This window comes from Solanum lycopersicum, chromosome 5, assembly GCF_036512215.1.
Source record: "Solanum lycopersicum chromosome 5, SLM_r2.1".
Taxonomy (NCBI): Eukaryota; Viridiplantae; Streptophyta; class Magnoliopsida; order Solanales; family Solanaceae; genus Solanum; species Solanum lycopersicum.
In genome coordinates, this window is record NC_090804.1 from 4,374,927 (window position 1) to 4,488,606 (window position 113,680).

General features: G+C 29.9%; 12 protein-coding genes and 1 long non-coding RNA gene across 14 annotated transcripts; 6 read left to right on the forward strand and 7 right to left on the reverse strand.

The window, feature by feature from the left end:
• The first annotated feature begins 874 nt into the window (after nt 1-874).
• On the forward strand, nt 875-5,430 carry LOC101266819 (transcription factor bHLH30-like). Its single transcript, XM_004238921.4, has 3 exons — nt 875-1,060; nt 1,438-1,868; nt 3,784-5,430. Exons 2-3 carry the CDS (start codon nt 1,440-1,442, stop codon nt 4,306-4,308), a joined length of 954 nt encoding a protein of 317 aa, XP_004238969.1. The 5' UTR covers nt 875-1,060; nt 1,438-1,439; the 3' UTR covers nt 4,309-5,430.
• A 6,887-nt stretch (nt 5,431-12,317) lies between these two features.
• LOC101267113 (aspartyl protease family protein 2) lies at nt 12,318-14,063 on the reverse strand. The gene has a single exon (XM_004238922.5). The coding sequence runs from the start codon at nt 13,942-13,944 to the stop codon at nt 12,583-12,585; it is 1,362 nt and encodes a 453-aa protein (XP_004238970.1). The 5' UTR covers nt 13,945-14,063; the 3' UTR covers nt 12,318-12,582.
• Nucleotides 14,064-24,561: 10,498 nt separating this feature from the next.
• On the forward strand, nt 24,562-26,132 carry LOC104647293 (transcription factor TCP12-like). Its single transcript, XM_010322481.4, has one exon. The coding sequence runs from the start codon at nt 24,830-24,832 to the stop codon at nt 25,889-25,891; it is 1,062 nt and encodes a 353-aa protein (XP_010320783.1). The 5' UTR covers nt 24,562-24,829; the 3' UTR covers nt 25,892-26,132.
• A 4,870-nt stretch (nt 26,133-31,002) lies between these two features.
• LOC101267402 (uncharacterized) lies at nt 31,003-34,970 on the reverse strand. Its single transcript, XM_004238923.5, has 7 exons — nt 34,832-34,970; nt 33,336-33,398; nt 33,153-33,232; nt 32,260-32,368; nt 31,980-32,139; nt 31,618-31,781; nt 31,003-31,532 (listed from the first exon to the last, which is right to left on the reverse strand). The coding sequence occupies exons 1-7, from the start codon at nt 34,832-34,834 to the stop codon at nt 31,209-31,211; spliced, it is 903 nt and encodes a 300-aa protein (XP_004238971.1). The 5' UTR covers nt 34,835-34,970; the 3' UTR covers nt 31,003-31,208.
• A 10,911-nt stretch (nt 34,971-45,881) lies between these two features.
• LOC101267705 (uncharacterized protein At1g26090, chloroplastic) lies at nt 45,882-49,916 on the forward strand. Its single transcript, XM_004238924.5, has 7 exons — nt 45,882-46,376; nt 47,637-47,780; nt 47,879-47,953; nt 48,048-48,241; nt 48,329-48,500; nt 48,577-48,987; nt 49,525-49,916. The coding sequence occupies exons 1-7, from the start codon at nt 46,119-46,121 to the stop codon at nt 49,654-49,656; spliced, it is 1,386 nt and encodes a 461-aa protein (XP_004238972.1). The 5' UTR covers nt 45,882-46,118; the 3' UTR covers nt 49,657-49,916.
• A 114-nt stretch (nt 49,917-50,030) lies between these two features.
• Nucleotides 50,031-57,385, reverse strand: LOC101267989 (protein CHUP1, chloroplastic). The gene is made up of 9 exons (XM_010322483.4): nt 55,022-57,385; nt 54,757-54,848; nt 53,737-54,489; nt 51,859-53,229; nt 51,641-51,772; nt 51,286-51,467; nt 50,777-50,888; nt 50,378-50,521; nt 50,031-50,273 (listed from the first exon to the last, which is right to left on the reverse strand). Exons 1-9 carry the CDS (start codon nt 55,110-55,112, stop codon nt 50,175-50,177), a joined length of 2,976 nt encoding a protein of 991 aa, XP_010320785.1. The 5' UTR covers nt 55,113-57,385; the 3' UTR covers nt 50,031-50,174.
• A 55-nt stretch (nt 57,386-57,440) lies between these two features.
• Nucleotides 57,441-63,646, reverse strand: LOC101268278 (uncharacterized). Its single transcript, XM_004238926.5, has 11 exons — nt 63,181-63,646; nt 62,728-62,814; nt 62,461-62,634; nt 61,215-61,330; nt 60,323-60,411; nt 60,112-60,215; nt 59,919-60,021; nt 59,718-59,793; nt 59,520-59,634; nt 58,722-59,253; nt 57,441-57,754 (listed from the first exon to the last, which is right to left on the reverse strand). The coding sequence occupies exons 1-11, from the start codon at nt 63,425-63,427 to the stop codon at nt 57,664-57,666; spliced, it is 1,734 nt and encodes a 577-aa protein (XP_004238974.1). The 5' UTR covers nt 63,428-63,646; the 3' UTR covers nt 57,441-57,663.
• Nucleotides 63,647-64,460: 814 nt separating this feature from the next.
• On the reverse strand, nt 64,461-67,804 carry LOC104647295 (probable transmembrane ascorbate ferrireductase 4). The gene is made up of 4 exons (XM_010322484.4): nt 67,543-67,804; nt 67,392-67,443; nt 66,466-66,662; nt 64,461-64,877 (listed from the first exon to the last, which is right to left on the reverse strand). Exons 1-4 carry the CDS (start codon nt 67,690-67,692, stop codon nt 64,557-64,559), a joined length of 720 nt encoding a protein of 239 aa, XP_010320786.1. The 5' UTR covers nt 67,693-67,804; the 3' UTR covers nt 64,461-64,556.
• Nucleotides 67,805-70,035: 2,231 nt separating this feature from the next.
• LOC101248974 (clavaminate synthase-like protein At3g21360) lies at nt 70,036-73,522 on the forward strand. The gene is made up of 3 exons (XM_004239376.5): nt 70,036-70,468; nt 72,140-72,393; nt 72,943-73,522. Exons 1-3 carry the CDS (start codon nt 70,100-70,102, stop codon nt 73,286-73,288), a joined length of 969 nt encoding a protein of 322 aa, XP_004239424.1. The 5' UTR covers nt 70,036-70,099; the 3' UTR covers nt 73,289-73,522.
• Nucleotides 73,523-74,017: 495 nt separating this feature from the next.
• LOC104647296 (uncharacterized) lies at nt 74,018-75,785 on the forward strand. The gene is made up of 4 exons (XM_010322486.4): nt 74,018-74,799; nt 74,894-74,995; nt 75,167-75,271; nt 75,535-75,785. The coding sequence occupies exons 1-4, from the start codon at nt 74,137-74,139 to the stop codon at nt 75,697-75,699; spliced, it is 1,035 nt and encodes a 344-aa protein (XP_010320788.1). The 5' UTR covers nt 74,018-74,136; the 3' UTR covers nt 75,700-75,785.
• Nucleotides 75,786-75,837: 52 nt separating this feature from the next.
• LOC101268571 (protein decapping 5) lies at nt 75,838-83,114 on the reverse strand. 2 transcript variants are annotated; one of them, XM_004238927.5, is made up of 8 exons: nt 82,640-83,114; nt 81,248-81,348; nt 80,009-80,080; nt 79,017-79,931; nt 77,845-77,910; nt 76,693-76,875; nt 76,475-76,585; nt 75,838-76,365 (listed from the first exon to the last, which is right to left on the reverse strand). In XM_004238927.5, the coding sequence occupies exons 1-8, from the start codon at nt 82,791-82,793 to the stop codon at nt 76,168-76,170; spliced, it is 1,800 nt and encodes a 599-aa protein (XP_004238975.1). In that variant the 5' UTR covers nt 82,794-83,114; the 3' UTR covers nt 75,838-76,167. The 2 variants fall into 2 exon arrangements, with proteins under 2 accessions (XP_004238975.1, XP_010320787.1); XM_010322485.4 differs by lacking the exon at nt 77,845-77,910.
• Nucleotides 83,115-89,557: 6,443 nt separating this feature from the next.
• LOC101268864 (piriformospora indica-insensitive protein 2) lies at nt 89,558-92,461 on the forward strand. Its single transcript, XM_004238928.5, has 2 exons — nt 89,558-90,584; nt 91,232-92,461. Exons 1-2 carry the CDS (start codon nt 90,369-90,371, stop codon nt 92,423-92,425), a joined length of 1,410 nt encoding a protein of 469 aa, XP_004238976.1. The 5' UTR covers nt 89,558-90,368; the 3' UTR covers nt 92,426-92,461.
• A 12,851-nt stretch (nt 92,462-105,312) lies between these two features.
• On the reverse strand, nt 105,313-106,971 carry LOC138348381 (uncharacterized). The gene is made up of 2 exons (XR_011220984.1): nt 106,259-106,971; nt 105,313-105,730 (listed from the first exon to the last, which is right to left on the reverse strand). It is a non-coding gene; the product is annotated as an uncharacterized lncRNA (long non-coding RNA).
• Between the last annotated feature and the right edge of the window lie 6,709 nt (nt 106,972-113,680).

Below are 113,680 nucleotides of genomic sequence, written 5' to 3' on the forward strand. Positions count from 1 at the left end.
AATAAGCTAAACTTCTAATTATTATTAAAATTGTGTTTGGTCGGTCGACAATCCGTGTGTTTTGCCTTCACAGTGTTTCTTTTTGTTGCAAGTAACATACACTCTAATAATTATATTACTTTGAACCATGTAGTAAATAATAATACTTATATTGTTCATAGGGAAAATAAAGAATAATTTTACTACTACTTTTATGAAAATATATTATACTAATAATATATATAATAGGGACAATTCTCACCTTTTGAATTAGCTTTTAAAGTTATGTTAAATTCAAAATTTATTTTTTTATTATGATATCAGAATAGAGCCCATCTAAATTTTCACTTTCGATGTTAAATTCTTAAGTTAAATTGTTCACACATCAGATGTGGAGCTTGTGTGAAGAGTCTCGCTTCCGCCCTTTAAGAAAATGAATCGATGATCTCTTTAATACGACGTGTTGGATAATCATCGCTACTTGAGTTGGCACGCCGTTGTTATTTAGCTAGTTTTTAGGGTTTGATTATTACATTTATTTTAACCAGATAAATAATATCACATAAATTAAGACGGACGAAGTTATATCTAATAAAATAAATAAAACAAAAATCCAAAGTGAACAAACATGAGTGAGAGAATTAACTAGTTAGTGTGTGATAGGTATATAAATAGATATAATATATAGTTGAAAGAGAAAAAAAGAATGCCGTAAAGAGAAAGGAAACAACACTGCCAGTACTTTTACATACCCCTTCTCTATATATAATAAAAAAAATTAAAAAAATTGTCAGAAGTGGACATTAAAATATAAAAAATAAATAAAAAGTTGGGTCCATTTTTAATTTTTTTTTAAAAATAAATAATAAATACAAAAAGATACCAACAAAGCCACAAAAGAGATTTGAAAAAAGCTAGTTGATGCTAAGGATAAAAAGGGTCACTTCCATTGCCATTCAATACAAGTTGAAATCTCAAACCTAAAAAAAAAAAAAGAACTTTTCTTTTCTCTCTCAAAACAAACCAAAAAAATAAAAATAAATCTTAGTTCTTCACTATTCTACATCAAAGCAAAGCAAAGGTCTGTCTTTTACTTACCCCTTTTTGTGTTTTATGAAAAAATTCCTTTTGTCACACAAAATCCAACTTTGTAATATATTTATATTTTTTCATTCAACATATATATACTTATACATATGATGATTATCAAATGTTTTATTCTTAAAAAAAAACATATTTGATGTATGATCTATATATATTGACCAGAAAAAATAAACAGTAAATCTGACTAATTACTTTTGTTTATATAAACAAGCTAAACCTAAACTTCTTCAAACATACTATTGTTTCACTCGTGTAATCATATTCAGTATATAATCTATGTATATCGATTAGAAAATTTGTTACTTATTATTATATATATGTTTAATTACTATAATAGTTCTGAATTTACTATAGGTATGCATCCACAAAGTTTCATGAACCCGGTTCACTTCCAAAGCAACTCAGAAATGTTACCATGGTCAATTCCACCGGTTCAACCATTTATGAACCCGGTTCACCACCATGATCAGTCATTTCTCCTCCCTCCATCACCATCGGCTTACGGTTTATTTAATCGTAACACTAACACAGATCAACAACACCTCCGGTTCATCTCAGATAGTTTAGTAGGTCAAGTGGTTCATCATCATCATCATCATAATCAACCCGGCTCAATAGCACCTTTTGGTTTACAAGCTGAGTTACAAAAAATGAGTGCACAAGAAATAATGGATGCTAAGGCATTGGCTGCATCTAAAAGCCATAGTGAAGCTGAGAGAAGACGTAGAGAAAGAATCAATAATCATCTTGCTAAATTGAGAAGCCTTCTTCCTAATACTACTAAAGTAAGTCTACTTAATTGTATGCTTATAAGAGTTTATGTTATGTGCGCAGACAATCATAACATTATATCAATCGATGATGATGAAATAATTATACTGGATATGTTGTTGATGATCACCTATAATATGACTCTATATTAGGGTTAGTGTTGAGAATATCACTTATAGTAATGATTAAGAGGTAATATAACTCTTCGTAGCAAGATTGATATGATAATTTGAATGTGTAAGTTTATTTTTGTTTAATATTGTTTGTGTATATAAGTATATAACCTAAACTCTTAAATGTGATGTGTTATTGCTTTGTTTTGTTTTATTTTAGGTGTATTTAGGTATATATATATCGTGTAAGAAATTTTTTTATATTATTAAATTATTTAAATGATATTTATGGATTGAGTTTATTTGAAATGATTAACAAGAATTTTTTTATAATTTTAAAATTAAGAGAAGTTATTTATTAGTGATATAAAAACTCCTTGTATGGACGATTTATATGACTTGAAATTCTTTTGGTTTTAGCACTTTGAAAACCATGAAACGAAATTATGTAACCTTTAAAGATTGATTTATCTGTTATAACAGAAAAAAATAAATTGACGATAATGATATATATAATTTATACTCTTTGATTTTAGATCTTCAAAAGATTTTATTTTGGATTCTTTCATGACTAGAAAGTAAAAAGTATACGTAGATAATACAAAACCTAGCAACACCAAATGAGTGTGAAGTGTGTAATACATAGCTATAGCTAGAAGTACCAAAAAAGTGAAACACCCTTTTCTATTTTTTCTTCAATTAGTATTCGTTTCGTTTCAAGTTGTTTGTCATATACATATTTTAGACTGATTAAAGATATGTGATTTCTTTTATCGTTTTTTACACTACACGTTAAAAAATTATTAAATTAAATAATAATTTGAATGTATTCTATGTATGTTTTTTTTAATTTCGTATTAAATTAAAATTAGACAAGTAGATTAAAACCGAGAGATGTTTAGTGCTAGTTCCAAGGAAAGTTGGAACAAAGCGTTAATGTCGCAAATTTGACATGAAAAAGAGAAACCACCAAGCAGTTCAAAAGCTTCCATAGAAAATTCTTGCCGGTTATTAAATTTACATTACCCAAAAAAAATAAAGTAGTTGTTAAAAAAAATAAAATCAACAAGAAAGAAAATATATATTATTTTAAAAGAATTAATTTAAATGAGACAAACAAGCATTTTTGTCAGTCATGTATACCATTTTTTTTAAAAAAATAAAAAACTCTATGTACTTCATGCCTAGTCCTCAAAAAACCCCACCCTAAAAATCCTCAATTTAATGATCAATCATATAAAGTTTACAAACCCCAAAAAATATTAATAATAATTTATTTTATATAATTTTATTGATAGATTATAATGTGAGTAATATAAAAATATAGAGTTTCTTTCTGAACGATTTCTTGACTTAAATAAGAGTATCAATAGTTCAATACATCAAATAAATGTAGTAGCAAAAAAAATTATATTGAAAACGATTAAAAAAAGAATACGTAGCAACAAAAATAATATGATAAATTGAATTAAAGAAAACCCATATTCTTAATATTTTTTCAACTTATACATAGGTGTGTGGTTTAGTTATCGCTTAGGTAATTTGATATGTCTAATTTTTCATATCCTTGATCCCAACTTATATATTTTATGAAACAAACGATTATCTATAGTTATCATTCAGATGACGATTATAGCTAGTGTTAATATTGTATAATTCTTCATATCATTGATCTTAACTTAGATATTTTATGAATGAACGATTATCTCTAGTTATCATTCATATGACCTGATAACTAGTGTTATATATGAACAAAGTTATCATTTAGATGACCTGATAGCTAACGTTACGTTGTTTTTTTTGTTTATGTTAATAGACAGACAAAGCTTCATTGCTAGCAGAAGTGATACAACATGTGAAAGAGTTAAAAAGACAAACATCCTTAATATCAGAGACAAGTCTTGTCCCAACTGAAATTGATGAATTAACAGTTGATAATGCAACATCTGATGAAGATGGTAAGTTTATAATAAAGGCCTCTTTGTGTTGTGAAGATAGATCTGATCTTTTGCCTGATTTAATCAAGACATTGAAAGCACTAAGGTTAAAAACATTAAAAGCTGAAATTACAACACTTGGTGGACGTGTTAGAAATGTGTTGTTTATAACTGGAGACGATTATTATTGTAATAATAATAATAATCGAGAGGTAGATACGTGTATAAGTGGAGACGATGAAGATACTGAGATGATGCAGCAACAACAACAACAACAACCACAGTATTGTATAAGTTCAATACAAGAAGCACTTAAAGCTGTGATGGAGAAATCAAGTGGTGATGATTCTGCTTCTACAAGTGTTAAGAGACAAAGAACTAACAATATCAACATCCTTTCTTAAATTACTTCTTTTCCCTTTTTATGTGTGTTTGTTTTTGTTTTTTTTTGGGGTGTGTGGTTTTTGTTTTTTGTCCATCTTATTTGGGCAGTATAATGTAGAGAGTTGGTGGTGTCTAGGGTTTTGGGTTAATTGTATGATGTGTGAGTTGCATATTGGAAAACCCTATCATAGATAAAACTCGAAATTCAGGTATTTAAGTGGAGAAGTATCTATAGAGGGTCAAATTTAGTATCGGTGTATTTTGATATAGGGTGTTATTTGACTCTTGGAGGTTTGATTTCTCGATTATTATAAAAAAAAATATAATATGTTAGGGTTGGTGCATAGTGGTTTTCTTTTTGTGTTGTGTCCAAAAAGTGTTTGATTTCCTCGTGTCATGTTTATCAAAAGTCTGGTATTTGAATGAAGAAATGTCGAGAGTGAATTCTGCATTCCTTATTTTTGAGTCGTGCATTATTGACTGTCGGGGATTTCTGAATTATAAAAAAAATGTAGAGGCATTGTTTTTTGGGTGGTGGTGGTGGGGGGGGGGGGGTCCAAAAGTGTCTTAATCAATTGGCTCATGTCTATGTCATGTCCATCAAGAGTTGATCAACTCAAACAAGAAAACCCTTGAGAAAGAAAAATTGAAGAGAAGGATCTTTTTAGTGAAGAGAGAAACATTATAAGAATAGAAATATGGTGAAGTATTTTGATTACATGCTCTTTGTCTCTCTTTTGTTTTTTAGTGTGAAATTTCCTTGTCAACTTCTCTTTCTTTGTCACAATTTATGCATGCTCACAATATGCTTATTCTATCATTTTATGGAGGAAAAAAAAATAGAATTATGGGGTGTCTTTTTTAAAAAATCTTTTTTCTTGTGGGAAAGGGAAGAATCATTGTAAATATATTTATTTACTAGTGTTTGTTGTGACTCATATATGTATTTGCCTTGTACTTTTCTTCTCAAGGCATAATACTATATATCATTTTGCTCTTCTTCTTTTTTTCAAGTCTAAGTATCTTGTGGGTGATGGTGTTTTTTTTTCCTTTTCATTTTGGGGTGTTTATTTCAATATTCTATGTAATAAGGGGATGGCAAGATTATCAATGAAATTATTATATATATATCTTATATATTATATGTGTTTCTCATGTCTGAGTTGAATCAACATTAATTGCAAATTGTAATTATACTTGTTAGTTAGCCCCATATATATATCTTATGATCTTAAATATGTCATGTAATAATCATACACGTGGCAAATTGTTAAAAAGTTTTGAAATTTATAGCAATGTTAAACCTATCATAATGTTTATGGTGTTATAAAAATATTCTCACAAGTCTAAAAAAAGTTATATCAATAATATCTTTTAGGTTATTGTGTCAAGTTTAATTTATTATATCAAAACATATTACTCTTACTATATATTAGTTTTACTTGATGGTGTAACAAATTCTACATGTTTTTATAGACTACATAGTGCAGAAGCTAATTTTTTCCAAATGTTTGAGACACAAATTTTCATTATAATATTGGGAATAGGTATTAATTAATTTTTTTTATTGATTCAATCAAAATATTTAAACGAATCATCACTCTACATTTTTGAATGGACAAATAGTGTTCTTTTAAGTTGTTAGTGCCAATAATCTGTCGATTATCTTAAGTCATAGTAAAGTGACAGAATTAATAGACATGAAAGACATCTTAGATTTCGTAAGATATTCCAATGTTTTATGTCCTATGGACCACCCAATATATGATTATGAAATTTTGCATATATTTATATTTGTTAGGTTCGACTCAATATTCATGTGTGTATTTTAATTTGGTCATTAATCTTCTAGCCTTTAACGTAATCAATTTTTTGTTGACTTTATAAATACACTTATTGCAACAAAGCGCTACGATAAAGTGCATAGAGGATATGGAGGAAATTTGATTGATTCAGAATCTTTAAGTTTTATATATATATATAATATCTAAAAAGTAATAAAATTTTTCGATTAAATTTCTCTTAGGTTAGGTATTTGGAGTAACCATGTATCGAGTTGTCTTTATCGTTTGTCTTTATTTTAGAGTGATATTATCGTAAGCACCATCGACGTTAAGCTTAATAATATTTAGATCAATTTCTATTAAAACTTTTAAGTGGGCCTAATAGATCAAGGCCCATATAAATGGGCCATTTCTATCTTATCCAAAGTAAATTTCTCACTGGGCCTCACTTGTAGTAGTCCACTAAAAAATTGTAGGCCCAGTATAATAACTCTTAAAGCCCGTCAAACAAAATCTTCACGTTTTAACGTTTACCTTACTCTCATCGGAAAAATTCACAAATAACCATTTTTCGGTCCTTGTAATTGAAAAATAGATAAGTGTTGTGAAATTTCTAAATTTACGGGTGAAGCTCCATGAGATTGTCTTGGAAATCGGCCCCCAATATTTAAAACCACGTGATAGTAACTATTTTTCAAAGACATGATCGAAAAGTTACCTGCAAACGCTATTTCTCGATTATAGCTTCCTTGGAATCCCCCATCCCTTCCTTAAAGGATTACTTATTTACTATGTATAAATTAAAGAAAACGAGATTAGAATAAGCTATTTCCATCACACCTCTTGAAGTCCGACCCTTCACCGAACTCTATAAATACAATATACTTTATGCATCATACCCTCCTAAATTTAGGATACTACTACTATATAGGATTAATATTTTTTTATATATAAAAAATAGGAATTAACTATAAAAGATTTGTCACTAAATAATATGTAATTAACAAAAAAAACTTGATAATCCATTGCTAAATTGACTTAGTGACAAATATTATTTAGCTATAGAATTTGTTTGTCACTAATTCTTCTCTCTCTTTTTCTTTTATAGTATTTATTAGCTATTAAATAATATAGTAATATGATTTCTAAATTTATCCAACCATGACCACCCTAGCTAGGTAGCCTCATGATCTCTAAGTTTGGATAGTACTTTTTTTTTTATCCTCTCTGTTGTATGCATTGAATTATACACAAGATACAAATGTCACAACTTACACACAACAAACATGTTGGCCTTAAAAAGAGTTTTTCATTTTTTGGATTTTCGATCGATGTCTGATAATTATATTCGGGTCTAATCTAATTCAGATTCATGCACAATAATCTTTTATAAAGGAATATGATAATGCACTAATGAAGACATATATTTTTGTTTCTCGTTCTATACTTGTCTTATGGTCTAACTAATCTGGGTTCACGCAGAAATGTGTTTCATATTAAAGGTAAAACGCTTCTAAACAAAAGCGTGACTTCCATATTAAAAATAAATTCAAAATTTCTAATTAAGAATGGGAGAGTATTTATCTTCGATTAAATTGAGTAAATGGGGAATATATGTCACTTCACGAGTCATAAATTTGTGCACGTTTGGGTAGTAGAAAGACCTCCAACTTCCATCTACACAAAAATGAAAATCTAAATGGTACTATTTGTTGTAAAGTGTAAATAAGGGTTGGCTCATTAAAAGATTGGATGACCATAAAAAGAAAAATAAATAAATAAATTGGAAATGAATAAAAAAAATCAAAACAAAAATTTTACAAATCATGTGGGAAGAATAAATTTCCCTATCACACAGTTAATAATAAATAGAATTCTATGAGCATAATTGTACTTGTTATTGGTGTATACTCAGTGTATATAATTAAAATATGTAATGTTATATACACTATGATTATATGTTGTATATTGCCTAAAATTTGCTTAAAATAAAATAAAATAATAATTAGGATTATTTTTTATTGTTAGTTTTGTTGGAGTGTTGTACTATGCAATTTTTATTTTGTTTTCGATTAACCATTCAATATAAAAAGTTACAAGCCTCGTTACTTCAGAATCACATTATATATGTTTAGTAAGGGATGGTATATTACTTAATTATAAATAAAGGAATTCACATCTCTATATGCCTTTTTAATTTGAGTTTCAGATAGTTTTAACTCTATAGAGAAAACGTATAAAGCCTGATGAATAGACACGATATGAACAGATCTTGAAGCCGTATCATCAAGAAGAAGAGTAAGAAAATCTCAACCATTAAACTTTGAACTTCGTGAGTACTCAAAAAAATTGGTTTGATTCGAAATATGAGAGTCAAATTAATTAATGTTCGATTTAAAATAAATTTGAGATCCTTTTATTGTTGCAAGTGTACACCATTCCTAGTGTAACAACTCAGTATTCTGACAGAAATCCACTAAAAGAAAGCAAATTGGTTGTTCAAACTTATAATGGCAATAGCAATAGTACACCAAACAATCATTCACTCTTGTGGACCTTTTATTGACCAAAACAACATTTTTAACATTTTAATTTTTCTTTATCATCATTATATTCTCTTCTTTTATGTGAAAAAAAAAATCTAAACATAAATCTTGTGTATGGGTACACGATATAAAGTTATAATTTTCAAATTGTGATTTAAATATATAACTTGAGATAACAATTTTAAAATAAAATTAAAAATAAAAATTCATGATCAGCGTAAAGACAATATTTATATTCTGTAAAAAAATTATACTAAAGAATGATTAGTTCTACTATGATTAACTAGTGCATCATTCGAATCACAAGGTAATTATATGTTTGCCGGAGGATTTTACTGTAAAAATACCCGAGAAAATCAAAAAAATGAAAAGAAATTGAGGTTGAAACACCCCACTTCGTAAACTTTAGTTTGATTTTAAAAAAAATCAATAATTTAATTTGATGTTTGAAACTTTGAGTCAATTGATTTCAGCACACTCTTAGAGGCAAGAAATCAAATATAATTTTAATAAGTTTTAAAAAATTAATGATCCAATCAAAGTCTAGATTTTATGCATTTGTCAATCAATTCAAAATATTAGTCACACATTATTCCAATAAAACAACTAAAAATCATACTATTTTTTGAGTTGGACTTTATTGCATTAAATGAGAAAAAAAACTACTCATTCAAATATTTATAGATTTTCAAAAAAAAAAGCTGCATCATAAAAGATAGTAATATAAATAGTTCATATTAATATAGAAATTCTTATGACTATTTTCACAATTCAAATTATAATTTATAAATCAGTCAGAAATAACTTCATTAGTTATCAAATTTCCAAAAGGATTATTATGATTGACAATTTGACATAAATATCAAACAATGTCATTTTCAACTAATATATACACACACTTATTATGTCTTAATTATTGGTAAATAAAGTTGGTGATCATGATTCTTCTAAAATCTTCAATTAAATAATTAATTTTCTATTTAAAAATATTTTTTTAAAAAAAAACTAATATGCACCATGTGACTTTTTTATTATTTTCAAATGGGTTTTGTCGACACATAAAGAATTAATATTGTTGAAAAAGCTAATGTCCTTTACGATCTTATATTATGTTTTTAATACAGTTACATCATTTGGAACGATTCACTTTTTTCTTTTTCCTTTTTAATCTCTTTTTTTATTGCATATAGTCCAATTATTAAGTAGTTAAACTTTACCTTTTCTCGAAAGTTCTTAAATAAAAATTTTTGGAACAATTTGAGTCATTAAATTAGTCATAAATATTTATATTAAAATAAATCGTTTAGGTTTAGGTTATAATTCACTGAAATACAATATTTTTTGAATTATATATATATATATATATATATATATATATATATATATATATATATATATATATATATATATATATTTCGTGTATTGAAATATTGAGAATTCTTTTGATGAAATTGTTTTGTATGAGATTATAAGTACACATACACGAAATCATATAAATACTAATGTTTTTTTGGGTGAAATTAGTTAAAATATCACAATTATAAAAACAAAAGTATTTTATCATATGAAATTGTTTACGCAGCACAAATATTATAAATTTAAACTTGACCAACTCCATCATCTAGAAGGTAAGCAAATTAATACTCCACCGCTATTTCAATTTATTTATCTTATTTTTCTTTTTAATTCATTTTGATAAAAATACTTTCTTTTTACAATTCTTTAATTTAAATTTTTACCTAACACGTTTAAGATTAGATATTTTGTTAGTAGATCTTTAGTTTAACATCATAAAATTCAGAATCTTTAATACTTTTAAAATTTCGTGTGAACTAAAAGCCAAACAAACAAATTAAAACAAACAGAGCAGTAGACATTAAAATCAATTACCAGCAAAAATTGTGATGCAGCAGTAAGTACTTATTCATTCTTAACCAAAAATCTCAAATTCAAATGTTCTTAGCTAAAAAGACACTTTTATTATCCGAATTCAGTCAATCTCTAATATGAATATTAATCGAATGGAATGAATAATAAATTCATTTTCCATAAAAATGAATCCAATGTCCCAAAAGATAAGTCATGCATGGACCTAGTGTATAATGGCTATAATATAATGGGGACGTATAGAAAGTAAAGTCCCTTTTGTAGTACAAAGCAAACCCCTCTTTTTGGGGTCCATAAAAATGTAATTTAGGATTAATATTAGGGGATATGTGACTTATCGAGCTGGCAAATATTGAAAAATGTTTTTCTTTTCTATGACAATCAGACAAGAAATTGATAGGAATATACGTAACAACCTTACAATGACAATTAGGACGTAAAAATCATTAGAGATTGGAGATCGTGATGAGATGAATATGATTTCTTTATTCTTTATTAGAGGTCTTTTTGATAAGTCGTGAGCAGGATAGATGCCAAAATTTTGATGTTTGTGAGTTCTAAAGTAGCGAATAGAAGGTCTGTGTTGATAAAGATCACTAAGTCATATTTGATATTGTAGTATGAATAAAGAGTATATAATGAGAGGCTATTGAGTTCGTCCATGCCCTCATGTAGAACCGTAGCTCCACCCCTTGTCGTAAGTATGAAAAAAAAAATCATGATAGAAAGGGACTTATGTGATGTGAATTTCGAAAGAAGAAAATCATCTATTCTTAGTGATATTCACGCTTTTTTTCCCAACAAAATCTTTCATATTTGATCAATAAGTGAAAGGATAGTCAAACTCAGTTTAACTTCTTTTTTTTTTTTAGTTGTTATATCTTTATTTTGAAGAAAGATGGATCAAACAAATTAAATTTCGTTAAAGTCTTGTCCTCTTATTGATCAAGCAAGGTTGTACTGAGACGGATAACATCAACTAAACACTTTCTTACTCCCATAGATTAGCTAGTGTGCAATGACAAATACCTACAACCCTTTCGTTTATCGGAGATTTTTTTTAATCAAAACTTCAAAACAAATATCGAAACGAATATATAAGAGGATACAATGGAAAGGTTATTTACTCTTTTGTTTTGAAACAGTCGTTACTTATTAGGGATATTGATTAAAACCAACTTCTGTCATGGGTGATAGAAAATTTATTACAACATTACTTTATAGGGTTAATTACTACACCGAATTATTGAATTAAATGACAATTAGTACAACCTACTCTTCATTATGAAAATTACACTTAATTAACACCTTTTTTCTATTTTTTTTTGTTGTGTTTTGTCAAAAGTATATATTCAATACCTCAATTAACATTAAAAAATGATAATCCCATGAAAAATATAGAGTCGCAGTGAAACGAATAAAATCAGGTCAACTATAACTAGAAATTTTGAATAAGTTCCCCGACCCTTTTAGTATATAGGCTTTACTTGTTGTGACTTAATCAAAACGCCAAAAACAATTAGACATCAAGTGATGAAAGTATAAATAATATAATTTAATGTAAATATCAAGTACGAGTAATCCAAGATTTGTTTGCATGATAATTACCTAAATAATTGATTTTAGTTATTTTCCATTTTTCACAAACATTGACATGTTCATATGGGTACAGTCATACAGTTTGAATTTATGTTCATCAAATTATATTATATGAAAAAAATATCATATTATATAACACCCCCACCCTTTGATTCCATAATTCATTAAGAATTTCACGTGAAAGCATCAAACACAATTCAGACAGACAGCAAGAAAAGCAACAAAAACATATCCATTATTATTTTTTCCTCTCTCCAATATATTTTTTTGGTTGTTTCCTATAAAAATCATTCAAAACAAAAAACGACAATAATATAATTAATATTTATAACACTAAATTCACAAACAACAAATCCATTTATATTAATTTCCACAAGAAAAAAAAAATGTACCCCCAACCGTCCAACAAAAAATGAAAAAAAAAAAAGGGTTCACACTTGGTGAGTCGAGTAGACTCACGACTCGACTCACCAAGTCATTATGGTTTACCACAACCATGCCGAGAGAAACCTATTCTCGATCGATCTCTATCGAATTCAAACATGAACCCTTGTTGCATTAGGTTTCCAATAACCGAAAACCCTGAAGGTGCCGTCAACGGTTGCAATGCGAGACATTTAACGTCCTCCGCGGTATCGATAAAGTAGTTCCCGGATGGCGGGGAGAGGATCGAGTTTCCACTGAGTTTGAAACTCATTTTCGGGAAACTCGGTCGTGACTCCCCCGAAACGTTGACGCATAAGTCGAACCCGACAGTCGGCTCATCGGCTTCGGGTAGTGTAACGAGCCGTTTAAACGCTTGGACTATACGCCGATAAGCCGGTTCGGCGAGAAATGTCAATGTTGTCCCTGAATCCATAACAGTCCCTCCATTTCCTAGCTCATCAATTTCCCAAACGGAAGGGCGTATTGGTAGTTTCACATCTTCAATGTAAACACTTTCAATCCCAATATAGTAAAACGTTGAAGTAAACGGATTACTTATCATCGGCGTGTAATTCATTTTCTTCGGATCGTTGACCGCCGTTGACCGTCCGATTAATAAATAACTCGTCGGAGTCGGCGATAATGTGTAATCCATTAAACAGTAAGAAAATTTATTACCGAACCGGCGGCCGAGTTGACTCGCTAACGAAATCGAACCGCGGCCTAAACCCATTACTCCCTGAGCTCCGTTGAAACTCGGACCGGCAATGCTTGGACCGGAAGCTTCAAAACTACAACCAAAAGCCAAATTCCTAAACTTCACCGGTCGACCGGAGCTGGCATTAAGCGTGGTCGTTTCAGTAGAGAAAAACCCTTTAGTTTCCGATCCATCGGAGTAAGAGTATTCGTATCTACAGGGGCTATGGAGGCGCGTGTGGTTACACGCGACGCCTGTAGGATTAGGAACGAGCCTACATTTCTTATCGTAGCAATGGTAGGGTAAATAAGTTGAAGAATGCCGGGCGAGGAATGCGGAGTTTCGAGGGCGGGATGAGCAATTCCGGCAAGCGGAGCAACTGACCCAAACTAAATCACTACCGGTATCGGCGACGAGAAGGAGGCGTTGGGGTGGAGTACCCAATCTGAGATCTACGAAGTACTGCCCACTGCCGGTAGTTGCACCGGAAGTTAATGGGAGTTTAGCGGAACGAGTAATGCTTCGGTGGCCGAGGGAGGAGTAAAGGGTGTTTAAACGGTGGATATCGGAAGAGAGTGATTGTGAAGGAGTTGTGGGAAATGTGTCTTTGTGGAGTAATGGGAGTTTTAAGTATTCGAATTTTGTACGGCGGTTGACGGCGGCGACGGAGGAGATGAGGAGGAAGAAGAAGATTATTCCGGTGGCCCTTTCTGCCATTGAAGAAGATATGAGAAAAGAAAGAGAAATATGGAGTTATGGGGTTGGTTACATTTATACGTACGTGTTACTCTCTCTATTGATTAGTATAAGATTCCATCACCAATAAAACATAACATGCCTCGCTTTTCTTAATCGGATGTCTCGAATTCAATCTATGAACGAAATTTATGTGAGATAAATTTAAAATAATTGAACTTTAATAAAAAAATTAAATATTGAGTTGAGAAACCAAAAAAATAATATAACATATTTATTTTATATAGACTTGTGGTCTCGATTTATCTATCAAATTTTAACTTCACATAAAATTTTAAAAAACTAAATTTTGATCATCATTCTTTTTTTGGGGGGGGGAGAGGGGGGCGGGGTTAGGGTTAGATGTGGTGCTATAAGGCATCATCCTATTTTATTAGAAACTAATTTCGATATGTCAGTTTAGATATTCTTATCAAATTACTAACTTGATGTTTAGTAAAATCGCAAATCTATACTGATTTTATTTACTCACAAAATTCAAAAATAAGTAAAATATATGTTCAATTAGAATTTCAAATTTTAAAAATTACAATTTAAAACACTTAAATTTTTAACTTTAAAATCCATAACTATGAGACAAACTAAAAATAAAAAAGAACAGAAAGAACATATATTTGTTTTACATTAAACCATATAACTAACTAATACTCTACTTCATACGTAAAATCATCCCAAATGATCATTTTATTATAATATGAAACATTATTTCTACCTAAAATATGATTGTTTTAAGGGAGAATTAAAATGTATTTTTTTTCATAGAGAATGCTTATCAAAAACATATTTGACTATCCTATAATTAATTCATAAATTTAAATTTCAAAATTAAATAAAAGTATGAACAAATTACTAAAAACAAGAAATGTCTATAGAAACATTAATTTAGTTAGTCGTTACCCAAAATCCCAAAACAAACGAAAGCTGTCAAGGGAACAAAGCTAGGTCCTAACTATCGTACATATTATACGCAATATCGAAGATCGAATAATTCTTAATCAAAAACTTCAAATAGAAAAAATTCTAAGAACAAAAGCAAAATCTAATAAGCAATACTTTTCGCTATTATAAATTTTAAATGATGCAAATTTAAATTAGTTGAATCCAATATAAATATCAAGCTATTGATATAATCTCTTACAGAAAGATAGGGTAAGATTATACGATAAAAATTATAACTTTTTACGTATATATTATAAATATAAAAAGATTTTCATATATTTTTTAATTATATTATGATTTTTTTTAACGAAAATTCTGACTCTGCAACTAAAACGAAGATTGACATGTGAAACAAATGTCCCTACATTTACCGGCGTCTACTATTTGTCTGCCCTCTTACCCAGCTGTCACTCCCCGCATTTCATGGCAAGGTTTCATAATTTTAAAATACATTAATTTATTTTTAGTTCGACACTTTTAATATACGAAGAAAAGATAAAAATAATTGTATCAATTATTATTTTTAATGGATGTATCAAATATAAATATAATAAGTTAAAATAAAATGGAAGGAGTGATATTTGAAATCCGTTCAAAATACTCTCTTTAAAGTTTTTCGTTTATTTTTAGTTGTTATTTTAACTCTAAAAATTATAATAACTATTTATCTAATATAATTTCCTACAGTGAGATTTGGAGAGAATAGACTATATTCAAACTTTATTTCTATTGAGACAGAGAAACTGTTTTCAATATATGATCCTCGGATTAAGCGGAAAAAAAAATATAAAACAGTTTTTAGAAGAAAATAGAGATAGGAAATAATTATTATTTTAGAAATTGAATATTAAAGTGAAGAATTATTCTGAATTATAATCTCATTATTAAAATAATATGCATAATATTTGAGATTATTATTATTTTATTAATGGACGTGAAAAAGATTAAGGTAATGATAAAATGAGATGAAAAATTGACAAGTAACTTGTAGTTTAATCTAGTGAAATTTATTTTTGTCAAATTATCATTTGATATGGTGTCATTATCACATCATGTATTAAGTTAATTGACTTTTTATAGCTCGCTTAATTAATCAAAAGTTATTTATTTAAAAGATATTTTATCGTAAGCATTTCAAATATGTTATTTTTAATGAGTTATAATTTGTATTTGATTAATTAATTTTAAAATCAAACCTACTATTAGAACATCAATTTGTAATTCAAGCTGTCAATTTCTTTTTTTTTTTTGAAAATATCAATAGCTACAAGTTAAAAATGCTTATTCATATCCTAAAAACTATATTAGTCTTGCAAAATAAGTATTTTTTAAAATAAGATTTACACGTAAAATTTCAAATGTTTAATGCTTCAAGAATTTAACGTAATTATATATTTATATGTATCTCCTGTAATTTTTTAATAATCTTTTAATAGTTTAAAGTTTTATATACCGTCAATGCAAATATTTTGTTCGGTGATCACCTAAAGAATATAGTTATAAATTATAACCCTCTTTAAAATCTTAAAACAATTAACTTACTAGCTATAACAAGTAAAGTTAATCTGATTTAATTAGCAAAATTTCAATATATATAATTTAAAGTCTTTATCAAAAAAACTCGATCACCGACCCCCACCCCCCACCCCACAACCCAACTTGTTGATCCTTTGCGTGTCAAATATGTTTTACTATATTACGTATAATTAATTACTAACCCATGGATTATAATAATAGTACTTGCTAATAGATATATACACCCAATTAGGGATATAGTTTTATTATGACAAATATAATCTCACTACTTTTTTTAATCTCAACTCCACACTTTGTCTTCCAATCTAATCTAGGTTTTGGTTCTTTATAGTATTAAAAATATCAATTTGCATATAAATATATATATAATCACCGCAATATTTCTGTCCATACAGCATAATTTCTTAATAAAAAGGCCAGGTGAATTTGATTTGAATAGTATACTCTAATTAATAATATATACACTATTTACTTTCAATGTCCTCTGTATTTCTGTATTTTCTTTTTATATTGCTATGAGTTGCGTACTTTAGCTAAAGAGCACATAATGTAGCTGAGGATTTTTTGTAAATAATTTTTTATCTTCTCGAAGCAAGAGTAATGTCTATATACATATTATTTTTTTCAGACCTCACAACGTACATTCTAATGAAAGAAAATAATAATATAATCACCGTTGTATAACCCTTCTCAATGAGTCATAATACAAATAAATAAACTTGTATTACAAGATTTCAATTTTTTTAATTTAGTCTAAACTAATTAAGGGTTGTGTATGAGTGAACATGTCATGAACTTGTATTCAAATCTTATCTTAGAATTTTTATATATACTTTATTCTAAAGTCACTGATTAATTGGACAATTATTTCTTCTCGATTTATTCACGTTACGTTTCTGTTATCTATTTTTTTCCTACTTCTTTCCCATATCTTCCTTTATTTTGCATGATCAAGGAAATCAGATAAAGTTAATATACGATCATAATTGAATTTACAATCTAATATTTATAAATATTTAATGATTTTTTGTATATTTATATGTATGTAATTATATAAATTCATAAATTACACTGAAGATCCGTCTCCGACTATTTATGCACTCATTGAAAGTTACTCTATTTCAAAAGTCAATTGGTTTAGGTATTTTCTTAACTAATTAATATAAATAATCTAAAATTGTTTTCATAATTTTCTAGCCATATCTTTCTTGATTTGTATTATCTAGGAGACACATTCTCATGTTCCACTGCACTAATTATGCACTCAATCACAACTACTCAATTTCAAAAGTCAATTGTTTTTTGGTATTTATTAACTAATAATATAATACTCTAATAAATAATTTAAAGTGGATACTTAGTGCTACATTTTGCCTCATGCATGCTATATATCATTATTTCATGACTTGTACTTAATTTTGATTTTGGTTATTGCATCAATAATAAAAATGCTGACTAAGTTAGTGCAACATGTGATATTTTTATCTTTATAAAGAAAGTCAGAAATCAATTTTTCTTCTTAACGCTTTTTTGGTCGAAATTATCTTATCACCCTCTTAGTATAGGTTACATCTTTTATATCGTCCGTAAATTTTGATAAAAGAAAATAAAAAAAATATAACTAAGTAAATTTCAACCTCCTTAGATATGTGAAATATGTTATAGTTAAATTATTTTCAAAATTATATTACTCTCATATATGAAGTAATGATGTTGCTTTAACATAATACATAAGTAATTAAAAAATGTAATGTATGACTAATTTATTGAATATGTGATGATTCACATCACATATTTCAATTAAATAATGATTAAATATAATTAGTTAGATATTGCTAAAAGCTCAAATTCTCCCTTATTTCATGGCCAAATCATGTGTGGATGACAAAAAATTTCTTTTAAATAATATACAATAAGTTTACATGTGCTCCTTGAATTAATAATTCAATGGGCCTAATAGAAGCATACACATGGATATTACAACACAAGTATTTAAAGTGAGTTGATTTACTACACCCATTATTATTATTATAAAAAAAAAATATTATTTAAAAAAATCGGATTAATTTTATCTCTTTTCATTTTCATTTTATTTGACTTATGAATCAAATATCATCACAACATGTGTATGCCATATCGTAAATTTAATTTGATCTGTTCAAATTCTATCTAATTTATTTATTTGACAGTCCTAATATTAATACATGATCTCATTAGTTTTTCTATCTCTGAGATATCTAGAAAGTATGGCATATCAAATAATCATATATGTAATTGTTACATTCAAAAATGGATGCGATGCCATCCGTCTTATAATATTGTCAAGGGAAAAAAATATGGCTAAAAATTAATATATCTAATACTTATACACAAGTTATTTCCTCCTTTAAAGATCTAAACTTAATTTTGGAAATATAAAGTTAATTTTGGACCCACTTAATTGTAAGCAATCACATTGAACAAAAACAAGAGTGATTTTGGGATTTTGGTATACATGAATTAATTTAAGTACACACTAATTGGCATTAATTATAAGTGTTATACCTAAAAAGAAAAGGACAATAATAGTACTTTATATGTCTATTTTAGCTAACTATTTACATGATCATGTGATTGGGGAGACAAGTTAGCACATGCACGAAGATTTAAGTTATATATACATAGTCAAATTCATTTTATAATGACATTGTTCGTGTAGATTCATACCATGAAAATTAATTTGTGTTATAATAACTGTTTGTTTTAAAAGATGAATGTTATAGAAAGATCTAAATTGTGATAATTTTATTTGTACTATTGTATAATATGTATAATTTGGATTAACATATATAATAACAATCTCATCTATTATTCTGTATCACGATTCACATATCAAGCTATCGTAGTACAATGATAATTTCAAATATAATGTCTCGCTTCATGAATCTTGATTTATGTTTTTCTTACACTAATATTATACAAAATAAGAAAATAAGTATACCAATATATTCAAGTAATTGATTTAAAAAATTGAATGTATTGTTATAAATTGAATTTTTCGACAAACTAATTAACAATATTGTGGTTACAATGCATGAGAAAATTCACATGGCCAACTGCTGATATTAATCTTTTTTGTCGTGCAAATGATTGGTGAATTGTTGACCTTTTCTGATTTTTTTTTAAAAATTTAAATATTTCAAAATTATAAATTTTAAAATTTTTCTGTGGGCTCAACTTTTCATGATCTCATCTTTTTGGCCACATAAATTATGGTCATGGAATAATATTTAATCATGAAATTATTGATCTAATTTTGTGACATGATCTAACAATCCATTGCATGATCATTCTATTTATTTCTCAATGGCCCCATGAAATATATCTAATTATTAGAGAGGAAAATTTAATTATTTTTACACGTCTCTTAATGCTTATTAATTAGAAGAGATTCTCTTTAACCATATTATTGATATTTGAACCATCATAATATTAACTCGTAATCGATTTAACCTTAGAAATTAAGAATAGTACAAATAAACTGAGATAACTATTTTTAAAAACTACGATATATAATTCAAATACAAAAAATATACCAACAGATTAGTTTTTTTTTTTTATTTGGTCATACAAATATATAAATGCTATTCTTAATAGAGAAAAATTTAAGTGGCATAAAGTAGGTAAATAGATGGAACATTGATTACTTGATCTTAAAATTTTATGGAATTAAATTCATGTCTCCTTATTTATTATTAAAATTCTGATAAGTCTATTCCTATCATTTAATGGTCACATAGTTTCTTCATAAATTAATAATTAAGAGTATAATAGAAGCAACATCCTTTTGTTTAATATGTGAAAGTACATAATCTATTCACTCTTTGAGATGATTTGATTTTGCCAAATTTATGTAATTGAAATCTCAAGTTTCAAATGTAACATGAATTGGGCAACATTTAATGATAGAACTTGCACCTAAATAAATACAAGAGGAGGGAATAAAATCATGAATTTCTAATAAATTTAACCCAACTTAAACTTTAACAAAGTATTCTGATAAAATATTCATATTAATCACGTTGTAATTTTACAATAAATTATGTCTCGATAGCTAAGTAGTAGATGGTCTTGAATATTTGTCTCCGTTTACCTCATAGGCAAAGTAGAACTTTAAGTTTAACAAGGCAATTGAAAGTCAAAGGGTAAACCCTTCTCTAGATAATAAGAAGCAAAACGCACCATCATATACTCGTTCTTTTCTCTATCGAAAACTTTCATGAAATAAAAATAGATGACATCGTTGTATGCTTCACTTTTGTTTCCCCATATATTAATAAATATTTTATAATAACCTCATCGTATATCTTTCTTGATATATCCAGATAATAGATAAGAACATAAACTAAGAAATTCTCAAACTACAAATATAATATTAAATCGTTAGCAGCACATAAAAGTACTAGGCCTCATATAAATTTTGGGCCTTAAATAATTTGCAATAGCCTACGTGGGCTTATAATGTACTGGGCCATGATGGGCCTGCTTATCATTTGCAACCCATCTTTGCTATTATGGGCCATCACAAATGACCTTAGTCGATCAAAGTGTCGATTTGTGATATTTTATTGATTTTTCACTCGATGTTCAATATTCATAAGTCCGACTATTTCAAGTTTACGTCGTGTAGGGCCCGATTCTAGGAAAAGCAATCCCTATCAAGGATTTTTCGTTGATTTGTGATATTACTTATTAGAGTTTAACTTATACACGCTAGGTTTCTAAAATCTACCCTTTTATTTCAGAGTACGTCCATTTCTTGTGTCATTTACAACATACACTTTATCAAAATACTAATAACAAATCAAGTATAATCTCAAGAGTAGCGTTTAAAAATAACAAAATGCTTTGAACAAATTGAAAAAACTCCCCTCTAAGGTCGAATTGTTGTTACATTTATTTATCATAATATTATTTATTTATTTTATATTTATCTAAATTGCAATAAATATTTTTTTCTTTAATTATTTCAACCATTTTCTACACAAAATATTTTAAGTAATTGATGATTTATTTCCGTGGGTATAATTTGAACAATATGGTTAAAGAAACTTTATGGTCGGTCCAAATTAAAGAGAGTATTATTGCTGCATTGATGAGCAGAGAAAAATATATAATAATAAGTGGTTATAAACAACTTATATTAAAAAAATTTAATAATATTTTCATGTGGTCCCTTCTATCTTTTAAAAAAAATTAATAATCATCAATGTCTCTTAACTATAAAACATAACATTTTTGTCTCTGCAAAATTAGTTACCTATTATGGAGATTCTTAGGTCCCATATAATTTATATACTAAATCAAATAACATAATAAGAATTGTTAATCCCACGTTCAAATTTGCTTGGTATAATTTGAGTTAGCACAAAATTAGTGGAAAAAAAAAAAACTTCCAATACATAGTATATGTGTTATACAGAGTATTTCGTAAATCACGATTTAAGAAAGAACGAAATATAACATAGATAACTATTATTTATGAAGCATCAACGATTATTGATTTCATGCTTTAAAATCACGAATCATGAATCACACAATAACCATAATTTCACCATTACTACAAAGCAGATAAAAAAGTTATTTGATAATATACTTATTAGGGACGTATTAGAAGCGTAATAAGTATCTTGAATTCAATAAAAATGTGCTAGTGCTATTGGTACGAGATAGAGATACTACCCTTGAAATCAGGGTTCAAATCCAACTAAAGCCCTACCAACATAGATTATGGTGCAGAGTGTCGATCACTAATGGAACCTGCAGTGCACGATTCGAATTTAGTCGAAGCTCCAATGTAGACTCCGAATACCAGATGAAAAAAAAAGAGTATTTTGATTCATATACGTATATACGCCTTTCTAGAAATTAATTTTTATTAGTGTTTCCTCTCTCTCAAATTATTTGTCGTGATTTGTAAAAGTTGTTATCCCTAATTATTTATTATTTTATAAATTTAACATGAAATTAATTATTTTCCCCAATTTCATCCATAGTAGATTATTCTTAAACACTTCAATCATAACCACATTAGAGAAAATGTTTAATGAAGAAAAATATATAATCTTAAGTATAAATTAACATAAAATGGTAAAAAAATCCTCTAAATTAATATTTTCTTAAAGGGAGCGTATAAGAAAAATATGAGATAATTTGAGACGGACAAAATATAAAAAATGGAAAAAATGTTGAAATTAAATTATGTCGACACAAGGATACATTCATTGTACTTACACACAAAACAAGTCAAATGCGTATCATATACTTTCTTGAGAAGTAAATTGATATATACTATTTAGGTCCTACACATTAAAAAATATATAAATTCCATATATTTTGGGGTCCTACACATTAAAAATAATTTAAGTTCAATATTTATTAAAGTTTGACAAGGAGAAAACGAATTCTTATATATGAGGACAAATTCTTCAGTCTAACTGTCACAAACATTATTTATTGTTTCTGAATATATATAATAAAATATAATATAATGAGGCAATTCAATAATGACCAATAAATTTTTATGCAATACAATCAACCAGCTAAATATGTAATCACTTTCCCTTAAAATTAAGATAGCATAAAAGGTATGGTAAATGCTATCAGTATATATATATATTGAATTCATTTTCAAATTATTTGCTCATTTGATGGAACATGTAACATGTAACATGTTGTATTTAGTGATTGAACCTGTGGTCTTATCTCTAACATGACTTAGGATCAAATACTTACTATGATCATGTTTGATTCTGACTCCCATGCATCCGAACTATCTCCCCACTTGAATCTAACCATAGATTAATAAGCCTTGCACTAAGTTTCTGCTATAATATGCGGAGGACCATAAGAATCCATTATACGTAACATTATATTGCATTTTAATGAGTGAGAGTTTTCACTGTTCGAAGTTATGACCTCCTAATTACATAACAATAATTTTACCAGATACACTAATACTCTCACCCCTTGCACACTTGAACCCTAATCAAAACTAGGAAATAATATGCATTACATATCCAACACTATATAATCCATTACAACCAAATGTAACAAGTGCTTATATATAAGAGAAGTCATCACAACCTTAACTTGAATTGTTTTTCAAAACTTTCTATATCAAACATAGCAAGTTAGAATTTTAGAAAATTGTTTACTTGTTGCATTGTCATTCCTTGTGGTTGTGGATGCAACTTAATTAATGTGCTAGTTACATTACATGGCCATAAGAAACAAATAAAATTGTAATATTTGGGAAAGTGACATATTAATAGACAGCCAGTCAAAGGTGTATGACTTTCAAAGTTGCATATGTGCTATAAAGCAAAACAAGTTTGATGTTGCTTAAAATAATTGGTCTTCCTTTTTAGCTATCATAGCTACCAAATAGGTTAGGGCAATATCTAACCTTTTTCTTTTTTTTTTTATATATATATTTTTCAGATATCATATTTAAGATCATAAAATCGAATTATATTTTAATATAAGTTGATATACTTTTAATTTGAGACGATCAAATTTAAAAGCTTTTCTTTTACTTTTTAAAATTCTGTATCAATTCAAAACAAGATAAACAAATTAAAACGATATTTTCTTTTAGAAAAAACTTAGAGGTCCTCTACCAAAGGCCCACAAAGAAAAAAATATCAATGTTATCTTTCTTGTTACCTTTACTCACCCCCATCACATGACCTATAAACTAGGTCCGGTTACTATCTATCTCTCACCTTCTGCCACGTGGCAGTGTTACATACTCACATTCTAATTGAGATGTGAAATGTTTTTTTTAAGTGTCGAGTCATCTAAAAGATAATTAATTACGAATAAATCTTTATAAAAATAAATTATTGAATGAATTTGAATTTTCTATATTCGTTCAAGTGTATATATATATATATATATATATATATATATATATATATATATATATTTATGTAATGTAATAATTATTTACACTATCTGTATATATAAAGTTAAATGCGAATTTAATTTTCTTAGACACAATTTTAATAATATAAATAGGGGGTCTATTTATATATTAATAATATTTCCCATTCTAGGATTCCACCATCATATACTTTCTTCTTCTCCTCTCCTTCAAATATATTAGTCAAGCCCTAGTCTCTACCCTAGTATACCAACTCCCAAAGTTTCATCTTTTCCTTTATTTATTCCTCTCATCAAAGATATGTTCTTTATGGAATAAAGCAACATAACACCTAAGGTTCTTGATATCTATTAATCTTGAAAGATTAATAACCAAAAACCCTAGCTTGATTAGCTAACTTTTGGAGATTTTGCTCTTTTTTGTTCTTCTTACAAAACCCTATATATGTTTCCTAAAAGCAACATCATCCATGACCCTTTTTCCTTCACCTCACAAGAATTGCTTAAACAATCTTATAGTACACATGATCAAAACCCTAATTCACCTTCAAAAGTAGTAGAAGATGAAGATCATCCATTTTTCTTGAATAACTTCTTCCCATCTCCATTTCTTGATGACCATGAACTCCCACTAAACCAAATATTTTCTCAAAAGCATCATCAAAAGCAAGAGGCTAGTGATAACCATGACATTAATCAAGCTGATCCAGACAACACAATCAAAGATAATCACAGTGTTGACAATTCAAGATCTACACAACTCAACACGAAAATCATGGGAGATCAGAGTTCAAATCCGGCCATATCATCAAAGAAGAGAAAACTAAGTGCAAAACCGCGAAGGAGGACAGGAAAAAAGGATAGACATAGCAAGATTTGCACAGCTCAGGGTGTGAGAGATAGAAGGATGAGATTATCCCTTCAAATAGCGCGTAAGTTCTTCGATCTCCAAGACATGTTAGGGTTTGATAAAGCAAGTAATACCATAGAATGGTTGTTTTCCAAGTCCAAGAATGCCATCAAAGAGCTCTCTAGAAACATCTCACAAGAGAGTAATAGTAGTGATCAAAACAATGATGATCATAGAAAATTGAGAAAAATTGGTTCAAGTGACAAGCCAATAAGAGCAAAGACAAGGGAGAAAACCAAAGAGAAAATGATGATCAAATTAGGTCACAACAAAAAGGGAAATCAAGAATTAGATGAAACAAACCCTATGAGTACTATTGATCCTAAATTAGGGTCAAATCCAAAATCTCTTGAACATCAATTTGCTAATGTTGGGATCATGGAAAGGTACTTAGGTGGTGCAAGTTATTCCTCAATAACTTCAATATTTGATTATGACAACAATGGTGTAATCAAAGGAAACATAGACATTTCAGACAATTGCTTCAATATGGGGATTCTTGAAAATTGTTCAATGACAAATGAGGTTCAAATCCCATTTTCAGGTAATAACCCTAGCTCAATTTATTTGGATTATTCAAGGTTTCATCAATTTTAGATTTTAGACCAAGAAAATCATTTCATCTGCTGGCGTTAACGAATAAAAAGGATAGCTCGATGCACTAAGCTTCGGCTATGTGCCAGATTGGGAGAAGGGCCGGACCACAAGGGCATTAAGACTTCTATTTTATTATTTTTTTGGTTGTTGATTTATGAAATATGGCAAAGTTTGGTATTTTTGAACTTTGCTACTTGATTGTAGAATAAAAGTTTTATGTTTGTTCTACTTGCCTTTTGTTGATTTGGGATTTCTTTTATTATTGGATTTGGGATATAGTTAAGTAATTACTTGAGCTTTTCAAAAACATTGTGATACTCAAGTAGGATCTTTCTGAAATACAATGTTTTTGAAAGATCCGACACATATTACATATGATCTTTTTGAAATACAATGTTTTTGACAGATCCGACACATAATACATATCAACTACGATATTTTTGAAAATCCCGAATAATCTTATACTATAGAGTTGTTTATGCTTCCTTAGAACTACTTCCAGAATTCATATATTAAGTAGTAGGTCAAAGTTTTGATAATGTTATTTATGTATTAATTTTATGAAATGACAAATATTAAGGACCATCTATTTTTAATAAGGACGTCATATAAATAGAAACAGAGAAAATATATTATTTTTTTAACTTTTGAAAGTTATTTTTGTTTTTATATTTTTGGATTTTGTCAGAGGAGGATATTGTAACTGAGCTGCAGAAAATTATTGTAGACTTTAAACTAGTTGTGCTCAATCATATGAATATTCCAATTTATATATTTAAGGCAATTTTATTACTTAGAAGATTCATTAAAGATAGACTATCATTATATTAGTTGTCAACTTAATGCAACCCTCATCTTCTAGCTAGATTTAGAATCTATGGCATAGCCTCATGTATTATTATAAGGGTAATCTAACACATTTTTTTATCGAAAAATTATCTAAATATATAATTACAAAAATTATATCACTTTCGTTCTCGTATCAAAATCAGTATACGAGATATCAATATTCAACGCTAAATTAAGTTATGAATATTTTTTTATTATATGCATGACACATATCTTCTCATTATTTTTATGCATGACTTATATTATTTCAACAAGTCAAATGAATTTTTTTTTTCTACCTATAAATTTAAGAGACATTAATTTCCTTGTGGTATATTTATTGTAAGTGTCAGATACCCCACCGTTATTTAACATTGACTTTTTTTTTTGTATACTCAAATTCATAGTCATTTATACAATATAGTCAAAGTAAAAGAAAAGTCACGTTCAAAAATAATAAATATCAGCACATACAATTGAATGAAACATTTAATTTGCAGATAATATTCATTTGTTGATTTTACGCTATCAATATAATTTAGTATATGAATAGTAAATTATTCGTCATACCAATTTGTTATAAAGAGTTATTATTTGTTATTATACGTTAAAAAGGGCAACTTTCACGGTAAATAAAAAATTCATATTTGTATGCTATAGCAAAGTTAAACTATGTAATTCGCTATACATATACAATTGTATAATTCGCTGGCCTATTTCGCTACAATTGTATAATTCGCTATCCTATTTCACTGTGATTGTATAATGCACAATTGTATAATTCGCTGCCTATTTCGCTGCAATATTTTTATAAAATTTGTTTTGCATACAGTTGAATTGAATTAAAATGTATGTATAGTGCATAATTATAAGTGTATAGCAAGAAGATATATGTTTTTCTCTCTCTTTATACAAAAACAGAAACACAATATATACACTTATGTTGTATAAAGCTAGAGAAAATTGTATTTCACTGCAATTGTATAATTCGCAATTGTATAATTTGTTGGCCTTTTTCTCTGCAATATTTGAAGTAAATAAGTGTATAACACGAAGATATATATTTTTGCATGTGTATATACAATTTTCTCTCGCTTTATACAAAACGAAAACATAATTTATACACTTCTGTGCATAAAGCGAGAGAGACGAGCGAGAATGGAGAGTGGCGAGCGAGATTTTGGGGGAGAGGCGCCTGACAAACTTAAGCTAACATTTGCTATGGAGCACAATTAAATCAAACTCTAGCTACTCCATTTATTTTAGGTTATTAGTTTGCTATTATATATAATTTTCTCTTCAAACTAACCTGTTATATAAAAATATTATATTATACTGTCAGTGTCAATGTCAATCTATATATGTTAGTTAAAATTTTAAATATCTACCACAAATGAAACTTTCCAATTTGTACATAAAATTTTAGCAGTCAAAAGCAATAAGTTGCAAATAATTAATGGCGCATTAAATGAGGGAAAAAAATCGAATCCAATTTCCGTCTCATTTTATAAATTATTCTCATTTTCTGAACAATATAAACTTTTTTGAAACTTTTTTTTAAAATGATGTTTCATCATGGATATGAACTCTTTCAAAAAAAATCATAGTGTTTGAAGTGTTCGATACATATCTAATAAATATTATCGTAGAGCACTAAAATCAAACAGTTACTCGTGATAGAAATGGAGTCTTTTCTTTTTTTTATTTTGAAAGATTCGTATTGAAACTCAATTAGGTTTTAATTTGAGTTGGAAAGTTCTATTTTAAAAGTGAAAAATGTTTCCAAACAAACACGATTTCATATTTAAAAATTAAACCTAAAATCTCTGATAAAACATGAATTTGTACTAAAGCTTCTCCAAAAGTTAATTATATGTCTAAATTTGTTTACTATAGTATTTTGACACCACTAATTACATTTGTTTCAAAAAAAAAAAAATCAAACAAAAAAGAATAGAGAGAATTTAGTCAATCTTTTTGGGTTGAATATAGTAAATTCATGAGGTTACCAAAACAATAAATTCATTAAAGTATAGTCAAAAGACATATGTCATTTAAGTTATCACGATACGCATTATTAGCTTTCACTCAATAAATCTCATAGATACATTTCTCGAGCTATACACACACATTATTTTAGATTTAATACATCAATAATTAACTCCTTAAATTTATCAGTAAATTTCATTTAAAACATTTAAATTATGACATATTTTAATTGAACACCTAAATATACTATTAAAATATTTTGATAATTAAATTAACCACATATAATATAACACATTTTTGTAATAATAGATTGAAACAATGGACCACGAAAGAAATATCTCTTTTCAAACTTTACCTACCATTAATTTCACTTTCATTTTAATTCAACTTCATAAAAATTTGTGCATCTTTTCTTCAATAATTTTTTCACTATTCTGACACTTTGGACTCAGATCAGTAGTAGTATATTATAACAAGAAAAAAGTGATAACCAATAATTTATTCTTTTGGTATTATTAAAAAAAAAGTACTATATGATATATATACTAATAAAGTAATTATTTGTTAAAATTCTTGATTATAACCATTACTCTATAAATTAGTTATTTTTTATATTTCAATTTATGTGATATATTTTTGTTTTTAATTAGCTCATTTCAAAAAGAAATACACACTTCTATATATATGACATGTTGTTAAATTTCGTATTGATTCAAATGGTATAAATGATAACTAATCAACTACCACATGTTCTATATATATGTTGATGTATATAGAATTATTAAGCATTTATTGCCTTTTTCACCAAATTGGGTTCTGCTAGAAAAAGCACTATTCTATTCTTAAAATTGAATTTTGGAGTAATACAAAAGCAGAATATTTATAGATGCAACATGTTATGTCAAAGGTTGTTACTTCAGTTGGAGAGACAAAAGTCTCAGTATTTTTGTGTAAATTTAGATTCGTATCAGGTAAGTTTATATGAAAAACAAAAAGCAATTCGTACTCTAAGAGAAGTTGAATTTGAGACTTCTGATAAAAAATGAAAAAAATACTTACTACTCCATCGTGATTCTCGATGGTTGTGTCACATATTGGTTCATCATGTGTTATTTTCTTGATTTTCCATCCGGTGTCTAGTTTTTATATTGGACTCTGATTAAATTTAGATTTTTATTAATAAGTCATACCATGAGAGTAAAATGCTCCCTAATAAAAAAGCAACTTCGTTATTTGAGAGATCTCAAATTTAAAATAGGGAAAAGGATCTGATATACCCTCAACTTTGTCATTTGGAGTTGATCTACCATCGTTATGAAAGCGGCTCATATATGCCCTTACCGTTATACAAACTGCTCACATATATCCTATGCCGTTACAAAATGAGCTCACATATACCCTTCATCTAATACAAGTTAAAAAATTAGTTTTAAATTTATATATTTTACTTTTAATTTTTTTAAAAATTATTTAAGAGTATATATGATTCTGATATGTTTTAATTTTTTTCATTCATAAGTTATTTTTTTGACTTCTTTTCCCAATATTTTGATTTGTTGTGTCATTTATTGGTTCTAAATATGTCCTTTTTAAAAAGGAAAGTAACTTTCTATTTTTATATTTACCCTAGTGAGTCTGTCAGAATTTAGGAAACATTATAATTGATGGGGCCAGATAATTATCTATCCATGCACTTTTTTAAAAGAAAATAAAATAAAAATATCGTTTTGTAGTATTATTGTACACTACTTTTTCAATATATATTCTTACTTTTGAAGATGAATCTCAAGTTTAATAAAGTGATTTTGACAAGCTTTTTAGTGAATTTTCTTTTCCACTCAGACATTTTTTCTTTCTGCAACACGATTAAACTATTATGACGATACCTTACAAATTTTTACTATATAAAAAGTAAATTTATTTACATATCATTTTTTAAAATAACTTAATTAATGATATCGTAAGTTGAAACTGATCTTATAAATAAACAGTTACTTTCTTTGGTTAAAAGTGGACAAGTATTAACGTTTGCGTGGTGAATTTGAAGTGTCAGAGATGGGCTTAGACTTTTTAGGTTAAATTTTGGAATTTAGTATAGACTAGTGAGAACATAATAGGTTAATAAACAATCAAACACAAGAGAATTTCTGTAGAGTTGTAGAGATAGGGAGAGTTGTGTAGAAACCCAAGTTGTTCTGAGTCGGGTTGATACAAGTGTAGATCTAGAGGTCGGATTCAAAGGACACCCACATTGTGTCCATCGAAGAGTCGAGCTACTTCGGATTGGCTCTAACTTTGCTGTAATGGAAACAAACTCTTTTATTGCAAAGATAATACAAGAACAGTTAAAAACCGGAACAAAAATCACTTAGACAAACATCAAATCTGTACAAGTAAACTCAACTGCCTACTCGAACGATTAATATGTTGGGAGTCAACAAGTTTCCAACTCAATTTTCGACTGGTAGGCTAACAAATCTATCGGCAGGAATGGATCATGTCAAACTCTCCGTTTCTTAGATGGAACAGTAGCTTCAGACCATGACGAGGGCTTAAATCCTCCAACCAACAGCTTTGATGCAGCAGAAGCGTTTATTTTTCTCCTCTTAGATTCCAGCTCTGAATGTTTAGAAGAGCCAGACGATCCAAAGATTGAACCAGAGTAAATCATGGCTCGTTTATCTCTTCTGTTCTTATCGAACTTATGAGCAAATTTAACACTTGCAGCAGTTGCAGCATCTTCTGTAGAAGGAGGTAATAGCCTAATACCAAGTCCTACTTTCTTAGCAGCAGCCTCTTCTTCGGCAACTCTTTTCTTTTGACCCTGTGTACATGTGATGAGGACTCTTTTTAAATGGTGGAAATAGAGGAGAGGGTGCACAAAACCAGTAGTGAATAAAAATACATACCCTAAGTGTGGCTCGTAGAGCCTTGTTCATCGCATAATCATCTGAATGTCTAGTATCAGATACTCGCTGAAGACGAACAAGTAAAGGCTCAGCTTTTTTCTTCTTCTTCAAGTCCTCCTCCTGGTGCTCAAGGCGATAAAAAGGATCCACCAACTTACTTTTATCTGGATAGAAAAGTAGATCAGTTATTAACAAACTGTATTCCTCCTAATAATTACAGTTCATTACGATAACTACTGTATGGTTATCTGAAGAGAGACTTCTATGCATCTGTAAATACAATAACTTCTCCAAGTGTAATAGCAATATGAATTCATCAAGAAATGCACCAAATAATTCTTCAATACAACTATAGTATTTACCTTCATCTACTGGGAGTACCAAGGTTTCAGCATCTTCAGCATCATAGTCTTCAGTCTTCTTTTGAGCTCCACTAATAATAACATAAGCACAGTTTTTTGGATCTGTTTGAATGACAATCTCATGCTTGCAGCATGCAGATTTCATCGAAAAGCTCCATATCTATCACAAGTAAGGAATTACAATTAGCAAACAAAAAACAAAGACTCATTTGAGCTGGCAAATTTTGGCGTACAAGTGAAAATTTTCCATTTCATTAACTGCATCATGAAAAAAACTTACCTTTGTGGAGTAATAATTCCCTACTTGCTTTTTCTCAGCATTGAACCTCACACCCTTGGCAATCATCGACTCACATCCCCCACACCAGATATTAAATGGCATCTCAAACCTGTAACAAAAGGATATCCGGTAGTGAGTAACGATGCTCATAACAACAGAGATAGAAAATACATAATGCATTACTAGGTAAAAAAATTTATGCATGAGTAAGACATTCTATTTTACTTCTTTTGCAACTGCACAGATTCCTTCCATCATCATTTCCGAGATACTGAACTCAGTTTACTAACAATGTTGTCAAGCAGGTACTCCAAAAGTTTTCGGTTTCAAGTATGCATTTTGAATCATCATATTTCAAGTATGCATTTCGAATCATCATATGCTTACCAATGTCAATTGAGGAAAGACATAGCCTCAAGCTAAAGTTCCAATGTGTGGGTGATTCCTAATATTTAATCTTATCTCGGTTAAAAGATAAAATCATGCTAATAAATTCTACTCCAGGTAAGCAATTATAAGCCCAAGGAAGCAAGTCCGACTAAGCCTCTCTATTTCTTCCTTTCTTTCTATTAAATAAGTAATAATTTGCATTACAACGTTTTAAGAGGTACATGAATGCTTCCCTGGGAAATAAGGGAAGTTTTATGAGATGTCCATTGAAGTTAAAGTTAACAGCATGGTAAATCCCCACCCCCACCCCTTTTTTTTTGGGGGGGGATAAAATTGAATAAAGGCAACAGATAACAGATGCAATGGTAAACATCACTTAAAATTCTTCAACCCAAAAATGTCTGTTTTGTTTTTCTCCTCATCCAGATTATTTGTTACTGCTCAAAATGTTTCCTCGACATCCCAATGGACAAGTAAAAATACAGAATGTGACAGTTCAGTACCTTATAATTAAAATGCCCTGGTCTATCTTTCTTGCTCTCTCTCGGAGAGCATGTTGACCACGGAACTTGTTCAGTGAACCCTGAAAAGAAACATGTATAAGTAACTAGAACTCTTTTTTTGAATCCAATATTCCACCGGATACAGAACTGTAAGAATTAAAAAAAAAGTTTATATCTATTTACCTTCTTGGGAGACCATTCTGGAGGATAGTAAAAGTTGTCTGCCCTAGCAGCTGCAAGTGAAGACTGCAAAACACATAAAAATAACAAACAACAGTTCAGCACCAGCATTTAGATAGTTCAAAGGAAAAAACAAGCGATGGAAACTTAAGCCAAAAGTTTATAGGCGCTTATGTAAGCATGTGTATAACTTATTTCTACACGTAATTGATTGGATTTTAGTCGCTCGGTTGCGCTGTAAATTGAGTTACTGCACCTACCATACAAGTAATTACAGTTCTGTCTTCCAAACACTTATTTAACACACAACAACAGCTCAGATAGACAATAATACAAGAAAATATATAGAGCTCACTGATGAATTATAAAGCATTTCACAATGTTGATGGCTGAAAAAAGAAAAAGATAACTAAAAAGGTAAGAAGGGCAAGAAAAATAAACGGAGAGATACATGTCATATCTGCTAGGAAGAAATGACTGGAAGGCCACACACATATAAGCTTTCTCAACCTCTCAAAAAAAGGACCAAAAAATAGAAGATTACAACTTCCACACACACTTTACGATCTTAGAAGAAAAAAGAGGAAACAATAAAATAGTTCTCAAGAGGATAAAATGCAGGCCTTACATGAACCAAACATATAATAGAAGGAAGGGATCACAACTTCAGACAGTCTCATAGAGTTTGATATTGAAATAAATACTACTGCCTATGTTAATAATCAACTGGAAGATATAAACCATAATCAAATAAATCAAGCAAGAAGTAGCAACTAACCGCACCTAAATCTCAAACTAGTTGAAGAAATCCCATTTATACAACTTAATTAGACACCTTAACAAACTCAGACGATTCCTTAAAATTAACTATTTCTATGCCGACAGTCAATAAACCATAACCCTCATCCTTTAATCTAGACATGAGACCAGCTATGCATAGCGTAATTAACATCGCCAGAGCTAAATACCCTAATCATTTAACAGCTCATCACAATTTTACAATCAATGGTCAAATCAAACATCACCGGCGAAGAAATTATGTTTAATTAAATCTGTAAAGCAACTTTTATGAAAAAAAAATCTTAACTTTTAATACATAGCATAAATATTTTTAACAACCATGCTGTCCAGGCCACTTTGCGCACACCTATACTAATTTCACGGATACCTCCCACATCCCACCAGAACCTAGACTCATGGTTCTCAACAGACTTCATAAACCACTATACCACACCTTCGAGTAACTCTTAATATTCATTAACACCCAAACTGGAACCATTAATCACATATCAGCTCAAAAACTCTCTCTAAGGTAAATTCATAACAGTATAATTCAAAATCTTCACACACAAGACCTATCATATTCAATTATGGACAATTCTCAACATATATAAAAAAAAAATAACAATCAAACATTGATATAAACCCTAGATGTTGAAAAAAAAATGAAAAACTCACGAATTAATCATAATTAACCAAACATATCATGATCTACGTACCATTTTTTGATCTTCAAAACTTCGTTTCTCTGATCGATCGTTTTGATCCTTGAAGATTCAGTTTAGGGATTTCGCGTTTTGATTGCAGTTTGGGGATTGTTTGATCATTTATACGTGAACAAAACGACATCGTTCTGTTAGTGGATTCAGGCGGCAAAAGCCCGTAGGCGGTGGTGTAGTTTTTATTAATGGGCCTGGACCAACAATTGGACAAATTTCACAAATAGCCTATAATAGAGGTTGATGTACGTAAATATCCTTTTTTTAGGTTATTATTTAAATTTGTTTTTTTTTTCAAAAAAAAAAAAAGTTGTACAAATATAATCTTCGAGAAATAATCATTACAGATGATGTTAGATTCGAGTGTCATATTTTTATCATGTACTGCTTAATTTCGTAGATAAATATTAGATAGTAGTATAATATTCACGATAAGATATAAATTTTTCAAGTGTTAGTAATGTTTTCTTAGGTTTTAAGTTTTTTTTAAAAAAAAAATCGTTAAATTGTTTTTTAAAAGGTTGTTAGATCGCAAGAAAAAAAATGGGGGTCATTTACTAAATAGAGGTTACAAATATTTTATGGTTATTCATTTTTTCAAGACTCATGTTAAAGGCATAATCATAGTATATAATTTTTTATAAATATAATCAATTTGAAATTAACTATGGTGTTTTACTATCTAACTTTAAACGATTGGAACATAAATAAAATTTTATTTTATTTTAAATTTGGTTCGATAGTCTCAAAACTTTATACATGCACTTGCATTTTTTTTTTGCCATTCAATGTCTTATGTTCACATTGAAGCTCGACAATTGCTCTTCTGGTTGATCTGTTTTTGCCATAGTCATAAAAGAAATGCTTCTTTTTTCTTTTCTTTTCTTCAATATCATAATGAAGATTTGGGTGGTATATAAATGTGAAAACCATTTTAGATAAATCCCACTAAAAGTGCACTTATATTATTGCTTATTATTTGTTTCCCATATATATTATTATACCCCTATGTGACACCATCAATACATTATAACTAGCTTCACTTTTTCCAAATAGTGTGTAGATTGCTTGGTAGAATGATAATATGGAGTACACTTGTTCCCCCATCATAGAGCAAAAGAACTTGGCAATTTAGTAGAAACATATATTTGCATGTTCTCCTTATAGAAAGAGAAAATAAAGAGTTGACTTTTATATAATATTAATCGCTCTTTTTTTTAAAAAAAGAATGATTCTATTTTTTTTTCAGTTTATTTAAAAAATATATAATATATTAATCACATTAAATTATATGTATAAAAATCACTTGTTATTATATAAAAGTTGAATTATTGTCAGAATTCATAGTCTAGTAAAACCGATGAAAGCACTTTTGTACATAATAGCGTGAATCTAATTTCCTTTGCCGTTCACAGACTCATTTGTTCCTCTTTCTCCGATCTCCTAACATAGTGAAAACAATTATAAAAGTTGAATTCGTATAAAATAGATGTATCTAATACTTTTTTTATGATCGATTAGCTTATATTTCTTTATTTCGAACAATAAGTATTGAAAAAATATATATCCAACATATAAAACTGATGGTTATATCGATCTATGTATTACACACATGGTAGACCTCATACAATAATACCTCTTGATTTCAAAAATCTATATGGTATAATTCAGGGGATTTTATATTTTACATAATGACCACTTTTATTATTCCTTGAAATCTAAGTAACATTTATTGGGGAAAAAAAGGTCTACCACCCCCCATTTCCTTTAATTTCCACCCAACTACTCACATAATATCTCAACCTTTCCTTATTATACACAACATTAAATTTTTAGCTTATTCACAAGTCTCACATGTAAGCAAAAATCCATTAGATTCAAGCTGTCAATCTTCAAAGTTTCTCAATCTCCAAGAAGTGAAAAAAAATTTAAATAAAAATTGATCCTTTATTATTTCAATATTGATGATCAATATTATTATCCATGTTTCCTCTTGTGATCAACATTTTCTTACAACATGGGCTTAAAGGTACCTCATGTAATATGTTTTGTTCTTTGGTTTTCTATACTTGTTCTCTTATTTCAAGAATTCAAATTCTTGAAAAACAACAATAAAGTCATTATATATAATGATCATGATCACCACTCTTTGTTTGGTCAAAGAAAAACACTTCTAGCAAGTAATTTTGACTTCACACCTTTTGTGAAACATGTTCATCACCATCACCATCATCATCATCGGGACGATGTCTACGAGCAACCGGAGGCTGAGCCAGCCGGAAGTCATGAGATTGATCAACGATATGGTGTCGAAAAACGACTCGTACCAACCGGACCGAACCCTTTGCATCATTAGGGTTTTGGAGGAGAGTTGTATACAAAAAATAATGAAATCAAGCTATTCCTATTGTTTTATTCTTGATCAAGAACATGGTGTATGATCTAGTAAGTCTTTTTTTTTTTGGTGCTTTGTGTACATGGTACTAATGAAAATGCTTTGATATTATAACATTAGCTTATTTCTTTGGTTATATATATTGTTAGCTTGAAAACATATATATGAGAATGTCATGATCGTTTTAATATTAATCATATAAAACTATGATGTATAATAAAACTCTTGCTTAAAAATCATATCAAATTTAGGTGTTCTTTTGTTTCCTATCTGGTGTCTAGTACCCACTTTAAAAACCTGACTAGTCAGGTTTAGTATATGAAAGTTTCATTTTGGAAATAGCCACTTTCTAATAAAGACGACTATTAATATCAAAATTTGAATATGAAATCTCTGATTAAGAGAGCGCGGCGGAGGGGGGCAAAATTAGGTTTGGTGAATGTTGTTGCATGGGTGAGTTGTGAAAGAAAATTGTCAAGGGAGCACATGAGTAGTTGTAACGGCACGGCAAATTAGAGAGGAATATTAGACTACTTATTAGCTATCATAATTAATATTATGAAATTAATTAATGTTGTTGGTTAGTATATAGTTATTGAAGGCTAAATGTGTAATGCACGTGAAAAGTTGGGTAATTAATTAAATATATACTAGCAAAATTAAATCCCCATGACTATACCTAAATGTTTGTCTACTAACATTTGCACTAGATTTTAATTCAAGGCGAAATTAAGATTTTGAATTTATTATAAATTGAGTATAGCTAAAGTTATATCTCACTAATTCTGATTTTATAAATGTTTAACACAACAGTTTCACCAATTTCATATATCAAACACATAAACATTCCACTTACACAAATTAAAACATTTAATAAGAGCTAGTGGTATTGTTTTTTCTTTTAATCAATATATGTATTAAGATTTGAGTAAATTTAGATTTACCTTTTACATGATTCGTTTCTGAACGTGACACTCTCGATACTAGGGTGTTTTCAGTTCTCTCAAACAAAACTCATTATTATAATATTTCTGAATGAAAAAAAACAGGAAAAAGTTATGACATTATGAAAATTGATTGCTTGAGAATGCATGAACCATCAATTGCAAAAATATATATGCAATTATGCTGAATCTTATAAAAGTTAGAAATGTGACATTGAAGTTTAGACAACAATTTACTTTTGTGCTAGTAATTTTTTCATTATTCATGATAGTGATGTTTGTCCAGAAAAAAACTTACTTCTCTGCGTGAAAATATTAAATGATTAGCGGCACGTAATATTGTACTATTTTCTTTGTTCATTTTTTATTGTGTTACGTTTTCCGAAAGTTAATTTAATTTGATTAATTTTTAAAGTAAAATTAGATTATATTAATTCGATATTTTAAATAAAAAAATTAGATATTCAAAAACTATACGAAAAGTACTATAAATTATAACTTTTTACATATCAATATGATGAAAAAAAACATTGTAAAATATTAGTTAAAGTGCGTATCGTTTAACTTTAAAAACCATGATAGTTGATAGTGGACAGAGATAGTATTTGCTTTATGTTTTTTTTTTTAAAAAAGAAAAGGTAGTCAGAAAATATATCGTGTTCACGTAGAGTTCATGCCTTCGAGAAAGAGTCACATTTTAAAGGTGTGTGACGTAGACAACATGCCTTTTTGATGTATATAAGAATTAGAAGTGATTGCTTTCACCATTCAAACTCGTGACTATAAAATTTAGTTACTATTCCTTCATCCTAAATTAACAATTACTTTTAGTATAGTTTTTTGAATAGGACAAGAATAATTATATGATTAAGTCATAAAAGTTATATACATGTAAAAACATACAGATGCATACATTGCTCATACCAACATGAATTGAGATGAAATAGTATTATATCAAACACTTCTCGAATTTGAATCTTTGAAATAATCTTTTTTAATCGCTGTCGAAAATAGACTACAATATTGCATCTAACCTTAGATCTTATATAATCATTCAATATACTTAAAGCAAAAGCACCAAACATACTCTTTGTATTTAATTCTTACGTAGCGTTTAATTTATAACTCATTTGATTTTTCTCTCCCATTTACGAGACAATATAATTGGGGTTTTTTGGGGGGTGGGATAGGGGGAATGGAGCTTTGGAAATGAAATGATACAATGGAGAGTTAAAACTTTTTTATCGCTCTTTAATTAATTTTATGAGATAATTACTATTTTTTATCGACGCTTAATACAGATATCAAGTAAACAAAAATATTTATAGGTGTCAATTGTTAGCTAAAAAAGTTTATATTATAAAGGAACAAAAAGAAGATGATGTCTTTCTGTCCCACCTTTTCCTCCTCGTGATGGTTAAGGTAAAAAGTTAATTAATTGATTCTTAATTAACATCATTGGTGGAACAAATTAATTAAAGTGAAATGTCATTTTCTGTGTGTTGTTAATTACCCAACAAATTATCTAAAACTCTCTAGAAGATGCGGATCATTTTTTATTTTATTTTTCTTTTGGATTCAGGATGTCGTATTAAGATTTTATTAAATTTAAATTTTATTGAAAAGTTTCATATTTAAAAATAAAAAGCTTCCTAGCTAACAAAGGCACCTCTAGTATATGAAGTTTCGGGTTTGAATAGCTTTGAGTACGAATTTATTTTTGTTAGAAAACGTTTTATCGTTTAATTATGTATAATTTTTCTGTACAAATTTAAATATAATCAAGCTCTAATGTAAATATCGAACAAGAAAAAAAAACTACACTAATACTACCATAAAATTTGCCAATTTCATATCATGGAAAGCACGTACACTTACATGAAATCCTTGTATCAATTATAAAAATACATGCATCATGATTAGCAAAACAAAAGTCCACTAAGACTAGAATCAATATATATTATTCTTTTAAGTTCAACCTTTTTATAAAAAGAAATTAAAATATGATTTAGAGTTTGTCTTGAGAAATTGTATAATGTTCAACTTCAAATTTAAATTAATTTCAATATGATTATCAAACATCAAATAAAATTTAAAATGAAAAACTAATGTATAAGACTTTTTCACATCACAATTATATTCAAATGATCTATTATATATTAAAAGAATTAGAAAGGTATATATACAATATTTTGTTTTGGTTCAAAACTCAAAAGTCTAAATTTAATTCGAAAAGTTTCACATTATGTAACATCATATTCAAGATCTAAATTTAGAACTTCTAAAAATGTGTTTTTTTCTCTACATATAGATACAAACTTTTATAGTATTTATTTGCAATGCAAAAGTTTTTTATTTTGCTAATTTTATTGATTAAGTTAAGAAAAATGTTTGATTACATTAATGTAAAAACTTAATCAAAAATAAATTATAATAAGCGTTCATCCATAATAAGAAGATAGTTATTAATTATTTAGTGATTACATTATAAAAATTGATTTAAGTAATATCGTCAATATGAAATAATTTTTTATACTATTGGGTTATACAATTTAGGAAGACTTTATACAAGTAAAATATCATATATCTTCTAAGAAAGTTACTTCTCAATGTCATTTGAAAGATTCGACAATATAAAAGATTATTTACCTTTGATTTGAAAATATAAAATATTATTTACTTTAACGGTGCATACAAATTAAACTCAAAAAATTCTAGAATATTTTATAAAAATACGTGATTTAAAATAAAATATATTAGGAATATTGTTCACTTAATAATGAACAAACCTATCATATAATTAATATTGACCTAATCCAAACTTAAATAACTGATAAACACGTCTTCAATGATTTCAAAAGTGAAAAAAGTGCTTGAATTAGTCAAAATATAAAAATATATTAATGAAGCATGAGTTAGTAAAGACTTGGTAAAAATTCATTAGTTGTTAAACTTTATTAGTAAAAGTCTTCAAAGAAACAAACCATGAAATAATTTCTTAAACAAATATGATTTTTCCTTTCATCTTGAAATTTTTTTAATTGACTTAATTAATTTTAAAATATAAAAACAATATTATATAAATGGGCAACTTTCACATATAGCAAACAAAAAAATCATATTTGTATAATATAGCAAACTTTGCATAATTCCGCTCCATAGCAAACATAAAAACTGTATAATTCGCTATACATATAAAAGTGTATAATTCGCTGGCCTAAATTGTATAATTCGCTGGCCTATTTCGCTGCAATTGTATAATTAGCTTTGCATACAATTGAATCGAATTAAAATGTATGTATATTGCATAATTATAAGTGTATAGCAAGAAGATATATGGTTTTCTCCTTTATACAAAAACAGAAACACAATATATACACTTCTGTTGTATAAAGCTAGAAAAATTTGTATTTCACTGCAATTGTATAATTCACAATTGTATAATTCTTTGGCCTTTTTCTCTGCAATATTTGAAGTAAAATGTTTGTAAATTATATAATTAAGTGTATAACACGAAGATATACATTTTTGCATGTGTATATACAATTTTCTCTCGCTTTATACAAAACAGATACAGAAATTATACACTTCTGTGTATAAAGCGAGAGAGGCGAGAATGGGAGAGTGGCGAGCGAGACTTCTGGGAGAGAGACGCCTGGCAAATTTTTGTCAACGTTTGCTATGGAGCACAATTAAATCAAACCCTAGCTATTCCATTTAATTTAGGTTATTAGTTTGCTATTTTATACAATTTTCCCTATATAAAACTAATACGTTTAATGATTGAGTCATTAAAATAATTCCAAAGCAAAATTTAGAGTTTGAAATATTTTTCCTACCTTGCAACTACTACAATTTTAGTGTTGAAATCACTACACCATCAAAATAAAATATTGTATAAATTATACACACTATGATACAAAAGTTTAATTATACTCTCAATATATCTTAACTTATTTTAAAAAGATTGTTTTCCATTAATTATGATGGTTATTAATTAACGTTTATATTAATAATTTACTTGTAATTATCTTTTAAGTGATCTGTAAATAGAAACCCCACCCCTACCCCACCCCCACCCCCACCCCACCCCACCCACCCTTATTTATATACTCCTTAACTCTTCAAGACTTTAATCATTTCTTTAATTGATTTCTTCTTCATCTAATCATCTCCTAGCTTCTTCTCCCAACTTGAAATTTATCAAAATACCTTAATTTTGTTTAAAATGGTTCTTTCAATATTATTACCAAGAATTAATGGTGATAATTTATGTACTTCTACACCATTAGCAATTGGTTTATTTTTTTCAATAATAGCCATAGTAGGACTATGTGCTAAACATGCAAAAAAATCATCAAAAAAATCCAAAGCTAATATTATTAGTGAATCCAAAATTGTTCCAAGGTTGTCATCACCACAACAATTAAGCCCTAACATGACCAAAAAAGGCGGTGAATTTTCTGATGAATTTTCCGGTGAATTGGCCGGAGATAAAAAGGGTTTATGGCAAAAGACAATTATTATGGGTGAAAAATGTAAGCCACCACAATTTTCAGGTGTGATATATTATGATTGTTCTGGAAATAGGGTTTCTGAACTTCCAAGATCACCAAGAGCTAGTCCATTACTAAAATATGCTTGTTAATTATTTTAGATTTTATTATCTATATAAAATTTTGTTTTTTATATAGTATGATCATGTTCTCTCTATTTTGAATTATTGCAAAATGTATGGTGCACTTATTTTCACGAGATAGTGATAGAATCTGATTACATAATATTTTATTATTATACTGAGTATGATGATATATGATGCACGTATATGATTTTTCCTTTTTGAGATTTTATGTGTGGATGTTGAACTTTTGTAACATTAGAATAATTGAATTTTACACTATGATAATAGTATTCCAAAACAATAGTTTAATGCTAAAATTTTATTGCAATGCAAATGGATAAAAGCTATATTATCGAAGAAGTTGTATTAGGAATTAAATCTGCGTACATTATATCTTTATCTGTTTTCTTAAATTTTTTAAGTTAGTTTCTAAGTATAGTGATTAAACTTTATTTGTTATAACTTTTACACTATAATAATAGTATCTCAAAACTATATTGTCCGGTTAAGGTAACTAACTTTTATCAATTATTAGAGTTCTTTAATGTGGTTATGGATAATTTTTTTTTTTACTGTTATAATAATGGGTAAAACTCAATAACCATATGCAATTAACTTGGGATTCTATCTCTCAAGTTTGTTTGCTTGTTATTTTATTTAGGTTCTAAAAATTAATTAATTCGTTTAATTTATTGTTCACTTTTGAAAAGCAAAGAGGAGTTTAATAGTATAATAAAAAGAAATTAGACTTGATCCCTTTTCTTTTAGTATAATAAAATAAAATAAAAAGGATGACACCTTTTTGGGAATTGATTAGGGGAATTATAACTTTTTTGATCACAAATTCCAACGATTATAAAAATATATAAAGCTAAATATCTTTTCATTCAATCACGTTTGGGAAGAAAAAAAATATGAAGTAATACATAAATATAAGAATCGAAATTAATTTTGACATTAAGAAAAAAGTGTTATATTATATATTGACGATTTTAATAAATTTAGCTTCAATATTTTCAAGAATCAGTTTGATAATTATATTATTGATGTATGTAATGTTGATAGCGGATTCTCAAATTTAGATGAATTTGTTGAGCTTTTTAAAAAAGTTTAGTTGAATAAGAATATATTTTTAATTTTTCTCTTAATATTTTGATTTGTGAAAGACATTGGAAACAAGGTATATTAAAAATTAATTCGCAAAGTTGATAAAATATTAATTATATAGTGTCTTATATATAAAAGAATATTTTATATTAATTCGAATAAGTTTGTGAGACCAAATAATCCATGTGACTTGTGACTTGTGAGTAATATTATTGAAATTCTAAAGCTCATTATATTATAATTTCTATGATGAATGTGTAATTATATAAGGATAAATAAGATTTAGAAATGACTGTTCTTAATAATGTTTGTAGACAAATATAATACATATGAGTTGTTTGTAGACAAATATAATACATATGAGTTAGATAGCGTTTGGTCATAGATTTTTAAATATTCTTGGCAAATATTATTTGAGTGAAAATTTGTGTGAAATTTCATCATGTGTTTGGCCATAAAATTTGGAAAATATATTTCACCTTTTTAGAAAAATATGATTTATACACACAAGTTTTAAAAACTATCAAAACTAACTAAAAGTTTGTATTACAAGTCAATTGAATGTTAGTTACAACAATAACAAAAAATATCCATGACACTGAAGCAATGTGGTAATTTGGAGTGAGTGCAACAAGAATTATTCCATACATCGTGAAGTAGATAAAGTACATGACTTTGTTACCTAAAACCAATTTTTAATAATTTTCATCAACAATCATATCATTATTTAATATTCACTAAATATTTCATCACTATTTTGGTGTTCACGTAAAAAATGATGTAATACAACGCAAGCAACTACTAGAGAGGGTGTTTTTGTAAAAGATAAAAGATTGGGGTAAAATTTTAATTTTTAAAATATTCCAAATAATGATATTTGGCCCAAATACTAGAAAAAACTAGTATTTGGAAATTTGAGATATTTGCCAAAAAATATTTGCCAAATAATGACAAATTGTATGGACAAACATTATTTGCCAAATTTTCCCTAAATATTATTTGAAAAATTTATGGCCAAACGGGTCCTAAAATAAGAAAAAAATCGTTTGAGATGATTTGGCCATTATATGACCAATCACATCATATGTAAGAATAGTAATTATTAAAAATATTTATATATATTTAGAGAGCTTCTAATTCTAAATAATCTTTAATTTACCTTAAAAACATAATAATTGTTAAATGATAAAGTGAAATAAGTCCAACAAAAGCATCCATAAAATTCTTATATATATCACTTAACTCCAACTAGTAACTAATAATTTTTTTTAACTAATCAAATTCAAATTCTACTATACATCTTTCTTGTTGACATTTATTTGAAAGGAAAAAAATAAAGTGAGGTAATGTTAACTTTTACTTCAAGGAGCAAAGTAAATAACTTGACCTTTTTACTCGATCAATATTTATAATCAATCAAATCTATCTAAGTTTTTGTTTACTGAAATCTCGAATTTGATTTCTAAAATTAAGTAAAAGATATTTTTCCTTTGATAAATTTTATATAATATGCATACAAATAAATCAGTATTTCAAAAATCAAAATATAGTTTATATAAATGAAATACAAGAATATATAAATAACTACAATACAAAGTTACTAGAAATTTATTATGTTAGTATAAGGATAAATCTATGAAATTTGGAGAGAAAAAAATCGATTAAACAGCTTATATTTTATTAAAATAAATATAAAAATAATAAAAACATTTGGCCTCCTAAATTTTTTGCCAAAAAATGTTTAATATATTATTTATTTATTTCGCACCTAATTTTGTTGTTATTTTTGTTTTAATTTGGATGACATATTTTTATTATAATTCTTTAAAAAAAAAAAATATTTTTTATATTTAAAAACAATTTATTTTTACGAGATTAATAATTTCATAAATATTTATTTATTTCTTTTCTTAAATTTTCTGTCTAGTCAAATGTAACGTATAATCAGTTGACACAAAATGACTAGTAGAATAAAAAAATCATATGGTCTAATAGATAAAGCTAGTAATCTCTTCATCGTGATTTCGAATCATGAATATGAAAAAATTCCAAAAGTCATATACTCTCAACCTTATCTTTACGAATTTAGATTAATCGAACTCCGATTTAGCACAGAAGAGGAAAAGAGCCTAATCACTCATCTCCCTCACTTTTCCAAACTCTCAGTTCAATTGCCATCTGCAACTCTCTGATTAAACATCTTACACCAATAGAAAAAAAATGTGGAGTTCCAGTATGCAAATCTTAACAGCATCTTCATTATTCTCCACAACAAAGAACCCATATTCTGAATTTTTCAATCAGTCGGTGAAAAAGATAGAATCTCCAGCTAAAACTAGAAGAAGAAGGGGAGCAAGAATGGAGATTTTGGCCATGGCTAGTGATAATTCAGCTAAAAATGAAAAACCCACTAAGCTAATTACCTTTTTGGGTAAAGGGGGTTCTGGGAAAACCACTTCTGCCATTTTTGCTGCTCAGGTTTGTCAATTAAGTGTACAGTTTTTCTATAAAGATTCTAACTTTATGTTCTGTTTAGTCTTTTCTAAGCTGTTGAGGATACTTTTGTTGTTTTAGTTGGAAACTTTGGGGTTCTGTTTGTATTGATGCTTCTTTAGTTATTTTTGGGTTTCCCACCTGATGTACTGAACCAGCATTGGAGCCAATTAAATTCGGATTGACGGGAAGTCCTACGTCTCCCTAACAAAGATGATTCCGTAACCAAGGAGACTCGAACACGAGACTCTAGTTAAGGATGAAGGAGTACTTGTAGACTATAGTCCAAGACAGCCTTTGTTAGTGCTTCCATTTATTGTTTTATATAGCGAGACAATTGAATTTTAACCAAAACAAAGTAAAGATTGTGGTTTCTGTTGACTGGAGTATTTCTTTTAAATGAGTCAAGCTATGATTTATGAGGTTTATGACAAGATAAACTATTTTCAACCCAGCTCAGAATAAAAGAATGTTATGATATTTCATTGCAGTTACTTTCATGAATCATGATTTAGTTCATTTGTCTTCAACTGTTTTTTCTTTAGAAGCTGCTGACTTTAAAGAGGTATATTAGTTTTTAGTTACATATTCAAAATCAAAAGAGCACAGTTTCCAACTATAATCTTAACCACGTTTTCTCTTGTCACGAGCTCATTCTTTTGTTTGTCAGAAGGAAAACTCGTTACACTATATCTTCCCTTTTCTTTTCCTTCAACACTGTGGGTAGTGGAATAAAGAATTGGAAAAACATCCGGGAGTGCAAGGGAGGGGGTAGGAAATGAACAAACCTCATGAATTGTTTAGAAGTTTGTTTCCGAGGGATTACCATAAGGTTGTTGTCTTAGGTGACCTTATTTCTATAAAATATCTTGACAAAAACTGTGTTTGTATGTGATGATGAGACATAAATTTAGTGCTCACGCAAAATATTAGCACTATTCATTGATCACTGCATCTTTGGCTTTCCCCTATAAATTTTAACAGCATGTTCTTCTATTTTATGGCTTATTATCTGGGCACTGCCACTGCATTTCTGTTGTTTTTTCCCTTCCATTTTTCAGTGCAACTCTCAGATATTATCTAGTACTTGCACATAAGAATAAAAAGACATTCCACATTGACCTGAATCTGCTTGTCTTTTCCCCTTTAAACCTTAACTAATGCTGTATCATATCAGGAATTGTGAGTCCCTCCTGCATATGATAATGTTAGGTAGACTAACCAGCAAATTTCTTTTCTTACCAGCATTATGCAATGGCAGGGCTCAAAACCTGTTTGGTGATACATTCTCAAGACCCCACAGCTGAATATCTTCTGAATTGTAAGATTGGGACGTCGCCAATAACATGCAACGACAACCTCTCAGCTGTCAGATTGGAAACTACAAAAGTCTGTTTTTGTTTAATTACTTCATCTGTCTACCTGCAAATTGAGATTATACATTTGGTTGCGAATCATTTGGGCTGAACAATCATAAGTAATTGCAGATGCTCCTTGATTCTCTCAATAAACTGAAGCAAGCAGATGCTCGCCTTAATATGACTCAAGGAGTTCTTGAAGGGGTGGGTATGTAACTTAGTGGTGCGTTATCTGGCATTCTTTTGCCAGGAAATGGATGAGTCGCTCTTTGAGTAACTTTTTTTCGAAATGTAGTAGGTGGTCGGAGAAGAGCTTGGAGTACTTCCTGGAATGGACTCCATATTTTCATCCCTAGCACTCGAGCGGCTTGTAGGATATTTTGAAAATGTGGTTCAACAGAACAGCAAAAAAGAGAAATTTGATATTATTATATATGATGGCATGAGTACTGAAGAAACAATCAGAATGATTGGTGCAACCAGCAAAGCAAGGTTAGATCTTCTCCAAGACTTGTCAAATGTCTTATGTCTCTATGCCAAAACTGATGTGGAGATTCATATCATTATTTCCACGTGCAGATTATACTTAAAATATCTCCGCAATTTTGCTGAAAAAACTGATTTAGGTAGGCTGGCAAGTCCCTCACTTTTGAGACTTGCCGAAGAAGCCATGACTCTAAGCGGTAGAAATCCTAATCTGAATGGGAAAATGAGTTCAGAAATCTGGGACCTTCTAGAACAAGTATTGGAGGTATGCCAGCTACTAATCTGTTTTCAAGATGCCATTCTATTTGAACTAAAGGTTCTAATGATTTTGCATGCTGCAGAGAGGGTCTTCAATATTTGCAGAACCAAAAAGGTTTGGTTGCTATATTGTGGTGGATAGAAACAGCCCTGTGTCTATGGCTTCTTCTTTACGTTACTGGGGTTGCATAATCCAGGCTGGTGCACAGGTTTCTGGTGCATTTGCTCTTGCAAGACCAAATTCGAGTGGAGAAGTAGGGGCAACGATTGAGGACTTTTCACCTTTGCCTTCTGCTTTTGTTCCACATATCTCAGACGGAGCCCATTTAGATTGGGACAAAATTATGCAGGATAGTCATAGTGAGAGTGCACGGAATCTTCTGACTGTAACAGCTCATGAGGCCAGAATTCCTGCGGTTATCTTTGATCCAACCAACAAAATCGTCACTCTTCTCATGCCTGGTTTTGACAAATCAGAAATCAAGCTATATCAAGTAAGTAGTATGGTTTGTTTCACCTTTCTACATTATGTGTATGCTATGATTCCAAAAAATCGATCCTTTTGTGAACTTCAATGCAACAAAATTCTTCACTAGATAACAGATATTATTTTGGTAATAGACTGAATAAGCATTTACTAATCGATAATTTCTGTAAGCATTTGCCATAGAAATTATCAAAAAGTGGTTGGCTTCTTCAGGGTGTAAGGCTCTCTTAACTGCAACGAACACTAACTATAAAACATTAAACAGATGCTTAGATTTACATGAAGCACTATAATATGTAGTTGAGTGATTAAGAACATTCTTAGCTTGCTGTTCTAGGTTGTCCCAAGATTTTTGCTGTTAATGTAGCACATGAAAAGTTCTACTGACATCTAACTTTCTTTGGTTATCCAAGTTGAGGGCGTTTTGACCTCTAACGATGACCAAAGGCTCGTTTTGTTATTTTTCTCACCATGTTCTTACAATTCATGCTACTGAAAACCAAATTATATGGGGATATTAATTAGAATTTCTGGCTATTTGCAGTTTAGAGGAGGGTCTGAGTTGTTGGTGGAGGCCGGTGATCAGAGACGTGTGATTCGTCTACCATCTCAACTTCAAGGGAAGGTTGGAGGTGCTAAATTTGCAGATAGAAGTCTTGTCATCACAATGAGATAGCAGATGAAATCAAGAAACCTCACCTACATATTTAGCCACAAGCATGCAGCTAGAGTCACTTCACATCAAATGTTGTAAACACCATTGATTTTATGAGTTCTTTCATGGCCAAGCAGTAAATAAATCATTCTCCTATTTATACACAATGGAGGTTGTCCATGTTAAATGGAGAAAAGGGTACTGATGATTGAGTCCCCACAGAATATATTCTCAAGTTTCTTGTAGACACATTCTTCAAATTTGAAGTTAATTTCGAATAATTCTCGAATTGCTTTAATAGTTATTTCTTTCTCATGAATATGCAGGTCCAAATTTCACTCACTGTTCAGTGAAGTTTTTAAAGTGTTTAACCCTACACTGTTTATCCCTGCAACTTCTTTTTAACTAATCTGTGTTATCTGACATTCTCCTTGAGTTTAACCTTTCGAATTGTACAAATGTCCAAGATAGAATATGTTTTGCTATACTTGGAGAAAATGATGAAATATACAGTGACCAAAACCAAAATACAAATATTCTCATGGTTCTTGTGTATTCTCTCCTCCTGTTTGTGACTGAACGCGACTCCTTAGTTCTTCAAACGCCTTCATGCTTTCAGCATCAAATCCTCCAGCAAACTGAAAAGGAAAAAAAAAAGGATTTTCAAAAACAAGCTTGTGAATTTTTCAATCTGTATCTTTACTAAAACAAGTTAACTAAATGCAGGTGTAGTGTTATATACCTGATGAACTCTGAAGGCAAAACGAACTCCTTGTAGAATCAAAAATTCTCTGTTTGGTTCCTTCTCGGGTCCATCCATGGCATCAAGCTCTGATGCTACACGTTTCATGTACTTCCTCGCCAATTGTACTGATGAAAGCTTTATCTGCAGAAGAGAAAAAACATAATGGATCATTTCTCTGCATACTTTGTTTTTGTTTCTTTTGGACGTACTATGAAGTTAAAATGGTATTGTACGTTAGTTACTGAGGTTCTTGATATTTGTGAAAAATATGTTAAGTGGAAACTTCACATTCTAAGGTTTTCCTTGCAGCATGGTTCTTGGTGGAAAAGTTTGTGCTTTTATGTTAAATAGGCTTGAAAAAGGACACCAGAGTGACGTTTCTAGATGAGAACGTACCTTGCCAACAACACCTGAATCTTGCAACCAATCAGTAGGAATACCAAATTCTCTGTATCGTGATGCAGCCATATCGCGAGTACGCAGTAGTGCATAAACACTCTGTTCAACCCTGGCATCCAGAATAAAAACTGAGTTAGCTATAGATAAAAATAAAATGAAAAAACAAAAAAGAACAACTACACATGAAAGGATACTACTTCCAATTAAGTTGGAAGTTTCAATAAGGTCTGGAATAACTTGATTAAAATCTCAACTATTTTCACATCCTACTGGTGGCAGAGCTAGGGTTTTCACTAATGGGGTTCAAAATATAAAGTCATAGGGGGTTCAACATCTACCATATATATATATATAAATAATTTTAAGCATTTATGAATAGTGTAATTTCCGCCTAAGGCAGATCAAATGAACTCCTTGTCCCTCCCTGGATCTGCCGCCCCTGCATCCTACCAAACCTAAATTCTCTAGTTTAAAGATGAGAGACATAAATATCAGTGGAGACTTACTTTTCAAGCAACCTGTACATCTTTCTCAAAGCCGCATCACATTGAAGATTTGGGTCATCCACAAAGGTGGTTACTTGCTTTTCTAGTTTCATTAGATCTTGATATTCGAAAGCAGCCTCTCTCAACGCATCCGCTTTTCCCTCAGGCCAGTCAAAGTGCTTGAGGACAGCTCGTTCGTCAACCTTGAAAAGAATCAGCAAGATACACTGTTAACAGATGCTGTAAAGTGCATGGTCCTTGTCGCTTGAGAGAGATTAATTAACCAATAATTTTCATATCCACCATACAAAAGTATGATTAATAAGTCTAATTTAAGGAATAGGGGATTTGAAGGTATAGTGTAAAGAGGAACTACCAAAAAGGAGAGTTCTTCATCTAGCCAGTTCACAAATGCCACTAGATCCTCAATATTGGTAAAAGAAGCAGCACGAACTTCAGTTGCCAATGACTCGACAAATTCTCCTTGACTTTCCACATCAGCTTTCACCTGGTTTTGCACAATTATCGCTCGTGTCAGAATAGGGTAATAGGAACATGCGTTTCATTCAAAGAAGTAAGAGAAGTTTTACATACAGCTAAGAGGAATGTGGATCTGTTCTCTATCTCCCCGATCATGTTGCTTCTTGCATCTGATGTGTTTGAAGTAGCGGTTATCAAAGCTGATGATGTGTCCTTCTTTGACTCGCGTTTCATCAAAGTTTGGTAGAATTCAACTAATTCAGGAGCACGATGGACCTTGTCACCTCCAGCTCCTCCTTTCATTAAAGATCCAGGAGGAGGTGGTGGTCTAGGCGGTCCTCCGCCAGGTGGAGGTGGCGGTGGTGGAGCACCAGGCGGAGGAGGTGGTGGGGGTGGACCTCCAGGTGCTCCACCTATAACATTATTACCAGCTGGAGCTGGACCACCTCCTGATCGTTTAGGCGGTGGACGAGGAGTCCTAGTAGGTCTTTTCTCAATATTAACAAGTTTCATTTTGCTCACGGCTTGAGAGTCGGTTTTGCTATCACCAGACTGCTCTGCTGACTCACCAGAGGCGGAGACCACTGGCAAAACTGGTACTGACCCTGGCAGTGATACCGACTTCTCTTTCAATTGAGCAAGTTTTGGAGGCAAGGTCTTCTCAAACCTTGCTGCTCTTGCCTGCTCAGCTTTAGCCTTAATTGTCTTCTCTCGTTCTACTGCCAGCTTATGCCTATCTTTGAATGCCGGATACTTCTCATCTAGAACTCCTTCCACCGATTTTGACATTAGAGTAAACGATGATGCAACTGAATTCAGTGTCTCAGCAGAAGATTCTTGAGTCCTAATCGGTGGAAGCTTTGGTGTTTCTGGGGAATCGTATTCCTCAGCTGTTCCAAAACTAGTGATGGCTACACCGTCACCCGCGTTCCTAAGCATTAGAGATTCCAGAGGACCCCTTGGTCTTACACTCATACTCATCCTACCAGGAGATGCTCCTCCAAGAGATCTTGCTGGTGAAGACATAATACTAGAATCGTCTTTACCACCTCTGCTGCCCCATTTCTTCAGCTTCTGGATTAAGTTGGGCTTTTTACTGAAAGTACTAAATCTGCTAGTGGAACTGTCTATAGAAGCATTATCAAAGTCTTCACTACCGGGAGAAGATGGCTGAGAAAAATTGCTTTCGAGATCTGTATCTCCTTGGCCTCGTTCAGAACCTGCATATTCTAACATCAACTGTTTGGCCTTGTGCTGAGATTTTGGGCTCAGGCTTTTGCTGAGATCACGAGCGGATACTTTTCCTTGAGGTGTTTGGTAGTTCCGAAGTTCAAATCTTAAGCATGCGTTGACCCAACGAAGATACACTAGCTCTTCAACTTCACTGAATCTGTTCATTTGAAGTCCTTCTACTTGTTTTAGAAGATCATCATTTGTATGCTTCAAATTAGTTACTTCTTCCCTCACCTGAGCAACCATTTCATTCTGCAGAAGCATGCCAAAAACAAGTCAGGAATCGTCAAAAACATCACACAATCTTTCTCATTATAAGCTGAAAATCTCCCATTATTCAGTGGTGGGAGCGAAACACAATTGTCAAAATTAGGGGCAGAGCTACAAGCTCGTCTACAGGTTCAGCAGAACCTAACTTTGGTTCAAGACATTGTATTTGTGCTTCACAGTTTATTTAGTATATACAAATAATTTAGCCAGAACCAGAAGCTAATCTTTTCTAGAAATCAGAACCCGTTAAGTCAAAATCTTAGTTCCATCTCAGGCCGAAACAGAAGAAACTAAAGAGCATGAGAAACAGCAAAGAATTCTGATAATTACAAGAAATCAGAATATGATTATAGTTCCAAAATATTTTTACAAACTTGAGAATAGAAAGTAAATGCATAAAGAAAGAAGAGCTATAAGTTACAACACGCAGAGATTGTCCTAAACTCGATCCGAGACATGAAAATACTGGTATCAGGAATTAAAATTTACCTCCGTCATATTAGACAACTTCGCTATTTTAGATTCAGCAGCATCCAATTTAATAACCAACTCTCTCTTTTCGTGCTGAAGTTCTTTGTTCTTCCTCTTAAGTTCCATGACCTCCACTTCCAACTCCTTCACAAGTTTAAGCTTCTTGTCAACCTCGGAATCTCTCTTGAAAGCTTCCTCTTCCTTTTCTTGAAGTTCAGTGACATGTTGTTTTAGCAACAACAACTGAGCTTTCGTTTGGTTAGCTTCGAGTTGCATCTGCCTTTGCAGCTCCTTAATCTTGCTTCTAGCAGCTTCTAGATCTTTCCTAGCAGTAGTTCCATGAAAAACCTCCTCTTGAAGCTTTTGTTTCTCAGCCTGTAACGTATTTATCGTGATGTTGAGCATGTCAATCTCAACAGCCTTAATCTTGAGCTGCTTTTGTAATTCGAGGACATCCGACTCTTGTTCCTTCAAACCATAATACTCAAGCAACTCCCCTTCAAGCTTCACCTCCCTTTCCTCAAGTTCCTTAACAAGGTTTCGCAATCTTTCAAGTTCATTCGCGTTGTAGGCCATCTCAGTTTGGTAAACCCTCTCTCTCTCTTCTCTTCCTGTATCATACTTGTCACTTGGTAACGGAAATTCAATCTCCCCGGATAAAAGATCTTCAAATTCAGGGAAAAGATCATCATCAAGATCAATCTGGTTACCCTGTGCTGGATTTATAATTCCATTGATTAATTTAACTTCTTCTTTCTCTTCTTCCTCATCCTACAGATCGCCAAACAAAAAAACAAAAGACAAATTTCCGAACACAATCAGACCTCTTTATAACAACATTTCGCTATAACAATCACATTTTCTGTTGAACCAATCTTTCATGTTATATATATTATATGTTCTCCATAACACCATTTCACTGTAACATCCAAAAAATTGTTCGAAAACAAACATTTTTAACTCAGTATCAAATTGTTCTTACAGAAGATATCACCACTATCAAGCAACAAAAGAGTGCACAAATTTCACTATACTTACAACCACTTCTTTGAGGCCATCCGTCGAATACAAAAGCTGCTCCTTTTCATCCCCTTCGTCCCCTCGTTGTTCAAGCAATGGTTCACCATTTTCTATTCACCAAATTCATAAAACATCAACATAAACACAAATTAGCCTCAAAAAACAAACTCTAATCACCCATTTTAGATGAATTTTCCCATTAAAAATTGAATCTTTACAACAACTGTTCTATCAATACCTAAAACCAAATAAATACTTGTTTGCAACTAATCAAGAAAATTACCTAATGATGGCTTTGAAGGTTTTACATTTATCTGCTTAACTGCATAAGCAGCTATAGAAGCAGCAACCAAGAAACCTACCCTAACTATCATGTAAGTATTTTCAATGGAAAAAATTGAAGCTTCAACTCATTTAACAATAAAAAATAACCCCCACCCATTTTTTATGAAACCCCATAGCTCAAGAATCAATCCATAGCCTCATCAAAAATGAGGAAAAAATGAGAACCCCACAATTGATAATTAGTGTAATGGTGCAGTTCTTGAAGGGGAAGTGTTATAATCTTATCAAGAAAGAAAAAAGATTGGTTTTTTAATGCACAACTGTCAAAAACAAAACACATAAAGCTACAGGGAACCACCAATTTCTTGAGTGGCCAATGTTTGGCCAAAGAAGATTGACATTTTTTTGGATATAGGGTCAAAAACTTGTTGAATGTAGAGGAAAATTTAAGAAGAAAGGGACTTGAATACAGTAAAAATATGAACTTTGGAACAGGTGACACCCTAGATTTCTGCATTCTCACTCTAAGTGGTTAAATAATTTGTTTTATCTTTAATTAGAAATCTCAAATTTCGTTTTTATTATAGATAAAAATATAAAAATAGAGTTGTGTTTGTTAGAGAGTTTATTCTTACATAAATATCTTAGATTTGAATCTAAATATAAAATTATCAATCAGAACCTAAACATGAAAAGTATTTGTTAGAAAATATTTTTACCATCACGAATATTAATAAAAACTAAATGATCCGTGATGTTTCAAATTAATTTGGTATTTAAGTATAGACGAATGTAAGGACTCATTATTATCGAGTCTCGAATTTGAATATGGATATGAACACGTTTTTGTTAGAGGTTTAGATCAAATATAATCGCATTTGTTAGAGAGTTTATTCTTAATATGAACATGGATATAAAATCGTATTTATTAGAGGTTAGAATTTGAATATAAAATCGTAAACTTATTTTGTTAAAGATTAAAATCGAATGAAATCACATTTGCTAGAGAGTTTATTCTTAATTTGAACATTCATATAAAATCATATTTATTTAAGATTAAAATTTAACTATAAATCATATTGTTAAAGAGCATTTTATCATTGCAAATACAACTAAAATTTCTCGATTATAGAAAAAAAATGAAATTTATTAGTTAAAAGCTCTTAAGGTAAAGAATTGGAGTAAAAATTTGTCTTTTAATGCATAAATGTTAGTCCAATTATTTTTGTCATTGTGCAGCTAATAAGATGTGACTTTTTCCTAATTATGCAGACTACAACCACAAGAGTCAATTTTTAACTATGTTCTTTTTTAATTAACTATTTATCAGAATTTACGTTGAAAAGTTTTTAAAATAATACATTTTTTTATTAAAATTGACTTCATATTAAAGACTCGATCACATCCGTTAGTTAAAATGAATGAGTATTTTTCACTTCACGATAACATTACAAAATAATTAATTTTTAACTATTAAAATGAAGGAACTTATTATACTAGTACCTATTTCATCTAATCCCTAATTAAAATCATTTTTAGAGTTAACTTAATTATATGTAACTAAAGTTTTTTTCCACTTATTTATCAATGTTCTATATGGCACGAGTGAATTAAAAAAAAGTATTTGGTCAAGGGCAAAAAAATACCTCAATTATGATCGATTATATAAACTTTCATTATTCATATCATTTTCATTTAACAACTGTTTATAGCTAATATTATTATTACACAAATGTACCAACTAGAATTTTGATTAGGTCAATTAGATATACCTGATTAGTATATTTTGCTTGATATGTCCAATAATTAGTTCATTGTAGCCAACTAATCAAGATACTAATATTACTAGAGATTATTCTCAGAATAAAAATATTAGTTTGAATAGATGAAGATCAAGAAAATATTGTGATATTAAAGATGGGGCCCAAATGTAGCTTTTGGCATAAGAATAAAGAAGCAAAAAAGAGCAAAATTGACATTTAATTTGTGCCTTAGCTTGTATGGATTTTTATGTATGGACTATATTAGTCTACACATAAAGCATATTAGTGATAACTTTACACAATTTTGACAAATATTTACCAAAACTAAAGTCCCTTTTTGGCATAATTTGTGTAGTTTAAGATTTCTCCAATGATTACAATAATATATTCAATGTAATCTAATAACTATGATCTGAGAAGGGTTATAGAAATTTATCTCAAAGACTGAGATCGTTTTCGATATATCATCGACTCAAGAAAAAAGATCCAAATCTATCTAGAAAAAAAAACAATGAAAGTATGAAAAATGATCATACCAGGATGCTCTGCATATAAAAATTAGTCAAAACTCCAATACAGATAACAAACAGACACCGAATAAAAAACCTAAAAAAATAAGTTTGGATGTAAAGCTATTAGGTCCCTGCAAATAGATTGGAACTCAAGAGGTTCACTTTGTTAATAAAGCAATTCATTCTTCAAAATACAACAAAAAAAGTTACTCTTCAATTGCTTTCTGCTAATGACAGAGATCAACAGCTCTTATATAGTTTACAAGATGCTACCAAGAAAATATTTAAGAAGAGAACTGATCATGACAATGAGAAAATGTACATCAAAACAGATGGATTATTTAACTTATAGGAAAACTTTTTTCCTATTGCTCCTCCCATCTCCACCTTCGTTCAACCTCCTCGAGAACTTTAGCACGAGCTTGACTTCTTCTTGCTTCATCCTCTACCCATGATCTGTTTCAACAAAACATGCATTGTCAACTACCTAAAAATTATCTGGAGTCGAAATTTCTACTGTTTCAGGATGCTTAAGCTCTTTCAACTAATATAAGTGTAAATTGAAACAGAAAATGCAACCATCAGATCAATAGAATGTTAGAAGTAGTTACCATAACCTGGAGTTAACAATTTCAAGCTTAACGAAAGAGCTGTAACCGAGAAATCAATGGAAGTTCCATGTGAAGACATGGAAACCAGTGTAAACTACGTATGCAGTATGCATCAGTCCTCACCAGAATGTATAACGGTTTGAATCTTAGTGACATTCTTGCCATTATCCACATCTCAAGATTATTCCGCTACAGAATTATTAAAAGTATACATAGCTAAAATTAGCATATTTGTGGTTCAGACTAGAGCACTCCATCAAGTCCATAATCCTCCTTAGAATGTGTAATAATCATTTTTTGGGATTGGCAATTTGACCGAATTCGGTGAAATGTCCTTCTGTTCTGTAATTAATCTTTGCATCCAAGGGATATGTTTGTCTAGCATGGGGAACATTATGATCCCCTATCATGAGATGCATATTATATCATTCTTCCCCATTTTTTGTTTCTTTTTTCCAGTGCCATCCCAACCTTAATGCTCCACCATTTCCCTCCCAGGCAACCTCACCAAAAGAAAAACTATATTTTCGGTTTTTATTGCACAATTTCATGCCAATTACAGACTACGAATGTTAATGAATTATCAACCTCTCCGGTAATACCATCCTTAGTTCGGATATCACGTTTGTTTGATTGTTATCGAGATTAGTCAAACTTCCTAAAGCTAATTAACATTCACTAAACTTCTACGTGTTGAAACTCCATAAAGCTATTAGAGGATACAACAAGACAAATTAAACAACAGTCGCCATTCAGAAAAAGACATAGAAGTAAACAAAAGCTACAATTAAGTGATTAACACATATTTGTACCTCAGTTTTCGCAAAGCTTCACTCTCAGCTTCCAACATAGATTTTTTGTCAAGCAAAGCTTCATGCTTAACCTGCAAATCATGAATCATACCACTTAAATCACACTGCTCATCCACATGCTTAAACTTCTCGCATGCAAGCTTTTCGGACATCTCATCAACCTCTTCCTTGAGACTAGAAAGTAGCTGCTTCTGACAGTCTAGAGCTGCCTTCTGCTTCAGAAGCTCAGCTCGAGCATTCTCATGTACAATTTTTTCCTGTTCTAAATCTCCAATAGAAGACAGATAAGCACTTTCTACCTCTAAACCACGACTTCTTTCTACTTCCATATTACTCTCCCAAATCCTTTGTATTTCTCCTCTATCAAGTAGGTCAGACTTTATTTCTTCCATTGTCATAAGTCTCGATAAATTTTCTGCTTCAAGTTTTGCCAGCTCACTTTGTATATATTCTTCCATTCTCCCACTTGTCAGCGAAACAGCTGCCTGAGCCTTCGTGGATGGTTTATCAGGCTGAAATCGTTTCGCCTGTCCTGTAAATGATACATAGGCGATCAACAAACTTCCTAATCCAAAGCTTCGGTGTACTTAACTGTCTTGCATGCACTAAATTCCTCCTATATCTTTTTATCCCAAATGATTTGGGTGAATTAATTAATTTACTAAGATGTTTGTACATGTCAAAGAATGCATCGGTGACATGCAAGTATTTTTTTGCATAGAAGTGGTGATATTTTTGCCGAGGGGATCTCATAAATCTAATTTCGTGCATTAGTGCAAAACAGAGAAAGAAAGAGACCAAAAACTCTCCGAAGAATGCTCTGTTCACCAGCCCGTAAATCCACAAAAAGTTCCACCAAAGCTTCAGAATTGATGTCCCTTACATCCAGAAAGGCTATGTTCTTCCTTGATATCTGAACTGTACACACAGTCAGATATTCAGGCAGATAAAGGGCATCAAAATTTCGTTGAAGTTGGAGCATGGTTTTTCCCCTACCTCTTTATCTATCACTGGCATGATTTCATACTCTATTTTGGCTTTCCAGCTAATCAGATCTTGGCGAGACAAAAATCTGAAACAGCAAAACAGACATAACTCAAAAAGAAGCATAGACGAAGGTAACAAAGGGAGAAACGGATGAAGTGGCAAAAACAACAAAAGGGAAGGGAGAGGAGGGAGAGATGAACATCATAGTACCTATCGGGGGAAAAACAGACGCCCTGATCTTCTGAAACATTTGGAGTGGAAGCGAACTTCTTATCTGGCAGCTTGCTAGGAATAATACCAGCCTCAGCTAGGGCTGGATAACATTTTTTAAGCAAGAACTGAAAGTATTAGCTCCTTCAAAGATGACATATATTATGCTTGGGTAACAACATGTCAAGCTTACATTGAATGGTCGCAAAATCAGGGTCTTCAACACCCACATCATCAAAGGCAGCAATTGTAGAGCCAGAAAGCACAACTGATGGAACTATCCGATGCTTTCTACTCCTAGAAGTCAAAAAACAAAATGGTTAGAGAAACTTGTCAGTGGTACTAATATTTTGTCTTCTTCCAACAAAAAAACTGGCCAAACAAATGATGTTGACCAAAAGTACCTTTCTAGTTGTGTATTTGCTTTAATTAACCATCTTGCATATTCCCTCCTTGAACATAGTTCATCTGCTTTAACATCATCTTCAATGATCTGTATACTTTAGATTATAATGGTGAAACTATGCTGGGAACCGAATCTAAACAATAGAGTGAAGTCAGAGAGAGAAGCACAGACAGTGCTACAAGCACGTCACAATAGTTGACAGTAGAACTACAATATGGCTGTCTAATTTCCAATTATACCTTACAGCATAATGTCAAAGCCATGCTTAGAACCAGACCTAAATAATCGAGTGAAGGGTGAAAGACAGAGGGGCAAATAAAATTATCAAGTAAAATCAAAATAAACAATAAAGATTACAAAATGTAACAGGCTAGTTTTCACAGGAAAAAACACATTATCCGTAGTCATATACTAAAAAGGAGAGATAAGGAAGGAACCACAGTCCAGTTTGAATGTGCAACCTACTAGCTTAATTACATTTCGTTGTTCTAACAACAGTATCTAGGCAACATCACTTCTCTTGGTTGCCTTCCCAAGGATGTTACTGTACTTCCTAAAGCCTCCCATCTCACACTCATCATAAGGAAACATGAAACACCCATGATTCCACACACACAGCAAAAGGTTCCCTCTGAAGCTGGCCATTACAGTTTTGACCAAAAATAACTTTAAAACATCAGAACCACCCGATAATTATGTTACACCACATATCTTGGAAAATATGCCGCTTTTGGTTTGACTTACTAGTGCAATACAAAGTTCTCTAGCTATCATGCTGTTCAAACTAAGTCAAGCACTATAGCTAAGTCTAATATAACATAGGTCGGAACAGAAAAGTGTACAAGTAGAGCAGGAAAGCTTATTTCTCAATAAAGGTCAGGCAACTATACCTTGAGTTTCTTCAACATAAAAAGAGCTTCTTCTTGAGTAGAATCTACAGCAAAGGGAATTGTAATTCGTCCCAGTACTCCTCTAGTTACTCCTTTAGTTGAAACATTGTGTGTCTCTTCAAAATGACAATGACCCAGAAGTTTTGGCCAGGGAGGAATAAAATTAAAATCAGAACTAATGAACAGAACGCTATCATTCTATGTAAACGAAAGAGAAAATGGTACAAACTACAAACTATTGCAGCAAGTAAATTAAAAAAAAAAACTACTACTATTAGCACCAAATCAAGCTCAAAATAAAATGAGATAACATGGGTGAATGCTGACAAGTGTTGAATGAGGATTTTCTTTTCAATTATCTTTACATATTTGTTCTGTTTTAACTTTCAGATGAGAATAAAATGAAAAATGACATTTATGAACTTAAACTTGCATGTTAGAACTAGCCATACATGTTTCTTTTACTGACATGAAGAGAAGAACAGAAGAAATGTGAATATTGTTGGCGTACACTTTCCAGGAGAATTGGGAGTTTTTACTGACTTGTCTATCTGTTCTTAATTGTTTCAGGGGTTCTTTTATTTTTATTAGTTTCCTGGAAAATGCACCAAGCCAGACAAAGCAGGAGCATACGGAAAAAATAAAAGGAGAAGAATGGAATCAGAGAACAAGCTTCTGAACAGGAAATTACAAGTTCGATCCAAAAAAGGAAAAGGCTAAACAGTTTCTTCTTCTATTTTTGGGATGATGGTGATGTTGCACCTCGATTTTCATCAAGTGCCAGCACATAAACCGGGTAATTTTGCCAACCAATGCTAGAGCAAATAGGACTCTAGTGATTTTGCCTTCCCCTGAGATTTGAACCTGAGATCTCCGGATTCTCCACTCATTTAATTGACAACTAGGTCACATCCTTGGGTGCTGAACAACTTAAATTAGCACATTGGTAAACAATCGTACATCAAATGATGGAAAGGGAACAGGAAACCATATTTTCCCAAAGAAGAAAGAGACTATAAAGAGGTACCATTGCATAATAAACAAACTACTCCCAACCCAAAAGAGTTCTAGTACATTACATGATTCAGATATTTTTCGAAAATATTAGCATTTCTCATGCGACTACCAAAGGAAAAAAGAAACAAGAGAACTCCCTTTACAAGCATTTTATCTAGACTACTGTATGCACAACTTATTTTAACAAACAAAGAACATAACAAAGTTTAGTTAAGCTCTAAAAACTTACCCAAGACAACATTTTTATCATCGAAATCAGAACCTCCCTCCACCGTTTCAGAAATCTCATCACTTCCCATTGACAAATCAACCGTTTCGCCATCTTCTCCCTTATTAGAAGCCTCATTAGATGCTAAACTATCATGTGACTCATGGAGCGGCCCACTAAATTGAAATTTGAATCCTATAAAAGCACAAAGTACACCAAAAATTAAATTACATTTCTACAAAGCACAGTAGCAACATAAACTAACAAAAGCAATCCCAAAAATCTCACCTTTCTGGTATAGTGAAAAGTAGGAAGCAACACCAAGCCCAGCAGCAAGAGACACTGACATGCCAATAACCAAAAATTTTGACAAACCTGCAAAAGAACCCATCTTTTAATTCCCCTAATCACAAAATATCTCAACAGTATTTTTGTTCACACCACCACCACCAACATACCCAATAAAATCCCCACAATATCTGAAAGACTCTCAGCTCATGCAGGGCAGTGTTACGCAAACCTTGCCATTACTTCATGGAGCTAAAGGGACCATTTTCGAAAGACTCTCAGCTCAAGGGAAGCAAAACATAGCAACTAATAGGAAATACATGCAAGCAACAGTAACAATCAACAACAACAGATGCTAACATATAACAAAAGCAATAAACTACATCCTCAAAAAGTCAATCAATCAGCTTAAAACTTGATCTCAAATTAGTTGAGGTGGACAATAAAAAATACCCTTTTTCTTCTTCTTTTCAACTGGAGGTTCAACAAAGTCCCAACCATTATACTCATCAATTGCATTTGGATCAGAAACACCCCAAGAAACTGCTGCAACTTTTTCTGAAACTGAAGCAGAAAGGGAGAACTTAGGAATTCTAGTCCTAAGGTGAAATGGGTATGAGGTAAAAATCAAATCTTGACTATAGATGAAAGGGGATTTAGGTGTAAAGATAAGAGAAGATGGGATTATAGAAGAACACATTTCTTGATTATTATTTTTTTAGGGTTTTAGGGTTGTAATAGTAATGTGTTAATAGGGTTTTAGATTCAAAGGGGTAATGGAAAAAGGGAATTTTTGGAGTTGAAGTTCATCTTCATCCTTTGAGCATCAATGGAAACCTAACTTTTGATGCTCTTATTATCAATGGACTCTCAAAAGAGTGCTTTCATTAAATTGGGTGTATTTATTTTTTTTTGGTACAACTTTAAAAATGGTTTTTATGCAAATTTAAATTAGTGATTTTTTAATAGTTTTGGTGTTCGGATTAGTTTACACTATTTAGTTAATTTGAAAAAAAAATTGTATTTACGTCAAATTATATAAATTTATTGTTATGAATTTGAGTTGTGAAAATATTTTTTTTACGTTACAAGGGATAGTATTGCGAACAATAAATCTTTGTGGTTTGATTCTTCCTCGAATCGTGGACATCGAGGAAGTTTGATGCACTTAGCTATCCTTTTTGGTTATTACTAATAAAATTACATTTCAAGAAATGTGTAAGCGCAAATATAAAATATTAGGATAAGTTTTTACCTTTTGGAGATTGTTGTCTTTCATCAACACGTGCAATTTTCTCACCGATAATTCTATCCTTAAAAAACTTACGTAGATCAAAGAAATCAACAACAAAGTATATTTACTTCAGAAAAATTTGAGCTTAAAATTTTATGATTGGATTATTATATTTTAATATTATTGAGGAAAAAAAAAGAGCTTTGAAATTAAAATTTGTTGACAGAGTTTAAAGTGTCTATTCAATGCAAATTAATTGACCAATACTTTAAATGGTGTATACTAGTGTATACTGTAGGTCACAACACACAACTTCTCCATTGTGAATCTATCACACGGTGAAAGGCAGCAGGTATCTCATGAGATTAATTGAAATACGTAAAAGCTAACTCCGATACATATATAACGCAAATTAACTCACACATCACAGGTATCAAGAAGTGTGCTAAGAACACTGAAGAAGAACCAGCAAGACTGGCATACCAAATTGCAAGAAAGATTGGGAAAAGAAGGGACCTGTTGGACCTTCTTCATTTTATAAACAACACCAATAAATAGTGTATTTACATGAGAATTTATCGCGGTGTATGAAAAACTAAGAATGTAGCTTATTAGTAGAGTAAACACTCTTCGTATGTGGTGTTTGATGTTTTGGTAACACAGCAGCAAATATCACCATGCCGCTGAGGAGAGCTAAACTGAGTCCCATGCCATTTACGATCATGGATTCTGTGCAACGTTTCTGTACAGCTCCGTTTGTTTGCAAGAAGGTTAACTTTTCGAGAAGTCCTGTTTCTGCTGTTGCCACTGCCAAGCCATATGTGTAAAGACCGAGGAATACATGCCATGGGAGAATACGTATTCTTGTCATTCGTACTTCTCCTCTGTGCCAAAAGCTTAAGAAGCCCATCAACCACTGCAGTAAAACATGAAACATCATTACAAGCAAGTAAGCTTCTTGTCCGGTTACAAAAGGTGCCTTACAAATCAATCTAAATACTCAAGTTGATATGCTAACAGAAACACTGTGCTCGACTTTTTCACTAGTTCTTGAATGATTTGATGGACAGGGGGACGAGTTGGAGTGTTTAGTTGCCGGTTGAGGTGTCTTTATGTTTACTTGTCAGCTGAGGCCAAGTTTCAGTGTCTGTTTTCGACTATATTTTTTGTGGTACTTTAGTGCAAAGCCGAACTTCTACTTTACCTCATGGTGGACATTTTTACTTGATAATCTCCTTGAGCAAAAAATGTAGCTTGTCGGAATTGGATTTTGGCTAGGTGAAGGAGCAGCAAGAACAAGTATAATAGCAATTATAACCATTGTTGTTTCAAAAATTTAAGAGTGCAATGCCTAATGAAAGATGACACTATTAACCCCTTTCCACTCTCACAATGCAGGTATATATAGTCTGCAATTATTTCCCCCTACACATAGTGTAATGTGTATGATTTCGCAATACATATACGTGAACCATTCTTTTAAAAGCTGTTTGATGTACCTCATGAGTTCACTCTCCGTGATCTATTATTGCACTCTTTTTCAACTCTAGAGCGGAAGAAGGGTTGTGAATCCAGTAAGGTAGTGCTAAATTTGTTGTTGTCTTGGCTAGTTAAAAAGGTTCTCAGTACTCCTAACTTGAAGCACGCCCTCATGACCTATGTTGCTCAACCTCCAACAATACTACCACCATCATGTCGGATCCTTCAAAATTGCATTACTTTCGGAGGATCTGACCCACCTGGCAACATTCTCGAAGGTATTTACTGGCACTACCAAGTTATAGAAGAGACACATCCCAAAAGCAAAAAAACTGTTAGGCTAGAAAAATATAGACTGATAACACTATACTCTTGCACTCCAATTTTTTCAAGACCCCATTTGTAGGACCATTTCTACATCCCCTTATACATCTCCTTGCTCAAACAAACACGTAGTACATCTATCAAATCTCTAGGCCACGTTGAAGCTTCTCGATTCACATATTACAATTATTGCACTAATAAGTGATTTTATCCTAATTTCAAAGATGTGACATGCCTGATGCCACCGAACAACTCCCTCCCTCCGTTTCAATACTTCAGTCTTACTTTCTTGTTTAGTCCGTTAACAAGAGAACATGTTTTTCCTTTTATTTCCTACTTTCCACATCTTAGCACATTCTACGTATCTTCAATTTAAGACCAGAAGATGCAAAAGTCTTATCTACTTTCGTAAACGTCGTGTGAAGGCAAAACCAGTTAAACAATTGAAACGGAGGGATTACTATAATATATAGGAAGTAAACATAGAATACATGATAAGATACTTTATACTTCAAAAGGAATAAACAGTACTAATGGATGATAAATTTACATTCTCAAAAGATAAGACAACTTTCAGAATCAACTTCAATGTCATACTTGGAACTTTATGCAGACTCAAATTTAAAGTCATTTTTTCTTTTAACTTGAAAGAAAATTTTGACCAAAAAGAGATGAGGGAACAAAATGTGCAGAAGAAATACCTGAGCTCCAAATAGGGAAACACAAATGATACCCATCCAAGAATGCAAACTATAGAAATTAGTCACAATCCCATCTCTGCTATGAAATTTTGTCCATATCCCAAAAACCCCACAAGCCAAAGCCAGTCCTTGCAGACACAAATGCACTGATTTCTTCAAATTTCTTGAACCTGGCAACCATCTATGCACTAAAATGGCTACAATACCCCCCCAAAAAAAAGATTAGATCTTTAACAAGATATAGAAAGAAAGAAAAAACCCCACTTTCCATAATCACTTCCAACATAAGAAAAAAACAGATTTTTAACAAGATATACCAAGAAACAAAGCTCTCACTTACCATAATCACTTCCAAGATAAGCAAAAAGACTAGATTTTTAACAAGATATAGCAAGAAAGAAAAAACCCCACTTACCATAATCACTTCCAAGATGAGCAAAAAGACTGGATTTTTAACAAGACATGGCAAAAAAGAAACACCCAACTATCCAAATTCAGTGATCACTAACAAGAAAACAAAAAAGACTGGATTTTTAACAAGACATAACAAGAAAGAAACACCCCACTTTCCAAATTCAGTGATAAACTAACAAGAAAACAAAAAAAAAAGGATTTTTAACAACATCTAGCAAGAAAGAAAAGCCCCACTTCCCAAAATCAGTGATCACTTCAAAGATAAGCAAAAAAGACTGGATTTTTAACAAGATATAGCAAGAAAGAAAATCCCCACTTCCCAAAATCAGTGATCACTTCCAAGAAAACAAAAAAGAATGAATTTTTAACAAAATTAAGAAAAAAAGAAAGAACCCCACTTTCCAAAATCACTTCCAAGAAAAGAAAAAGGAAGGATTTTTCATAAAATCAACAAGAAAAAAAAACCCCACTTTCCAAAATCACTCTAAGATAAAAATAGAAGTTAAGCTTACCTTCTCCACTTATAAGAATGAAACCAATCACCATCAATAATGGATGAAGCACCTACAAAACCAAAAAAAAAAACAAAAGACTTCAACTCAAAACCCCCAAATTCTTTTAGCTGAAATGAAGTACATTGAAGCTTAAAGAATGTAACTTTACAGCATAAATAAGGTCTTCTTCTTGAGTAGAAGAAGAATGAGGGTAAAAGCTAGTTTTAAAGTAAAGAGCCCAAGTTAGAACAAGAAAAGCAACAATGGAAGCTGAAAGTCTTGCTAAGACAAGTAGTGAAAATGAGTGTGCAGCAGCCATGGCCAGTGAGTACAGTGGCTCAGTGGTAGTGTTCTAAGTATTATTTGAAACTGTGAAACCGACACCTACAAATTGATCATCAAAAAGGACTTTTTTTTATATATCTAACTATTCATTATTCATTTTGTTTTAGTATATACGTATATAGTCGATATTAAGTTGTTCAATATTTATTTTCTATAGGTTAGTTCAATATCGAGTTGTGTTTTAATATAAAAAAAGTGATAATTGATATATGAAATTTATTAAAAATTAATACTCGTTTAAATAGGTGTTGACTGTCCTGCATTAGCTTAAGGATTGAAGATTTGAATAATAATCTCCTCGTAAGCAAATTTTTGAATATAAATTAAGTTTATTTTGTTTACATTAGAAAAAGGACAAAGTTATGATTAAATTATAGTCATGCCATTTTCTTTTTACTTTTTTCATGAGTATATTATTAATAATGTATGTGGTCACCTTCTTCTTTTATACTTTTGATGATTGTTTCTTAATTTGTTGTCACGAAGAACTCAATTTTATTTTGATTTTAATTCGAATTTAAAAAATTATGATATCTCTTAAATATATAATTTATGTCAAAAAGATACAAAATTAAACTAATTTATATATACTTTTTTAATAGGGAAAAAATACGTAATAGGCGAAAAAACTACAATTAAACATTGAAGAGTATTTTGGGGAGTAATTTAATTTGAATGAATGATATTAACTTCTTGCAAATTAATGTCACTTCTTATTTACGTTTTCTGTGCCATGAAACCAAATTGAATATTTATAATATTTTGTTGAATTCAAAAAATACCTTAGGGGGTTGCTCTATGTGATAATTAACTACTTCTTCTTTTCTATATTCTTAGTGACTCATCTTTTTGAAAATCATAAATAAAAATTGTTATTTTACTAATTTACCTATTACATAAATTTTTTTGGAATTTTACAAATTATTTTACACAATTAATTATATAATTAAATATAATTTGTAAATTAACACAATTATTTTTAATATTATGAATAACTAATATAGGAAGAAGGAATTTTTTTCTTTGTGTGTTTCTCATTAAATTGAGAAGATGAATAGTATAGTCATGGTGGAGCTATAACTTTGTCATCATTTCTCAAGAATTTGGTAGTTTTGGTTTTAATTTTAATTTTATATTTTAAAATTTAATATGAATAAATAATTTATCAAGATTGTTTCTAAATTTTAAAATTTACAAGCTTAAAATTCTAATTCGTCTCAATTCGTATATAAATTATAAAGTGAAAGTCTGGGTTGTTGATGCCCCCAATTTTACAACATATGTACCCTCACCGTTATATATATACATATACACTTACTTTTAATCATTAGAGATAAAATGAAAACATTAAAATCAAAGAATTTTATTGATAAAAATAAAAAAAGTGTGTCAATTCTTTTCGAAATGGATTAAAATGTTAATAGTATACAAATCCCACGGTATAATTAATTCTCTTAATACATCACACTTATTATTATTCATCATCAGAATTTTCTAGTAGGTCCCTTATTAATCAACATATAATATTAGGATTAAGTAAGATCACTTAATTTCATAAGTTAATTAATTAATTAATTAATTAATTAATCACATATATTTCCTTGTTGCAGTTTGATGCCAACAATGTTACTGAATTTTCAGGTAAAAATTAAATGTAAGTACAAGGACAAGATATGAAGCCAAATTGGAACTCATTTCTTATGTATTATATTCTACTAAATTATCCTTAATTAAAAAAGGACTTTCTTTTAACATAATACATCATTTTTTCTATAGGGCTCATAAAGATATTATAAATATTGTTATATAAACATTATATCATAAATATCTTACTCGCGAACTTCTAACACATTATTGTATATCAAATGGATTGTTGTACCGTCCAAAATATTTTTATCGGTCCTCAATAATATTATTTAGAACTAAATAATATATACATGAATTCACAATATATCGGGACTAGTAAAATTCAAAGTTTGATTATTAAATTACTCCAATTAATATTATAGGTAGGAAAATTGTTTAAGGGAAAGGATATATGGAGTATAAAGAATATATAATTAGCAAGATTACCTTTTTTGATTTTTTCCCCCCCCCTTTTTGTCATTAATTAATCTTGTAGTTGTTTACCAAGCAAAACAAGAAAACTTAGTTATATTAATAAAAACAAAAATACACCAAACCATAATTTAAAATAACTAATCATACAAATTAAAGACAAATGAAGAACCCAATGACCAACATTGTCCATCATTATTTTGATTCCTTTTTTTTCTTCTATAAATACCATAAAACCCTTCAATTCCAATTCAACAATCCATAGCCAAAAAAAGTCAAAAACTTTTTTTAAAAAAAAATCAATTTACAAAAAGAAAAAAAAAATGGAATACACTTGTAAGGATTTCAAAGTGGGAAAATGTGAAGGAGAAAAAATTGTTGATGGTGAAACTATGCCATTAGTTCTAAATCCAATTGAACCAAATAATAAGAATGACATAAATTCATTACTTGAATATTTGGAAAATAATAAGGATTGGTTTGATGATATGATTACAAAAAATAGTGCTGTTCTTTTAAGAGGATTTGATGTAAAAAATGCACAAAATTTTAATGATATTGTTGAAGTATTTGGTTGGGAAGATATTAGATATGTTGGACCAGCACCAAGAACACATATTTACAAGAGAGTTTGGACTGCTAATGAAGGACCTCTTTCTGAATTTATATATTATCATCATGAAATGGTCCTTGTAAGTGTTTTAATTTTTCTTCGCAATTATTATCCGTCTTTTAAGATTTCTGTATATTCATTATTGAAAAAATCACAATTTAAAATTTTTCAATAAAAAATGTTCCTTAACTATTTTCACAAATATTTTGATTTAGTTAGCGAGGCAATATAATCAACAGTATTTTCATATAAAAAGTTTTTCAATATTGTCACTTAGTTATGGCATGGTATTCAATTTTATTTTAATTTTATATGAAGACAGCCTAAAAGGGAATTATATTATATTAAACTTGATTAATGATTGGAGGAGTACGAAATGAATAATACTCAGGGGTCGTTTGGTAGGGAGTATTAGAAAAATAGTTCAAATATTAAGTGTGGTATTATTTAATTCTATGTTTCGTAGGAATTTTGGATCAATCAATGGATTAGTTATATAATACCTTACATGGTATTAGAGGGTGTATAACTAATACCTTTCATTTGGTGGTATTAATTTAATACCATGGGACTAATCTAGATAAAGACAAAAATACCCCCTCAAATTCTTTTAATCATTTTGTTTATTTTCTTGATTTTATATTTTATATTTATACTAATAAATTTGTTTAAATAAATTAATTTGCAAATTTTATTATTTAGATATAACTTTTTGTTTCTAAAACATGAGTTATTTAATCTACTTATTATTAATACAAAATATGATAATCCGACTAATATGCTAATGTTGATGTATGAATTTAAGAACAATTCATAAGTCAAATATTATCTCTTAACGGAAGTTCCTTGAACATTACACAAGTAGTCTAAAACAAGAGCATATACATATAAATAAAACATCTCGATTATAAAAATAGTTTAATTAATTTTGCTATATCTATTGTTTATTTTTATTTTATTATATGATAAAGAGTTTTTTAAAAGATTTATTGATACAAAACAAAGTTCAATAAATTTTTCTTATATATTATTATAGTTGTGTGACATTTTGAGATATTACCTCCAATTTATAGATTACAATTATTTACTCTCAAGTAATTTAAGTGAGAACGTAGTGAATATGATAATAAAGTTTTATTCTCCTATCTAGTTAAAAATGTTATGAAAAAATAATATTATCCGTCAATTATCTACCTTGACCCAATTACCTGAAATACAAAAATCCCATAACAACTCAAGGGTATAATGGGAAAGAATTTTTTTGTAGAGCTTTAAACCACACACAAAACTAGTTAAAAAACAATGAACCGAACACTTGATAATAATAATCCCTACATTACCAATCCCTGCATTACTAATTCCTGCATTATCAATCTTTGCATTACTAATCCATGCATTATTGATCTTTGTACCAAACGACCCCTTAGCGTTGTCAGCTTTCATATGACACTTAATTATTTTGGTCGACCAAACAGGACCAGATCATAAAATTTGACAAAATTTTTCGCAAATAAACACTTCTAACCCGTTCTCACTATGTATCGTGGTCATTTGATGTTGTTGTGACACATGAATTCTGAAAGTATTTAAATGATCATTTTGTAATCAGTTGAAGTGTTCAACTGACAAAATAAGTACGAATTGATATGTCTAGATGATCATTTTGTGTTCAACTGACACAGTAAAAAGAAGTTGATGTGTCTGAATGATTATATTTTTTCTATGACATACTTATTTGTTATATATGTAGATAAAGGAATTTCCAAAGAAAGTGATATTGTATTGTGAGATACCACCCCCAGAAGGAGGGGAAACACCATTTGTTCCAAGTTTTAGAGTAACAGAAAGAATGATAGAGGAATTCCCAGAAGCTGTTGAAGAAATAGAGAAAAAAGGACTTAAATACACATTTAGTGCTCCAAGTAAGAATGACCAAGGTTCAATGAGAGGTAGAGGATGGGAGGATGCTTTTGGTACTTCTGATCCTATTGAAGCTGAAAAAAGGTAATTTAATCATTTATACAACTTTTTGGAGTTTTATATCTGCGTTGACGTTCGATAGTTTGAATTTGTGTTTAGAAATTACACTTTTAAAGGATAAAGGGGTACTAAAACACTAGTTCCTTATCAAAAGAGTCTTCGTGTAACTAAAAGCTCAAACTTGAAATTATTGCTTATGACAAGTTATTCTACCCAATATTAGTAAACTTGTTATATTGAATATATACAATCATTAAGTTTGTGGAATTGCTTAGGGTTTGGAGGAAAGAGTTGCTCGATATTTGTGTTAGTGGAACGCAATGTATATCTAATAGAATGATTGACATGATTGGGATAGAAATACACACTACTATTATCCAAGAAAAAAGAAGACTAAATTATTATGTATTTTCTGACCGATTCACGTATAAGTTAGTTGGTCTATAATGTTACAACAAGTAGTTCTATGGTTTTACTTTATAACTACGTGAGTAAAACGCAGTAATCATACGTGGAATTAATTATCCTTCGGAATAACTACCCAATTCAAAAAAAAAATCTTGATTATTATAGGGCAAAAGCACTTGGAATGGAAATGGAATGGCTACCAAATGGTGGTGTAAAGACAATCTTAGGACCAAGATGTTTAACAAAAGTGTTTGATGGAAGAAAAGGAAGAAGAATGTGGTTCAACACATTGGTAGGAATGTATGGGAAAGACATAAGCTCAGCCATGATGTTTGATGGAACAGAAATACCACAAAACATAGTAAAAAGATGTGAAGAAATAATTGAAGAAGAAAGCATACAATTCAAATGGCAAAAGGGTGATGTTCTTTTCCTTGATAATTGGGCTACACTTCATGGTAGAAGGCCTTCTCTTCCACCTAGGAAGGTCCTTGTTGCTACTTGCAAGTAAATTGAATTTTTCGAGCTGAGAATTTTCACGTGTTCAATTCATGAAAAATAATAAGATCGTTTCAGAAGGTGTGACGGAAAATGAATTGATCATTTTAAGTTGATAAGGGAAGTAAAGACTTTAGAGATGTATCATTTTTTTCAAAGAGTTTATGCATTACAAAGCTTTTATTTGTGAGTTTGAAATAAAATGTACAACTAAAATTTTATAATAAATGAAATATACTTTGAAGATGTATCATTTTGTTATCTCAACCAATATGCACACCTACTTTTAAGTGTAAAATCCATTTAAATTTAAAGACTTGTACTAGGATTTTTGGCAATCTATTATCAAAGTAAGTAGTCAACTGATTAATTTGTATAAGTGATAAAGGCGATAAAAAAATTTGAATTTAAATTTTGAAAAGAAAAAATCTTATAAAAAGGATTTACCATTTATTGTTTTCTAAATATCAAGTCATTACCGTTCAAACGCTATATTATATAGCAATAATACAGAAAGTGAAATATAATCACAACTCAAATAAAGATTTAGAGATAAACAAAATAAATAAACAAACAAACAAAAAGAATAAATAACAAAGAGATGTATTTTATAAATATCTAAATTTGAATTAATCAAACAAGTGAATTTGAATACGAGATGATTAAAACAAAAAGTGTATATAAGAAATTAACATATGAACAATTAACTTGAAGATTTAGAGATTACCTAAAACAAAAGAAAGAAAAACATTTATTTAATTTAAAAAAAAAATTGTACTCTATAAATATCCAAACGCAGCCTTATTATTTTGGCGCTTTAAATCTTTCAATTCAGTTAACACAGTTTTTTTCAACAGCGAAATGCGAAACGAACTTTCAATTTCTGTTGATTCTCACTTAGCCATGCTCCGCCTCAGCTCCGCCGCTGACGCCACCACCGGAAAATTCTCCGGCGACCAATCTCCTCATCAGCAATGCCATTCTTGTCGTTCCGTCAAGAAAATCCCACAATTCTCACCTGAAATTTCCACCACCACCATCGCCGCCGCCGGAGCTGCCGTCATTACAGCAGAAACACTTGCCACGTCATGTAAGAAAACTACCCTTTACGGCGGCGCCACCACCACTACCAAGGGAAAGAGACACTCAAACTGTCGTTTTTCTTCTTCTCTGGAAGAGCCATTTCCAAAAAGAACTGCCACTGTTCTACCACCCATTTCCACCACCGCAGATGGCGGCGCCGGTGGTTCCAGCGACACCTACAACATCAATAACAGTAACCATTTCCAAGGTTTCATCAAAATCCCACTCCAAAATGACCAAGAATCTCCGGTGACTCCATCGCCTTCACCATCTCCGGCGAAACCACCATTAGCGCCGCCATTTCCTCGACCCCTTTATCGGACTACTTCAGATCCCACTGGCAAATCCCCTAAACCCCCTTCTCACCGTACCCTCACAAGAACCTCTAGCTGGTCACCAAATGAGCTCGATTTCAACAATGGAGAATCTTCTACCACAATGGTTTGTTTTGAATTTGTTTCTAAATCTTGATTTTTTTTTTCGATTTCGTTAAGTTTTCTTTAATAATTTCTGTATCTTCATTTTGATTTTCCAGAAATCCCCAACTCACTCTGTTGTTGCAAGAACAGCTAGCTGGTCACCAAATGTTCAAGAATTAGGTGGTTCAGTTAACAATGGAGAAACTCCTTCTGCAATGGTTTTTCTCCTAAATCTTGGCTTTTCACTTTTTTCCATTTTTATTTTTTGCTTTGGGGTATTTCGGAAACAGTCTTTAGTGGTAAGGTATGTGTACATTGTACCCTCCCTCCCGAGACCGAGTTTGTTGCTTTTCATGGAGATTTTACTTTTTGTGTGTTGTAATATGCAGAGGTTAAAGAGAATGAAAGATGGAATGAGAGAAATGAGACAATGGTGTGACCTTATGATTCAAGAAGAAGAAGTAACTCTCCATGAAGAAAATAAGATTGTAAAGGTATATTGAAATTTTCATTTTCTATGTTTACTGTTGTTCTTGATCATTCATTCACCTTTTAATCACTTAGAATTAGTTGTGTTTTGGTTAATGTTCAATATAGAGTAGAAAAGATTTACCTTTTAAGTATTTAGAACTAGTTTTATTTATTATGATGGGATTCTGCACCAGAATCGAGGGTCTTTCGGAAACATGTTGAGGTAGTGATGGGGTTCTTGCTTTTGTTGTTTACTGATGGAATTCGGTTTCTTGGTTTCGAGTAGGATGATGAGACGGATAGTGGTGGAGGAGAAGCATTGTGTGAGGAGGCTGTATGGGTGGAAAGAATGGGGAACTGTCTCATTCTTCATTTCAAGTGTCCTTGTGGTAAAGGATATCAGATTCTGCTATTTGGAAATAACTGCTACTATAAACTCACCAATTTCTGAATTTGATCATACAACTCTACTTTTGTTTGTTTTTACTCAATGTGTAGTAAACTTTGTTTCATTCCTTGATTGCTCAAAGAATAAACGTACTTGCATGAAGCAATCATATGATAAAATCCTATTGCTTTGAAACCACCATAATAACAAAAAACTTTCTTCGAAGCTGGAGTTGTACAAGAAAATTACTGAAGGAAAACGGGGAAATGTCAAATTTTCACATAACAATCGACAAGCAAATTACATCCAATGACTACTACAGCCATTGTGATTGTGAAATTTGCAGCTAGAAAAATGAGCTCTATAGCTCAAGCAAAGAAAACTGAACATACGTTTACAGCCTGAATTTATTCTTCGAAAACGCAGACAAGATGCACAAAAGTTACAGGATTAGATGGGTACTAACAATATCCTTGCCTAAAAGAGGCAGATATTTGCTTCTAGCTCAACCTTAATAATACACCTATGCTTTTATAAAGTACGGGATGGCACACCACGGCCTCTGCCCCTACCACCACCATAGCCATAACCAGTTCCATTTCCATTTCCGTTTCCATATCCATATCCATATCCACCTCCTCTTCCATAATATGAACCTCGAGAACGTCCACCACGTCCAGGACCACGACCACCACGACCGCCCCTGTATCTTGAGAAATCTCCGAATGTCTGCACCCATCAAACAGATTAATTAGTTCATTGAAGAAGAACCATCAGATTAATTAGTTCATTGAAGAAGAACATACTCTGGAAAGTAGAGCATAAGAATCAGATATACCTCAACATCTATCTTCCTTTGCTCGGAGAACCTGGTCCTTCCATGATTTGAGTCATGGTCAAGTGCATTACTAGACAAAGAGTCAAAAAAGTCTTCCTTGTTGTAAACAGGCTGCAGGAAAGAAAAGGTAGATTAAACATAACACACAAAACTAGTACCAAAATTCATGGTCAAGGGTATGCATTGGAATTGAGGTCCAAGAGAATTTAAGTAAACACCTGGATATCAATCTTAGGAAGGTCATCCTCATATTCGTTGTAAGAGATATCCTCATCACTGCCATTTCCATCTCCTTCTCTGTTACTTTTGCCAAGATGACCCCATACTTCATCTTTCTTGAACTTCTCATTCATGGCCATAAAATCAAAATCCTCATCGAACTTTGTTATTGGTCTAGAAACCTGGTAAGGAAGATAATCAACCTATCTCATTAACTACACCAAGCAAAGGCCAAATCCACTACAAATCACAAGCCCGAACAGAGCAATTCAAAAGTCAATTAACTAAAGCACTGCTCTAATACATTAAGATTAACCTTAGTAAATCCATTAAAGCAATGAGTCAAATGACGGAATGTATAAATTATGGACTAAAGATTCATTCTTCAATGTAAGAGTACATGAAAAATATTGCACCGGCAGAGTCAAAATACTGATCACAAATTCTAGAAAAAAGAGAACATATAAATATATATATCGCTAGATGTCATGTCCATATAGCAGAAACCCTTTCAAACATATACTAGTTTAGCCAGATAGCAAATTCTAGAAAAACGAGAATATATAAATACATATCGCTAGATGTCATGCCCATATAGCAGAAACCCTTTCAAACATATACTAGTTTAGCCAGTATAACAGCTATCACAACTGCAAAATAGGGTAAACAACAATGGAACTCGAGCAATCAGACAAAAGCGGGGATCACATACCAGTCTTCTACTTGTAATCAAACCTACCCACATAATTTGTATACGCATGCACACTCAAATGCTTGGTGATGCCACCAGATCTAACAACAAATACTAGCAAAATCAGTGTTCTAAGAAATACTCCACCTACAGAGTTCCCTACAATGCGTGCAACTATTGAATATTTGTATTAGTGTTTGAATTGACTCAGCTAGTTTAAATTGAATGCAAGAATCTTGGACTAATCCCCCTTTGGGCATTCATGAAAGAAAATGTTTTCTCATTGGAAGGGGCAGATTTGGAATTTGTGACCTCCATTAAAAGACTTGTAACTCCAGACTGAAACTATTTACACATAACAACATAGATTAAAATACAAGACATCAGATGCAGATATGAATACAATGTTATAAAAATGTATGGGCTGATAATAGCTTAAATATTGCACATAATCCATTACCCCCATTCCTCTTCCACCACGCCCTCTGAAGTTGACGTAACGAGGCTGATATGGAGCTCCATTTGTCTAGAAGGAAGAAAATGAAAGAAGATTATTAGCTTCCCAAACAATATCATATAATTTTGCCACCACATCATTGTGAAGAACATCACCAGTCTTTCCCTTTTTATCCTGGAGTCATAGGTCTAATTTTCTTGCAATGATCCATGATGAAGAAATGGAAGCAATACAGGGGAAGGAATGGAGGCTTTCAGAGCAGTGCAATGTTAAGAATGATAAGAAAACTGGTCACTAAAAGTATTTTCATAGCCAAGTAGCTCCTAAATATTCAACACTCCTGCATAAGTGTGAGCATTAAATACAGTCAAGGTAGACAAGAATTATTACTATGTCAGTCAAGTAAATCCTCACCAGAATTCTTTCTCCTAATGAACTTCCTTCATTAGTCTAATTTTATTCTTTAAAATAGACTCTTGATAACAGATAGCAGCAATAAAACAGAAGTAGAAGTAGATGTACCAAGAGGACTACAAGTAAAGATTGACAGGAAACTAGACACCTTAAAGTATTTTCATAACCAAGAAGGCTTGGAATATTATCAAGTCATAACATAAGCATCAAATAAACATAAAGGTAGTAGATAGTGTGACTTAATTAAATTGACACCAAACATCCTTTTCACAAAAACTTTTCATCATCCCTTTCACTGTTAATAGCCATCAGTATCAAAGTATGGAACACAGGACACCATATTAAATAAATAACCATGGTAAACATCTAGAGCAGACTGCTAACAACCCTATAGAGGCATCTAGCCTAACTCACCCGATGTTTGATAGAATTATCTCCTTCTCTCACTAGGATAAACAAACAAACTACCAAATCAAAAGACTTCATTAATAATTGCCAGAAAAGACAGTTAAAAACTATGCTAACCAAGTACTAAATCAAGTATTCCAGCTTAATAACAAATAGCCCCCTTAAGTCGCAAGCATCCGTTATTAATTTTTTTCAAACTGTAAGTTCAAAAAAGATAGCAATACCTTGGGAAATGGGAATTGATTAGTCCAATATTGTTCACACAGGGAGATCAATAATGTATTAACATAAATGAATTAAGTAGATAAAATTTTCAAACACTCAGTAATCGAATGAATAATCAAAAACTGCACCTTCTGCACACGTGTCTGGGATGGTAACGGTAATATTGGTGGCTGAGCTTCTGTTTTAGCAGGGGCTGGAGGTTCTGAAGGTGGTGCAGGCACTACTTGATCCACCTCTACATCTCTTTGAGATGTCTGCATAGATTGAGTTGATGGAACATCAATTGGTCCAGATTGCAGCAGCTGCCCTGGAGTTATCAGCGACGGTGTGGGTGTCTCCACAATGGTAGATACCGATTGAGACAAAGCTGGGCTAGGTACTGGATTAGGTTTATTAGATACAGGCAGAACAACGGGATTTACATCAGGACTTGTTGACAAAGGAGGCAAAGTTGGTAAACTAGCACTTAATGTCGAATTGGGTATAGCAGAAACAGAAGCTTTCTTTGAAATTGCGCTGGATATTGTTTCAGTCACAGGTGCCACAGGTTGCAGCGATGGCACAGTTGAAGGCAAAGTAGCAGCAGGTAAAGAACTAGAGGTTAAACTAGTAGTTGTTGGCATCAAAGAAGAAGGGTATTCTGGGAAGTTTGGCGCCTGTAGGCTTGATCCTCCAGTTGGCAAAGACGAATTGAAACCAGAAAACTGCATCTGCGGCATGGAAGGAGGCATGGAAGGAGGCATGGCAAGTCCAGGAGGAGGACGAAGCAAAGATTGTTGCTGCATTTGTGGTAATCCATTGGGTGCACCATAAAAACCTTGCCAATACATTGGCATAGCAAGTCCACCAGCTCCGGCATTTGGAGGAGGAGGAGATGGACCCCAAGATCCCATATTACCTCCAGGTTGATACAAAGGCGGGCCACTTTGGAATGTTGAGCCAGGATGTCCCGGCTGTGCAGAATGGGAACCTAGATCAGTCAAAGATCCACCAACAGCAGCAGGTAAACTTGCCGATGTAGTAGGTGGTCGAGGATAGTGAGACTGAAAGGTTGGTTAAGAGGAATTAGAAGTCAACCAAAACATAAATAATAAGCATTAGGGAAATTTCTTTTACTTACCTGTATAATAGCTGGGTCGTTGTTTATAGGTTGTGTAGGTTGAAGAGGTGGCGAAGACTTAACTTGCAAATCCTGCAACAAGCAAATCATTTTATTGAAAAGCCGGGCCAATGCAACTCATCTATGAAATACTAATTGTGCAAATATAACGGCCTGACATATGTCAAGTTTAGGAAAATATAAAGTCTGCATTTAAGGATACTGACCCGACATGCAAATATATCCAATACGATGCACAGTATGATTAATAATTTTCCTCTTAGCCTCTCACTCTTTTTGATAAAACTAAAACTTTTTCTCACCCTTTCCTCGAGTATTCTTACATCATCCACGAAAATCCTCCTCCTAGCTCACATATTTCTCAATTATTAGATACTACCTTAAGTAGGGAGACTGAGTTTATACTTTAAATTCTTAGGATACTGAACAAGTATATCTAGCTCTACATTTCGACCAACAAGATTCCTCAACTAATGCCAACTCAAATGCTACAGAGGAAATGACTTATAATGAATATCAGTGCACATGGCCTCTTCTTCACCTTCTCCTCAGAATTGCTAATCCGATGATCACATAACAAGGATATTGGAACTATCATTTTACCTAAGGACCATGCTTAAAAACAAAGACTCAGACTTACAGGTCATTTAACCAAATGTAGCGGCTACATAATGTTATGAACTTCTGTCTTGACCACTAAGATCAAAAGAAAGGTAAGAGCTAAGTATAAAAACAAGTCCAGGCTCCTATTTAATGCCTTTTGTCTTTCCAAAATCAGCCCCGAAGTTAACAAAGACGCAGACTTAAGGGTCATTTAACCAAATGTAGCAGCAACATAGGTTAATGAACTTGTGACTTGAACACAAAGATCAAAAGAAAGGTAAGAGCTAAGCAGAAAAACAAGTCCAGGCTTTTATCTAATGCTTTTTGTCTTTCCAACAACAACCCCGAAGTTAAATTATTCATATAATGGAGAAAATTGCGTATCTCAGAGTACCATAAAACTAAAGAGAAGCTTACTCCAACTTCCGAAATTAGCTTATGAACAATTAGAACACTAGAAACTCTTTGAAGATATAAATGGACTTAAAACATCTACAGAACTATTAACTAATAAATAAAAGGAGAGAGATCTCACAGAACCAAAAACAATGTCAGGAACTACGTGAAGGCATTTCAGTATAACAAGCAACCAAAAAACATAAAATCCCATAGCAGACTAAGGTCAGAGCATATTACCTTGATATCACTTCCACGAAAAAGTATGTATTCATAAGTCTTGTCACTTGGAGGTACTTGAGGCCCATCCTTTTTTCTTCCCTCTGTTCCAAATGATCTTACTGCAATGACAAATAATAATCAATTGTCAATCCTGTAAGTCACTTCATAGTTTCATTGAACACATTGTTAATAACAAAAGTTCAACCTAGAAAACACTATCATGGTGTAAGTACAATAAAACTCAAATTTGCTAAATATTCCAATTTTTCTCCTCCTTAAGTTGGAGTGTTGGACAAAGCTTAACCTTTTTGCTTGACTTCCAAAATAGTTTTACCCCATCGTCATATCAATATCATAATAGTTCAGAAAGTAGGGCTATAGACATGATTCAATATAGGGATCGATTTCATAATGCCGCTTTGAATTTGTGAAACAACCAATACACATAAAAATTAACTTAGTTCCATTTATTTCTCTGCAATAAATTATCTTAACTCACCATCACAAGTTCATTTTGTTACAAAGAAACAACCGCCTCCCTGATACCACTTTGCAGCAATATTCCATCATGTTAATTCTTACTGAGGTCCCAATTTTATATTCTATCAATTCTACATGCATGAGCACATCCTTACAAGAACACACTCAAAAAGTACAAGATACAAATTCTCAACAACTCATCAAAACACCCAATTTTAGATCATTTTTGCACTGAGAAGAATAAAAATCTCAGCTTCCTATGATCTTTAAGTGATTCATATAATCATCACTAATGGATTCTTTAAAAATATCAAAATCACCACAACATATAAAATTAAGAGACAAACCAACTAATCTACTAATATAGTACAAAAACCCAACAAAACACATCATAGAGCATAATTCAATTCAAGCTTCCTACTAAACAGAAAAAAACTAAAAAGGGAAACATCTCAATTTTCAATAAGCTTTGAACAAAGAACATAATTGAACTCAATTTTTCTTCTAAAACAGGAATGGAAAAAAAACTAAAAAATCTTAATTTTCAAGCACCTTCGCCCTAAACAAGTAACATCACCTAAAAAACATAAAATCAGCTTAGATAAATCAATCATCAATCAAATCAACAAGGATCTATCTTCAAAAATCGATAAAATCACCAAAATTAATAAGGAAAATCTCTTTTTTTCGATCAGCTTTGAACAAAGCACATAATTCAACTCAATTCCTCTGTTTAGAGCTAAAAATTCTCAATTTTCAACCAGCTTGGACCTTAGCAAGCAACATCACCTAACAACACAAAAAACAGCTAGATAAATCAATCATCATTCAAATCAACAACCATCTAACTACATAAAAATCATCAAAATTACACTAAAATCAACAGATAATTCAAAAAAAATCCGGTTAACAAATAACCAAATGAAATACCATTGCGTAGACCGATACTGGACTCATCAGTGTTGATGTTATAGAGAATGCCTTCATACCGGATCTCACTCTTCGAAGTCAAGCTAATCAAACTACCGATATACGAATCCGCCGACGATCCACTAGATCTGGCCGATGAACTCTCTGCCGCCATAACTGTTACTAAATTTTCACTGAAAAACTCATATACCTGGAAAAAATCTAGAGAGAGAAAGAGAACGGAGGATGAGAGAGAAAGAGTTGACTAGTTGAAGATGATTATTGTGTGTAGGGTTTTTTCGTATTTCTAATTTTCTACGGCGTTTTGTATTTCTTTTTTTTTTTCATGTAATTATCGATTTTCCTAAAAGAGCTATCAAGTCTTGTACATTGTGTAAGGTGGATTGTACCTTCTACTGCTTTTAAAATTAGATTTTTTCTTTTTTTGAAAGTAAAAATTCGAGATGATACATCGGTGAATTAAGAATCGATACGTGGAAAAAAGAATAGATTGACAATGACTCAATCATGATAAATGGTTGAATCATGAAATCGATACGTGGCAGAAAGAATAAATCGTAAAGACTCAATCAGGATACAGGAATCACGAATCGACACGTGGCAGAAAGAATAAATTAAAAAAACTCAACCATGATACGTGAGTGAATCACGAATCGATACGTGGCAAAAAGGATTAAATTTGCAAAAAAAAAACTCATGATATATGAATGAATCACGAATCGATACGTGGCAGAAATAATAAATTAAAAAAACTCAACCACGATATATGAATGAATCACGAACTGTTACATGTTAGAAAGAATAATAAAAAAGCTCAACATAAAAGATCTCAAGTATAATTATCAAAACGTGATCGAAAAGGGTAGATAATGTCATCTCAAGAATAGGTATCTAGCTTCGAAAGTGTAGTGATCGAACATTAGATTGTGATTGATTAAAATAAAATTAAAAAATCCTAATTAAATATTACACCCAAGTGAATATAATCGATATGTAGCAGAAAGAAAAATTAAAGGTGAAATGATAAAGATCATATCAAATGTTATTTTCAAAATGTGATTCAAAAGGGTAATTATATTCATGAAAAATCTACAGTTGAATCAACATTAATTATGACTAACGTTATTTTACTATAACTCATATGACTCTGAAAAAACGTGATCAAACGTCAAATTGTGATTAATCAAAACAAAGTAAAAAACTATATATAGTCATTAGTATGAGATCTTCACCGCTAGCATTAATATATCTGAAGTAAACGTGAAAATTATTGAATTTATAAGAGCACAATTTATATATGATACTGCATCAAAATTCTGACTACTTCATTCACTTTATTTCTTTAGTTATTATTTAAATTTTAACATAAACTATATTTACAAAACAAGGTAATTTAACTCAATCTAATTGTTTGGTCATTTCAATTCATTGTCTTTATATATACAAATTAAATTGTATTACTTGCACATAAGAAAATTAATATTGTGTTATGTTTATATAAAAGCTACAAGAATTTCAAATGTACTGGCACTTTATTGTTAACTATTATAAAAGGTTATAACTGTCAAACAAAAAATTTCACATTTAAATATTATCGATTTTTATTTAAATTATCTCGTTCAAAATAAAACAATGACTACTTACCATCCTCTCTTTTAATGTTATGAATGGCAATACATCATATACCTATTTAAGAGCATTTTGTTGATAATTCTATGAAAAAATATGAATTTAAGTATGGCTTAATTGGGAAATTTGTGTTGCTACTCAACTTTTGCACGTAACAAACTCTTATATATGGATAAAAACAATAATTTAAGAAGGCAACATATTGTGATTGAAATACATGGGGCAATGGAATTATTTAATAATTCAACATTATCACATAGTATCTATTTAATTATAATATATTTAGTATTCCACTTGAGAGCAATCATTTTAGTTAATGTCGCTTTCACAATGTTGAAAGAGATAAATAATATCTTTCATTCATTTGAGTATTAAAAAAATTATTTTGTACACGATATTGGTGAAAATGACAAATGACAAATGAAGCTAGTTGAGATATAAGCTCAAATATCATGATTATCAAAACAAATAACTTGTGATTTTTTCATGTTTCAATTGATAAAAAAATATATTTTATTAATATAGGTGTTATTTCGTGTCCGATATTTGCAATTTATATCGATATTTTCCCTTAAAATACATATTATTTTGCACGCAATAAATATCTAATCCCAATTGAAATAGCACGATACGATATTTAATTTTAACGATAATGTGTATGTATATATTTTCAAAGCAATAGTTGGATGTATACGTATGTATATAAAACATCAATTGTATGTGTGGTAAACGGATACATTATGGGCCACATAAAGATTTCTTAATGGGCCACAATATCAGGCCCTTGCATATATACATGAACCCAATGAGTGACAATTCACTAATTTGAAAACAAAAGCCCAAGAATGGTAACAAAAGCATCTTTCTGTTCAAAAGAAGGGTATTATAGGATAAAATTCATAAAATAGTCATATGATATCTCGTTCTCGGTAAGAAGATTCAAATCTATTGCATAAAAGCTTCACTAGTCAAGCAATAATATTTGTGAGTTATTCTTTCCAAAATACAGAGTTACTACACAACTACCATTGTGGCTCCGTCAGAAAACAAAGCTACTACATTATGTCAAACCTACAATTATCACGGTGGCTTCGCCCCTGATTGTCATGCTTAGGTTCTATATGGTAAATATAAATACTTATACACACATGCCACTCGATGTTGATATTAATCACCATGTTAACTTACCATGGTTAACAAAATGATAATATGTATCAACTAACCATAATTAAAGTAATTGAATTTTATGTACAAACACATATCATAACATCAATTGATTTAATATAAACATAGACACCGTGCGGAGAAGTTTAACCCTTGGGAGGTATTTGAGGGTGTCTTTTAATTGATTTTTTTTTTAGAAGTGGAGGGTTTTGAAAGCCCTAACAACATTTTTTCTTTCTTAAAAGAAAATCATACTTGATATTCAGTATTCATATTACACTATGTTTGGATCATTGTTATTTATCGTATTGTATTGTATCGTAACGTACAATGTTTGTTTTGATTGTTACTTAATGTATTGTACTGTATTGTCAAATTTCGTTATTACTTAACAATGGAAACCCCTATTTTATGGAACAACCAATTTGGTGTGTTCCCATTGTTACTTAATTTTTTTTATATCTTTATATAATATTTCAAAATACTATCTTACCCTTCACCTTAATTATTTAGACCTATTCAAACCTCTTATCCTAGAATAATTAATGATATTTACATAAATTTATAAATTACAATACCAAACGATACAATCAAACCAAATAATTAAAAAGTTATTAAACAACAATAAACAATATAATCTAGCCAAACATATATTGTATCTACCATATAATACAGTACAACAGTGTACAATACAATACAATATGAAACGATGGGTAACAATGATCCAAACAAACTGTTAGAGTCCAATTAAATTTGTATTCACATAAGAAAGTCTCATATTGAAAGTAATACTCTTTCTAACAAAGACAATTCTGTACTAAAGAAGACTCGAATGTAACACCTCTCGTTAAAAATCAAAAGAATACTTACCATTTTACCACAACTAATAACATTCATGTCCAAAGCATGATGTCTACTATGTGAGGCCAAAAATGGTGAAAAATGAGAGGGGTAAAGAGAGAAAATGACTTCTCAACTAAATAGGCCTGACTTGCAAAAATTAGTGTGGGCTACTACCCTTTGTAGAGCCATTAGCCTGTCCCTCTTCACAATATTTGTGGTCCTAACCATACAAGTTCCTTTCAACATTAATATATATCACCATATTAACCCCTAAAAAAATAAAAAATAAAAATTCAAGTTTTTAATATCTAATTAATAGTAGTAAATATTTTTTTTCCTCTCTAGATAATGATTTTTCTAAAGTATTTGTGATTATTGTCATTAGAGTTTCACTAGATGATGTATGGTTCGTAGATACGAATTGAAATTTTAGCTACATATTATTACACTTGCTTTAGTTGCTTTCCAATAGTTACCTATCATTCTAGATTCCGTTCAATCTTCTGAAAGAACGATAGAAATTAAGAGAACGAATTTTTTTTTTATTCTTCTAAATTAAAATTTGATCAATCAATTGTGTTTTTTGGTGAAGTAATTTCTTAATTTTAACAAAAAATGTAATACATTTTAATATTTTTTTTTCAAATTACAAGTAAAAGAAAGATCTATGTTAAGAAAATATTTGGGTTTCTAGGTCTTTAATCACTATAATTAGTGTCCTTTGTAGACTCCATGTTCAAAGTAGCAAGTGTAAATCACTTTTGAAAAGATTAAGGGGGGAAAATGAAAACAAGAAAATTATTGGGGACTATATTGTAAATAGTACTGAGGCCATGTGAGCAAAACTATATGGACTCTATGTTCATACTACTTCCCTACTACATAATGCTAGATTGCTAGTAATATAATTAAATGAATTTAAACTCATTAATTCATATACTATTTATCATCTTTCTTTTTTTCGTATGATGATAAGTATGTGTATTGAGATTTCGACTAAATTCATGTTCGTTCATTATAAAAGTCAATTTTGAAATTGATACTTTTAATGAGATTTTTTTTTTAAAAAAAAATAAAATTTGAATTTGAAATCCTTAATCAAGAATAGAGGGAATTTAGGTAGCTTACCCAACCAGTGGAGAAGCCACCTATCAATTAGGGGTTTCATCCGAACCCCAACGACGAAAAATTAAATGATTTATATATAGTTAAAATAAAATTTTAGGTATATATGTAATAGATATCGAATTCCCTTCGACTAAATCATATATATTTTTTAAAATTTTAAATCCCCTATCAAAATTTCTAATTCCGCCACAACACACGACTTTAAATAATCGAAGATTATTATTTATCTTCTTGCCCTACCTTCATTTAAGGAAGGAAAATGAATACTCATAGGTCATAAAAGGACTTTATTGCAATCATTGCAACAAACAACTTTAAATAAATACAAAGTTTTATACACGAAAAAAAATAAGTGGAAATGTAAAAATCATTAGTATTTTATAAAAATAATTCTATTATATGGTCATAAATATTGGTTTGATTATAGTTATCTCGTTACGGGTAAATAAAAACTTCAACTTTAGTTAGAGTATATTATTTTATTTTTTATATAAAATATTTAAAAAAGTTTACTTTTAAATTTAACGCGAATTATTAGTTTCATTTTCGAAGTATTGATTATCATAAAACACCAATTACTTAATTAATCGAACTTAAATACACTCTCAATTTTCCAACATGATGAAATGTACCTTAAATTCTCATGTTTTCAACACTTGTTTCGACTTTTTATTAAAAGTCACATGCTTCTACTACAAGAGCTCTTTGAGAACATTTGCAATTGTGGTGGCAGATTGGTGTTGATTTAAGTTTAGTAAATCAAATAGAAGATTTTTTAAGGCTATCAATAGTTAGAAGATGAAACTAATAATTTATATCAAATTCAGAAATGTTTGTTATTAAGGAAGTAACAAAAAAAAAAAAGATACTCAAATTTAATAAATCAAATGTTTAACTTTATTTTTAAGTTAAAAGTTTTTTAGACTTGGGAAAGTAATGTAATATATTAAATTAGTTTTTTATTTTTGGAATATATTTTTACTAAATCTAAAGCTATGTCAACGCAAGATCAAGTTCCAAAAAAAGTAATGAAGCACTTTCTAAAGATTATTGAATTATGTAATGTCTTCTCAATCTGTTAAAAATGTAAATCCAATAATACAAAGGCATTCACCCAAAGACAAAAACTACCTTTGTCTTTCATGCATTTACATGCACCTTCCCTAACATCATGGTCCCCCTACCCCCCCCCCCTCCAAAATCAAGAAAGGTGAAAAAAAGAGTGAAATACTAACTACTTACTAGGTTAGGTAAATTCGGAGACGGATTTATAATTTAAATTTTATGCGTTTAGGCTTCAAGCTTGATAAGAGAAAAGGGTTGGCGAGACTCGAGAGTCAATCAATAACTAAAAGATTGTGTATGTTTACATTGAATTACATGTTGAGTTCTTTATTAAAGGATATGATCATCTCATCAAAATGTCTAAACTGTTAGAGAGAGTATACCTTTTTAATTAATTATACTCTTAACACACCCTTTCTTTTATGGGATAAATACGTAAAAGTTCTTTTTGATATGCATGGTGGTAAGATTTATTCGATTCAAAAACTTTACGAATTCTGATATCACGTTGAAGTGTATGACTATCTCATCTAAAAATTTATGTCAAAGAAAGCACATTTTTATTAGTTTTTTATATTCTCTACATTCTTTTAATGTTTTCAGACATTTACTCCTTCATATTTTAACCATTTCTTTCAACGTTCTTCACTAGTCTAGTTGTATTTCTAGTAACTAATGCTTTCAACGTGATACACTTGAAATCGATATAAAATTTTTATTAAGACACCTTAATTAAGCTTTATTTGACATGAAAATCACGAAAGTTGCTAAGTCAATAACGAAATTTTTTAATTTCTTATTTTGCTATATTCAACTCTATGTATTTCATTATCTATAGTACTAGTACATTTGAATATACAAAAATAACTATAATATAGTTTTTTATATCTGTAGTAACAACTACTCTATGAGGAATGTCTATACGGGCTGCTAATGACTTAAATAGACTTGCTAATTAAAGTGTTTTAAGTGAAAAATTGTATCAATCAAATATGAAATCATAAATTATTGTTTTATGAGAAATTTAAAAAATCACAACTGTTTAGTTGAGATTACCTTAATTGCTTTTAATGTGAAGCATTGAGAAGCGTGCAATAATAGGCTTTTCTTTTAGGTGTAAAGACATCCTAGACTTGTGTGTTTTGTCCTCTGTGTTTCCCTTCTGGCTTTCTGCCACTCTACCCTTCTCTTTTTCTACCTTAGCTTTCTATAAACATTTTTAACAAGCACCTTACTTCTTTACTTCTTTGTTCCCTCCATTTCCCTGTTTGATTGGATTCTTTTAGCATTTTCCCCAAAAACCAAAAAAAAGTACACATTTTTCTTTTATATTTAATGAAATGAAAGCATTTTAAGGTACCCCTCTTGGAGTTTCTTCAATGTTATAAGTTCTAGTTTGGCTTAAAACACTTTTCTTGCATGGTAGACAAAGTTTGTTACTTTCAAGATTTTGTCTACTCAAACTAATTTTCAAGCTTTTTTCTCTTTTTTTTTTGGGTTTGAATGATATGGGGGTCTTCAAGAATTTGTTTGTGTGACAAAGTTGTTTTCTTTGAACACTTTGTGAACTCATTTTCAAGATTATAGTTTGTCTATGTGATAAAGTTTTGATCTTTGTTCACTTTGTGTACTCATTTTCAAGAAAGTTTTAGCTTCGAAGAGTGATGAGGGTCTTCAAGAATTTGTTTGTGTGACAAAGTTGTTTTCTTTTAACATTTTATGAACTCATTGTGTGATAAAAAGTTGTTATCTTTGATCACTTTGTGTACTCATTTTCAAGAAAATTTAGCTTCAAAAGAATGATAGGGTTCTTCAAGAATTCCAACTAGTTTGTTTATGTGACAAAGTTCTAAACTTTCTAGATTTTGTCAAACTCATTTTCAAGAATCTACTAAAAGTGATGAGGGGTTTCAAGAATTCATCAAGATTGTGTGTGTTAGTTACCATTTTTATCCTCCATTTTGGTGTTTGGTGCAATGGTGATACTGAAAACATGAGTGCTCAAATGGAGAAAAATGAGATAAATTCACTTTACTCAACCATTCAAGGCTTTGTTGGTAAATGGTGGAATGGTTCAGATCTTTATCCAGATCCTTGTGGTTGGACTCCTATACAGGTAACACAATTTCTAATCTTCATAAAATTCACTTTTTTAGTTACTTTTCTGCCTTATGGATTCTGTTTAGTAAAAGGTAAAAGAAAAAAAAGAACTATAACTTTTTTGTGCATATGGTTCTAATTGTCCTTTTTTTATTATTTTGTTGTATACATGACAAGATATGACTTCTCATTGTAAAGTATAAATTTTATACTATGACATATAATCAAAGAAATTGATAGTATATTTGGAAGGATAGCTAATTAGCCATAGAAGTTTGATGAACCAAACTTCAATAATGAATCAGTACATTCTTGGCTTGTTTTGTTTAGCAGTTTTGACAGACCAACAGAGACAGAATATGTTTTAAAACACAATGATAATACAGGACAGGACAGAGCTTATATGAAATATATCCCGTTTCGTTTCAATTTGTTTGTCTGGTCTTAGACTTGACACATAGTTAAAGAATGTACCATAGTTTTGTTTAAACTTGTGGTTTTAGACATGTTAATGTAGAAAGTATGAAAAATGCATTCTTTTTGAAAAAGTCTAAAACCGGAAGTAAGACCAACAAATTGAAACGAACGGAGAGAGTGAGAGTTATATGGTTGATGCATTATACTCATATTTCTGATTTGTTTTGTTTCTTTTCCTCTGTACAGGGTGTATCTTGTGACCTGTTTGATGGTTTTTGGTATGTTACTGACTTAAACATTGGACCTATACATGATAATTCTCTAAGTTGTGCACCAAATGTGGAATTTAGCTCCAATCTATTCACATTAAAGCACCTTAGATCTCTCTCATTTTTCAATTGTTTCGTGTCGCCTCGTCATCATCCAACTTCAATCCCAACAGAGAGGTGGGAGTTTCTTGCTAGTAGTTTGGAGTCGCTCGAGTTTCGATCAAATCCCGGTCTCATTGGCCGAATCCCAAATTCATTTGGTAGACTCATAAAGCTCCAATCTTTAGTACTAGTAGAAAATGGACTCTCTGGTGAAATACCACAAAATCTTGGAGATTTAGTGAACTTGAAAAGATTAGTTCTTGCTGAAAACAAACTCACCGGCAAAATCCCGGATACTTTTGGAAGGTTCGATCAACTTTTGATATGTGATTTAAGCAGAAACAAACTCTCTGGTGTTTTGCCTAAACCATTATTTGGAGGTTTGATCTCACTTTTGAAACTTGATTTGAGTCAGAACAACTTACAAGGCGAAATCCCACAAGAGATCTCACTCTTGAAGAATTTAACACTTTTAGACCTTAGTAACAACAAGTTATCAAGTGGATTACCTAAGTCAATTCAAGAAATGACATGTTTGGAGGAGTTAGTCTTGTCAAACAACCCAGTGGGTGGATTCTTGGATGTTCTTGATTGGTATAACATGATAAAGTTAACAACTTTGGATTTGTCAAACATGAATTTGACAGGTGAGATACCTAAGTCTATAGCAGAGTTAAAAAAGTTAAGATTTTTGGGACTTAATGACAATAAACTCAATGGTAAAATCCCAAAGAATCTTGAAGATTTGCCTAATGTAAGTGCTATTTACCTATATGGTAACAATCTAACAGGTGAACTTCAATTCTCTCAATGGTTTTATAGGAAAATGGGAAGGAGATTTGGGGCATGGGGGAATCAAAATTTATGTTACTCTTATGGTTTGGTGTCAACAATCGATGTTCCGTTTGGGGTAAAACAATGTGAACAAGAACTCAAGTTTGTTATTGATGTTGAGATGAACTCAAGTTTTGTGGATTTTCAATCTTCAATGGGATATTTGAATGATTGTTGGATTTTGAGATGTTTTGTAGTTGAACTATTTATGGTTATTCTACTATTGTTGAAATGAAAGGAATTTGCCAATAGTGAGTTACCTTTTTCTTGACATTTTGTTGTTTTACTTGAAATGTACCACACATTTATTTATTTTTTGTCTTTTTAACATATAACAAAAATAGTTTTTGTTAGTACGGTAATTAAAGCACAACAAAGGTAACTAGTAATTGTTCATTTTTCTTGCTTTAGGAATTATATAGTTTTTTAGTTACAAAGCAGACCAATATCATAAAGTTCCAAAAAATAATTATGTACACTTTTCTGCCCCCATAAAAGAATAAGTCAAAAAAATTAACTTCAGTTTTTGGCATCTTTTTTTTTTTTTTAAACCCACTCCGTCGAAACGATTAACAATATTTTCACTTATTTTTATAGAGTTTAAGTTTGATGACAAATTTTTTAAAATTTCTAATTTTTGAAGGATAAAGTTGTGTTTATCTTTGTGTTATAAATCGGAAGCTAAAGTCAAAGTCCTTTTATAACTTTCTTCCTGATTTATAACACATCATACGATTTGGAAAAACTTATATCAACGAAAAAAGTTTAAACTATCAAACTTCATTCCTGTCGATAGTTTCAAGTTTTTCCAAGAACATCTACTCAATTTTCACACTAGAAATTCAAAACTCACTACTTTCACTTATAATAACAAAATTTTGTTCAACTACACGATATGAATCTAAATTAATCAGGTTAATAGATTTTCGAACGTTAAATGCTAGTAGCTAGAAGATGCTATATAAGTTAAATTTAGCAAATACAAATCATTCTTGTTTATATTATGTAGATTTTCAACAGTCTGCACACACACTAACTATATAATATAATGCATGCTTTATATATGGTACAAATTTTTTTTGCAGTTGTGGTCCTAACTAAATGATGATGATGAAAGTAAAGGACTATATATTATGTATATAATGTACACTTTTTTCAAGATTAGATGAATTTAAAGATGTGTCAGCTTAGCTACCACACTGTTCTATATCCAGGCTTATCTTGTTCTACTTTATTTAGTGTTTGGTTGTATTTATTTTGAATTTCGATTGATTTGAATTTATTTGTATTATAAATAGTTTAGTTATTATTCTTTTCATATTAATTTATGTGTTAGACTTTTGATTTTGGTGTTTCTAGTTAAAGATAAAGCAATTTGATTATCTAATCACGATTTGTTAATTATATTTTCTTATTTTTAGAAATAATGTAATTTAAAATTCTATATGTTACCTATAATGAGATGACATGTGGTCATACTAATATCTCTATTTTGTTTTAAATTGGAAGTTTAATTTTCTTTTTCTTTCTATCTTCGTTAAACTTTATGTTAAATTAAATATTAATATTCGATTAGAAATGTATATATTTTAAGTAAGGATATATGTCAAATTACCAAAGTTATAACTTGAATTTGAAATTGAATTAGTAAATAGATGTGGTTGTTAATTTGAGTTCAGAGTCTAAAGGGTACAAAATATTAACAAAAATTTTAAAACGGTATATAAAATTTTATATTAACCAAAACGATAAAATTGCTGCGTTTATCCACCGGAAAAAGCAAAATCGCAAATTGTGATTTTTTTTTTAAATAATGGAAATCGCTGCCAAAGGCAGCGATTAAAAGAAATTTTCTTTTATAAAATCGCTGCCAAGGCAGGGATTTAACATTTAAAAAAAATATATTTTTTTATAAAATAGCTGAGCGATAACATATTTAAATTTATTTTTTTTTTAAAAATGTTAAATCGCTGCTTAGGCAGTGATTTAAAAAAAATATTTTTTTTTTATAAAATTGCTGTCAAGGCAGCGATTTAATTTTTTTTTAAATCGCTACCTTTGGCAGCGATTCCATTATTATTTTTTTAATTTTTTTAAAAAAAAATCGCTGCATTGGCAGCGATTTACCTTATTTAAAAAATAAATAAAAAATTAAAATCGCTGCCTAGGTAGCAATTTCATTTCACATTTTCAAAATCACTGCAGAGGTAGCGATTTTGCTTTTTTCGGTGGAGTAAGTCGCTGTTGATGCAGCGATTTTGCCGTTTTGATTAATATAAAATTTTATATAGCGTTTTGAAATTTTTATTAATATTTTGTACCATTTAGGCTCCGGGCTCTTGTTAATCTATTCAAAAGTTATTTGAGCTAAATTAAATTTAAAATTTGTTAGATCATAACTCAACACGTTCAATTTTTATTAAATTTTAAATTCTTTGTTTTCTTATAATTTGTTTGGATACACAATAACACTTATTTTCTTTTATTAAACTATAAATAATAAATCAAATAAAAATTAGAATTTTAAAAAACGTATAGATAAAATTTCTTATAGGTCATTCTGGGCATGCATATCAACCTTTATTTATTTATTTTTATATATATATAAAATTAAGTTAAAGTGAATCGAAATGAACTGAGCTAATAAAATAAGTAGGTCATTTTACTAATTCAAACTTAATAAATTGGACCAACCATCATATTATATGTTGATTTTTCCACCCCTAATTTTAAGCTACATTTCACACCCTACTTTGATTGTTTTAATTGTGTTTGAGTTTTGACTATGAACATTTAATGCTTAATATGTGTGTTTTATTGTGTGAAATATAATTTCATTAAAAGGAAATAATCTAAATCTAAAACGGATAAAATGGAGTATCAAAAACATTTCAAAACTTAATATAAATTATTAGTTTTATTCTTCAATATTATTGACAGTTTTAAAAAATATTTATCTATTTGACTAACTAAATTTAAATATACCCTCGATTTATTTCATGACATAGCCAGTGATCACAAATTCTTGTAGGAGAATGAGACTCTTAATAAAATTAACGATAGAAGTGTTGAAAACACCTATAAATTTGACGAGATTCAGAGGTGTATTTCATTGATATTGCAAGACCGAGAATGTATTTAAGTCTAGTTGACAAGTAAAATAATATTTTTAAGATTGTTAATAATTCGAAAATGAAATTAATAATTCACGCCAAATTTAAAATTATTTTCGATAATTACACTAAGCACGACGTGCCAAGATATTTTTTGAGGTTGTCTAGTTTGAATTGACCATAAATATATACTATGGTCGGACTAATATTATGATTACCATTGAATTGCTCCGTTGATGCATTCAAATTTTGGTTTGGGGGTAGAATTCCTACGACCAAAAAAAATATATTGCATTTATATTAAGACTAGGTAAAAAAACGATAATATCATTCCAACGATTTCTTTATTTTTAACGCCTTCTAATCTACTTTGCAATTTATATATTTACGAGGTTAAAATTAGTGGTGGAGCTACCTAGATTGGAGGGTACAAGGTCAATAAAATAAATTTGAAATCAATTGTAGAATCACATAGATCGACCACATATATAAAATCAGTTGAACATCTTCTTTCGTTGTATATATATCCTACGTGACACCACACCATAATTGACTACAATTTATGTGCATGGTATGATAAGGCATAGGAGAATAATATAACCAACGTGATACACATAAATTGACTAAGTAGCCTTAATTTTTTGTATTTTTAATGAAAACTTTGTCAAACAAAGCAAAGGTGTTAATTAAGTAGTAGTTTAGAAGTCTAACTCATTTTTATTCTTAATTAATTATAAAAAATATGTAGTGGAGTAGTTAATTAAGTAATTGACTTATGATCATTATATTGAACAATTGTCCAAAATTAGGAAGCAAAGATATGGTTGGTCTTAAAGGACCACCATCAACCTCTTTGAATTCTTCTAATTAATCTTTTTCAATTTTTACCTTCTTTTTTTGTTTTCTAAAGTCCAAGTCTAAGTCCATGTTAATGGATTTTCCTCTTTTATTGGTCATTAAATAATGATATCAGATAAAATTTAGACGGGTTAAAATGAATTGAGTTATTAAATATGCAATGTATTTATTAAAAATAAACTGACTAAATTCTAGTAGCTAGCTGATGATCAGAGGTTGAGGCACCTTAAGAAAGATAACTTCATGACTTGATATCATTTTAACAATTTTTTAAAAAACTAAATTGACGTATGAGAATATTAAAACGTAATAGTAAGTATAAAATGAAGAAAAAAAAGTATACATAATATACACGTATTATTTTCATGATATATGGATGAAATAATTGACCAAGTGTTTTTTTTTTTAAAAAAAAAAATAGATACTTGGGTTGGTAGATCTTAATGAACTTTTGTATGACCAAGAGAAATATTTAAGCTTTTAAATAAAATTGCCAAGCAATATCTTCATTCAATTAATGAATATTTTAACCATCTGATATCCGATTCTATAAATTCTAAGTTCATCCTATTCAGGTCATTAAATAAGATCAAATAACTTTTTATATATTCGATTCAATTTATTCATAATATTATCATTTGTTCAATTATTTTTTGACTGCCATAGCAAAATATTATTATAAAGAACATATTATATAGCATAATAAAAAACAACTTATCCTTTATAAAGAAACATTATTATAGAAAGCATTATTATTATAAAAATATCATTTTTTATTTATTAAAAATTAAACTCAAAATCTCTAACTAGACGTGAATAAAAATCTCGATCAAACAACCACATCGTCAAGTACTATTGGATATGAAATTTTCTCATAAATCATAATCAATAAAGACCAAAAATAGGTTTTTATTATAGTCCAAAGTTTACTATTCTATTAAACATCATTATCCAATGTCGGTCTAAATTCCGTTCAACTCTTAATTAACGGTCCAGATTTTACACAAAATCGTTGACTTTTGACTTCTAAACACCTATCACGGCCCCACAAACCTACTTGTAAAATTCATGACGTGGCACATTTTAAATTATTTTTTCTCCTTCCCAAATTTCAACTTTTCTACTAAAAAAAAAGTTTTTTATTTTTTCTATAGAGATCACAATATTTTTTTTAACTTAATAAAGACCGTCTTTGATTAATTAATTAAATTATTTTGTTATCATAAATTTTTGTATTGATACTCTATTGAAGACTTTGGCCTATTTTTATTTTTCGATATCGTATTGCATCAACTGAATTGAGATAGTTGAATATATCTTATTTATTAAAAAATATTGGTGAATAATACTAAGATTATGTTCTAAATACAAATGTCAATCATTGGCGTAATGTTTGAAAAAGTAATTAAAGATTAATGGAACACTAATTAGTTTTCTTAGGGTAGTTTCCCACGCAAAAGATACACCATATGCAATATTAGCTTTAAGTAGAAAAAATTATTGGTGATGTGTATAATGAAACAATTAATTATCTTGATTAGGCCATTAATTATTGATCATATTAGGTATTAACAATAAAGTGTTCATAACAACAAGCATATATTTTAGGTTGAAGTACTTTTCAATTTTTAACAAGAGGTTTCGCGTTTGACCTCGATATATGAGTTATTTTTTAAAAGAAAGTGCTATACTTTGCGCATAAGTTGAAATTTTTCGATGAAAATTTAACTGAATCAGACTATGAAGCAAGTATTGCACGTCTAAGGTGAGGCTGTTATTTTTTTTTTACTTATTTAGTGTCTGAAAGTATTAGGGTTCGACTAAATTGTTGTTATTATGATTTTTCATTTGATGTTTGATATGATCTATATTGAAGCTTGATTAAATTCATATACGTGTATTGCAAGATCATGGAAAAGATGCTTTCAACAAAGGTTTCTCAATTTTCAGAAGCTAGAATGTGAGACGCCTAATTAAAATTGAATGATACCAACCATCCCACCATATTACTCTTTTAATTAATCTAAATATTTTTTTATTTTTCTGTTACTGACTTGGAATTTTTGTTAACAAACTAATATCCAAATTGTAATATTAAATTTTTGCAGACCCCAATGTATGTACTTCAACATCAATTTCACCTAACACAATTAAACATAGTATTCTCCATGTTAGTTCAAAACTTTTTTTTTTCTTTTTACTTATTATTGGGCAAGAATTCAAAGTGAAATTTTCAAATATTTGACAAATTCTAAGTACACCATGTGGCATCATATATATTAATTATAACTACTAATTAATGCTTGCAAATTCTAAATTCCTCTATTTTTTCAAACCAAACCACACAGAGACAAATTTCTAACGTAAGGGAAACTCATGAGAAAATCCCTTTCATTGACTTGAAAAAGAAGTGAAAAAAAAAACAATATTTAAACAAGAGATATAACTAATCTACCTACATTCACTCGATGTTTACATCAAATTATATCAGTTTATCACGATTAATGAATTCAGAATATAAACTTTATTGATTCCTACAATGCGATTTCAAATTAATAAATTCAAAATCGGTACTTTAGAACCATTAATCGATACTCTACGCTAGCCAAATCCGTAATCAATACCTGGTGACAATATATATTAGTTAACTACGATTAAGCGATAAATAAAGTTTATAACAAAACATATGTACATCATGTATATTATCAATATAAATATCGAATGAAAATAATTATTGTGTAAGATTGTTAAAAACATAAAAAAAAAAAAAAATTGCCGGCTCTTTCAATTTTTTTTTTTTTTTAATTTATCAGTTGACATTTTATTTAAAAAATAATTTAATTTTAGTCAATTGCCGTGTATATCACTTAATACCCCACCCCTACTCCCTCTTTCTCAACATTTTACAAAATCCCCATTTGTCAAACTATCTCATTTCCCCATGCATATATAAATAAACCTACTAACATATACTAAAAATTATAAAAATCAATTTCAAGAATCCCCTTAGAAAATTCAAGAAAATATAATCCTTTCATCAATGGCTTTCTCTTTTTCTTCTTCAAAAACCCTTTATTTATCAAGCAAATTAACTTGTTTGATACTTGTTATTTCTCTACTTTTTAATTATGGTCATATTGTTGAAGCATCAAGATTTGGGAGAATTATGATGGTAGAGGAAAATTCAAGAATATTTTCATCACAACATATGAAGGTATACAAAAAAGAAAATGCATACAAAGTTGATAATTTATTATTTACTATGTTACCAAAAGGGATTCCAATTCCTCCTTCTGCTCCATCAAAGAGACATAATGCTATTGAAGACTCTACACCTCAAAATTGAAAGAAAATTATATATTGATATACTTTTTTTTTTTTAATTTTGATATATTGATCATCAAAAAGAGTTTTGCAAAATATAGTTTTTTTTTGTTTACATTAGTATAGGTTGTTTGGTTTGTGATTTTTTGGTTTGAAATGTATATAAACATTGATTTATTGATATATATATTAATATATGTTACTATAAAGAATGGTGATTCATGGAGCATGGTGTAGAAGTATTTTTTTTCTTTTGTATTTGGTTGTGGGGTTTGATTATATATGTCCAATCATAGCTAGACCTTTGATTGAACCATCTTTCCCAATAGGCAAAGATCGATCTACATAGTAATGGTTCATATGAATTCAATAACTTTTACTCTGTATATCTTTTAAGAAATTTACAATATATTATATCTGATTGCGAACTCAATTAGTAGTACATATATACTTAAGATGGCTAGCTGCAGGAATCCATATTATACTTCAAATTCTGAATTCATCTAGTCGATCATGAGAAATATTAATCGTTCTTGATTTAGAGTATTGTGTGCGTGTTGACTTTTTCATTTCATTGTTGAGTGTAAAAGGTCCTATATAATTTGGTTCATCATTTTTCTTTTTGATGAAAGAGACATGAAAAAAAAGCAACCAAAAAACGTACTCCTTTCATCTCAATTTACATAATATGATTTAATTTGTCATGTTTTAAATATTTATTTTAATTAAAATTTATATCAAATTAAATTACACCACATAAATTAAAACAAATTAAGTACTAATTTAATAACAAATCATAAAAACTGCCTTATTTTGTGGTCATGCTTGGCTTGAGATAAAGGCAATTTAGGCATTGACTCTGACTACTAAAAATCAATTTCTTTGGTTGTCTCTTCTTTACTTGCAAGATTTTTCTACTTTCCAAATTCCTAACTTTTTTTAGAATTATTTAAATTTTATGGGCCAAGTTCAAAGACGATAGCGTCTTAAAACAAAATGATTGAAAAATCGAAAAAATGATTCATTCGCCTTTTTAAGGGAGGAAGATCTTTGATTGATTGATTGATCGTCATTTTCCTCTTTTCTTTGTAGATTATTAATTATTCTCAAAATTAATATCAAAAGCTTAATGTGGTAATTCACACAAAATTATTTCTCAGCTTTTCAAATTTATCTTTAAATATCTGTTAATCAGATTTAAATATTTTCCTAGTTCTCCATGCATTATTAATTATCACATTGTCATATATAGTATGTGAAATTGTAAAGAAGTCAAATAATGTGCAATTCAAGTGCATTATTTAACCTGCTAACTATACTGCTGGTCAAACTCTATATTTTGTGTGTAGCAGCCCACAGGAATTGACACACTACTAAAAATAAAAGATTTTTAAATTAACGAGAAAATTGTGTTATAAAGTATGATTTTTTCATCGAATCAGTTTACTAAAAAAGTGGATGGTGAAAATAATTTGTCATTGAAATATTCGGAAGCCTCCTAATTTCTATGTGTGCGAACAATACTATTTTTTCTTTATTCACTCATTCAATCAAAATATACATAAAAATAACAATTAGACATATTATAATAATTTTTTTAGTAGTGCCATATGTGAAAAATAATAAAATTATCGGTCTCTTATGTTTGAGAATTTGTTGAAAATGATGCTATAAATTAAATATATTTCAAAGAAGTTTATAAATATCAACATCCAATAATTGAGTGAACATTATTGCCAAGAGGATAAAAAAAATTGAAGCTTATGATACTATGGTTCGAATTATGACAAATTACATTAACAATATTATCCTATTAATCAAGAATTGCCCACAATTACATAGTGCTATGTTTCTCATAAAGAAAATTAAAAGAATTAATAACACTAAACTATTTGAAAGTATAATAGACTTCTTGCTAATTAAGTGGTTCAAGAAAATGGAAAAAGAAAAGGTACCTATAATACAATGTCACTAAAATAATATGGATTATCAATATTAAGTAAGATTAATTAGCTTACTTAGTTTAGTCCTAACTTTCTCAAGGTGACTCAATACATGAATGTCGTTGTACCATGAATTTAGATGGCGTCGTAGGGTATATCTGTCTATCTATTTAACTTTATAATTATTTAAGTGTATATTTATATATATACAAAATTTAACGAAAAAATATTAATCACACAGTCTTTACATGTTTTTCCTCGACACCAACATACACGAATAACCATACACTAAAAGCTAACGATCGAAATAAAAAAGCTTAAGACTATACAAACAAACCAAAGTACATTAGCTCCTTATTAAATCGATGTGGGACTCAAATACGAGTTCGAAGCCTAAAGGGTGAAAAATTTTAACAAAAATTTCAAAACGGTATATGAAATTTTTTTAAAACCAAAACGGATCACTCACTAAGTAGCGATTTTGTCCGCCGAAAAAAATAAAATCGCTGCTATAACATCGATTTGTTAATTTTTTTTTTTAAAAAATTATTAACAAAATCGCTGGAGCGATTTTTAAAACAATTTTTTTCTTATAATATTTTCAATGTGTCGCTGCTGAGGCAGCTACTTAAGTTCAATTTTTTTTTAAATTTTTTTTTTTGATTTTTTTAAAGAAAGGTTTGAATCAATTTTTTTTATTTTTTAAAATCAAATTGCATCGATTTTTAATTAAATTATTTATTTTTTTTAAAATCAAATTGCTATTAAGTCAACGATTTTGCCATTTTAATTAAAAAGAAATTTCATATACCGTTTTAAAATTTTTGTTAATATTTTTCATCTTTAGGCTCCGAACTCACTCAAATACCATATCACGATTGGATCATCATAGCAACATATAATACATGAGAAACCAAAATACAAATATTTACTTAAAATATAGTTTATTAATTTTTAAATTAATCCTCCAAATGTGAAAACCTACCACATGCTTTTGCAGGATTTGGTTTTTTCATGTTTTCCACATAATTGGTCAAAATACAAATATTTGCTTGAAATATAGTTTATGATATTTTATTTTTAATTTCTTGTTAAGAATTTAAATAAAATTATTGAATCACGAGTGTCGGCAAATATATAAAGAGCATGTACATGGAAAATGTCAACCTTAAATCTAGGAATTTGTCTATAAATTATGTGCTCACTTCAACCTGAAAAAAAGATAAACATGCAATGTAATTTTCTTGAAAAAAAAAATTAAATTGTTAAAAAATTACTTGTGGTTTTGAGAAAGTCAATGTGTAAGGAAAAAAAAAGTTATGGAATTAAGAATTTCTATTTCCAAACATACCAATAAAATCATCCATTATGCATGGTATATCAGATACTTGTTACATAGGAGAATGAAAAGCAAGATCGGAGAGATAATTGAGCGAAATTTGTCTTGATATTCATGAAACTCTTAGAGTGGGATCATGCTTCAAATATACTTCAAAACTTTAACTAACTAACAAACTATCAACATACTATTTAACTAACTAATGGAACAGTTTGAACTTAGAAGTATGTATTAGCTTGCTCAAATGTCAACTTTAATACCCCTCCTCAAGTTGGTGGTGATAATTTCACAGCCAAGTTGGCCAAAACAGCTGAATGCTTCACATGAGTGAGGGTTTCGTCAGTATGTCAGCAAGTTGATCATTGGTGGAAACACGGTACAAAGAAATGAGCCCCTATTGAAGTTTATTTCTCTCAAAGTGGCTGTTAACTTCAATATGCTTGGTTCTCTCATGGAATACAAGATTGTGAACTATGTGTATAGCAGATTGACTATCACAATAAACAACAATGGGACATGAATTGGGTATGGTCAGGTCATCAAGCAGTCTTTGTAGCTAAGTTAGTTCTCCCACTACCTTTCTGACTGATCTATACTCTGCTTCAACTGAAGGTAAATGAAATAGTTTCTTGTTTCTTATACTTCCAACTGATAGGATTGTTTCCAAGTAGGACCAAATATCCACTGACCGATCTTCTTGAGTCTCAACAAGAAGCCCAATCTGAATCACAAAAGGTTTGGACTGCGCAGTCAGGATCATTAGATAGATATACTCTTAGAGTGAGATCATGCTTCGAATATACTTCAAAATTTTTAAGTATGAATTTTCGGTTATTCTGTATTCATTTTAATCTAGGAAAATGTTATGTCACAAGACTTGCTAGATATATAAAATTAGATAAGAAAATAGTGATTGATCATAAAATGATCTTCAGTTTTTTTTACTGAAAAAGTTTTCTCACGATACAACTTTTATAATATACTATATACATTAATTAGACAACAACAATATGATATGTATGCAGTAGAAAAAAGGAGAAGACTACAATTCCGCAAAGATAAGTTAGAAACTCAAAGAAATGAAATATTTTTCAGTAAAGGTGTAGACATCCACTATAGACGTGTACTTTGTAGTAAATATTACCTCTCTATGATAGTATTACTCAAATATTAATTAAGTAAAAATATTTTCTAACAATATATATTACATATAAAGATAAAGTATTAAAATATTTGTGCTGATAGTTATTTGTGTCATGCATATACTATATTTCAATCATGAATATTGAAGAGAAAAATTATACTTAAATGATGTCCATCATTTATAGTCATAACCTTAAAACGAAAAAAGCTATTGGTGACAGTTTGTATACTGATATTTTTTTTTCTATTTTGCTGGTTAAATTTGTTCACAAAGTTGAGTGAAGGAAAAATACTTCTATAGAAATGTCACTTTCTCCCGATATTTAAACTTTGAATGTATTTTAAAATGTTTCCATGATATATACCTGGTCATTTTGATCTCAAGAAGCATATAATTCTATGACAATTTGTACTAGTCATTAAAAAGTACTTTCTCTGTGTTCTTTCAATTATATTCATTTACAAAAAAAGGTTAAATTTAGTAATACTTATTCCATTTTACAACATCGTATACTATGATATGATACACACGTGCGACGCACGTGTCGTGAAGTTAGTACATAAATGTTTTCAAAGTATAAATGCCACGATAAATACATCTTTAGAATTTCTCTTATGCTCAATTAATGATGCTCTCTACTAGAATTTGATGAATTTGATGAAAATCAGAATTACTGCTTCAATATTTCTTTAGCTTAATTGATCAATAACAAATGACACCTTAAGGATTTTTCTTTCTATATAGAAAACCAATAAGCCAATTGGGCCTGATGACTTTCAAAATGAATTTAGTACATGATTTACTATTTTCATTTTCAATACTACTAATATTTGTGGAAAAAGGTTACGGAGAACAAAAATGTATTTAATTAGTAACAAAGGCACATACATTTGAGTACTAAGGACTCATATATAGTCACTCAAAAAAATCATGTGCTCTTTTGATATATGTTGTTTGTTTTGCTTTGCAGGTATATGTATGTATCTTATTGCATATGGATGATGTATTTGTATTATTTGATCATTTCCTCTCCGCCTATATTTAAATGTTGTGAAATATCATTATGACAACTTGATTTTTGGTTGATTGGTCTAAGAGTACTTAGGTCAATTATCATTGTATATATACATTAAAAGATACAGGAGGAATTTAGTGCATGCAAGACAGTCAAGTACACTGAAGCTTTGGACTGGGAAGTTTGTTGAACGCCTACGTATCATTTACAGGACAGTCGAAATAATTCTATCCTGATAAACATCTATATATATGAATACGCATATATATATATATATATATATATATAGGTGCTAAATCTTCGTGTGACATGTTGGTAGACCATCAAAAAGATATTAAATAGATCATCAAAAAGATATTAAATAAATCTGCTAAAAACACACAAAATTCTTGGTAATACATCTAGTACTTTATCAAAAATATAATCAAAAACATGTTTTTTTTATGTATAATTTATCAAAGATATGATATAATCCATTTCCTTAGGTAGATCATTTTGAAAGAATTTCTCCATATTTTAGTCTTTTTTTGTATTTGAGACGGTATTTTATCCATGAGGGTATCTCATTGCCTTTTTTATCAAGTTCTTTCCACAGAAACTTCATATGAGAAGCATCGGTAAGCCGACGATCATCGTGGGAGTTGTCCGTGGACCTGATCAGCAACTCCTCCCTCTTTTCATGAATGTTTTAATAGCGTCCATGTCGGATAGAAGCTTGTAAAATCTGACTTCAATAGTGATTGGTATCGAAAATTGTATGACATAAGGTTTTGTTGCACAGGAGGAAGCAGTATGCTTAGCTGCCTGCAATCAGAAACAAAATAATGTTAAAGGCAACGCGGTGAAGAAAGCAACAACCTAAATCAATGTGGCAACAACCCTCATACTACTGAGAAAGGCAAAAAGGCAACTTCACAAAACTAAAGGGCTTGGAAAAAACACTCACTTAGCAGGAAAAGGTAACAGATTCACCAAGATGTTAACATTACTAAGAAGTAAAGTAGAGAATTCAACTCAATAAACTAAACGTCATAACTTCTGGGGGCAATTTTCATACTGCCTCTGAGTGTATTAAAAGAGATAAACAGAAAATGCAGGGAATTTTTGTGGGGAGCGATAAAAGCAAGGTTTAAGACGAAAAAGAGATACAAGCAAACTAATGTCAACCCCAAACAAACTGTAATCTATTTCAAATAAAATTACTAGGCAGAAACATAGCAGGGGTTTGAGACAAAAGGTAATACTAAATAGTGAAATAACAAATATCTAAGAACAAGGAAGAGGAGGAAGAGGGGCAGCCAAATGTCCTAAAATCAAATGTAACTTACATACCAATATAGGAATCAGCTTCAACATTCTTCAATATTAAGACGAAAATGACATACAAGCAAACTTTATAAATATACACTAAATTTAATAGAAAAAAATCAATGTCGAATGTTCAATAATTTTGAATAGTTAGCTCAGCGTTGAAAGCAACGAGAAAAGGACACATACTTTCAACTTATACAAAATTTTGAAAGTTGAGAACTTTGTCACAAAAACAAATTCTTGAAATAGCCCATCATTCTGTTGAACCCAAAATTTATATTATTCTGTTGAACCCAAAATTTACATAAATTGTCTAAAGATAATAACTTTATAACAGAAACAAAATATGGGTAAACCTTTGAAGATTTCTATTTCTTCCTGTGCGTCCCAATTTTTGAAACTTTCTTCATTAACCAATAGAATGTTGTTTATTTATTTTAAAACTCGTTTTTATCAAATTCATATTTGAGATGCACCATTCTAATGGGTATAATTTTTTATATGGATATATTTAACTTTTGTTTCAATGACTAATTTAAAATTATTTTTTTATGCTGAATCTTATTTATATTTCTTTAATTTTTAAAAAAAATATTATTTTAAAGTCTTTGCTAACTTATTGCTAGCCCAAAATCGTTAAGTAAGAGCAAAGATTTAACTAAAGAAGAAGAGAAAGCTAGAAAAGCTAAAAAGAAAGAATTTGAAAAAAAAAACTTTGTAATGGAAGAACATCTTTAATTGCTTTGATTTTAGTTGAATGCAAATGTAATTTTATGTGCAAAAAAAATATCTCATATTTATTACGATATAACTTAGAATAAGTTATTTCAAAGTTAATAAAATACTAGTCACTTGTTACAATTTCATACATTGATTTTTTGTTGTTAAAAATCTTATTAATATATATGAAGATTCAAATAGTTTAATTCAAAACTCTAAAATATTGGACAAAGTTCATGACTATAAGGAAAAAATGTTTTTTTTTTCTAAATATCAGATATCACTTTGTGATACATATAATAATTTTTTGCTAGTGATTATAAGAAAATTTTTGTTGAAAATTAAATTTAGTTGTAACTGGAAATATTGAAATTAAAATGTGTTAATATTGAAAGAAAATTTAATTTATTACTATGACTATATAATAAAATTGTCGGAAGAAAAGTAATTTTTATTCATTGTTGTCGAGTATTCGTATTGGAGTTTCACTAATCCAAATTCGTGCCACATAAAGCCCCTTTGGGATGAAACTCCCTACTAAGGATTTTTTCATGCACTTGAACTTGAGACCTTTGGTTAACGGAGGAACAACTTCAATCTAATGCACTGTATCTTTTAGTGATAATAGTTTTTTTTGGTATTAATAAAGAATTGAAAATAATATTTAGTTCTATACAATTTATAATTTTTTTCTTATTATCTTAAACAAGAGGTTCATACTACCACTAAGAGTATGAACAAATATTGTTGCTATACAATTAAGAGTTTTTTCTTTTGTAGCTTGCTTATCAAAAACAAATATTGTTGTTATACAATAAAAAAGGGATAAACTACATACAATAATATTTTCAAACTAATTTTATAAATACATAGAAGTTTTCGAAATATAAATTTCACAATAAATACATCATTAGAATATTTTTTTATGCTCAATATAATTGATGATGCTAGCTAGTAGAATTTGACGAATTTGAGACCAAGGTGAAATGTGCACTTGCAAGAAAATTATCTACGCCTTTTTGACGATTAGGGTTACTCATATTTGAACTTTTTGATCTTTCATTAAAAGTATCTAACCCCTTTTCACATTTTCTTAAAAATTATTACTACTTTGATTATGAAATTTAATCGGTTTTAAATTTCTAATATCAAATAAAATCAAATTAAAAAATAATCGTCGATTTGGTTTAGATTTTTTATTTTTTTGGGTTCGATAGTAATAAGTTTGTTCAGGACATACATTTCGATAAACACAAATACCAAATACATGAATAATTTACGTAAAAGCTATTATACAAAACAAAGTGATTCATACTATTTAGAAAATAAAAAAACTCAATATTGTCAATAACATAAAGTGGTTCAATACTCTAGAGATTTCAGTATCTTATCAATATACTTTTCAATAAAATTACACCTTAAAATATTGAAAAATTACTTCTTAAAAAAATCAATATTTCATAGTCAAAACTAATCAATTATCATATTCTTTAGCGGGAACTTTAAAATATTCAATATTGCGTTAGAAAAAGTTTATATAGAACCGAAAAAGCATGATCTTAAAAGTAATGAATATTGAGGGATTTAGACTTAAAGTTTTAATAGTTGGGCAAATATTTAAGTGTTGGGCTTAGAAAGTAGTAAAATTAAAGATTTAATTAAAATTTATCAAAATACTTCTATTTTATTTATAAATAATTATAAATTTTTTATATAACTTCATGGTTCGCTTTTGTTATTTTTGCGGTAAATGTTTAGTAAAATCAATATCAAATCAAATAGTATCGATTTTTCAAAATTTAAACTAAATCTAACCAAATATCAATTTTTTTAATCGATTTGATTTAAATTGCGGTTCAGTTTGATTTTATAACCATAACCATGAACAACCCTATTGTTGTTAATTACTGAATTATATTTTAGAATTTAAATTTATATCTTCATAAGATCTAAAGATATATACAAAAGTATTGGAACAACTTTCACATATAACAAACACAAAATTCATATTTGTATGTTATACTATAGTTAGCATGATTGCGCTTTATAGCAAACATAAATATGTATATTTCACTATACATATACAAAAGAAAGTGGTTAATAAAATTTCTAATTACCAAAAAAATAAATAAAGCAGTTGTATAATTTCGCTATACATATCAAAAGAAAACAGTTGTATACTCTATTTTGGTATACATATATAAAAGGTCAATTGTATAATGTGTGTTTGTATAAAACGAGAAAGAGAGAAAGATAACAGAAAATTGGGCAGAAAAAGAACGTATTTGTATAATCATAAGTGTATAGGATGAAACTATATACATTTGTATTTGCATATACAATTTTCTCTCGTTTTATACAAACACAAACACAATGTATACATTTTTATTTGTATAAAGTGGATAAGCGAGTGAGAGAGCGAGATCACAGAGAGGGAAGAGAGGGGAACAAATATATATGTATATAAACAAAATTTTGTCACTTTGTACAAACACAAACACATTTTATACATTTGCATTTTTGTATAAAGTGAGAGAGGCGAGTGAGCGAGTGAGATCTGGGAGAGTAGTGAACAAGGTCTGGGAGAGGGGAACAAAAATATATGCATATTTACAATTTTATCTCGCTTTATACAAACACAAACACATTTTATACATTTGCGTTTGTATAAAAAGCGAGAGAGGCGAGGGAGAGAACGAGACTGGAGAGCGAGATTCACCAGGAGAGAGGTGAAATAACAACAATTTTCTATGGGGTACAACTAAATCAAGGAAAAATTGTATATAATAGCAAACTAATAACCTAAAATAAATGGAATAGCTAGGTTTTGATTTAATTGTGCTCCATAGCAAACATTAGCTAAAATTTGCCAGCGTATCTCTCCCAAAAATCTCGCTCGCCACTCTCCATTCTCACTCGCCTCTCTCGCTTTATACGCAGAAGTGTATAATTCTGTTTCTGTTTTGTATAAAGCGAGAGAAAATTATATATACACATGCAAAAATGTATATCTTCGTGTTATACACTTAATTATAAAATTTACAAACATTTTATTCCAAATATTGCAGAGAAAAAGGCCAACGAATTATACAATTGCAGTGAAATACAATTTTCTCTAGCTTTATACAACAGAAGTGTATATATTGTGTTTCTGTTTTTGTATAAAGCGAGAAAAACATATATCTTCTTGCTATACACTTATAATTATGCAATATACATACATTTTAATTCGATTCAACTGTATGCATAGCAAATTATACAATTGCAGCGAAATAGGCCAGCGAATTATACAATTGTACATGTATAGCGAATTATACAGTTTTATGTTTGCTATGGAGCGCTATTATGCAAACTTTGCTATAGCATACAAATATGAATTTTTTTGTTTGCTATATGTGAAAGTTGCCCTTAAATCAAACTGCATTTATAGCATTTAATTTTGAATTAATACTTTGTTATTAAATACAATTCTCCCAAAATATTATAAGTTGTATTTTTGGGCCCTTCTTTACGTTGGTTGTAGCCTTTGGGCCTTATAAGTGGTTGGGCTACAGCTTTAATGGGCTGCAAGCCCAGTACCCTTACATTCCTTTTATCCTTTTTGAAAGTTATTGCTCTACGAGTAGTAGTATGTTGGGAAAATTTCATAAGTAGCGCTATAAGCGCTATTAGTACTTATTTTGGCAAAACGCAGCGTAATATATTGTATCCATGCGTATATAATCTAGTACTAACCGATATACTATATCATTTTATTCTTTGTACATATATATATGTAGCCAAATGAAATATTATTCTGTTATTTTTAGAAATCGCGATAAAATAATTTGAAAAGGAGTCCTAATTCATCGTTTTCTCCAATTTGTTGTTATGTACTTATCATTATGTCTAATCTTGTTTCCATTTAGCTAATTTCTCATCAATTAACGAGATTATGAAATTCAAGGGTGATTATTACATGGAAAATATTTCCATCAATCAAGGTCACAATAAGACTTGCACAAGAAACAATAAATATCATTTGGAAAAATCTTTTTCATCGAAATTTGATAATATTTTACTTTTTAAAATATTTTATCCTCTTGATTTTAATATCTTTTGTCTAAAATATATATAAAAAAAGATCAGATTATTGTAAAATAAAAAAATATTAAAGTTTTTTTAAATTTTTTGATCAAATTTTCTGATTATTTAGCACTTGATAAAAATGTTATATATTTCAAAGCATTTAGCACTTGTACAAATTTTCTGGCCCATGCGTTTGGTAGAAATGTTGCATTTTTACACTAATCTTTTTTACAATATTTAATAGAATAAAGTTCATAATCAGTTTGATACTATTTGATTCGATACGTTTTAAGCAAACAATTTAGATATTTAAAGATTATATAAAAAGTATGATAAATTTCAATTTTTTACATATCCATATGATGAAAATATACATCGTAAAATATTAGTCAAAGTTCTTATTGTTTAATTCTGGAAAGGAATTTATGACAAATAAAAGTAGACGAAAAAAATAATTTATTAACATAAAAAAGATCAACGATTTTGCAAATCTGCCCGACTTAATGTCTTTGCCCGTCTACAAGTCAATTTTTACATTTTTTTTCTTGTCAAGCACAAAAAAAAGGCTATTGAACTTTGATAATCGCAAATATTTGATTTGTAATAAAATGATATATATGAGTATTTTTTTTTATAAAACTCGAAATTTCTGATTAAACGGAGAGAATGGTGATTGATTTTAGCTCATCCTTGCCTTGGTTATGTATTGAAAGGACATTATAGTTGGATATTTTTCCATAGTGACAAAAATAGAGAGACAATGACAAATAAGAAAGCTAAACAAAACAATATCAAGTGTTATATCCTAAGTTGAACCCTATAAAGGAGACCAATTGATTGTGAGTATTCATCTACTTTTTCCCACTCATAAAAATATGTTTTCCATTGTATAAATAACACTGACATGATGTTTACTTGATATAAATTTTGTCATTTCATTAGTCAAACCATAATTATTTTTTTTGTTAAAATAATAAAAAGTAGTGTGCCAATGAATAGAGGAAAGAAAAACAAAAAGGTGTTAAAAATCATTTACAACCACAACAATAGTATAATAGGATTATTTTTTTTTTAAAAAAAGAGAGTGTATATTAACGTTATTTTTATTTTTGTCGAGTAGAAAAATTATTTTTAATAGACTATTGATTTAAAATTTTTACCAACTATTCAAATTATTTCCTTGAATATCTATCATTGTTATCTAGCTTGATCATTAATCTAAATTTATGTTGTGTAAAATTTATTCAAAAAAAAAGTATTTTTTTGTTGAAAATTTGTTCATTTCAAAACTACAGATCTCGAATATCACGAATAGTTACATACATTTGGAAGTTGGTTCATTTGTTGTTTTAAATATATGTACGATAAAGATTTAATTGATACGATTATAACAATTGACATAACACGATACAATCGTCTTTTAGAAATAGTCTATTTTGTTCTATTTATTATAATCGATTGATTAGTTGTCCATTTAATTTTTCCTATAGCAAAGTCAAAATATTCTACGTGTTTGACAATAAATTGTAAAGTTATAAACTTAAATTGAACAAAGAAACAGAAAAAAAGAGAGACAAAATTGAGATAAATAGATATAACCTTTTTAGTCCGTAAGACAAACTTTTGATTCAGCCTAACAAACGTGAACATATTATATTGAAATCAAATGATCCCAATTATAAAGTGAACAATAAAAGTAAAAAAATAAAAAAAGTGAATAGAAATTGTGGTATAGTAGCAAGACTATATTATTTTTAATCAAAAATTTGAATTTAAATTTTGAATATGAAAATTATATTAATAATATCATTTTTAAATAAGACATACGGTGTAATATTTAATCAAATTTTTAATATAACTCAAAATATCGAATGGAAGAAAAAAAAAGTAAATTATCCTTCCATAATTGAAGAAAACCACACATCAACACACGTGTTGGAGATAATTGGAAGTGAATTATTTGGTTCATATAATCATGTTGCTATATTTGTTTGTATCAAAATCCATGGCACTATCATTATATTTAGAATTCAGAGTTCGGAGTCTAAAGGGTAAAAAATTTTAATAAAAATTTTAAAATAGTATATAAAAATTTTTAAAATCAAAACTGTAAAATTGCTCACTAAATAGCGATTTTTTTAACCAAGAAATTTTATATACCATTTTAAAATTTTTATTAACATTTTTTACCCTTTTATGCTCCGAACTCATCATATCTTAATGGAGTAATCATATATGTTTCTCCTTTTTGCAAGAAATTAATTACTTTATCTCCTTCACTTTCCTTATTAAATTATAATTGGAGTCTTCTAGTTTTCTTAATCCTTCTAAACAAGTTATTAGTAGTTAATTATATTTGGATGTGTAATTGTTTTGATGGTGAAAGGAGATTGTTGTGGTAATCACTAGAAGGCTCTTGTTTAGGTATATGTTCTTGTAAATCTTTTTTTCACAAAATAATTGCATAAACAAATTGACTATAGTTGATACCACCTCTATTTTTTGTGTTCTATTTGAGTTATCTCTTTTTTTTTTTTTTTTGCCTTTTCCAAATGACATTATATCTTTTGATCGTAATAATTAATTCTATCTTAATAAAATTAACTTAAATAACTGTCCACTAAAAATATAATCGACATATATATAATATTAATC

Excerpts from the sequence above, each read along its gene's own strand:
- LOC101267989 (XM_010322483.4), bottom strand. The coding sequence starts at position 55,112 with ATGATAGTTAGGGTAGGTTTCTTGGTTGCTGCTTCTATAGCTGCTTAT. Across the intron at positions 53,230-53,736 it reads AGTTGTCTAATATGACGGAG|AATGAAATGGTTGCTCAGGT; the intron begins GTAAATTTTAAT and ends ATGCTTCTGCAG. Across the intron at positions 50,274-50,377 it reads TTGCCTTCAGAGTTCATCAG|TTTGCTGGAGGATTTGATGC; the intron begins GTATATAACACT and ends TTTCCTTTTCAG.
- LOC101267705 (XM_004238924.5), top strand. The coding sequence starts at position 46,119 with ATGTGGAGTTCCAGTATGCAAATCTTAACAGCATCTTCATTATTCTCC. Across the intron at positions 48,242-48,328 it reads GGTGCAACCAGCAAAGCAAG|ATTATACTTAAAATATCTCC; the intron begins GTTAGATCTTCT and ends TTCCACGTGCAG. Across the intron at positions 48,988-49,524 it reads CAGAAATCAAGCTATATCAA|TTTAGAGGAGGGTCTGAGTT; the intron begins GTAAGTAGTATG and ends GGCTATTTGCAG.
- LOC101268864 (XM_004238928.5), top strand. The coding sequence starts at position 90,369 with ATGAGGGGTTTCAAGAATTCATCAAGATTGTGTGTGTTAGTTACCATT. Across the intron at positions 90,585-91,231 it reads GTGGTTGGACTCCTATACAG|GGTGTATCTTGTGACCTGTT; the intron begins GTAACACAATTT and ends TCCTCTGTACAG.
- LOC101266819 (XM_004238921.4), top strand. The coding sequence starts at position 1,440 with ATGCATCCACAAAGTTTCATGAACCCGGTTCACTTCCAAAGCAACTCA. Across the intron at positions 1,869-3,783 it reads TTCTTCCTAATACTACTAAA|ACAGACAAAGCTTCATTGCT; the intron begins GTAAGTCTACTT and ends TTATGTTAATAG.
- LOC104647296 (XM_010322486.4), top strand. The coding sequence starts at position 74,137 with ATGCGAAACGAACTTTCAATTTCTGTTGATTCTCACTTAGCCATGCTC. Across the intron at positions 74,800-74,893 it reads GAGAATCTTCTACCACAATG|AAATCCCCAACTCACTCTGT; the intron begins GTTTGTTTTGAA and ends TTGATTTTCCAG. Across the intron at positions 74,996-75,166 it reads GAGAAACTCCTTCTGCAATG|AGGTTAAAGAGAATGAAAGA; the intron begins GTTTTTCTCCTA and ends TGTAATATGCAG.
- LOC101267113 (XM_004238922.5), bottom strand. The coding sequence starts at position 13,944 with ATGGCAGAAAGGGCCACCGGAATAATCTTCTTCTTCCTCCTCATCTCC.
- LOC101248974 (XM_004239376.5), top strand. The coding sequence starts at position 70,100 with ATGGAATACACTTGTAAGGATTTCAAAGTGGGAAAATGTGAAGGAGAA. Across the intron at positions 70,469-72,139 it reads ATCATCATGAAATGGTCCTT|ATAAAGGAATTTCCAAAGAA; the intron begins GTAAGTGTTTTA and ends TTATATATGTAG. Across the intron at positions 72,394-72,942 it reads CCTATTGAAGCTGAAAAAAG|GGCAAAAGCACTTGGAATGG; the intron begins GTAATTTAATCA and ends TGATTATTATAG.
- LOC101268278 (XM_004238926.5), bottom strand. The coding sequence starts at position 63,427 with ATGTGTTCTTCTATAATCCCATCTTCTCTTATCTTTACACCTAAATCC. Across the intron at positions 61,331-62,460 it reads TGATAAAAATGTTGTCTTGG|AGACACACAATGTTTCAACT; the intron begins GTAAGTTTTTAG and ends GTCATTTTGAAG. Across the intron at positions 57,755-58,721 it reads GAAGCTTTGCGAAAACTGAG|ATCATGGGTAGAGGATGAAG; the intron begins GTACAAATATGT and ends TTGTTGAAACAG.
- LOC104647293 (XM_010322481.4), top strand. The coding sequence starts at position 24,830 with ATGTTTCCTAAAAGCAACATCATCCATGACCCTTTTTCCTTCACCTCA.
- LOC104647295 (XM_010322484.4), bottom strand. The coding sequence starts at position 67,692 with ATGGCTGCTGCACACTCATTTTCACTACTTGTCTTAGCAAGACTTTCA. Across the intron at positions 66,663-67,391 it reads CATTCTTATAAGTGGAGAAG|CCATTTTAGTGCATAGATGG; the intron begins GTAAGCTTAACT and ends GGGGTATTGTAG. Across the intron at positions 64,878-66,465 it reads TTTCCCTATTTGGAGCTCAG|TGGTTGATGGGCTTCTTAAG; the intron begins GTATTTCTTCTG and ends GTTTTACTGCAG.
- LOC101268571 (XM_004238927.5), bottom strand. The coding sequence starts at position 82,793 with ATGGCGGCAGAGAGTTCATCGGCCAGATCTAGTGGATCGTCGGCGGAT. Across the intron at positions 77,911-79,016 it reads CCCAGACACGTGTGCAGAAG|ACAAATGGAGCTCCATATCA; the intron begins GTGCAGTTTTTG and ends TCTTCCTTCTAG. Across the intron at positions 76,366-76,474 it reads AAAGGAAGATAGATGTTGAG|ACATTCGGAGATTTCTCAAG; the intron begins GTATATCTGATT and ends TGATGGGTGCAG.
- LOC101267402 (XM_004238923.5), bottom strand. Across the intron at positions 33,233-33,335 it reads CAGAATGGTCTCCCAAGAAG|GGTTCACTGAACAAGTTCCG; the intron begins GTAAATAGATAT and ends GTTTCTTTTCAG. Across the intron at positions 31,782-31,979 it reads GGTACTCCCAGTAGATGAAG|ATAAAAGTAAGTTGGTGGAT; the intron begins GTAAATACTATA and ends TTTTCTATCCAG.